This window comes from Lagopus leucura, unplaced genomic scaffold (assembly GCF_019238085.1).
Source record: "Lagopus leucura isolate 7727_CA_CO unplaced genomic scaffold, USGS_WTPT01 Super-Scaffold_100017, whole genome shotgun sequence".
In the NCBI taxonomy this organism is placed as follows: Eukaryota; Metazoa; Chordata; class Aves; order Galliformes; family Phasianidae; genus Lagopus; species Lagopus leucura.
The window spans coordinates 3,898,273-4,042,451 of record NW_024962271.1 but is presented as its reverse complement, the minus strand read 5'-3'; positions in this window follow the sequence as shown (position 1 = coordinate 4,042,451).

Here is a 144,179-nt window from a genome sequence, read left to right as displayed (position 1 = left end):
GAGAGCAAAGTCAAATGTGTGATAGCTGGGGTATGGCAGCAACATACATCGTTCCTCAACTGATGATTATTTTTTTGAATGAATGGAATGGTCAAGGAAAGTGCAGGGATTTATAGCACCTATTCATCATCTCAATTTTTAACCAAGTTTAGCACAGAATAGATGATAATCACCACCAACTGATGGCTATTGAAGGCATGAAATGAATACTGGTCCTAGAATTCCTGCAGCCTTAAAACTTATTAAAAGAATTTGGACAGATAATCACAGTGTAAAAAAATGAAGCTTTTCAGAAGTCTGGAAATGCAAAAACGGTTTGCTGATTTGTCAAATGTAATTGTCTGCAATACATTTGTATGCATTTTGCTGAAGATATTAAACACTTTGGCTAACTCAGTAACAATAAAAGGTAAGTAAGAATAAGGGCTGGCTTACAGGGACAGGATAAACTGCATAATAAAGAAATTATCCCTGGCAACTCTTGAAATTTTTGGCTACTGTGAATAACAGGAAAGAAAGAAAACTTTTCCCCACAGCAGAGTATGAAATAGCTTGGAGTGATGGTCTGACATTATAATTAAAAAGTTATGCCTTCAGTTTTGCAAATCCTTTTTTTTTAATATAACTTCATGATTCTAAATAATCCTCTGAGCGTATTGACTCGTATAAGTGAGATTGAACTGCTCGTTCAATCTCACTTACTGTGTGGTCAATGTGCACATTGCACAATTTTCTTTTTTGTTGTTCCTGTATGTGTACATACACATGTATTGTCAACTGAATTACTTTCAGCATGGTCTCCCAGTACTTGATTGCAGAATATATTCTTCACATATTTGTATTTTCAGGTCTGGGTGAACTGAAGGATACAGTGTATAGCTTCTATATAGTGGCCCATTCAGTATTTGCCATAGGTGTGTTCTCTTTATAAGCAAAGGGAAACCACAGGAGAACAATTCCTTGACTTGTAGGAACAGAAGCTGAATGCACGGGGTCCAAATAAGGTTTATATTGATCTGGCAGAATATGAAAAAGAAGGGACAAAATGAAGTAGGAAGGTTAGTTGCGCTGAACTGTGTAGAGTGTTGTTAAATTGTGGTTGAACATCGGAACAGGTTACCCAGAGTGGCTGTGGAATTGTAGGCCTTGGAACTATTCATCCTTCTTTTGTTGCTGCTGCTGCTTCGGGCAAGGGTTTGGTCTGAACAAGCACTAGAGATCCCTTCCAAACTCTATTCTTCTATGGTTTAAAAATGGCAATAACTGTGGTTGAACAAAAGCTTCCAGGTATAAAACATTAGTGTTCTTAGCACTTTAGGTAGTAATCTGTTACAATTTTTTTGATGGCCTAGAAGGTGCAGTGTTACGCTCAGCTGTGCTCAGTAGGTATCCACAGAAGTCTTTTTTATAGCCTAGGTTTTTTTGCTGCGAGGATCAGTTTTATCAGTGATGTAGCCAGATACAGATACAAGCTTCTCTAAGTGTTAAAACCCAGGGATGGTAATCAGTGTCTCACTTGGGGCTACCCTGTAGGCAGACTGGAACTCAGTCACCAGCAGATAAAATTCACATGGCTGCAATTACCTGTGAGTGTATTCAGATAACACGTGTGAAAAGGACGTGCAGTCTGACCTACTCCCCCACATTCCACCTCTGCGTAATGTATCTTAGAACAGAAATAGCAAAGGGCCGTGTCTGGTACGCGCTAACTGTGCCATCAGATGCTCTCTAAATGAATGCTTATATTCTCCACAATGCACAAGCATAGCAGGACCTCCAGCCTATGCCTAATCTAACAGTCTGAGGTCAGAGTATCTGTCTATAAAGTATCTTTTTCAGTGAGGTGATTTATCATGACAGCTATGCTCTTTAGTCAAGAGAGCGCTTGACAGAAAGAATTACTCTCTAGAGAGTGGACAGTGTTAACTCTGCTGCTCTCCTGGGGCATTCCCAGCCTACAAGCGGAGTTGAGTTTGTGACAGGAAGGAATGTGGTTACATTGCAGTACTTTACTTTAGTCTTCTCATCTTCTCAGTGATCTTTCTATAATCTAAACATGGAAGGGTGCATTACTGGTGCTTGGGACAGAAGGAAAATCAAAGTTCATGTCATCTGTGTTTTTTGTCTAATTAATGAGGTATGCAGGTAACATACAGCTGTTTTTCAATATAAAGAAGAGAGAAATGCTGTGGCTAAATGCCAAATTGACATTAGTAACAAATTCCCTGAAGCATGATCTTCTTCAGTTCTTTGTCACTTAAGGGGAAAACAGAAATGGGTAAAGACAAGGCTCCCCCGAGATCTTTAGGAAATAATGGAAAAAATACAGTATGATTTTACAGGGCAGAGATATTCCAACTCTGTTTATGAGCATTTATACTTAGTGATCTTGTAAGTCCTGACTTTTTTCCCTTTAATTTGGACTCTCAAACCACATCTTTCCTATTTATGTGCAAGCAACTCATATTGAGATAAATTGTGAATAATTCTGAAGGCCAAGAACATAATGTAACCCTTAATTCTTCCGTTTTTCATGTACACCATAGCTTGAAATTCTGTTTATTTCCATTGTGAAAATTCTGAAGCTGCAGCATTCTGGCCTCGTGCACTGTCTCTCCCTGGGATCTCATTTTGACTGCTGCCTTGAGTTTTCAGACAATGTGTGATTTCTCTTTGAAGCAGGTAGAGTTTCAAGGCTTTTTTTGTTAAGAAAGCACACTTTTCATCAGGGCCCAGAGGACACAGATTTCTTGATGTATTCTTTCTTCCAGATCCAGTAAGTGAATAGAAATGAATTTACTGGAAAACTGTTGGTTCCTGAATATTAAGTGTTGGTGTGGAGGAACCTTCTGCAGTTTTCTACCTTGACAGCTAACTTCCAAGGATCCCATTTTTGCAATAGGAAAAGCTTGCTGTTCACACTGTATTGGACAAGCAGCGTAGCTTGTGATATGTCATGTCCAGCTGGATCCATTGTGCAGTACTGGACCACTGGACAAAGCCTGTTGGCTCAATACATTAGACCTTCAGTCCAGTTTTGTTTCAGTAGCGTATCTCAGTAATGGCTTTCTACTGTATAACTTTGGAGAGCTAAAAGTCAGTTATCCTTGGGTTGCTTGATAAATCACTTTATCCAAGATACCATTAATAATAAGCTAAAGTCAGACTTAATTGAGTATATTCCCGGTTGGGTGTCTGTTAAAGATAAAAGGTTAAAGCAAGACATAGAGGACGTTTTCATTTTGTATGTGAGAGAATTGTACAGGTTATCTACAGTCCTTTTTCTTTTCTGCCTTTTTGTGTCATTAGATTTCAAAGTGAATGAGCCAAGTTTGGTTCTCAAATGGGCAGTGTTGGAAGGTTTTTAGTTTAGTGCATGGCTTATTCTACTTCAAAATTTTTGTGAAGGGTTTTTGTCTGTTTTTTCCTAGCTATGGGAAGCTGAGCTGACTAGACAGTTCATTAAATTACTCTGAAAGAGTGAGGTTTTGTGGTCTGCTCCCAGATGTCTGCGAGTTTCCCATGTGATGAGCATTCAGTATATTTTTTTCTTGATGATACGTTTGTATTCTTGTGACTTTTTTAAAAGCTGTTGCAGTAGCCATCCATTGATGGTGTTCTGTAGCATCTAAATAAAGCACAAACACGTTTTGATCCCCATCTCATAAGGAGATGGACAAAAAGGTTTATTCAACATGCAGAAGAGTGCACAAGGGAAATCAGTTCCAAAACCCAAAAGGTGACCTTCACCTCAGTCTGAAGGCTTCAAACATACTTCAATATCTTCTGTAATTATGAAGAAAGAAAACACAGAAGAACACTAAATTGTTCCTCAAGTATTATTAAAAGTAAATCACATACTGAATAGCACTAGTTAAGTATGTACCAGGATTTAGGGTGTTTGTTTTTTGTTGTTTGGTTGGTTTTTTTTTTTTTTTTTTTTTTTCTAAATCAACATCCTTTTGCATATCCTATTATATATCACTGAATCTTCACAACAGATTGTTTGGCAGGGAGCTTTCCTAATAATTCCAGGATCTGCTGAAGCTAGTGAAAATTTCCATCCTGACCTACCAGAGAGAAGTCAAAGCATCATTATATGTGAAGTAAATGATAGAGGTTTTCATCCTCTTCACCTGTTTAACTCTGACTATAATGTTAGCTTCATGAGTGAGAATATGGCTGGTGGCTCCAGACACTGATGATACATTTATTTCAAGTCACAAGAGCCAAGAAACTGCAAGTCCAAAACCCCAGTGGGATATTCTTTCATCCTAACTACTTGTGCAGTGTCTCTCTTTAGATCCTAGTGACCTTGGGTCTCCCATTGGGGCCTTTCTAGCAGACAGCAGCAAGCCATATAGTTTATATAAAAAACTGTAACAAAAAAAAGCATGGGGGGTTGGCTGTGAAGAAAGCACATACTTTTTCATTTCTCAAAAGCTCAGGGCCTTTAAAAGTTGTTTTAAAAAGTCACGCTACTAAAGCTTTGTTAAAGAATGCAGTTGTTTTGCAGGTAAATTGACAGAAACTGATCCATTAGTGATAAATTTCAACAAAGTTTGTGATGAGAAAACAAACACAAATGAGCACAATTGACATTAACACTCAACTGAGTACAGTATTTTTTGAGTCGCGTAATATAATTTCTTTGCCACATATAACCTGGACAATTTAAAAGAATAAAATTTTGTTTTAACCAAGATCTTAAATCTAAGGAGAAAATGTAAGAACAACCTAATTCAAATTCACTCTATATACTGTTGGTTGCATGCTGGGTTTTTTTTTTTCAGGATTTTTTTTGTAACCTCTATCAAAATTTTTTTTCTCCTCGTGGAAAAAAAAAAAGGCTGATTGTTTCCTACCAGAGCATAAAAGAGATATTGCTGTGTTTTCTATTAGAACCACCAAAACAGTTTGCTCATAGGACAGTAAATTTTGTTCATGCTGTGCAGACATCTTGAACCAGATGACAAGTCCAACAGCTTGGATTCTCTGGAAGGTGAGATTTCAGTGGCTCCAAATGAAAATGAAAAAGCAAGATTGAGGGACACTGAAATGAAAGCAACTTGGATGAGTGACAAACACAAATCAATCAACTTTATTATGCCCTGTTTCTCTATAGAGAGCCTCGGGGCCAGGAAGGCAGGCTGCATGACAGGTATATCCAAGAATGTCAACAAATCTACAGCCTTCAGCTCTTCTGTGTTACCACCCAATGCAAACATTGCCAGTGAAGGGACGGCACGTCTGCCTCACTTGTGGCACATTCTGGGAAAGCAAAGGCATTACCCTGGCACAGTTTGCTTAATTTTGATTTGTTTTTGCCATATGGTGGCATTTAATTTTGTGTTTAAATGCAACACTTGTTGTTTCTGACACTATCCATACACCTACTTGAGATGTATGGTTGGTGAAGAGAAGACTTGGAAATAGGAATGAAGTTGAGCGTGACGGTGATCTTAGTTGGGTGCTGAATGAAGTGCCTTGGCAATTGTATGAAATGAATGATTGGGCTGGGGAGGTTAAGGTGAAAAGGTGCAAGGAAAGCAGTGAGTGGTAAGATTTTGCTAGAGAAACAGGCAGAAATAAGCAGGAGGGGGAGGGAAGGGTAAGAGAAGCCTAGGTAAGTACAACAGTAAAATAATCTGACAAAGTGGTATTGGAGGTTGTGTACGCAGCTGTGCCAAGTGGTGGCAAGGAGGTGTATAAACTATCAGAGGGATCAGAAAGGATGGGCAAGTGTCACCTGAAGTTCAGCCCAGCTGCGGACTTTTTGTGGAATTTAGCAGAGCTTCTGATTTTGAGGAAATAAAACTCTACATGACTGTGGCTGTTCTAAGTTGATTAACTCTTTGAAGTTTGTGCACAGACTGATTTCTGAAGAGAAAAATCATAAATATCAGTATCAGAACGACCAATTGATTTTTACTATATACCTATTCTGTGTAAGACTACCAGGGACACAGGAAACAGAGGAGTTACAGCTCAACCAATCATGCAAGGCGTAGGTTTCTCAGATATCCACATCGTTCTTAGCTCAGACAGTAAAATTACTGTCAGCTATTCCTTAAATGTACTTTTCCTCAGACTCCGACACCTTTTTCAATTCAGAACCATGTTAAATGGGAGAGATGAATAACTGCAGCTTCAGTAGAAGGAAGAGGCTCCAAACCATGCTTGTTTTATTTCATGTTACAAAACAATAAAACTTTCCTCCTCGTTGGACATCTGCATCTTGAGTCAGAATTGTCTTCAAACCAATATGACCCAGACTTAAAATTAACAGAAACGAAAGTTCCTGGGAGATCCTTAATGTTGACAGCAGGAACTTCATGAAGAGCATTTGACTTCATAAACTTTTCACTAATTTGTGCAGAGGTCTTCTACATATGACAGAAAACATTCTACATCTCTTTACTGTGTGTTGAATTAATCTATACAGTATAATTTGGATATTTCCTTAGGCAATAGAAATTGAGTTATATTCTAGATTTGTATCTGATTGGTTCTGCCATTTTTGTTTAATCAGGGAATAGTTTTTTATACAGGATCATGGTGGTTTTTAATGACTCCTTTTCTGCTGTGGCTCAGATGTGTCCTTTGGAGACCTCTGTGGTGCTCATTTCAGACTCTGGTACAAAACAAACAATAAATCTGCTGAGTTTCAGCCAGTGCAGTGAATCTCATTTTATAATACTGTACTGTCATTCCATAGTTGTAACACTATAACAGTGGGATGTTCCATAAAATTAAGTGCTCTATTATCTATCAGAAAGGAAATAGCACTGCTTTTCTTCATTTTCCTGTAAAAAGAAAGAGAAAACAACACTTCATACAAAAAGATAGTACAAATCACATCTTATATCAGGAAAGCCTATTTATTCTCCTTTGATTCTAAATAAATCTGTACATCTAAATAGTCCTGAAAAGGCTTTGGCTTTTCTCTTCTGTTTAGCATACAAACTTAGCCCTGTGGTGGGCAAATAATCTTTTTCTTATGTGATGAATCTGCAGGCCCTTCACAACAAAAGATCTTCTGAAGCAGCAGGGACAATTCTTTAAGTTGAGAAACAGTATATCAATAAAGGTCAGTGTGACAATGTGATTTATTGAAATACTGTGCTCCTCCTAGCAGTTAGTATTTTATATTATATGATACACGGCAGGTATTTTTATTCGTATTTAGGTTCCCCACTGAAAACTTGTCCAACCTGTTTTATTATTTATTGTTGCCTTTTAGAGATGAAAGAAACCAATTTATTCAGCTTTCATAATGATTCCTAACAGGTACAAAGAAGTTAAGAACTAACAGGAAAAATCAATTGGTTAATAAAATACTTAATTGACTAAATGCTGCTTCCGAGAGGCCTTGAATGCAGACTATGCAGAACCAAAGGAGGTTGGTTTAATTAAAATAGGATCTCACTGCATAAAAGCCTTCTCTGCTGGTAAGGTTTTCAAATTTGAGTGTGCTTATTCTTATTTATAGTTTATAAATGCAGCATATCCAGGTACCATAATTAGATCTCTTCACAATTTTTAGTATCCTTTTTTCTCAGTTTTCCTTTTATGACATACAGCAAAATTAAAATGAAAGCATATCTTAACATAGAATGATCTATCAACGTGTTGAAATCCAAAATACTTTGGAGATAAATGTATCAGTCATTGCTGAACAAAATCTCCCAATTTTGTCTCATTCTGTTGGACTAGCTTGTGTTTTTTCAGATGGCTCTGATGGTGCCATTGAATATGAAATTCAGGATTTTGAAAAGTCATATAGTGGAGGAAAGCCATTTCTTAATGGCTTCTGAAATCCTAGCAGATGAGCATCAGAAACTGTCTTCTGGTGCTGAATGTCTTTCACAAAGATCCTCAATGTCTACAGCTTGTACAGCTACTTGTCATCAGCACCCCTCTTACCATAGGTTGATTTAGACTGGGAAAGACCACTGATATTGTCTAGACTAACTGCTGAGCCATGCCCACTTAGCCCTGTCCCTAAGTGTAGATCTCCACTATTCCTGAACTCCTCCAAGGAAACTCCACCACTTTTCTAGGCAGCCTTTTCCAATGCGTTGCCACACTTTCTGAGAAGAAATCGAGATGTTTTTCCAACTTTATTTCCACATGCTTTTACAAAAAAAAGGCAGAGAACAGTGGAGCCAGCTCTTGATCTCTTCATTATACTCCATATCATGGCTGGCGTTCACCATAGTGGCTGATATTCACAACTGCTGAGTGTAATTTATCCTTATAGACATCAATGCAATATAAATACAATACTCTGCCCTTGTAATACTGGCAACAAATTTCTTTTGCCTGCATATTTGAAATTTAATTCCCAAATTCTGCATTACTGTCTCTTAAGTAAAATACCTATTGAGGGCAAATACCTGTTACTCCATCACAAAGACAATGTCTACTTTTTGCTGTATCGCAGTTCTCTTGGTTACAAATAACATTTCTCAGCTCCCTGCCCACTCCCCTCCCACACTTAATAAGGTTTCTCTAGTTTGTGTAGTCTGTCAACAGGCTCTGCAATTAATTGAAAAAAATTTGAAATCCTGTGATTTAAAGAGTGCTGGTTTTGCTGATGTAATTTAATGTTTAATTTGCCTGTCTCCCAACAAGTACAACATGTTGACAAAGGGCACAGTATGAGCAGCAAGATGCTCTCATTGACCTTCACTGTTGGCTCACATTGCCATTCAGGCAGGAGAGATATTCAAACAGTTAAGGATAAAAGAAAGGTAATTTTGATTAACAGTGAAGTAATGCATCAAAATTAGGAGACTGTTCAGGTTACTATTTGTCTTGTTTGTTTTTCGTTTTAGATTCAATATCGGCGCAAGATTTTAACTCTCTGGTTACAGTTTTTTATCCATATTATTCTCTAATGCAATCCTCAATTTATTAAGAACTAAAGAATATCAATGTGTTATTCAGGATATTACCTTCACTTGCAGTTTAAGCTAATATAATGGCTTGGGAACTGCTTCTCTGAGAAGGTATATATTTGCTTCTGCTATAAGGGGCCCTTTCAGAATTGGAAGGTGAAGTAAACACTGGTGTTAGATCATCACCAAAGCTCCTGAGTCAGAGTACTTCGTTTGTACAGCCATAAACAGGGATTTATGCTAAAATGTCAGACTTTGCATTGTAATGGCTGAAGGCTGAGCATACATTTCCTCCTGCTGTGGGAGTGGTAAAAGGTGGCAGAGGAGCAGGCAGTGCAGCTGGAGAAGTAACTTCTAAAACCATTATAGGATGATTTGTTAGAGCTTGAATGTTTAGCCATCCAGCTCTGTGATAGCCACCATTGTAGCACCTAATGCTTTTGTGGGTTGTGGTTCTGTAACAATGACAAGAAGTCAATACTAATTTTCATTTTACTGCTCTAAAAAGTACAGTGAAAAACGGCTGTTGAAAGAGTTTCTAAGGAGATCCATTCAAATCTTTCCTTATGAAAATTGAAATCATGACAGGCTCTGTTGGACATGGTGCTTTGTTGCAGTTAAGCTGCTCTGGCCCCAAAATTGAAAACAGTACTAAGCCTGAGATGTTAAACACAAAAAATTTTCCTCTTTTCCCAGAGGCTTCATTGTCCATAAAACACATGCACTTACATTCCAGCAAGTTACTGGAGAGATTGCTTCTCCCTTGTAAAATTTAGATCCCAAACAAACAGCTTAAGATTTCATGTTGGATAATTGGACTCTACCTGCATTTTAAACAAAAAGTCCCAGTCTTTTTATAAACTGCTTGAGTTGGGAGACATGCAGAGCTTTTGCTGAAAGAAATGCATTAATCCTTTTAAGTTTGATAAAAGGTTCTTTCATACTATACTGTATAGTTTCCTGCTGTGGGACCATATTTGTGTAGAATTTCCATTTGTGGGGAAAGAAAGACACAGACTCTTTTTAATGGCTTGAAGGAAAGACTGGTAAGGGAAAATAATACAGACTTGAACTTAAAACTGAACACAATTCAGGGGAGGTTTATGACATTAATTGGAGCTAATGGACACAGTCTGTCCCTTTTCTTTGAACTCCCTCAGTGTGTTCCTAGGAACTGTAGGTGATCACCTTTTCTTTGAGGCTGGCATTGTAGCAAGTTCAAAACTGATCTGTGCAAGGATATGCAAGGCCCTGTTTTCCCTGTTCTGCTGCTGCATTTGCTACAGATGTTAATACTCCAGTATCTGATGACAGTGTAAGGCATCACAATAATCCATTGCCAAGCAAGCAAAATAAATAACTAGTATCGTGTGTTTAAACCCCCCCACTGGCCTGGATTTATTTTGGCAGCTCTGATATTTTGTTATTATGACCAGACTAGCGCTGGATGGTGCGCTGTAACATAGCATTCAATAGCCTTGTCTTACTGCATCCCACACATCAATAGTGACTGGTGTCAAACCGCTTAGATTGCAGCTGTCCATTGATTGGGTATTATTAGCTTTTTTATTTCTCTGTCTCATTTTATTTAGTACTTTTCACTTTTAACAGCCCAGTGGAATAAAATATTTTGACCTTTCCTTTGAACAAGGGATTGTGTGTAGAGCAGCTGCAGTAAATATGGTACAGATCTTCTAGTACTACTCCTACCTGGAAACCTTTGTGCTGTATATTGTGCTTGCGTCTGAGTCCAAACTCAATCTAATTAAACCTAGTTCCAAAAAACAGCATACTGAAAACTTTTACAAGTTCACATTTTATGCAATTAATTTAGCTAAAACAAACAGCAAATTTATTATAGCACAACCAGGATGCAAGTTTTCCCCTTCCAATATTCCTTTTGCTTTTGAGTAGTTTAACAGTAGGCAGTACGTAAAGATGCTCAAGATATACCAGTTGAAATGCTGGGAATTGGTTCTTCATTATGGACAGTGAAGCCAATGAAGGACCAGTCTGATGGTAAGTAAACCAGTACGTTCTGAGAATGAATTTATTGATGAAATCTGATATCTTTGAATACTGCAGAAAGCTCAAATGACTGTTATTTCTAAGTACTTTGGAATCTGTTCCTTCAACCAAAGTCTATGAAAATGTTCTCTGACAATACAGAATTTTTAATTTTCTTTTTTATAGAAGTAGTATTCAATTCATATCAGTTGCTGGATATTATGTAGAAATAGTATTAAAAAAAAAAGTTTATATAGGGTTAGTGTTTGAGAAACATATTCCAGTCTATAATGACAATGTTAAGAGTTTAAAACTGTAAAGAGCCCTGCAAGTGAATCTTGCCCAGTACACGCTTCAGGCTTTTTTGGATGTCTTCAGATGATCTCTAAGTAAATAAAAGTCTTTATTCCATTGTAAGGTAGAATTGCATGGGAAGATTTCCAAGGTGTCTCATCATACATTAAAAACCAATAATGCAGGAATGTTCGTAGAGGCTATTTTATAAATACCTCCAGCTCATCAGAAATCCATGAAATCCACCTAACACTGGTATGCTCTTTTGCTGTTATGAGAAACATCAATTCTCCACAGATATTAATCATACCAATGTACATTTTTGGGGTGTTAAATTCAGCCTTTAACATAATGTAAGTAAATGTAGGTGATATCAACAGACCGCTGGACTTATCATTTCGATTGCAGTGTTCTAGCTAGAGCTAGTTTGAACGTTTTCCCTTTATATATTTTCAGTGACTTTGGCAAAATAAAATTAAAAAATATGCATGAAAAGGTCCATTTTGTCAAAATGTGATCCATCGGGGAACCTGAATGAATTTCCAAAGCAATAAGCTGGCTTGGTATTTAAAGGGTTTTTTTATTATTTAAACCTTCAGGGATGTACATTTTTGCACCATTCATTGAACTGCGAGTGCAATTTATTTAATAGGCCCACATTTTACCGGGCAACTTATGCCACCAGAAAAGGATTTCAAGCCTCAGCCAAGTGGAAAATATATCCCAAGGTATGTGTGTTGCCTAGTAAAACTAGGAGATTTAAATAGTGAAGATACAAGCTGACTGTGAAAGCACCTTCCGCTAATATAAAACTATGCAGTTCTAAAATGATGCTGACAACCCCCACAAACCCTTAAATAGCCATTTCCAAGCTGGCAGATCTAAATTGCAGGAAAACAAAGTAATCACTCAAGGAATTCTTTACAAATTTAAACAGTTCCTTGTTGTTACTTTGTGTGCTGGAGCTTCACAAATAATAATTCAGTCTCAGAAACCATTTTCCTATCTGATTTTGTATCAAATACTTTTCTTGTAAAATAAAGTACTTTGTCAGTCATAAAAATAAAATGTTGATAGATAATACTAAGCATAAACAAGAAACTTACACTTTTAAAAGCTAGCTTAAGGAATACAGTGTGCTAGTGTGTATCTTATTTATATGTAAAATGAGAAATTCTTTGTTCTTGTGTCAATTCTGGCTCCACTGTCACTGTCTGAATGGCACCTTCACTGGGATGTATTTGTGCAGAAGACCAGGTCTTTTGTGCTTACGGAGGGGAGGGTTTGTGTTGCCTCTCCACAAATGATGGCAGAGGGTGCCTCCTCAAAATGGAAGGGGTTTCTCCTGAGTGAGACAACCCTTGCAGAAGCAAATTCAACCTCATACTTACAGCATTTTTTCAGATAGTGCTTAATTGTGATACATATCTGCAAGAAAAGCAATGCTTATCAACATTGTAATCCATGATAAGAATTAGAATTTTGTAGGACAGCATGCACAGTAATAAATTAGACTAAAGTAAATGCAAACTAAAGCTTAGAAAACTGTTGAGATGTTCTGGTGAGGAGGCTCAACCCTGGCATAAAGCGCATTGTGGTGACTGTTGGGTCTGAAAGTAGAAGCCATCCCTAATTGAAGTATCAGTGTTTCTTGTGCCTCAGCAATGACATTTCCTTGGCAAAGTTGCTCAGTATATTACCAGTCCTAAAGCTGTAGTGTTACTGCTGCACCCACACAACCAAAGGCCTGCTGGTGTCTTCATTCAGACTGGGATTTCACTCCTTGTGTGAAGAAGATAAGCTATTACTCAAGCATTACACAGTATTTCTGAATATCTACATACTTTAACGTTCCCTGTAAAGGGTATATTCGGGATTATCTTAATGCATATAAGTGTATTAGGGGTATTGTAGCATGTTGAGAAACCTCATATATTTACATTGGTAGCTGACTGGACTAGCTGTATGAATAACAGAAATAAAACTGGTTGAAATACTGAACTGGAATCAGCTGTGCTGGATCTCTACCAGGGTTACAATTACTAGGGCAATAACAGGAAACAAAGAGTCATAACTGAAAATACATCCTGAGAAAACGTAAGAGTTGCTGCAATCCATGCCTTGCAGGAGCTGGCTCTGCTACCTTGTAGTGGTTAAAAGCACATGATCTGGGCTTGAACAGCTATGTGAAAATAATTGTGAATAAAGTAAAATATATTCTAGCTTCTAGAAGCTGTGCTTTGTGAAGCCTCACAAATAATGAGAATCCAGTTGCGTCTGAAAAAGAAAGAATCACATATACACTCTAACATTGTAATTTACTGACACCTAACTTAACCTGGGCTTCAGAGTGCCAGGTAAATAGCCAGGCATGTGGCATAATTTGGTAACTTCGAGCTAATGCTTCAGGAAACTACGTATTCATTTCTTGTAGTAAGAAAAGGGCAGAGTGTTCTGGAAGCTCTAGTATTCTTAAGCCTAGTGTGAAGCTGGGCATCTACCCAGTTTAACTGCAAAGCTAATAACGGTAATGTCGTGATGTCTCTCTCCATTTTAATAATCTCTTGCATTCCTGGCTGCTTTCAAAAGATTATTTGTCAGAAGTTTCACCTTGCCAAAAAAAGATGAAAAACAAGGAAGAGCAAGTGGTGGAGGCATTTTATGGTACTGCCTTCAGCCCTTTATTGTTGAAAGGATTCTTCTTGCAGTTTATGTCTGTTGGAGTTAGAAGTATGTTTTAATTCTGCCCTTGAGATGCGGTGCAAGTACTGCTGATAGCAAATATTCATATCTGGCAAACATTTCAATGAATTGAGGGACTGGCAGTTTATTAAAGCTAATTTTCAAAGTCGCATCCAAATCTCTACCCATTCATTCAACAAAATATGTAGTAGTTTACGATAAGTACTGATACAAAAAGCCTTTTAGTCTTATTGCTGTTTTCGCTAGGGGGACACTGTAATGAAATAAATGGATTTTTAAAGATGAACATTACAAAGAGTACGGTAGTATTGGTGGAGTAGCCTAAAAATAAATGTTTTATTGGTTGGCAAATCACAGTTCTGCCAAAGATTAACAGTTAAGGGGCAGTTTAATAAATGAATAATGCTGACTAACTGCGTCTCCTGGTCTCTTTGGAATAGCTTTCTAATGTGGTAGGACAAGATTTTGTAATGGAGTTCAAGGCAATGCTGTCTCTATCTGGAATTTAGCCGATCTCTACTGAAGATGATTCTGAAGGTATATGAGCTGTTTGTATTTGATCTAGGATCTCTGTGGGTGACCTAAGCAGCAATACAGAGCTCAGGACAAGAAAATTATTCAGAGTATGTGTCTAGATCCTCACAAAGGTTTCAGAATCCAGGCTGAATTCAGAGTTGCTATTGCTATACTATGATTGACCCTCAGACTCCAGAGTTGAAAATTGTCTCGGGTATATATATTACATTACAGTACATTTCACTCTAGGTTATAATACAGGAATGACTGTCAAACGTTAGAGAAGCTATACACTTGGAAGGTTTTTTCAGTGGAGATCATGTGCTGGAAAGAAAATTGTTTTATTGCTGCATTGCTTTACTGGAATGGCCAGTAGTTAAAGATCTGTCATCAGTTTGGAAGGGACAAGAATGAGAGAATTTAGTTCTCCGTTTAATGCTTGAAGAGCCATTTTAAATCTTTTTTTTGACAAAGATACTTGTAGAAACCCATGCAGATGATAGTAATAGTGATGATAAAATGGCATGAGAATAGTTTCTCTTGTATAGGGATACTTTTTTATATAAATTGAGATACAATTTGACATGATCTATTTAGCCATCTTTATTCAAAGCCGAGTATGGCAATGAAAAAATGGGATGCTGAAAACATGTAATGAAAAATAGAACAGTAAGAAACTTCTGATAAGTGTATGATTTCTCACCCATGAGGCAAACCTGAGTTTATAAACTTTTCTCCTGCAGCTGGGGAATAAGTGCTCTGACTAATAGTATCAGAAGTTGAGTTCAATTGCTCCTTCACTAGAAGTCATGCAATTCAGAATCACTGGAACCAATGAACCTGCTTCATTTTGAACTCATTTTCAGAAGTACTTTTTAGAAAGCCACAACCTGAACATTACCATCTTAAGCCACTCATCTCCATTATAAAACCTGCTAGTTAAACAGCAGGCAGTCATCAATGTAACCATTGTGTGTATATTTCTACTGACACTCTACAGGATTTTTTTCAGCAAGTGGATTTAAACCAATGTTGTTGTGGTTGTTGTTGCTTTTTTTTTTTTTTTTTTTTTTTTTTTTTTGGCTACTGAGAGATGCAGTGGCTCATCTCAAATGAGAACAAAAGCAGCTCTTTAATCTCTTGTCTTTTACCTTTCAAAAGGGCTACATATACTTACCTCTTTTTTCTTTTTAAGTGGATGTTCTTGCTGGTGATATAATTACCATCTCACTGAACTCTCCTTGGTGTGTCTCTTGAACTTACAGTGCATCACATGAGGTAACTTTGTGTCACCTGAATGATTGTGAGGCTGTGTTGTGTGACATTTGAAACTGAGAAGGTTGAAGATGCGTGGCTGATTCTTTTTCTTTTCCTTTGGAAAAAAGAAACAAAAATCAATTTACAAGAAACAAATATTTTCTTGCACAGTGAGGACACATCTGGCTTTAATATGGGCAGCTGGCCAGACAGCAGCTACTAGCTGAGATTTATAGCTGCACTTTAATTTCCTTGAGTAGCATGCACACAGATTTTCTTGTATGAGCACAGATTCTGTTCCTGTGGGGAACTATGGTTTAGTTAATTGGGCGTGACTTTTGGAGGCAGGAGAGCTGGTCTTAGTTCTGATTCTGAGACTTAACTGTCTCTTTGGGAAAGGAGCTCTGTTTTTGTGTGTAAACTGGAGGTAGTAGTATCAGTGTTCTTTATCTGTACATGAGCAGTTAAAGTATTGCTGTCAAATAACTGTATCCAGTAATTACAACGTAGATGCAGATTTCTCTGAATATAGCTAATTATTATCCTAGTGTCAGGCTGTGATTCTTCTCTTTTACATTCACAGGCTCTTTCATTTTCTAGCTGTATTTGGAGGTTCTGACTCAGCTTCTCTTAAACTCCATTTTCAAGTAGATTCATACAGTAAACCTTGTAATACTTTGAAAGCAATCTGCTCTAGACTGGGATTTGGACAGTTGAGGCAGATGTGTTTTCCACTAGGATGGAGTGTAGTGTTATGGCCGTACTTGTGGTGCACAGGAGCAGCACTGGAAAGTGTTGCTTTCTTGAACAGTGAAACAGTTGTGGTACTACAAAGAAACACTGTAAGGGTTCTATTGTCTGCTTCACTGCAGAGATTAATGTGTTCAAATGCTGCTAGTTGTTTTTTGTTTTTTTTTTTTTTTTTATGGCTAGATGCACAAAACAAGAAAGACATCATTAGAGTAGAAATAAATATTCAGAGGGAATTTTTCTTCAAAGAAAGTATTTAAATAGTTAACAATTTTTATGCCAGAATAATGAACGTAAAATGATGAGAGGAGGAAAAATTCCATCCCCCTTGTGGCTAATGTTTTTAAGAAGATTCTGTTTGTTTAAATCCTGTTTCATTTTCCTCTGTGTCTTATGAATGAGATTTTGCTGTAGGTCAAACACAGTGAATTGTACTTAGAGCTTGAGAAAGAAGAAAATCAAAGGCGTAACCATTTATTAGACTGTTTTAGTAACATCTCATTTGACTGTGAGCTCTTCTTGCATTCAGCATTGTTTTGAGTGTAGTCTGTATTTTGGAAAGGACTCACTGTCCTCTTCAGTATTACCCACTTGATTTTTTTCAATTGTGCCCACTTGATATACTGGATTTCTTTACAGTGGAAAAAAAAAATGTCTGTTGACTGTAGTATGTAAACTGTCCTCTTACGGAATTACGACTTTGAGTACCAGGTATGTTCACTTTAATCCTTACTTTGCTGTAAAGAAAAAGCGGCTCAAAGTTTCAACTTTGCAAAGCTATTTCAAATCTGAAATGGTGATACATGGCTTAACTGGCAGTGCTTTGCCACTTGTGTGTCTGTCACCCTCTGGTCTCTGCTGGAAGAATGCAGTAACGAGCAGTTGTATAAGATGGCTCTCAGTATTTCTAGTAGTATTTGCCTAGAGACGATTAGAACTGACTAATTGATTCTCCTGCTTTGATGTCATTCAAAAACGTGCTCCTTGCTAATTAGGCCTAGTTAAACATTTTCATCAAGATTTATTTTTTTCTAACAAAAATTTTGATTTTCTCTTGCTGATGTCTTTCTGAAAGCTGCCCACCTTCCATATAAGACAAATTGTCACATAACTACGCGCTCAGTGCTGAAGGCACTACCAAGTAATCCACTGCCAAAATTAATATAGCTGTTACACTGACTAACTGACTCAATCACAAATGTTCTTTGCAGAGATTTAGAATGTTTCTGCATGATTCAAACCTTCCTCCACTGTACATTGCAAGAGGTCAGTATACACAACAATTTCTGCTGTTTTAAAATCTACCTTTCCAGAAATGTAATCCAGTATTTTCATAATAAGTCTTATAATTTCCTGAACTCGCATCCTTAATTGATAAAGAAGTTGAATTGGAATAAATGGCATTGTCAACTCCTCAGTTCTTAAGTAAGTTTAATGCTCACCACCGCCATTGGTATTCAGTATCACTAGATATTTTACCTTGAATAATTACTGATGGACATTGATTTTGTCTTTGCTCTTCACTGCACAGCAAAATTAATGTGAAAGTCAGAGTCAAATGAGTCCCCATGGTATCCTCCTCTCTGCTGAGTACATTTCAGATACTGAAGAACCAGCAACCAGCTCATGGTATCTTGTATTGCAACAATTAATGGATATGAATAGTTCTCACAGGGGTATTCAGGTTACCTTTGTATCAACTTTAGAGGTTAGACTTCTGAAATAGATGGAGGGGTTAATGTACTTTAATAAACAGATTTATTCTCATCTTTACGTTCATTTAAATGTTGTACTCCTATCTTTCTTTCTGTGGATGATTCTGAGTTACTTGTAAAGTGTTAACAAGTGCTCACTCTGAAGTTTAGGGTCTAGAAAGTGTTATGTACGATGTTTTTCTGATATTAACAATGGTGTTTGGCAAAGCACTATCTCCTCTATTTTTTTTCCTCTTGAGTCTACAATGTTAGGTTCTTGTAGACTTTGTTTAGGTCATAATCACATCGTACAGTACAAAATCCATGGTGGCTGTGAGGCCAAGGTTAGCCATATGGATACTGCAGCTAAACACATTATGAACAATAAATGTGTAACTGAGAAAAGCATTTGTTTAACAGCTTTAAAGTGTAAGTTGTGGTATATATGCGTATGCTATGGGACAAATTCCTGCTTTCCTTCTCCACTGTAGAGGTGGATGGATTGGAATTATATCAACTGCAAGAGGTTTCCTGAGAGCAGACCAAAATGCCTTAGGGGAATCAAAGAGAAGCAATCCTTTTCAGAACTCTTTGCAGCTGCTTTGTAAAGAGCACCTGTTGTCAGATGCTAATAAATATTCAGGGATAGGTACAAAGGGGTGCATGTGTGCAAAGCAGCTACTCTGTCTCACGTCTACCCAGATTCTCTAGGGAGAACTAAAAGTAGACAGGCTGCTTAGAACTGATTCTCGGTGTTGCCAGCTACAGCAGGTCAAAAATTATAAATCAGCTCCCCAAAGACTGTGAGATTTAGAAAGAAGAAAGAGAGAATGTTTTTAGATTTTTGTTCTCCTTCACTTTGTCAGCATATCAAAGTATGTGGTAATTTCAACCCGAACAATTGATTTTTAGGGCACACCAAAGCGCATACAAAAAGACATTTCAGAAACAGCTAAGCTTTCTGACTTCACAGTCCTCACACCAAAACCCAGACTAGGAAGGGAAGTTGCTTGGGCCAGGAAAGAAAACAAAAGAAAGAAAACAAACAAAAGAAAAACAAGTAGAGAAGAAAAGATATGGGGTTCAGTACTGCAGCTGTTGCAGTAGGTAGTCTCTGATTCTGCTCTTCCTGGCTTCATGGTGCTCAGGAATTCTTTGCTTCTATCAAAGAAGCAGTCCTTACACAAAAGCAATGGCTCAGGATGGAGCAAAGACTCTTGCAAGGACTTTTGTCCAGCACAGGAGGCAGCCTTCGTTGTGAGCAAGAAGCCTCTTTTGCAGGAAAAATTCAATTCAGTAAAAGAACCCAGCAATGTTTTCAGTTCAGGCACATTTTTGTAGCCTTGATTAAAAAATTTATTGAAATCCTGGTCCTAGGAGATTAGTGCACTTCAGTGTGAGATTATCAAGACGTGCTCCAGCAGAAAACATCCTGCCTGCAGGAAGTACAGTGAGCATTAAAAAGAATGCATGGGATATAAACTCTGTTTTCAAACTTGACTTGTTCTTGAAAACCCCCCACTAATATGAGGAGACAGGATATTTCTGTCACTGAACTCTGCCTACTGCCTGCACAGAGGAGGGAGAGCTCAGCATAGCGCCATGCCCAGCTTTCAAAGTTTCACTGATTCTCTCTCTTTTTTTTTTTTTTTTTTTTTTTTTGTAAGTTTTCAAACTTCCCTACAAGTAAATGATTGGAAAGTTAGTGATATGTGCAAAGAACATTTTTTCAATTAGTGATGCCCATTAGCCAAATGAGTATGAAGGGCTGATATTTTTCCCTCCGAATTAGCAGGTACACATATGGAATTTGGGTTATAAATCATTACTTAATAATTTACTAGAAAATAAATATGACATAAAAGATAATTAGAGATTTGTACCACTTGCCTTCACCTTAATTATGAATGAGGGATATTTGGCATTGTCTGCAGGACTGTTAAATTTTGTTATATTGAGATGGGTCTGGAAAAGCAAGATACAGCAAAGTCATTTTATGAAAGAATATAGCTTCTGGCAGAGTGTTCTTACTACATCATTGCAGGAGAGGTATCCAACAGTTATGATCTTAAAATCTAAATGCATTGTGCTGGAACAAGAATGGGAACAGGTTTGTTTTGCTATTTCAGTAATGACCTATTGCCTGGCTCACAGAAACACATATGCCAGCCAATTTCATTAGAACAAAATTAATATTATATCTCCATGCTGTAACAATAGTTAACTTTGGCAGAGCAGAAACAGTTGGATATGCTTTCCTGCTCTAGGATTTGCTGGAGATACCTGAAGATGTGGTGTGTACTAATCATTTAAATTCACAATGGGTTTGAATAGAGAGTCATATCATTAGAACACACACACACACACACAAATGCAGCATGAAACAACTTTTTTCCTTGCCTAAGCTTTGCTAACTTTAAAACAGGGGCAGACTTTCAGTTCTGTTCTCTTTGGTCTATTAAGCAGCCAGATAAAAGTTATCCTTGCATAAGTGATACTGTGTAAGAACATTAGAGTTATCGTTATTACACTTTCTCTATTGTTGATCACTACTCCTTCCAGAGGAAGGGTTACACAGGGTGCATATCAGCTAACTACAAGCTTGTTGTACCCCCAACAAGCTCTGGTGATGGAATGACTTCATTGTTGACTTACTGATGGAAGAAACTAGAGTAGCCTTCATCCTAAATTATCTTTCAAAACCCAAGCAACACTGCCTCCTGCAATGATTGGTGACTATGAAGGAATACAGGTGCCAGGAGTGTGTCTGGGTGGCAGTAGGATCTCCAGCTGTGCTGGTCCACTTTATATAAACTATTATAGGTATGCTGTACACTTACAGCCCAAAATTTGACATCATGAATTATCTAGGATGGACAGAAAAATGACTTTGATTCATCTGTGGTGGTCTTTATACTTCCTACAGCTAATATGCGTGAAACACAGAACAATACACTCTTTCTGTATGGGTCCTTGTTCACTAATATATTGCCTGCTTTCTTTAGTTTGGGAGACTCAATAGTCAGCACTGCTCCTTCAGAGCACATTTATGGCTATGCTCCTCCAGCTGAACAGTTCTTGATAAACATAACCAACTTCAGAAGTGTCAATCATTTCAGATGTTGTCTTCAGTGTAGTGTCAGAACTTGGAAGTGAACCTAGTGAATTAGGAGATGTTGGGAGATGTGAAGAAGGAGTATGCTGGGCTACCTTTCACTTTTAGTACAGTAGAAATAGGCCACTGAGCTGTGATTTATCTGCAGTTTTCTAAAGAACTTTGGATTAAACTCTGACAGGCTGTTTTAGAGTGTATTTGTCTGGAACAAAGACAAGCCTGGCCATCATCTGAAAAGATTCAGAAGAGCCTTTCTGCTGGCTGAAGATGAAGAATTTTCTTCTCTGATTTGGACACTGTGAAGGTGGTTTGCTGCCCAGAATGAACCAGGATCAGTCACTACTATAATGGCATTGAGCTGGATGGAGAATGGTGATAATGTGTACAAGTTCTTGAAATTGCAGTCTGTTCATCTGCCTTTCATTTAGTTTTTCCTGATGTTTTTAATTTTATTTGTGAGTTGAACTGATTTCTAGTCTTTGTTCTGACAGAAAAGTCAGACCTGGATAAGAAAATGACGAAAAATGCATGAAAACAAAAAACACAAGCGGAATGTCAGTGACATTCTGGCAGTTGCTAGAGTATCCCTTGATGGTTATATAAATGTGTCAAGTACAAGTAGTGGCAGGATTGAGCTGTGGCAGTTCTGCCTGTCAGGGCAGATAGTGTTCTTAGAAGTGATAGAAATGATAGATGACCTGCTTATCATGCAATCTGATATAACAGGGACAGTGAATAATCCCTAGGTTTTGCCATTAATTGAAGAAATAGCTTTCTGTATTTATGAATGCTGTTACCCATCAAAACACAAGTGAGTATTTTACTATTGAGAAACAATAAGCCATAAGCCCAACTTTTATTGTAAGAGGTGGATATACTTCAAAAAAATAAATTGAGACACAATTGTCTGCTAAGGCAAACAATAGTAATATTGACAAGCAACAGGCAGTAAAGCTCCAGCTCTGTTTTCATTACAGCTAAAAAAGAATAATACTTACATATTTCTCAGCGAGGGAACTTGCAAGTATTTTTTATAATAGTTGAGAAACAAGAATACTAGAAGGCTGCAAGCAATTCATCCCCTAACAGGTTACAGGTCTGAATTTAGGCAAGATACTTAAGCGTGCAGACTAATGTTAAGTATGCTCGTAGTTCCACTTTTCTCAGCTAGTGATTACTATGAGGCACATGCTTAAGTAACTTGCAGAATTAAGGTTTCAAGGAGTTCAAGACTTAAAACAAACAAACAAACAAACAAAAAAAAACTCAGTTACAATCTCAAACTTTAATGTTCATTTTCAAATCCAACTACATTTATGATCATTTTGAAGTTTTTTCTCTCATTACAAGTGAAATATCAGAGTGATAAAAGTATATCTTTTTGAAAGAGACCTGGGCAAACATAGGCTTTTTGAGATTGAATGCATGATCTTGTTTCTTCCACTTGCAGCCCCTTAGCTCCCAGAAGATATTGCTGGTTCATAGGAGTTCTTAAAAATCTGCTTTTGGGTTTTCCCTGTGTTGTTTGGCTATCACTGAGGCACAGGAAGATTTCAGGTCTTTGTCCTTTTCCTTTAGGAGATCAAACAACTGCTGTGTAAACAGTGGCTGTTTTGTTCTGACTAGTTTGTTACTCTGACTTCTTGGCATTGATTTCCACAAAACAAAAGCTGAAATACCCTGTGTATTTGTGCATCTGCAGTCAGCATTAATTTACTGCAGTTGTGTGTGTGTGCATGTGTAAGTGCATATAAATTTGTCAGTAAATAATTGGAAAAAATAGCCTAAAAGTATTAATGGATTTCAAGGGTCAGTCTGAAAACCTTGCTGGCTCACTCACTGTCTTTAATCTTAACTCGTGTTTGATTTTTTTTAATTTTTTTTTTTTATGATGATGGTGTAAGGAAACAGAACTCTTGAAATTTGTCCTCCTTTAATTTGTCTAACAGGAAAAGCTTACCAGGAGGTTATAACACTGTCAGCAGCATTCAGGAAGTAACATCTTGATTTCTCTGAAGCATAGCATTGCAAAGCAACCAATTCATGTGCATCTTGGCTGTGTGTACACGTGCTGGTCATGCGTCCACTCTGGAACAGCCTTTTTCATGGCTTCAGCTATGCAAGCTAACTCCAGACAGCTTCAGCTCTTCCAGCTAAGTCCTCACATCTATGATCTGTAGTGCTTCTGCCAGGCATTAGAGCAGATCATTTGCCATACGGTTATGTTACTTTGCCCTTGATCCAGTCCTTTCTATTCACTGGTGCCTGCAGTTTGCAGTGCTTCTGAACAGAACAAAGGGTGAAAAGTGAAAGCAAAGGCAAGGACGTAAAACTATGTTAGAGAAAATAAGGCTCATTAGGACTTCATGTGTCTCAAACGTTATTCAAGAGAATGAAGTTATCTATTTAAAGTTCATTTTTTTGTCCTCTGGCCTCAATTTTGCCTTCAAGATCACATAGGAGATTTAAGTACGTCCTGCTAGCAAGGCACTGTGCAATATGGATTGAACTCAAGTGTGACATAGTCAAGGTGAGAAATACACCCCGCATCTCAACATAGCAATAATTGATAAATATTTAACATGACTTTTCCAAAGCAGGCAATTTATGTTGCAGCAAAAGCAGAAATTACTTCTTACTTTTGTACTTTTCCTGCTCACCCACTCATAGGAATAGATAATCTGTGCTTTTTGGTTGTCTGCATGAGGAGCTCTGGCAGCTTATGTGCAGGTCAGTATAGGTGTGATTGTACAGCTCTTGTTTGCCTTGGTGTATGAGCCCTTATTTTCAATTCTAATGTCTGTGCATGCACTTTGCTTGTGTTTGCTATGTACCAACTATGCACACATATACCTAGCTTTGGATATAGGTTTCAGAATGTACATCAGTAAACATTCTAAGAGCATTCAGCATAAAAGGTTTTCCTTGGAGGAAGGCATGTGCTCACTGATAGGGTAAGAGACACTTGGATGTGCAACCTGTGTCTCACAGTGATGAGCCAGGTTGCAATTCCCTCACTGATACTGCTAAGCAATTACTTGTGTGAATAACACTATTGTCTAAGGGTACGAAGCATACCGACATTACATCTCTGAATATGGCATGCACCACCTGTGGGCTTCCTCTGTGGCTTCACAGATTTATGTCCTTTCTGCATTCTCAATATGCCAGAAGGCTTTTTTAGTACCTAGATAGATACATTAGATACATCCATTAACACCATCGTCCAGGTGGTCCTGGTCTGACTTACCATCTTGGACTCTTTTCACTGTGCCTGTTTCTCTTGGAAACTGTAATAGCAGTCTTTGTCACCCAGCCTTGCAATTTCCATGTTTCTTCATTTCCCCTAATCTTCTATTTACCCTGAATTTTTATCTCCTTCCCTTGCATGACATGACTCTTGCATTTCCTCTTTATCCTTGCTGCCAGTTTGCTTCTCATTATACAAGGTGTATAAAATAATGGACTTAACAAAAAAAAGGTCTGTAAAATCAGCATGGTGTTCTGGAAAGAGCTAGATGTACTGTTCAGCATTCTCTATAAATCATTGCTTCCTTTTTTTCTTCTATTTTGCTTTCCTGCTGTTTTTTTCTTTGCTTTGTTGTTTCTTTCTTCCTTTTTTTTTCCTTTATGTCCTCTGTCTTTGTTATTACATTTCATATTGTATGATCCCCACTGTTTCTGACATAAAATAATAACATGGGACATTAGTTGGTGTGGCAGACAGCCTTCGATTTCTCTTTCAGCAAGCGAATACCTTGTGTTCCTGACAGTAACCTACAGAAGCAGCTGGAATATATGTTCTTAACAGGCAGGGCATATGTTCATGTGTGTAATGACTAGCCTTCCTTTTATATTCCCTTCAGCACTGTACATTTGCAACAAATAATAAAAGGAGGATGGGATAACCTATTCTATATGATTTGAAGTGCCGAAACACAAAAGTAGTAACTATCTGATTTGTCATCAGCAAGAAAGGACTGCCAAAAAGACTGGGGCAGAAAACGATATGCAACGATTTTTCCATTTCTGCTTTGCTAAAAAGGATGCACAGTTACTGCTTAGTCTTAGCTTATGATCTCTTGCCAGTACCAGCTGATTTTCTGAAATGGAGGATAAGAGATGCTGACAGCTGTGCCCTGTACAGAAACTGCCAAAGTGCAGCACAATCTTGTCAGGCTGCCATGTGGCTTTAGGCCAGGCAAGATACTGATGACACATATAATGAGATACTAAAAGAACTAGCATGTATCATAGATTCTAAGGAGAACTGGCAGAGCATAGGGATGGCCTTATGTTCCTAAACACCGTATAGTGTAGTACTAGAAGGCTAGATCTTTATTATAACTACATTTCTGGATCTGAAAGGGAGAAGAGCGTGAAATGTAGTACCCCAGGTAAAATGAAAGGAACAGTGAGTTACGCAAGTGTGATCATGATGCAGTGACACCTGGCTGTGATTTCTGAGTAGGGAAAATTGGCTGTGGAAAAGACAAGCTGTGGAGGGAGCAAAGTGAAAGGTACAGGGACATGACAAAACAGCAGAAGCGTAGAGTCAAGACACAGGAGTTAAAGAAAGGGGAAAACAGAAATTGCTGTTCTGAAGTAGGTCTTGCCATCTAACTTAAATAACAAGTGCCATAAGAAAGAATGTAGCAGAATGTGTTTGGCCCGTAAGGAGGAATGAAAATCTTGCAAATGCTAATTGTGTCCTTAGTGATATCTTTTATTTTAAAAAGAAAGCTCAATTTTCTGTTTATATTCAATCTACATTGAGCCAACTACATTTGCAGTTAGCCAACGTTAAGTTGGAGTCCTGTACAGTGCCCAAAAGGAAAGAAGGGCTTTAACTGCTGCTACCCTTGCTTTGTTGATAGTCAGCACACACACAAACACACCCCACATCCCATTCTGAAATGTCTTTTGTTGGCGTGTGTCCGTATGTAAGGATTCTGAGACAAGATGCTTCATTTTATACCCTGGCTGTTTGGGTCTTTACTCTTAGGATTCTCCTGCAATGTGCTTCCCTGGAGTGTTTTGATTTCTTACTGTCTCCTCAAGTCTGGATTCCTGCCTAGTTCTAGAAATTTATCTCTGAAACTTTACCATCTCCTGAGAGACCTACAAGAATTGTACATGTACTACCAGTGTTGTAACCCCTGTGGTACAAGAGACTGAACTGGCTGTACTACAGCTCCTAGAAGAAGGGAAAAAATGGAAACCCTGGCTATATTCTCATTGGCAGGGGACCAGAAGCCTTGGCAATGCTACTCAGTCCAATGGGAAATTCTCATGAAGGGAGAACTCATCTATTATAACTGAGTTTGTTTGAACTGGAAAGAGGTTTAAATGCCATGGATTTTCTTCTGCTTTAAGTTTGGTGTGTATTCCTCATAGCCACTCTGCACATATGCCAAAAAATTACAAAGTAATCCCATCTCATGTCTCCTGTAACGTTTCTATTTCCCTGCTTCAAAAATCTGTACTGCATCTGGTAGGAGGAAGCAGATCTAGATTTTCTGTCTGTAGAGAACCCAGCTTTCAGCAGATCTAGAAGTTTATTGCCAGAATAGATGTTTCTTTGTCTAATGATGTATAGATCCACCTGCTCCTTCTATTATAATGCTACTTTGCTTGTCATGGCTCAATTCAGATCTTGTATTTATGGATAAGCATTCCCATTGCAAGCCCTTTGCTCCCCTATTTCTTCATCTTGGGCTAGGTATCTTCAATAAGCTTTGACTGAACTAATGAAGACGCCATATTTGTAGTGAATGTGAGCAAAGACTTCTTTCCTTTCTGCATAATCTTCCTTTTATTCTAAGTAGGACTTGCATGATTTTCATTCTGTCAGTGGCGCATATTATCCTATTTCTCTGTTGGTGTCATCACCAATAAATTGGGATGTTTACATCACTAGGCTTATTACTTCTACTATACTATACTTGTGCTACAGCCTTTTCTGTACAAGTGAATACATATCCTGAGATGGCCCTTACTGTACGTGCGCTGTGGAATCTTCCAGACAACTTCCTTTTGGACTCATGCCTTGCTTCAGTAGATTTCTTGAGGCAGCCAGTATTGATGAAAGGAATAAAATTTAAGATGTGATGGAGAACTATTGCGAGGCTTAGAGCTCCTATTCTGCATAGGAAAAAAAGTGCCCAAACAGGACCTGTCTTAAGTTTCCTACCTGCATCTTTTTCATGATGGCTGAATTTACGTCCTCACTCAGTAATGTTTTTAACTTGGTTGTTTTCTGCACAGTTATGGAAACAGTTAATGCATTTAATATTAATCACCCAGTCTGAAGGGTGCTGTTTTCCAGAAGAGTAAAGAACAGAGGTGATAGATGAAGAAGATAAACAGCAGGAGATGATGGTTGGGCTTAGCACTGTGTGAAATGAACACATCTGGCCACTGACTGAACTGCTGCATCAATTCAGCAGAAATCTTTTGTTGTGCTATTAATTTATCTTTCATATAAAGCTATGAAAAGAAACATTAGAGGAACTACCCTGTATGTCTAACTTAGATGTCAAGTAAAATACAGATGCATAAGATCAGAGACATATTTGCTGGTAGAGGTTGTTTGTTGCAGCCTCCTGCTTGGTGCAGGGCTGCTGCTAACACTAGGACAGGACAGCTGTGGGATTTCATGGCCAAATGGTAAAGCCTCAACAGATGATAACTTTCTGGATAATGTGTTCCAAAGATGCAGTACACTTAAAGTGAGGAAATTTCTATGTATCTCCAGTTGGATCCTCCTGCGCTGCAATTTGTGGCTGTTACCCCTAACACTAGTAATGAGTTTGTGTCTATTGTCTGTAATTTCCTTGTAAATCATTGAAGGTTACTGTTTTAGATTGTCCTTTATCTCTTCTCACCAGGCTAAACAAGCCCAGGTATTTGAGTCTCTTATAAACCATATTTCTGAGCTAATTCTGGTAGTCCTGTGTGTAGTATTCTCCAGTTTTTCAGCCTCCTTCCTGACCTAGGCAGCCTTCTAGAATCCATTCTTCCAAAACGGGACAGTGTCCCAGGAATGGCCTTCTCAGAGCTGGGAAGGAAGGAATAACTTCCACTGTTCTGTAGGCCATCCTGGCATGTACTTCTTATCTGTAGTGGGAGCACACTGCTGATTTACATTCCACAGGCTGGCATTGTGACCCCAGTCCTTGTAGCTGGGCTCTTCATCAGCTAGTTGTTTCTCAGTCTCTGATGGTCTGGGTACAGAATTGAGTGATTCCCAAGTGCAGAATTTCGCATTTCCTGAACGTTTTGAGGTTTTTGCTGGCCTTATCCTCAGTTTTCTTAAGGTCCTGAATGTAAACTCTGATGTTTCACGTGCCAGTAACCCAATTCCTCCATCTTAGTACCATCCAAAACTGATTATTTATCCAGTTCATATCTAAATTCAGGAAAATTAAAAATAAATAACCCTCTGGAATAACAGCATGACAGTACAGGTTTCAGAGAATCCCAGCTTTTGTCTTGTCTTCTTTCCATGTGAACTAATACTTGATAATTAATACGCACATGACTTGCTATTGTGAGCATTCCTTAAGCTTAAGCAAGTAAATGAAGTCCATTTTTCGTTTCTCTCTTCTCTTCCAAAATATAAATTCTGATCTTGTATTTCTGTTCTGAATTTCATCTTTTGGTGAAAATTTGTCATTTCTGGGCGAAGCTTTTTTTACTGTCATGCTCAATTCTCTGAGAATTAGGAATTTCCCATAGAAAAGGATCTCTACAGTAAAATAAACTTTGGCTGGATTGACAGACTGTATGCTTAAGGCAACAAAGAGGAAACGTAAATCAGACCAGATTACAAGAGCTTTTCAGTGACTTCTGTAATGTTTGGGGTTTGCATTTGGGAGTGGAAGCAGGTCAGGTTTTATGGAATGCAATGTGTATCCAGCTGAAACAAAACTGACCCTTTATCCCCAGCACTAATAAACCTTATATTTAAAATAATATCTTTAATTCCTGTTGCCTCATGCTAGAAGCCTGCTAACAAACTTGAGAGACTTTGAGAATGGGTAATAGAAGCTGTAAGTGGATTAACAAATAAAGATTATGTGTACCAAATACGCATTGCTTGGTGACAGAGAGTGACTAAGGGGGATATAGTAATTATCTTCTAATATTACAAAGCAGTAAACTTCAGAAAGGGAAAGCAATTGTTTTGCACCTTCACAAGATACATAACTAGGATGAATGAGGTGATATCTAACAAAAAGGGAAATGTGGACTGAATATCATGCAAATCTTCCAAATAAGAGATTAGCTAAAGGATTACTTTACCAAGGATTTAAATCAGAAGAGGTTGAAGCTAGAGGAAACAAAAGGAATTACTTTCCCCAATCTTTTTTTTTTTTTTTTCTCCAAAATTTGAGAACTATGAATGCAACATATGCTTGAGAATTTAGGAAGGAATATGCAGGTTTCATTTATCAAAAAAAAAAAAAAATCAATTTCTCCTATTATCAGGAGGCTGTGATGCTGAGGTATTTAATTTGAACAGACTGTTTCTATAACTACAGCACTTAAAATAAGTATGAAGTTTGTCTCTTATTTTAGTAAAATACTATTGAGACAACTGATTGAAATTAAGGTTGTATTTGGCCTATTTTGTAGGCCAAATACATACATTTAAAAGAAAAAACAACAGAGAAAATAAAAAGAAAAAATGGTAAAAACAAGTTGGTGTCTACTATAAAGTTCCATGTTCAATTGTTTCACAGTATTTAAGTTTCATGTAACTGACATTTCTGAATATTGCAGGGCATTTAATAGGATAGAGCCACACATCTCTGTAAAAAAAAATAATAATAATAAAAATCAGGTTTAGAAAGATGTTAGATAACAAGCTTTGTTCATTAGGAAAAAGAAAGGTGATTTGCACTACTCAAGTCTGGACATAATGACAGCATGAACAAGAGTCTTGGCATCTGCATGTGAGAGCACACATTTTAATCTGATCACATCCCTAAAGTGGTAATAAGATATCTTGATGATATGTCAAATGTCAGCCTCAAGCTCAGTTCTTCATTGAACAGTACATCTAGGTGTCTGACCAAGTAGACAAGTGCCACCAATTGAGATGCCTATGTGAGAAGCATTTTTGAGTAGGTGGTGAGAGCTAAGCTAAGCAGAAAGACATCAGACTTACAAAATTAAATCTACAGAAGTTAAAGGACATCCCTAATTGAAGCTCCCACAGTCAGGTAATGCTAATGTGAAGGTGGCTGGCATTGGCAACTACATCACTTGTCTTTCTCCTAACAATGACTCTTGAGAAAAAAAAAAAAAAAGCTTCAAATTGCACAAGAAAGTGCATTTTGGTGTAAAAGCAGGATGCTGAGGACATTGCAGTAGGTAAGACCAGGAACACTAATGTTCTTCAGGATAATTAATTTAAACCTCTCCCTACTTCTTCAAACTGCAGCCATCCCCTATCAGCAATAACTCTTGCTTGCATGTCTACTATAAAATAAATGTATATCTTCTGAAATAGTGCTCCAAACCCTTTGTGTAAGTGAGGAATAAGTACTTTAAAATTATGTAAGTAAAAGCTGTGTTATGCCATGAAAAGAGCTAGAGCAAGGTTGAAAGAGCAACTGAAGAAAAAGCAGAGTAACAACTTTCTAATGTTTGATTTCATAGCCCCAGCTTTCCTTAAATATATTTTGTTTATATGCTATATGAGTATGCATATAAAATAGTAAAATATTTCTCATAATGCACTAATGGTATATAAATCAGGGATATACTTTTACAACGGTGATAAGAAGTTATTATGGATGTTGAGTGTTTATGCATACATACATCACTTTTGATGTATAAACACGAAGCAGACCTGATTTTAAGAGGGGTAATGAAAAAAGCATAACTTAGCTGGTGGAGAACACAGAGAGCATGAAATGATTTAGCAGGGTCCTGGAAAGTAACATGCTGCTTGCAAAAATATTCCAGTTGTGTTTAATATGTTGGACCTCTTGAGACTTCAATTTTACTGCAGACTTTACCTTTCCAGTTAATAGACCATAGAAATGCTAAGCTGGTCAGCAAGAAAATTCTGTTTCTACCATGGTCTCCTTTTTTGAGTGGATGGAATATACTGCTGCCTTAGATGGAGAGATAAGTTGGGGAGGCAGCACTGATCATCCATTCAAGTGGACGTCAAGTGAAATGGCTGAAAAAGAAATGGGAATATATAGATGATGGTTAAAGGTGACTGAATGATACAGTTGCAAGAGAAGATATGCTCTTGTGCTGCTTAGGTTGGACAGCTTTCGTGGTTTGTAGTAGTTTGTTTCTTGAAACAGCATGGTGTGTGCATAGGGTAATCCTTGTACTGCAGGCACGAGGAGTATTACAGAAGAGACCTATGGATGAGTCACAGGTTGATTTCTTGGCTGAGCATTGATTAGGAAATCCAGTTTTATGTGTGAACATATAAATTGCCACACTTGCTTCTTTTGTGGAGACAATGTTTTACTTGTGCTTTCAAAGTGGACTAGCTGTCCTGTGAAATACTTCAGTAAAAAGAATACTTATACAGTTGGAATTACACTGTGATGTGTCAGAATCCAGGCATGCTGCCTGTCTAATAACATGTGTCAAGGTAGAATTGGCTGGATGAAACATTTTCATACAGCTGAAGTAAAACAATAAGCTGCTTATGGTCAGAACAGCTGAGCAATTCACCTCAATAAGAGCAAAATCTCATTATGTGGAGATGGCTGTGAGCAGAGAGAGCACAGACCGTGTCACCCGGGCTTATAGGGCTAAAATGCCAATTTTGATCTGTCAGCTGACTTTTGCTTTGTTACTAAGATGTCTAACTTCAGACAGAGGGGCAGCCTACAAATGGCTCCAAAAGTAGTATAGTTATGTTAGCACTGATGTCTGTCTAGGCTAATATGCTCTGCTGAAAAGCAAGAGCAGCACGATACAGTGCCACACAGATATGCCCTTCAAAAGCAGAGAAGCCTGATATTCCTATGAGAGGAAACATTCCTTCTCTCTCTCCCTTAACACCCCTGACTTTGGCCCAGACATGCATAGTTTATAGTATTCATTTTTATGCGAGATTTTGGGGAAAATTAACATTAGTTTTCTATTTGTTTGAGAAATGCTATGGCAACATTTAAAGCTGTAGATGTTTATTTAAAATCTGATGGCTGATTTCTATCGACACTACTCTATTGTTCTATACCATGCTGAGGGCTAGCCGTATTTCAGAGATTGTATTCATGTATAACTTAGGAAATATGGTGGTACCTTCTGAAAGAAAATGCCCTATAAAATGTGAATTGATATCAAACAGCAAAATGAACTCTCTTTTTACAGCAAAGCCATAAACCCTGACAAATATGGACTTACAGCCGAACCAGTGTCAGTTCCTTCACTGTTGTAATGGTGGCAACAGGTGATGAAATAGCAAAATGTAATGTGAAATTTATCATAAAACATAAAACAGGTAGGAATAAGATAACCTGCAAGAACTCTTTTTAAAAATTTAGCACACTACTAAATGGTTTGGGTCCTTCCATCTCCCTATCTTTCTAATAGTAGTCTCAGTAGAGAGAAGGAATATTTTCGTCACTGGTCTGCTCTAAGCATAAATGGAAGATCACTGTTTGTAAGTAAATGCCGCCCTATCTTTCGATTTTAAGTGCAATGAATAGAATAGATAAACATCAAATGAAAATAAGGGGCTCATCTTTTTTCAGTGTGGGAGCTAAAGCTGCAGAGCAGATTCTGGATGAGGTAAAAGGCTTTAGCTGTCAAAGATTTCTGACTTCCCACAATTCCTCTCACATTTCCCAAGGTTAAATGCATTGCCTCTAGGCAGCTGCTTAGAATGATAAAAGGGGCACTACAGGACAGCAATGCTCTTTGTAATGTTAATAAACCTTGATTTTGATATCAGATGCAACCCTGGGAAAACCTGCCAGTTTCAGACTTAAAAATCTAACACTATTTAGCAGAAGTTCATGTAAAGAAGTATTAGTTTGGGAATGGTGATGGGCTAGTTTGAGTGACATATGAAAGCAACAAATACACTCTCTTCTCTTTCTTGTCAAATCTTACTTTTGTTTACCAAGAACAAAAGGAATTGCCCAAGTGCTAATTAAACTGAATGCCATATTAAAATGCACTGTGAAGTTTGCTACATAAATTCAGCTTTTGAGGTTAACTGTCAGATGAGTTAAATTCCCCCCAAAATAACAAGAGTGTGATTTTCCCTGCTCTAGCTAACTTGGTGTAAACTCAGACTACAGCCAAATCAAAAGGAGTTTTCTTGTGCTGGTTAGCTGATGAACCTCTGACAAGTGAGCATGGAAACAATTTGTGCAGTAAAGGCAAAGCCATAGGAGAGTTGATTAGATAACAGAATATTATTCAGAAATAACGTGAACTTAATGAAAGTCTTTTTTTCCTGTGCTAAAAATAGCAAATGTCTAATGTCAGGCTACCATCATTAGCTAGATATTTCTAAATCAACAATAAATACATAAGATAAAACTTCAGGGGAGTGACTCAGAATGAAGTAAAATGAGACATATTTATGATCAAGGCAGCTGTAAATGAGCAATGCATTTTGGTCATGTGGAGTTTGTCAAAATGGAACTCCAGCTTATCCTCACAAAGAAACTCTGCCTCTTTGAATCCATGACAAAACTCCCACTGACTTGAAAGAGGTTTGGATTTCACCCACTAACTTCTGCTGAAATCTGAACAAAAGAGAAAAGGGTTCTCACAGTTCATGGGATGTGAAGCTCTCTATTCTCCGCCTTCAAATTCACCAGCCAAGACCCATTCCCTTAATGGGTACCAAAGAACGGTGCCCCAAAATTGCAAAGATAGCATATTAAAGAAATCCGAAACTGTTGGTAGTGCTCTTTGTTAGCTGAAGTAATCATATTACCTTGTAGCTACCATCCAGTTCCCCTTTTCAGTAATTCCCCATGTATGTCTGGGATATCTGAGACACTGCTGCACTTATCAAGTAACAAAAACTTAGGAAGTTCACTGACTGTTTAGAACCCAGCCATGAACTCTGTGAATACCTCCTGAAAGTGCAGTGCAGGTGAGCTGTGTGCAGCTGTAAAGCAAACAGACATTGGGCCTCAGAGTGCGAATAGGGTTTTTATTTTTATGTTGGTGGGGTTTTTTTGTTTGGTTGGGATGGTGTTTTCTGAAGAAATGTGGTTGTTGGCTTTTTATCCAAAAGTACTTCAAACTGCTTTTGTGTAATTATTCATTGTTCCCTTAGAAAGGTATTAATGTTATTTGTGCTAAAATATATAACACAGAAAAATAACTCTTTAAAAACAATTTTTGTTGAGGAAGTTCTTACCATAATAAGCTTCTTTTCCAAGGAAACAGTCAGCATTAGAAAGAGAATGAAGGAAAACACTCTTTAGTTTATAGTACGTGCTTTCTGTCATGTCTTCCTACAATACTGAAATATTTCTGGATGGATGTGGCTCTGGGCAGCCTGGTCTGGTGGTTGGTGACTCTGCACATAGCAGGGGGGTTGAAACTAGGTGATCATTGTGATCCTTTTCAGCCCAGGCCATTCTATGATTCTATGATTTCTCTCTGCTTTTCCTGTGAAACTTCACAAAAGAAAGGAGCAATGGGGAAGGACCAGACATTCTATAAACATTTTCAAAATATATTCTCAAAACAAAATTCTACTTTACTATTTTCATTTGAAAAGCATAGAAAAATTTAACAAATTGAACAGTCACTGCATATGATAGGAGATTAGATTTATAAACCAGATTATTTTCCTTTTAACCACAGCACTGAATAAGTCTAGATTTAATTGATAGTTCCATTAGATATATGTGGCAGTCCATTAAGGTAGTGTGTATTAGCTCCAGGTATGTATTAAATATGTGTCCAAAAATTGCTTAATCATAATTAGTAGCATGCCATCTTTAGAGAAACATTAGTCTAGGAATTTTTATCTACTTCCTAGCACATGGAGAGATGGTGAGTTAACCTAGAAGAGTACACTGTGTCTTGCATGCCACGGTGGTCTTTTTTTAATGAAATCCATCAGGCAGAACTCAGTGTTCCCACAACTTGATCTGATCTTGTTTCATGGGCAATGCCATTCAGGCACCATTTTGTCAGGCTGCCCCTCTGCTGCCATCTGTCACACGGCAACAAAATGGAATGGCATATTGGTGAGAATGTTAAGCCTCTACTGCCATAGCACCAGCATCTGCCTCTGATGTCATAGGCCAACATAATAAAATAGGAGGCATTACTTTCAGAGCAGCCCTCGTGTTTTAGAACAAAAGCTCCTTTGTATTCTGGAAAACCTGGAACTTTGCTGCATGTGAAGCTTATGCTCTCATCTCAAACTGTTTTCTAGTGTTGAAACAGCAGGACCCTCTGATTGAAGTTGTTGTGCTGTTTACACTTATCACAGAGCAGCTTTTAAAGCAGGATCAGTACAGTAGTGTTGCTTCTCCTTGGCGATATCCACAGGTGAACTGCTCTTTAACAGCTTTTATGTCTCTAAAATATCAAAGCATCTTCCTCAGCACCCAGCAGTTTTCACTGAGCACCACATTTTTCTATTACTGCGAAATGTTTTTATGTCTGTCTATATATATATGTATATATATGCATTTTGGGATAACTTCATATTTTTCTTTCCTTTGGGTTTTGCAGAGTTTATCACTGAAAGAGAGCTTTTATTTTCTAGGCAATATTAGAACAGTGACTATCTACAATTTTATTACCCCAAGTGGAAGATAACTAAACAGAAAGAATTAAAAAAAAAAAAAAAAACCCTTTCTCTAAAATTACAACAGTCCAGGGTAATGTAAGATGACTCTCTCCCTACAAAAAGAATGAGGAGGAAAAGTGAGCTGATTGTGGCACTATTTAAAGATGAACTGGGTAATGTTCAGATATTACCAATGTAGGAAAACCTGTGGACATCAAAATAGAAAGAATACCAAAATCGAAACTATTTGTATATAAAAATTAGGAATAGCTCAATTTTGATAGAAAGACACGTGGGACATTTCCACTTACAGAAATAGAGGGCTGCCTCTTCAAATTTGGTATGATTAAATGTGGTGGCAGCTTATTCTTTCTTGATTTGGTTCACTGCTGTTATGCCCGTCTGGACCTCTGTGTAACATGGAGCTCGTCCTCACCCAGCTCAGGCAAGGCTTGCAGTGTGCTGCAGTGAGAATTCAGGTCAGGATGTAAGATTTAGGAATGATCAAGTCTGAGCTTGCGCCTCCAGGTAATGTGCTATTTCTCCAAGCAAAATCTCTTTTCTTATGAATTGATGGTTTGTCTGGTCGCCATCGATCTTTCTTCAGCTGATCTTCTCTTCATTGATCTTTTCTCAGCAACAGAAATGCCAGTCAGCCGCTACACTGATCTCAGAGCTGAGAATAAATAGAGTGAGTGTCTCTTAGTCTTTGTTTGTGCGTATTCAGTAGTCTTTTCCTTCAGCATTTGTACGTCTGTTTTTTCCATGTAGAATAGTCCCTGAGCAGTGTCACTGATTTCAGCAAAGTGATATTAAAATTTCTGATACTTAGTTGGAAGCTCATGTGGTTCTTCTGATATTTGAAAGGGAAAAGAAGTGAGTGTCCAGTGTTACCCCAAGTGTCTGCACCACGCTGTTATTTCAGTGTGGTCTATAGTTTCCTAGCTGTGCCAGACGTGTTAATAGGATGTTGTGGGGGGAAGCCCTGAGCTGTTGAAGTGAAAGGCAGTAATTTACTGAGCAAAGATCTCTCACTGATGAATCCTAAAGCTCTTTTGATTATTCCAATAGGAATACAGTACAACACCAGCTATTTATCCACATACACATTTTTTCCTCACAAACTAAAAATACAGAGACCCTTTGAATACGCTTTATTTTCTTTCCTTTCTAAAAAGATACTTTATTTTTAGGGAAAATTTTAAAAATCATCTCCATGTGCAGCATTATTGTGTTTATTGGACTGAAGTGCTCTAGATGTATGGAGAGCTACCATACATAACACCAGTTACTAGGGCAAAGTTACAGTTGCTCATACAACTGAACTCTATTTGACCATCAGAGGAAGAAAAAAAGGTACAAAGTACCGTTATAAGAGATCTCAATTTTTTCTGCTATTCCAACCTTAGTACTTTAGTGCAGAGATAGCTCCATCAATCATTTAAAACCACTGACCATACCTTGCACCGGCTACCAGCCATAGTTCATACCGAGCTTTCTATGTGCTCCAAATGGCTTTACATTTTATGTGGAAAGCTGGGTTGAAAATTTATAGTTACTTTTCTTCTGACACCTGGATTTCCCACCTGGAAAATAAACTCCTTTAACTACTTTAAATCTTCATGAATTTCTTGCTGCCTAGATCTCAAAGGGCTGGATCGTGACTGCAACTGCAAGCCCATGCCATGAAGTAATAATCCTATTCCACTGTGTGTGAGTCTATCTGATTCATAGGCCCCAGACACAAAGCAATAAGCAGGCGCTGTATCCCCATTTAAACCCAAGTTCTCAAAAACAGTTTGGAATCTAAAAACTCAGTTTTAAAGGGAATTCAATGCTCAAATGCATCTGAGAGTCTGAGCTCTGCAGTCTGCCCCAAGCTAAGTGGGAACAAGAGAAAAATGCAGCTGAGTTTGTTAGCATCTGTTTTAGCCAAATCAGGGTTTGTAATTAATACAGACCAGCAAGAAACCATTTGTTTCCTGTTATTCACAATGAAACCATTTGTTTTCTTGTTTTCAAATGTTTTATGGGTTATTTAGTTTCAGGCTCAGAGGGCTGTGCTTCTACCTGACAGTACCTGTCTATCTTGTGCATAGCACTGTGAATGCTACTAGATCCACAGCAGCCCTCATACAGCTGTCTGTAGCTACATGGCTGTCTTGAAAACGGTTTTGTTTAGAAGCATCAGTGTTTTCACCAAACTAAGTGAGCTACCAGTGTACAAAACGTGTACAAGACAACAACATGGGAGATGTGCAAACAAAAAAACTAGGAGCCAGTCAGAAACAATGAACGGGGGAAAAGATTTCTTCTTCAATAAATAGCTGCAGATACAGATGCATTTAAGTTCTTTCTTGCCTTATCTGTTTGGGATTTGATGCTTGCACTGGCCCATTTTCAGCATATAAGTGGAGGAGCTTGGCTTCCCAGCCCCTTCCATCTTTGAAGGCCAGCAGTTTTCATTCCTATGCTTTGGAACTCCTCTCACATTTGCAGAAGCACTGTAACAGAGAGAAGGCTTAAACGAGGTTTTCAGAGCTTTTCTGATATACTGAGTGAATAAAAAAATGGAGAAGATTTTCAATTCAGGCTTACAAGGTGTCTTAATAATCTCCCTTGAAAGGCCATAAATCCAGCGTGGTCATTACAGATGACCAGGATCAAAACAGCTCTTGGGTGATGTCTGCCATGTGCTTTGAGAATTTAAAACAGTGCTTGCAGAAGAACCTCCTCCAAATTTAAAGTATTATTTTGTGATGGCTTTAGTCAGAAGGTACCTTGTTAAGTTCAGCTGAAAGTAAACTCAGACCTAATGCACTGGGCTGCTATCTCTAATGCAGTTTACCTACAGCTTTATGCCACTGAAGTTAAAAATAAACTGCAGTTATTCTACTTACTGAAATATCAGTTCAACATGTCATGGGGCTTATTAGCAGACTGAGAATGTTCTTCATGCCTTAATGCTAGGGCATGACTCTGATGTAAAAATGAAATTGAACTATTTAAATTGACTTGGATACTTATTAAGGAGAGGGTTTCATTTAATTCCCTTTTCTGTTTTTTCTCTCCTTTATAGTAGCAGCCATCTGGGCTTGATAGGAGGTAGGGCAACGACAAGTCTATTCTGTGAAAAACACTGTAATTTGTAAAGCACTATTGCCAAATGAGACTCAGTACACAGAGTGTGTAAGTGAAAAGTGATTTACCTTGTAGAAAAAAAAAAGCACCCTAACTGTATGGTATAGGGATCTTACAACTCTAATTGGAAAACTCAAATTTGTAGACATTTACAAGTTGAACAGGTGAAAATGTAACTGGTGATAACCAACGACTAATTATCTCAGCTGGGAATTAGCCATCAAGCGTTCTGAGCCAAATAAAAGGGGAGGGGACAGTTGAAATAGAACTGTGTCCTTTTGATGTTAAAAGAACTGGGGAGAAATTTTATGTGGGATTGAAAAAAAAAATTATTTTGTTGTTGAAACAAATACTCTGTAGGCTAATAATGTATGTAACTACAGTGGTTCCATTTCTTAAAGAATTTCAGAACTTGGACTGAGAGAAATGGAAGGAAATAACATTGTAGAGATGTATGATTTGGTTGCTAAAAAGATCCTTTTTGTTTGCTTGTAAGCTTTGCTAAACTGAGTGTAAGTTAGCAGTTTCTAGAACTAAAACAATTGCTTAAAATCATTTCTATCTTTCTAGATAGAAACATGCTCTGTGGTATGAATCTATGGTGATGAAAAATTAAGTTATTATGGCTTTGTAGAAAAACCAGAGATAGATTTGAGAACTAACCAGTGGAAAATACGCATATACCCAGAGTTGTATGGTAGGCAGGCATACCTACCACAGGTTTCAAAAATTCATAATTGGATGCAATATACATAAAATGCACTCTATTAATTCCACCTTGCTCCTAACTTCCTTTATTTTAATACTTATTGTAAAACTTAAATCCTAATGAGTAGGGCTGAAACAAAATAGCGCCCTGGAGGTTATAACAGAAAAAATGATAACACAGCAAATGAGCTATAGCAAACTGATTCCTGAGTACATCACCTTTTTCCTTCTCTCTTACCATCAACATGGTTTTATTATTCCTTTATTTTCTTTTTCTGGCACAATATGTGAACAAAAGTGACAGCACGTTAAAAATAATATCAAATTCTGAAGGCAGTCAAAACCTTAAATTGGAATTTCAGTCTTTGACATTGGAAACAAGCATACAAGACAATTGTTAGTATTCTGCATTGTGCAGATAAAGACTTAGACTACTGGCAAATTCTTCTGAGAGACATGCCTGATAAGATTATAAATTAGGTTCTACAGAGAAAGTGCACTTAAAGAGAGATTTAATTGTTTGCCAATAAAAATCTTATGTTGCATGGAGATTTCAGAGCTCATTTCAACAGTTGTTACTATTCAAATGCCTTGTTTTAACAGTTTAGGGTTTTGTTTGTTTGTCTTGGTTTAATGAATTCATTGTCCTAGCTCAAAACTTCACTGTTCTTCTGACTTTTGTGTCTGGTTTAAGATTTTGCTTTCTTTCACTATGTGCTTATTGCCATACAATAGAGAGAATGTTATGTGCAAGCAAACATCTTTTTGACTTGTTAGACTTAAACAAAGCATGCGTGTGAACATCTAAAAATCGGAGCCACTGTTTGTCTGCCACGTACTGTTTGGCAACTTGCTCATAACACGTTTGACTTCCTGTCTGTGCAGACAAACTCTGATGTTAATTTTCAGTATGTACACAAGTAATTGGCAAAATGTCCAAATAGAAAGGTGGGAGTACATAAGAATGTATTGAATTCTGTTGTCATATAGAGCTACTTTGCCAAGATAGCACATAATTTCAACTAATCCTAAACTTCAGCAAAAATGTGAATGAGCTTGTGTTAGACGTTTGGAAAAAGTTCTGAAATGTTTTTGAGTTAATGCTTGGGCAAATTTAGTAATGCATCCAATGATCTTTAGCTATACCATTCACTTTGAACAGTATGTTTTTTAATGCTCGGTACAAAATATTTGCTAAGTTTTCCCTACCTGAAGTAACAGGTGGCAACATATACATGATCTGCAGGATGCATGAGTGGCACAGGAAACAAAAGTGCCCCTTTATTGGCGATTAACATAAGGGACTTGTCTGAATCTTATTAAAGCAATAAAACTGCTGACAGATCTTTTTATCAGGCCAACTGTGAATGCCAGTTCCTTAGGTCTCATATAACACGGGCAGCTATCAATTTAGCTCATAAATAAAATTTCCATATACATTCACTGATCAGCATTGGTAATCCACTGAAACCTCTGCATCTGTAAAGTCACAGTGAATGACAAGGTGGGTTTCTGCTAAGACATTAGGCAGAGTCTCTTCACATCGTCACTTCAGCCTTATAGTTTCTATGTATTTAACCTTCTGTTTCTAACAAACATCGTCCTTTGCATCAGAGAGCTTTAGGACATGCATTTTTTTTGCTGACACGCTTGTGCTGTGCTTTATTTATGCATCATCAAAGTATGGCACTGCCCAAAAGGTGAACGACCTCTCTCCCCTTTAACTCATTTCCTGAGTAGACCAATATCATCTAACTTCAAACTCTGACAAATGTAAATTGAGGTCTGGGAAATTAGAAAAGTGCTGAACTTGAGTATTCAGAGAAGTGTGACATTCTCTTGTTGTGAATAACAATCTAATATCATTTCTCCTATAATGAGAAACTTGGATGTTGGATATGCTTTACCTATTTGTGATGTACATAGTGAAACCTTTCTAATGCTCTTAATGCATGGAGAAGTTGCCCACCCTGAACTCTATTAATGCTACTTCTGTAAACCCCAAAGTAGTGAGAATAGACTGTTTGCAAGGTTAAACTGATGATCAGAATATTCTTTTCAAGTTTCTTGCTGTTGCTCATAGTATAAACTACTTAGGTGGTGGCCATGTAGTTACTGAAATACTGCATTCCAAACTGCATTTTCAGAGTTGGAAAACAGAAGTACAAGCTTCTTAAAAAGAAGCTTATTTAAAAAAGAGACTTCTTGAACCTTCAAATGTAGCAATTTCTTTCTGAGTTGTAGATTTCTAGGAAATGAGAGGGCAGCTGTGCCTTGGACCCATATCAGAGGATTTCTGATAACTTTTCAAATAGTTTTTCCTGTTGATTGTATACATATGTGTATCTTGGTCATTGAGGAAGTGGCTTTGGATTTGATTTTTTAATTTATCATATATTTTGCAAGCATGCTCTGTAATAGTTGCAATTAGCTCAAGCTGAGCGGAGAAGTAAAATGGATGCTAAAGAAACCACTCTCAGGTTTTTTCTACTCTGCCTGAAAATGGACTGACTTTCACTTGGACTTTATTGGAGATTACTAAGATATAATGAAATTTAAGTTTGGTTTATTGACAGCTTAAAACAGAAAAACACAAAAGAAACTAAATTATTTTGGTCTTATTTGTTATATCTTTGCACACTTCTGGTACAGAGCTGATTAGTGCTATGCTCACACAAGCTAAACTTGCTGATAGAGCAGTCTCTTGTTTACTATAAGAAAGGCAATTGTCCATAACACATAGATTAAGTAATTAAACACCCAGTACACGGTTCTGATTCTGGGAATACTTAAGCATGTCTGTAATTTGGCATGCACGAGAAATCCTCCCAACTCTAAAGATACTACTCCCATGAGTAAAGTTACATCTGGGAGATGTTTTGAAATGCATTCATTTGAAAGAATGAGACGGATTTGCAAGGAGGTGGAATTGCCCACATGCAGTGTTTGCAGCTGTCACTCACCCATCTACACACTTTCTTCTTCTCTCATAGCCAGGTGTTTTCCATTTGGCCTTTCATAGCATCCCATCGGTGGTTTGTGCTAGACAGGGCTGCAGGTGACTGAACACAATAGTGTTGTAACGTGTGCTGTATCTTTTGGTGCTCTGGATTTTGGTGTTCAATGGGAAACAACAATAAATTCACGGAGCTTTACAGCCTCTGCCAAATGTGACATCTTTCAGAGTATAACATGCTGAAAAGCTTGCAAAATCTGAGCCAACTGCATGATTTAGCTGCTATAAAATCCCTCTGAATCAAAACCATTTTGAAATAAAGAAGAACCATCCTGAGAATTTCATTGCACTGTTGGATATCCACTCAAAGATCAATCACCTGTCCTCATTCTGTATTCCTGCTGTATTTTCCAGCTTAATCTTTTCTGCAGCTTACCTATTTCATTAAGGCTGGAATTTTAAAAGACTGGCAATCACATGCAGAGGCAGAGAGTGAAGAGTGAGAAGTGTTGAATCTGGGAAAGGCAATCTCTTTCTTTTCTTGTTTCTGTGAGACTTTATAATACCTAGATATACTGAATTCAAGCATTCTGTGGTTTGGCATCCTAATGTTCCTGAATTCCATCCTGCTCTGAGACTAGTTTGATGTAGAAAAATACGGTTAGCTGTGAGAGAACAAGTTAGTTTTCCCTGATTCTCTGGAGTTTTCTCTCCCATATACCTTTTATATAGCACTCCTCATTGTAACACCTGTGTATGTCAGAGTGATCCATTGCTAAGATCTCTTAATCGTGTTGTCTTGCTCTGTAGCCACTGGGGAAAGAAAGAGTATGACTTAGTTCAAAATAGCACGGCTTAGTTTTGGTTTGATTTGTGTTTGTTCCTAGTTATTATAAATAAATATATTGTTATATGTTTGTTGAATGAGGCAATGTCAAGGAAATGTAGTTTGTATCAAAAGAAAGTAATGGTGAGAACAGTGGTGGTATAAATTATCTGTGAGAGGCCAGGTAGCCTCTCTAAAAAGAGAGAAAGAAAGAAACTTATTTTGCAAAGAGGCAGAAGGAAAAAATGTTGCATGGGCTCTCTGGAGCTTGGGGTTCCTGAATTTCAGATCATGTACACATTGAAAAGACACAGGAGACCTCAGGGGAGAGGAAGGGGGAGCTCTCAGAAGTGACTGAGAAACTGGAGGCGTGGGGGTCTCTAAATCTCTAACATTTCTTCAGCAAGTGTATGAAGCAAGAGTATGGTGTGGATCAAGGACACTAATTCTCTGTTGTATCAAGAAAGGACTTAGTGTATAGGAAAAATGCTTGCTTGTTGCACAGTTGCATTGAAAGGGTGTTTCAGCAGCACAGCGACGCATAATATTCGAGTCATGCAAAAGCATTATATTTGTTATATTAATTTGTTGGTTCACTCTATGAAACGTTTGTAAAAAGCCAGTCTGGAACAGGCTATTAAAATGATAAATTATCATTGCAACATCTGATCAAAAATTCAGTAAGTTAATTAATGCTTCGTTGTCCTAATAGCTTATATAATGAGAGGGAAGTTTGCTAAATTAAGCATAGTGAAAAAAATTGGTCACCAATTTCATGTAGGTTAGGTTCATGTATTCAGAAGCTGTTAGGAGATCTAATAACATGGAAAAGTACCTGTGTAGATTGTTTGTGTGCATGTTCGTATGTGTGCGTGAAATTCTGATGTAAGTCCTCTGAGGTACTATGACTGTGATTTTGTCTGCTAGCAGTAGTTACCTGAATTATTTGTCATCACCTGTTTAGAATATTTGATTGCAAATTTACATAGAAAAGGCAACAGCCTATAATGAGAGTATAAATCACTTTGGAATAGTGCCTTGACTAGAATGAAAGTGAATATCCCCTTGTATTCAACCTGAGAGCATACTAACAGTGGTGCATGTTTAATTGTAGGCCGTGTAATTAAAATCAATTTGAAGAACTAATGTTCCAGCAAGTAGAATAATGTCTTGAGAGAGAATTATGGAAAAAATATTTTCTTCTTCTTCATGATGAAGTGTTTCATTTTGAGTTCCTACTTTTTCTAAAATTTTCCTAAGTCTGTCATGAGTCTTTCTGAAGAACTAATGACTGTTCCTTTCCTCTTTATTAAACATACGTTCTGTTTAAAGCATAAGGTGTTCTCTCCCTTAAGGCCACAGCAGAGAGAAAGCATAAGTGAGATCTGTTAATGGCAGTAGATATCTACTCAGAAGTATTTATTATAAAAAGCCAGGGATGCGTTTCTGTTGATATAGATGCAACAATAAACACCATTTGGAAAACACTGTCAAGGGCAGACTGTTAGCCTTATTCTTGTGCACCTCCTGCAACATCAGTACAAATCTGCTTCCCACTGAAGTGAGGGGAGAAGGAGTTGACATCAACCATAGTCTGAGCGTAAGCCTTTGCTTCCAGTAAGTTTGATCTCCTGACACACAGCTTCTGTGGAAAGACTCACTGACTAAAATGTTGTGGTACAGACAATGATGAGAATCACACATTTTTGGGGTTGCTAAGAGGGAAAGAAAGAAACTTGTTACTGATGTTTTAGTTGATGTTTCAGAAATGACTTTCACTTGCTTCCCACAGAATCTGCAAAAGTTTGTTGCAATGCAGCTCATTACTGGATGTCTAGCAGGTTTTTGTGTTTGTTAATTTGGCTTCATTGCTACAGTTCAGCCTCGGGGCTAAAGCAAACCATGTGAGTGGTTTAGGTACAGAGCTTTTAGAAATCTAAACACCAAAGCAACACTTAACTTCAAAAAGAAGAGTAAGCGTGCAGCTACTCATAAATAACAATTCATTGACTAATTGAAAGACATTATGGTCAAAATTTAGGCTGCATATCTAATTTGCTCTGATTTGTAATGTCATTCTGCTTTTACTTGTGTTGTGTTGATTACAAGAAAACATATGTATAAAGAAAATGCATAAGTTCTTCATTTAATCAAATCCGTCAGAAAATTCAGTGAAATATTTAGCAAGATTCATTACAAGGAGCTCTGGCTGGGTTTGCCTCTGTGTTTCCTCACTGGGATCTTCCTGAGGCTGAGGCTGCTGCTGCTGCTCTGTGTGGGTGGATGAGGGACTGCAGATGGGACTTTTATTCCTTACTCCTTGTAATTTTGTCCAACTCTTAAATATTTTTAAAATGCCTCCCTTTTGTTCTTACTGAACTGTTATACAGGCTACTGTACTCCACTGGCACAGACCTCTTCTAGCTTTCTTTTTCATTTGCTCCATCCCTCAATGAAGTCGCAGTGTTGCTGTGCAGGGCTATGCAGAGCCTTCCATGGCAGGTGGTGCACTGAGAGGGCACAGGAACACAGTGTGGGTTTGGGAGCAGGCTTGTCAGTCACAAACAGAGGGCAAAAGGGAGCAGGGAGAGCATCCCTCTGTAGGATGGCAAAGGCTATAGATATCTCTCCTTTGGTTTCTGATCCACTGACTGAGGCTTGTAGACATGGAGTTGCTCTGAGTTCAAACAAAAACTGTTATTTTCTTCAGATTTGAAACCTGCAAGGCTCTGGTGAGAAGCAAATCCAAGCAGTTTTGGTGAAGGCTGAGCTTATATTAAACCTCCCTTCTCCAGTGAAGAGGGTTGTGAGGAGAAATAAAGCGAAAGCCTTCCACCAGCTGCCTTAGTGGATCAGTGGTTAAAGGCTTCCCTGTACCGGTGTGGCTTTGTGTGTTGAACAATTTCATGCAGTATGGTCAAGTGGAATTAATGCTGCTGGTTTTAGCTTATCAGTCTTAACAATTTCATAAGACCAGTTTTCTTACATCAGGTGACTTTTTCTACCAGGTTTGGAATAGGTCTCAATCCAGATGCAGTAGTGCTGTTTGTTTCTAGCACTGCTAAGAATTTTGTTGCATCTGTATTTCTTTTTTTTTCTTGTGCAGCATTTCCTTACAGTACGATTTTAAATCTCTCTTCACAAATTTTTCGCTCTCATTTTCCCCCTCTAATAAAAAAAAAAGGTACATTTTGTTCTGTCTCTTAATGGCTGTGTTTAGTCTGAGTATTTACGGCCTTTACAGGAGCAGAGTTAATGCTATATGATGTCAATATTCTTCCAACATAGTTATGCAGCTGCCTTACATTTATGACCTTTCTCCCCCATAATTAGTTCCAGCTGAAATTAGATTCAGTGAGAGCATAGCTCCAATTACAGCCAAATCTGAATAAAACTGATTCCACTGTGGTTGTCTGGAGGAGGAAAAAAAAAAAAAAAGAAAAAAGAAAAAAAAAAGACAAAACTCTTTCCAGTTTCAGTGTAACTAAGTCTCACATCTCGGCAGTATATCTGCACTTAACAAAAGTGAAAAGGGCTTAAGGGCCAGCCCTGTAGAGAGCCAAAAATTCCCAGCACTGCCAACCACACTGAGCAAAAGTCCCTTCAGTTCTTCATGCATCCTCTTGCCTGTTGTTTGTCCAGCCTTACCCATAGCAGGACCTGCCTTAATGCACATTGCTCTGCATCTCCTTTAGCTGAGGTGGGCAGAAGACGCTGTGCAGCACCTGTGTTTGTGCATAACACTTTTTCTTCAATACGTGAAGTAACTCAGGACAGGATTCACAGTCCATATCCACGGTGCCTGGAGCTCCTGGTTCCTGGTGGAGGTGGATTTTTGATGCATATGAAGAAACAGAGAACATGGTAGCTCTCTGAACTTCTTTCCCTCCTTTGTGAAGAAGCAGGATATGTGGGGACAAGAATGAAAACGTAAGCTACAGAATCCCACAGTGTAAGCATAGCCAGTGGGATTTTGTCTCCTAACAGCCTAGATGAATTTGGATATTAGACTTTGAATGCAGACTTGCCAGGGTGTCCAGCACAACTATCGTACAAATAGTAGAGTCTTCAGATCCATAACTTAAGCTTTGCAAGTGCAGACTGCCAGAAAGAATTATGTGAGAAATGCAAGGAGTTGCTTTGAATTCAGAGCTGTGTTTTGTATTAGCCAATTGCATCAAAAATAGCATGAAGCCTTTTTTGCCATTATATGAGATATTTAACTGGGATTAAATGTTTGTTTACCTCATATGTGTTTGCAGCAAAGTTTATACTTTTATCACCTCCAGATTGGATTACTATAATCCTTTATTTGCACATTATCCTCAGCTTTTTTCTTTTTTCTTTTTTTTTTTTTTTTTTTTTTTTGGTAGCTGGATCAGCTCAGAAAACCAAAAATTGATTTCTGGCACCCAGAGGAGTAAATTACCTCTTATCTGCTCTGAAATCATTGTCATATTGGGTTCTGATTCCAATCCAAATTGATCTTCAAATTAGATTTTGGATCGATAATAGCCTTATAATGGAATGACACTGTTAAAGTTCCTACCAGCTGCTGTGACCCATAGAAACTGATGAAAGAATCTCATCATAGTGTATAATCTTAGAAAAATTAATGCACATCCAGTTCCATTAACTGGCTGCTACCTTTTCCATCAGGGCAGTAATGTGCATAGGGTCAGCACTGCCTTTAGCTACGTTCACACAGCCAATTCTCCAGTTCAGCTGTGGCTTCCTGGTCCTATCCAGAAAGCTTCACAGGTTTTGGCAAGGGATAAATGTTGTGTTTGTAATCCTGAGCCTTCAATTCCAATTAAGTGCCTTCTGAGACGTAGCGAAATGGCCCTGCAACATCGACTGAAATGAATCTAGGGATTAATTAAATTTTTACATTAAAAAGTGACAATTTAAGTGGTAGCGATAAATATTCTAGTGAAGGGAAATAAAATCCAGGCTCCTCCAAAGCCCTTCTAAGAAGCAGGAATTGTAACAAAGATGCAATTTCCCTGCAAGCTTTTCCAGACACTTAGCATTTCAGGAGTGATCTATCAGGAAATATGTGTGGGTTATTTTGAGGCTGTTATGATTATACCATTTGATGAAATTTTTTTTCATTTCTTTTCTGCACTGAAGACTTTAAAGTGAGAGAGACAGTCTAGAGATAGCCTGTGATTTGTTTAATTAACTTGCTTTCTTTTTATGGATGGTTGCTTGCAAGGCTGTTCTTTTACTTGGTGATTGTTTTTCTTATTAACGATTTCAGACAGAGCTCTTCATGTATCAAATGCAAGATTTTGCAAAGCCAGTGAAGGAACCAGAATTTCCCACCACTTCTCCTTCTTTTTTTCTGTACAGTTTATGTTTCTTTTCTCTGGTGCTAGTCTCCATCCTCTGCTGTGGTTGTTATTAGCACTTTAGGTTAAAAAAAAATTCAAGAATTCAAAGCTTTTCATTTCAAACTTGCAAAAGGATATTAGTTTTGCAAAGGTGTCAAAAAACATTTTATGTTTTTAAAATTTATGTTCACATGTTACGTACTCTAATAATGCTCCTGTTTTCAAATAAGATGGAGGGGCAGCACAGGAAAAAAAAAAATTGTCTTCTGTATTCATGATATAGGAGGTATTACCTCTGAGGTTCTTCCTCTTATATCATTGTCGGAAAGTCTCTATGATATGCAGTATAGGAGAGTAGAAAAAGGTAGAAGAGAAGAAGGAAAGGGATGATTTGGTTTTAATGTGACTTGGAGGACCAGGAGGGCTAGGGGTTTCAATAATTCAATAATAATTGGTCAACAACTGATAAATGTGTGAATAAATGTTTTGTCCCTCCCCCATCTATACATATATATATATATATATATATATTTTTTTTTTTACCAAGGGTAACTGAAAACAATTCTTCAAGTGAGTCCCTTCTGTTAGAGCCATCCTGTGAAGGACCAAGACCCTTTCTGATGGCCTCTTTTTACCTTCTGTACAAGTTCATAGTTATACAGACACTTTTGTCTGACTTAAATCCATGCCACAACTGAAAGAGATAATCTAACCATTTCCTTTCTCATTCCTCTCATTCTCAGGGACTTTTCTTCTGCTGGAATTAATTAATTATTGCAATCATTATCATGGTTCAAATAAAAGATATCTTTTATTTTCAGAAAAATCAACTCCTTAATCTGGCCCAGGTCTGCATGAGCACTTGATGGTAGTACTGAGAAGAAAGAACAAGAAGATGAGCGAGGCAGGACTGCATCTTTAATGGTAAGTAAACTTCAATGGAAGTAGACATGATATATCTGAAGTTTAGATTTTTCTAAAGATGAGGGAAGTACTGTTTGTACGTAACACAGTATCTACAAGGCCAGAAGGCACTGATGGCAACAGTAGTCAGTGTAAGAGGAAATGGTATTTTAGGACCAGTACAGCTTATTAGAATCATGGTAGGAATTTTTCACATTAGCCTCTCTTTGGAGTGAAGTACTGTGTTCTTAAATATTTACTTCCCTCTCAGCTTTATAGGAGTTTGTCTCAGTAAGACCTTAGGATCTCTGTGCAATGCATGCTGAGTCCTATTTTCTTCTACCATCATGCCTTTGAGTATTTTAACCACTGCATTTATCTCTTCTGCTAAAAGTCTTTCCCTTTATCTTGTTAAGTCGGTACGTATGGGTTGCAATTTTCAGGCTAAAGGAGGAAAAGAAAACACAAAACTGAGAGCATAGGGACCATTCCAGGAAAATAGAAATGGTCAGCTATTTTTATCTTTCCTTTCTGAAGGGAATGAGGTAAAAGATTTCTGACAAGAATTCTTAATAGTAAAAGTTTGTTTTAAAACCACATCAAATTGTGCGGCTCTCTTGAGAAGTTAAGTCTCTTATCTCTTCTCATATGGCTGAATCATTCTGTTGTGTCTCCAGATTCTGGGCTTAAACATTTCTTTATTGCATGAGTGTGGAAGAGCTGAATCTCTGCTGGTTTCTCTTTGAAATGCATTATAAAATCTTATGTAAATTTGTGAATGTTCCTTGCATTTACAGGGATCCAGGGTCCCATTAAAATAAATAGAATACCCCAATAACTGTTGTACTGACACTCCAAACATCTGTTCCGTGATGTATTGTAGAGCTTGTGCTGGGGAGTTATTTAATAAAAGTGTCTTGAATATGGAGACAAGCATAGAGGATGAAAGCAATATTATTTTAGAGGCATCTAGAAGCCTTACAGTCCTTGCTGCTGTTGGTGAGGAGGATTAAATTGTCTGAAGTAGTAAAGAAGATAACAAGAATAAACTGGGACTGAAAACAGAGAATCTGGGGATTTGTGCTCAGGCAGTAATTTGAGGCAAAACTTCTGGAACACAAAATTTCACAAGAATACAATGATTAAGGACAGATAAAAGAAGCTTTATTTTTAGTATGCATATATAATGGATTTTAATGGGACAAATGTCCAGTGACTGGACCAATAATATTTCACAATCCAGTAGCACTTGGTAACCGCTAAGCTGTTACTTATTAATTACTAATTTCTGTGTTACTTCATTGCCAGTTGCAGTGAAATGAAATGCATCATAAGGATGACTACTACTGGACGTACCATACTTACTATAACTTACTGTGGGAAAGGATCAGTGGAAAATTCTTGTCCGCTCTATATTGTTTTCTGATTTTAAAATATTTTAATGGAATCAATGTAAATGATTCCACTAAATGGAAATGTGAAGATCGTTTCTTATTTTCATTCACTACAAAAGACACAGCTGCCACAGACTAGTCTGTCAGTGGATTAAGTGTGACATACTGCATCTATGAAACACAGAGAAAATCTAGTTCCTAAAAATCCCTGACAGTCAGTGCTTTGTATTTCAGGTGTTTAATGACTGTGTAAATGTTAAGGAGAATGGAGACCATGAGTGTGGGATCAAGAAAAAGGGTACTTAGAGCCTACCATCTCTTCTGAGTAGAAAAAGAGAGACCTACTTTTTAAGTTACCCTCCTCTCTATATACCTATATGTACCTCTGTATCTACCTGTACATACCTCTCTATATGATCTCTCTCTACGTTCTTCCCCTATCCTGCAAGTGACCCATCTGTTTTCCACATTTATCCTATTATCTTAAAAATTCTGAAGTAAACCACACTGCCAAAGTCTCAAGTAGAACACACCCACAACTTGTTGCAGTTCCTAATAGTTTGGTCTGTGCCAACTCTTCGCAAAATCTGATTAATTTTACCTGCTGTATAGTCAGACTTGTGTTATGGCTTGGGTCTAGTTTGAGCAGTGAAATCCCTCCACATTCAGTTTATGTTCTAACTTTGTAAAAGTATTTTGTTGCTAAATTCTAGGAATTTAATAAAATGATTATGTTGGTTGTGATTGCCTGAAGTATTTGAGGGAATATTTTCAGATAAATAGTAGGAGAGACATACTTAATGATGTTTCATTTCCTTTGAGTGTTGCTTGCCAGTGAGATGGTGGGGGTATTCTATTTCATTATTTGTAGAGGGGAAGGATATAATTTTCCATTTTGAAATTGCTTTTTATTTTGTATGTCAGTTTAACAAATCAAAAGTTCAAATTGAAGACAAACGTTCAGAAATCAATGGATTTCTGTCATTTTTAAAATCTTTAAGGTTGTAATTTACATTAGAAGGAAATAGAAATCATATGCTGGAATAGTGTGCCCAGTTCACAGCAGTGAACATCTGTGAATGTAGTAGGTGATTTTTTTTTAAAGTAGGTCATGAACTTGCTCTATTATTCAACTTTGTTCCAACTGTCTTGGTTCTGTTTTTGTTTATTTTTGGCCAGACCACTGTGCATAAATATGCTTAGGTACAGCATGAACTAGACTTAAACCTGTACACAGCATATTTTGTCCAGCACTTATGTAATCTCTGAGAATGTGTAAAGAAAACATAAATATGGATTCCTGTTATAGCTGGCAAGATCAAATATACATTTTGTTTACCTCTATAGTTCTTAATATCATGGTGTTTTTTGTTGTTGTTTTGTTTTTTGTTATTTTGCTGAATTATAGCCTGTTATTAATGTATTATGTATTATAGAGAACAGGGAGAAACAGGAACAAAGTACACATGCATGGCCTTGGGCTTTCAAATCAAGCTCATGGTAAACTCAAGAACATCTGGATATTTGTAAATAATCCATGGCAACATACCTGAGTAACAAAACTGAGCTTTGTCCACTATGTTTTCTGCAGTGTGTGATTCCAAATGTGTCACCTTTATATCATTCTGAACACTATTAGAAAGAAAACTTGAACTGATGCTTGAAGTACACAAAGTTCTTTCATTTGTAATTCTCCTTACGAAATGTATTAACTGCCTTTGTTTTCATAAAAGCAATACTGAAAGGTTACACAGTTTTGTGTTCCTGAGCGTCAGAAAAAGTCTAATCATTGTAATTATATGACTGCAAAAGAGAAGTCTGGCATATTAAGGGACTTAAAAGCAGGGAAGAAAATGCCATGCAGAGCAGAAATTTGTTCTTCAGATTCAGAAACAGGCTTAAAAGGAGGCTGCAATAAAAATGGAGGGCAATCAGAAAGTAAGTTAATAGTTTATAATTATGCATGCTAGTTGATCAACTTTGTATTTCTTCTGTGATTCAATGAATCATGCAATGAAAAGAAAATGTATGGTTGGAATAAATATCCCCTTTTACACAGATAAAGGACAGGAATAAGCAAGAACTTCACTTCAATGCATGAAGACATTATAAAAATTCTGTGGAATTATTAGCTTTGCCTCACCAATAATTTGATTACTGTCTCAGTGCCTGTTAGTAAAATGAAGCTTTAAAATCAAGATGCTAAACTGTAAATTACATTTTTGAATCACCCATTTGAATCAATTATGCTTTTATAAAAAAAGTCCATAAATAACATACAAGGTTGCCATGTGTGTATATTTGATAAGATATACTTGAATTTTTATGTATTTAGTACTGAAGAACTGTGTGCTAATCATTGCTTTTGACAAATCTGTGTTTTTAAGAAAGAAAAAAGGAAATTCTGGGGAAAAATAAAGAAAAAATGTCCAGAATTGAGAATTAGATGACTTTGCCACAACAAGAGTTTATGATAAGCCCAACCCAGAAACTAACCAGAAACTGACTATGAACTTGGAGGACCTTTTCTTTCAACAGGAACTTAAATATTTTTTTTTTGCCTGTTACCAAACACACAATTAAGAATGATACAAATCTGTGCTGAAGTAGGATGTTTAATTTTTCTTTTTTAAATGAGAGTTCTAAACACCATCAGTGCAGGGCTTGCAAAACATGATATGGTCTCGATGAAATTATTTAGTTCCCATCTTTATTCATGTGCTACAGCAAATGTACCATGAAGTAAAGAAAATCTTTATGTGAAAGTATGAAAATGTTATAGATATTTTATACATTTATTATCTGGCTTAAAGCTGAACTGGCTATTGATATTGTTGTTGTGCTAATAAAAGAATATTCTGAAAGAAATACTGGAAATATAGATTACATTTTGAATTATCCAGGTATATAAGGTGTGTGAATCAGTAGGTGTGCTGTGGGCTTGTACTTGTATGCGCGCACAGATAAATTTAGTTAGGGACGACTGAGAATTCTACTGTATGAAGTTATCAGTGTTTCCTAAAACAGGAGTGGTGTTCATAGTATTACACAGCTGGTATGTCTTAATACTGAGCAAGATAAATAACTGAACTGACGATGAAGGCAGAGGGTGCTCCATGAATAAAAACAGCAAAATCACTCTGTGTTAGTAAGGCTTTCATTAACTTTCTAAGAACTAACATGCTAACAAATTTCTGCTTAAAATCATAGTTGTGGGAAAGGTGAAGAGGGTAGGAGTGTATGGAGAGAAGACATTTGTTCACTGAAATGGTTAAGTATAACTAGTTTTGATGACCTTGAAATTTATTGACAGCAGAACTTGTGTTATTCTAATGTAGAACAGAACAGTTTTAAAATGCCAAAGCAAGGACCTACTAATTGAACCCAAAGCTATATTGTGTAGCTAAATGGATACAAATCTATGCTATGTCAGCAGAAATATATTTTCGTTGTTTGGGGAACAGGATCTAAAAGCTAGCAAATCAGAATTGGAAGTTTAAGTTTTATTAGGAAGAAATTCTTCTCTCAGAGGGTTGTGAGGCATTGGTACAAGCTGCCCAGAGAAGCTATGGATGCCCCATTCCTGGAGGCACTAATGGCCAAGCTTGGTGGGTTCTTGTGCAGTCTGATCTAGTGGTTGACTACCTGCCCAAGGCAGGAGCTAGATGATCTTTAAAGTCCCTTCCAATCCAAGCCATTCTATGATTCTGTGATTATAAAATGTTGTCATCTTCAGTTACATCACAGATTGAATAATAAAAGGTTCATCATTTTAAAAAAGCATCCAACATACTAATTCACAAGCAAGCTGTAGGCTTCCCCCAAAGAATTTGGGTGTACGCTTCTGTAAAAATTGAAAGCTATCTACTGCTTGTTCACTAACAAAAATGGATTAGATTGTCAAATGTTCTTCAATGAAGCTATCTTAGTTTTTCCAGAATCAGCAGTACCCTATCACTTTCAATATTGTCTTCAGACCTACATTTGGTGCACATACTTCTCAAAACTTAAAATGACTTCTGCTGCAACATCAGTTTAGCAAAAAGTTCAAAATTTTACTGCCAAGGAGAATTTTACAAAATATTTTAAAACGTCAACATAATGATAAGTTTCAGCCATATGTGTGGCTGGTAGAAGTATGTACACATACATGTATGAATGCAAAACTTGATCAAATAGTTGTTCTGGAATTCATTATACGTTTTAATGTTACTGGTGTCATAAGTCTTCCTTGTTAGTCATTTTCTACTTGACTTCCTGCAGCTTTCTCACAAATGCATATCTATTGACAGTTATATTTGCTTTTAACTAGAGTAAAAGAAAAAGAAAAATACCACATGAAAACATATAGTTAAAGCATTTTTAATATTTTTGTTAATGAATTGCATTTGTCATGCAGGCAAGTTAAAAGATAAGTTGGTAAAATTCGTTAAATTACTGCTGACGTTGCCAAATTGACTAACTGTTGGTGGTTAATCATGTTGATAGCAAGACCACTCTAGATGTCAAAACAAGATCTTTAGTATCAATACTAGTATTGGCAATAGTGCTTTCTTTGTTAATGATCTTTGGGTTCTTTCACTGAAATAAGGAATGGAAGAGAAATGTCAAGTTCTGTCAATGATCTACTAGCTTGACACATAACGCATCTCCAGCCTTGTTACTTACACTTCCAAATCCTTCCTTGTTTGCTTTCAGACTAAGTATTTACTTCGTACCCCACTGGCAGGATGACAAAAACAGTTTTACACTTTCCTGTCTTTCATTCTATCAAAGTCCCAAATTAAAATGCTTACCATACTCTTCATGTCATACAAGGCTAAGCCAGAAGACATGTTTTAGAGTAAGTGCTATCTAATTTCAAAAGCTGTCACGTTCTGCTCATGAAGGGAGGGCAAATTCATAAATCTCCCCTGGTTAAATTAAGGTGAAACTGACACTCAAACACAATCCAAATACAATAATCAGTTGAGAATTTCTGTACTACAATTATCTTAAAAGTATTGTCACTCTTACGGTTGTATCTACCTAAACTGTGCAGGTAAACTATGTGACTTTATAAGAAATCAAAATGAGCTGTGTGTTACTTAATATCTTTACGAGGGAAGAAGAAAGAATGAGAGACTGAGAGACAGACCAAGAATGAGATCACTGGTTTGGTTTCCATCATTGGTCCACTCAATGGGAATTCTTGGTTTGTGAGAGTGCTAACCCAAAAGTTTCAAAGTCTCAAAGCCCTTACCAAGCTTCTCTAGAATGTACTTTTACGCCTTCTAAAGCAAGTGTGTTCGTAAACAAGTTTGCAGTCAGTACTTCTGCATCAAGAAGGGGAGTTTTGGACAGAGCAGTACCATCCCATCTCTACAGGGCTCCTTCCTTCAACCACTTCTTAAACCTTCAACCTGTTGTAATGGCAGTGGTCTTATCTTACAAGTGTTTGAGAGAATTCCAGCTATGCTACAGATAGTGTTTTTCATTGGTCTGCTTCAGTAGCAAAAGAGATTTATCAAAGTTGCTTCTCGTTTGACCCAAGATCATTTGTGCATTTGGAAAGAAATGTACTTCTGAAGTCTTGACTTCAGCCTAGGTCAACTGAAATTGGTAAATGAGCAGCTTTAATACACTGATATGAAGTTGTCAGGGTTGGTCACATTGTTAAATAGTTGAGATAAACAACCAAGAATAAAAGAATAAAGGGTTAACAAAGGATTAACTTCATGAAGTTTGACTTCTGTCATACCTGGTAGGCTATATGTGGAAATCAAATCATGAACAGTGGGAAAGAAAGTACTGTGTTGTCCTGTGTGTGCTTTCATACCAGGACCACATTCAGCATGGAGTTGCTAAGCTAATGTTTAGCTGATTTTTATATAGGGCTTAACAGTGTCTGTGTATATTATAGGGTTCTATAGCTTTTTAAGCATCAGATGTCTCTCACTAGAGTCATTTTTGTGATATTCAGATGTTAACAATGGCTTGGTCCTGCCTGTTGGCAAATCGTTCTGAGCCAGATCTCCAAAGGGACTTTGATGTTGCATTGGCTTGTAGAATACAATGCATAACCTGACATATATGCACAGAATAAGGCAGCCCAGAATGACCATTGGCACAGACATTACTCTGAAAGGGTAAGTTGTGTAACACAGGAAAAAAAAACAAAAAAAAACCCCAAAAAAACTAGAAAGAGAGAACTGGAAGTGTCACAGGCTAAGTTTGTTATCTATGAACTAAATCTACAGATTGGTGTGCCGCCTTCAGACATCTCCCTTTTTGAAATCTACCACCATCAAATTTCTAACCCTGATTTAGATTCACTTCCTGTTGTGAATCTTGACTCTGTGCCTCGTTTTATCTATCAAAACTGGAAGCACAACTTCCTTGCAGTACTAGGGAAAATGTTGCATATATTTCTAAATCTCTCCGACTCTTAAGATATGAAGAGAAATATGGTTCTGAGGTAATAGCAAGATTCCTCAACTCAACTTCAAGATTTATTTTCAATTTTATTTGAAAAACATAGCTATGGCTCACATTCTAACATTAAATGGCCCATTTTTGTGTTCTGACTAAGACTAAAACCAATGCTTTGTCTTCTCTCCTACCCAACTTTGCCCTTTGAAGTGTGAAGGATGAGTATTAGTCTCAGTGGAGTCCAAACTGGAGACATTTTTCTACTTTTGTTAGGCACTTTGCTCACGATAATTAGGAAAAATGTTTGAACCATTTCTAATAAATCAAGTCTCCAGCTTTATAAGAAGCATTCACATTATTTTGAGCACTGCTTCATTTCAGTGCTTTTTCAAGTCTACATGCTCCGTGCTTAGCATACACCTGTGGAAAAAGTGGATAAAAGATGAAGTGGGTATCAGTTTTAAATCAAAAGAAGGTTAATACTTTAAAAATTTAACATACCAGTGATGCAGTGCTTATTCTGTTCACTTGGGCCAGCTGAAATCCTCCTGTAGGTATTAGAAAATAAGGCTAATTTTTTATTTTCCATGTAAAAGGCTTCTTAAAAAAAAAAAAAGAAGTGATGGTATTTTATTGCCTAAATGTTTGTCTGTACTAGAGTCTTTCTCTCTTCTAGCAAGTCCAAATACTATCTGTAAAAGTAAAAAGAAAAAGTGACCATAAAACAGTGGATGTTTACTTGAAGGTAATCTTTGTTTCAGCGAAGCATGAATTTTTTTTTTTTTTTTTTAGTTTTTTATTTTTTTTTAAATTGGTTTTAATTGTAAAGATGCATATTGGGAAGTTCTGAAATGTATATGCCAGCATCATGTGCAGTTATCCCCTTCATGGAAGGTATAGTGTAAGAGAAACAAGTATTTGATTCAAGGTTTGAGATTCAAGGTCAGATATCTGGAATCTCTATACAGCTTATTGTTCATTTATGCAAATCCTAATAATTATTAGCAACTAATTCCCAGTTGCTTCTCACCCCCATTGAATCCTGTAGCAATTTCACTTATTTTGTTGTGCTTCATGGAGGAGAGGTCTTGTATATCAGACTTTCCTCTTTGGCTTTTACAATGTTCCCATTCATTTCCACTTTGAAAGGAAATTTTGAAATGGCCGTCAAAGCAAGACATCAAGTTGAAAGTGCATTGAAGATGATTTCCAGTGTTTGGATTTGTTGCAGAGGAAGATATTTCTGTGTTATAACTCACAAAGACAGAGATCTGTGGTGAACTGGCTACAAAGAATATAACACTATCTCAGAAACAAAACACCTCATATGGTGGCAACAACATTTCTTCAGAGTAGAATGGCAATGCTTTATAGCAAATATATCAATTTTTTAAGGGGATATGTGGTTTTTTTTGTTTGGCTGATTTTTTTTTTTTTTTTTTTTTTTTGTAATTACACATTAGGACTTATGTCTGTCTCTGAAATGAGAATGTAAGCTCCAGCTAATGGTTAAAAACATTGTACGTCTAATCTTGCTTGACAGCCTATTCATCAAAATCAAGAATTTCCTTAAATCTTGCTGGAATCTTTTAGAGGAGACTTGATTAAGGATGTTGTAAAATACCATAAACAAGAGCAAATCTTCTAATCGATAAGAAATGCTTCATCATGCACTCTTGTTCCAGACTATTTGTCAGTCATTCTCTCCCACTGAATTTGTGGTTGTCTAAACTAATAGAAATGATTCATTTGCCAAGCACAACTGTGATGTCTGAATACACATGTAATGGGAGATTTTGCATCGCATGGGCATTAAGGACTGATATCAGTGAAATAAACTACTTGAGTGAACCTCTAAAATCAGAGAATGACAAGGCTCACATGCACCATGAACTTTTTATCTTTCTCTCTTGTCTTTGGCAGAGTATTTGTTGCTTCTTTGGCATTAAAAGTGTGCCACAAACAATTACATGCTATCACTGAAAATGCAAAGGCCATGAGTGAAAGTCAGTGTTTACTTTCTTAGCTCTTTAGAGAGTTTAGGTATTCCTGTAAGGTTTTAAGAACTAAAGTAAATGAGCTCAAGTTTAGGCAGTGAACCTTGCACTGAAAGCCTATTTGAGCGTATTAATTAGAGGCTGCCTGTGTTCCAAAGGTTGTTATTTTGCTTGTGTTACCCATCTATAGAATAATTTGCAACCTATGGTCTGGAAGTACGCTGGGGGACCAGCATACTGGTTTGGAGGAATCCAAGAAAGTCCAATCTTAATAAACATCTAACTTTATCACACTCAGAGTGTATTGGGTCTCTGCCAATCAAGCAAGATGAGACATCATTTTAAACTCTTTCCTTAGGTCACTTCTGCTTTTTGTAGGGTTTCTTTATAACTGTGAGTTTTATAAATCAATAAATACTTTCCTGAATAGGGGTCAAAACGACAGTTGTGTTCTCTTGGGACCTAGAAAAATTGTCATTTGCTGACATCAGTGAAGAGAACAGAAACCAGTCTGAAGCAACTGCTGCAGTTTCAGCATTCTCAGAATGTAACCACTAGTTATCTATGGGAATGTGAGTAGGAAGTTGAACCAGCTCATTTGATTAGTGATTTCAATTTAAGATTTGGCAGGAAAGCAAGGGAGTCCATTGGAAGACTCCAGAGGTTGACATTGACCCAGAATGCGTGAGAATTACTCATTCAGTTAGCAGAAGCCACGATTGATTGACTGACTGATGATATTCCATTTTGTGAGCCCTGCTAATTAGCTCATTCAGTTTTCTCAAGATAATTAGTAAGCTGTAGCCAATATTGACAGTGCTGGTGTATTGAATCGTATATACTTTTTCTCATGCAGGACATCTGTATTTGTCGTGTATCCCAAAAGATGGATAAAACGTGAGGAGGCTACGTAGGCAAATTGAACCAGATCTTTAGCTCATAATAACAGGCTTAGCTCTAAATGTGAACATATTTAATTATACTGATGGAAGCTCTTGGGAAACAGATTATGAAGTCAGAGGCTGAGGTAAAAGTGTGGCCTGGGCAAATTTCTTTTATTAACCTGTGCACATGTATATCACAGTCCTGAACTGCAGAGTTTTTTGAAGTACAAATCAGAGGTTTTACGCAACCAAAATGCAGTGGTTTTAAGAATTTGCTTTAATGGCTTTAATGGCAAATATCTAGGTAATTTTTTATATGGCAGTTTGTCAGTAGAGAGCTGAGACTGCAGACAAGTGGCAAGACAATGTGAGGATGTGAGTACACTTCTTGTTTAGTGAATTTTTGGAATCACTTTATACTAGATACATATGAAATGGTTTGCACCATATCATCTGAATAAACAGATTACACACTTCTTCAATTTAGTTTCAGACAATGTATTTTAGAACCTGAGTCAAAAGAGATCAGGGAACATTCAAGACACACAGAAGCAAAATACCGTGGTCACAATAATAAAATTTCATTTGTTAATGAGTTGCTACTGCACAAAATGAGAGCAAGTTAATCTGAATAACTTCCAGAGGGACTTATTTGCCCTTCTTGCAAACTTTTTGTTACAGTCATAGCAATTTTTCACTACTAGTTTCCCTTTGTGATTTCAATGAATGTAACAACATCCCATAAATTCAGGCCTCAGAACACAAATAGATTCACCAGACATCCTCATTACTTCAGCATACATATCCATGGTTGAAATGCACAGTGCCTAACCTGTTGGTTTAAGTCATTTCATTCAAGCTATATAGCAAAACTCCAAAAGGGTAGAAAAATGCTCTAAGAATGGGATCTCTTTTGGCTGTTGTTCTTTATTAAGAAGGGTTGCCGATCTTCATAAGCTCTTTATGTGATTTGCCTGTTGTCTTAACTGCTGCCTCTTCTCAGCTATTTAGGATCATACTTCTGATATGTTATTTTGCTTTGAAACTGTATCTTGGGCTATAGCATCTTGTTTACTAGTAACACAGTGTACTTGCGAAAAACAAATATTTCAGGGTTTTTCTTCAACCTTTCTGGCAATGAGATGACACAAACTTGAAACGTGCCAGGTGTCACAATCTTTTTAACACATCTTTTAACTGTAGTAGCTACAGCAGGTTCAACATAAGGGAAATGCCTACCATAGTGGAACTTCCTTTGAGATAGCCTTTGACTGTAGAAACTGAGCTGACAGCTCAAAGAACTTACCTTAGAAATGGCATCTAATAGAGTTGATATAAACTAACTTGAAGACCTAGCAGCCTGAGCAACCCAGTTGCTCAAGTGATGTTCTGTTTTCCAAGGGATCCTCTGATCATGGTGGTAGGTTGCTAAGTTTGGTACAGCGCTAACCCCTTCTGTAAACAAAATCTCCGTTCTGATTGTAGACCGAGGTTAGCATACTGTTATATTTTTTTCTGCAAGTTTGCAGTATATCTACAACTGCTGGAATATATAATCAAACATCTATTAGAAGAAATACTTGCAATACATATGTGACTAATTTTGAGTTTCCCTTCATCTCGTGATAGAATCCGCAGGTGATACAACAGTCAGTGAATATGTCAGTGTATTTTTGAGCATCATCTTTCTTTTCATGTTTTCTTTAGTTTTTCTTTAGATCCTTTTTCAGCTTTGTACAAGCTGAAGAACCTTAGTTGTTGTTACAGTGAATTAATGCAATCTAATAAGACTATATTGAGACTATATATTAGCTTTTGTAACTGTGCTGTTCTCTATGTGTGATTATGAACACTTGTTTTTGTTTTTTCAGAAAATCTGAAATATTTATCCTAAAACTATGATATGTTTCCATAGGGTTTTTGTTTGTTTGTTTGTTTTATGTTGTTTTGTGGTTTGTTGGTTTTTTTTTGGTTGGTTGGTTGGTCTGGTTTTTTGTGGGTTTTTTGTTTTTTTTTTTTTTTGCACTGAAAGAATATCAATAAATGTGATAATTTTCAATACTTCACACAGGCTTATTGTAGATATTTCTGGAACACTAATGTTCCTAAAACTTTTTATTCTACTCATTAATCCATAAAAAATGGCTCTCACTATTGTTTAATCATCTGTCTTGTTTGAATGTTGCCATATTCTTGGATATGTTATGATATATGAATGATTCAAAGAAACTGATGCCAGGCTGCCCTCTAGACATAGAAACTAACTCAGTGAATGAATATGAAGTGATTGCTCAAGTAGAAGCTGTTGCAAGGAGGAGTGAGTGTTATTCTGTTCATCTTATTGCTACTTGCCAGGGAATAAACTGGGTTGGAAATGAAACTGAGACATTACAATCACTGCTCTATGGGCTTTTAAGCCTGACTATGCTCTACCATGAACACTGCATGTTTCCATCATGATGGTTCCTACTACTCTTAAGTTTATGGAGGATGAACAGAAATATATTCTCTTTCAAGAAACATATAAAAACAAGAATTAATTTTTAAATTTGAAGTCAATTAGAGAATTAAGCAATCAACACAAGCTTACTGTTATTATATAAAATTCTTGAAGGCTTGAGAGAGGAGGCTGACTTTTGGGAATAGTCTTACAGAATGTAGTAGAAAATTGTGGGTTTACTTTAATACAGTAAACAATAGAATAAAATAAATATCTAGGAAATACGCAATCCTTTATGAGGATAAAGGAGCTCTTGTGACAAAATTATTTTTCATTTTGGGCTCCATCCTATGTATTACTGCATCAGCGCTTCAGAGCAAATATATTGCTTTTCACAGCACCTGCTGCCTCCCAAGAATTTTTACAGATGTTATATGAGAGAGTAACAGCCCTTCTACATCCTGTGACTCCTTCTGTTGCTTTTGAATGGCAAGCACAAGACCTAAATGCCAAGTCAGAAAAAAAAAATGTCTAGCAGGAGCAGCTGGCTGCTTGGCAGATGCATCATCATAGCAGCTTTGAAGCTGCCCATGGGTCTCTCATGTTTTAGATACCAAGAGACTATCTTGGCTTCTTTGTCCTTTATAGATGCCATTTTCTATTAAATGTTCTTTGGTTCTTGGAATTTTTGATGTTATGCATAAGCTCTTACTTTGTGAATAGAAAATGAAAAGTTAAATTTCTATGCAGAAAGCACGACTTCCTTTAAGAGAAAGCTCTTACAGAGCAGAAATGTTGAAGTAAGATTGTATGCGTAAAGCAAAATATTCAGGGAATGGAAATTTCATTTGAAATTAATTGCTGAGCTATCCTTATTAAGTTAAACTTTTCAGAAAAAGATACAAAATAGCTCAGTCCTGTCTAATACTTAGCAGTTGATGGAAGGTAGATCTTTTCACTTACATCAAACTGTTTTTTAGAAAATTTTGGAGTCTGTTTTCTAAATGTGAGTAATTTATAGAATGTCAATGTTGCTACAATTGGCTCTGCTGATTATAAGTAGCTAAATGAAAAAATATTCAGATTTGCTTTCGAACAGGAAAGCAAAATACATTCAAACTCAAGCCTTTCGACTACAACACATTTCATATTCTTTTAGAGTAGTGTAATAACTTCTGTTGATTAGTCAAAAATTACTTAGAAATTCATCATATACTTTTTACAATATAGTTCTATTAACTTATGACAGAAAATCATAAAAAAACTTATGATTAAAAGTTTTTTGTCAAACACACTGTCATGCACAAGTTTCAAGACTAAATTTATTTTCCTAATGGACATGAATTTGTAGTTTATACATTTTAATTTCCATTTCAGATTTTTTTTTCTGGAAATTTTTATTTCTAGATACAAAATCGGCATCAAAAATATTAAATACTTCCCAAAGTGAAAAGAAATAGAATTTGTTTGTGGGAAACTAGAAATTCAGCAGCCACGAAAAAGCATAGGTTAAGAGCTTAGATGATTTCATGGAGTGCTAGGCTATTAATTTGACTAAAGAGTTAATACCAACTTTTCCACGTAGGTTCCATTGACTTAATTTCAAGGTATGTGCACATCTAATAGTGGGCATTGTTGATGAAACAAAGAAAGATTGCTCCATCAGAGTTTGACCCTTACAGATTAACTGTGATTAATTCTGCCTGTCTGTATGTGAACTCACAAGCCCATTTTCAGACTGATTTGGCCTGCTTCAGTAGATTCCCAGCAATGCCATCTGAATGTTCCAGAAACTCAGAGTGAGGTCTGTATAATAGGGTTAAACTTTACACAGGTAAAATGCTTTGCGGAATGCTCTTTCTGGAGCTGAGGTAGGAGCTGGGAAATCATGTGGTATTTCTTTGGAAGGAAAAGCAGTGATAACAGTAATACGGAAGAAGGGTTCGTGACCAGTGATACAGCTGAGAGCAAATGCTTTATATAGTGTCTATGAATTAGGTCAAAGTAGAATTCATCTACCTTTACTTTTGTATCCCTGGTCCTCCCTCTACTGACTTATCCCATCCATATACTGGTAGGTATGTTATAAAAGAATATGCAAGGAATACGATAGGTGAAACTTAGATATAGGAGGGTCATCTTTCTTAGGAGAGAAGCCAGCTGAATAAGAGAAGCTGGCTTTTTTCTCTGTGTACTATTTCTTCAGCTGCACAGTCCTGTTATAAGGATAAGGTTTTCTTTACTGTAATATAAGTGGGAATTTCTGGTGTTAGGTGGTAACAGTCCTTATTTTACCTGAGGCCAAGGAAAAGTCAAAAGGGAAATTTAAGTTCCTTTCTAATTTTTTTCACACAGACAAAAAAGGATGATGAGATAAAACACTGCCTGCGTTATTAGGTAACAAATGATAAAAGGATTTCATCCCTCGTAAAATGATGGCAGGTATATTTTGAATCCTGATTTCTACCTTGCTTCTGGATTTTAAGGTGATTCTTAACAAGTTAGAAGATGGGATTTTCCAATGTCTCAATTCTATTTGTCTCTAACTGGTTATTTGGAGATGTTCCAAAAAAGGAATATTAAGCCACCATATAGCTGAATTCAGGTGGAGATACTCCCTCAGACACAAATTCCATTGAAGAGGCTAGTGGAGAGATTTCTGTGGCTTTGACAATTGGAAATTACCATGTTTCAGAATTACTTACAATTCACATGCTTTATGTTAGAAAGGTCACGTGTGAAGTGGACGGTGGGTGGAAAGAAAACCTCTGACAGATCAGTGAGGGACATACAATGTGTTTTCAGTTCATTTTGCTGCTCCTGTTTCTTAGACAGCTGATCTTGAACCTTGATCTCTGCTAATCGTAAAAAAGCGACTGGTGTAATTGTTTGAAATGACATACAGGAAAGCCTGTTAATTGCGGTTTAAGCCATCTATGTATAGAGTCATAGAATTATAGAGTGGTTTGGGTTGGAGGGAGCATTTAAGGTCATCTACTTCAGACCCCCCTGCTATAGGCAGAGACACTTCCCATTGGACCAGGTTGCTCAAAGTCCCATCCAGCCTGGCCTTGAGAACCTGCAGAGAGGGGACATCCACGGTTTCTCTGGGCAACATATTCCAGTGTCTCACCACCCTCACGGTAAAGAACTTCTTCCTAATATCTAGTCTAAATTTCCCCTCCTCCTGTTTAAAGTCATTTCCCCTTGTCCACTTGCTACATGTCCTTACAAAAAAGTCCTCTCCAGCTTTCCTGTAGGCCCCCTTCAGGTACTGGAAGGCTGCTATAAGGTTCCCCCTGAGTTAAGCTTGCTCTTTCAGAATTGATCTAAAGTCACATATTTTAAGTAGCCTCAAAAGGAATTAGTCATATCAGTGCTGAAGTTCTGATCTACAGGCAATGATTCTTTCCATTTCAGTACAATTTGCATTTTCTTTCCAAAGTGCATGACAAAATGGAATTGGTTTGATTGTCCATGATCTACAGAGTAGAGGTGAAAAGTTTTCAGTTTAAAATCACAGAATCACAGAATCGTAGGGGTTGGAAGGGACCTCCAGAGAGCATCGAGTCCAACCCCCTGCCAAAGCAGGCAAAATGTTATTTAAATGTAAGCCACTATATTGTCTTTTTCCTTGTGACTGTTATTTATGAATTGCATTCAAAGGAACTCAGTTTATTGTGTTATAACAATATAACCTTATATATGAATGACAAGCACAAACACTATCATTGAAATACTCATAATTTGATGCTGTTTTTTAAATGTATAAGTACAGGAAACTATGCTGACTGCTAGCAGAAAATTGGCTTAGTTGATATCTTTGTTCATATTCTTTTGTAGCTCTGAAAGTGATTTTAACATACCACAACTTTTAAGATTTGTTTGTACTGATGTTTGGCATTTGCGCCACAGCTTTTGCTTTTGCTTTCACAGTCTGAGGTCAGTGAAGCTTCACCAGTGTCATGAAGGTATGGAAGGATGTGAGTTTTGTGCCTTTGTTCTGTGTTTAGTTTTTTGATAAACATATATCCACAATTCTAGGGTACAGATAGTCAGTCACCAGCAGAGAAGCAGTCAGCATCACCTCAATAATAAAGAATTCTACAGGTATTCAAACCTGCATTTGCAGGTTTGCATTTGCATTTGCATTGCATTTGCAAACTTTGCATTTGCAAAGAGCACTAGCAGAAGAAAGTAGACTGCATATGCAAAACAGTGAAAATGTTCTCTCAGTTACATATTATTAAAACCTTTCCAGAAATCAGACTGTCTGCTATAGTTGCACATTGACTCTCTGGATGTTCTGCTGCAGAAGAATTCTGTGTTTATATTTGGAGTCCTATATTTCTAAACTGTAGGCTAAAGTCTTTCTATGACATGTATGATTTCTAGTAGATGAACACTGGAACCTTTTATAAAGGACACTTGGTAATGAACTTGCTTGCCTTGAAAACAGAATTTTAAGAGCTTTCTCTTGAGATGTGTAAGACGGTCTGTTCTACGCGTTACTCTCCCTAGGAATTCCCTCCTTTCTGCAGCAAGAAAAAAATGAAGCAAGAAAATTTATTTTCTTGCTTTTTTCTTTCTGCAGCAAGAAAAAAAAAAAAGAAAATTATTCATATTCATGATCCTTTCTGTTCTCATTGCTTTGTTTTCTTTCACTTTTATCCTATTAATATTTGTAACAGAGTACAGTAGTGTCTGCATGTAGTTTTTTACTATAGATGAATAGAAGTTGAGTATAGTGGTGAAAACAGTTAAGTACTGTAACTACCTAACTGTGCATAGGAGGCATTCTTAGTTTACCTGCATTTCTTTGACAGCAGATAGACTGAAAACTGGAAGTGACATTTTGGCATTTTTTTTCTGTTAAAAAAAAAACAAAACAATGCTGCTTCTTTTGTTGACATCATTTTTATTTTTTATTCTATCTGGCAGTATGAATCCTAGTGTCAGTGAAAACGTGATTTAGACTGTGAAATATGAAATTATAATCAGGTGAGCTGGTTGTAGACTACTATTTTTTTCCTCTCCAGTGAAAAGTGGTGATTATATAAAACTATTATGGTGAGCCACTTCTAACTTCATTACACCAGAGAAAGTTTTTCAGGCATAGCACATTGTGTTTAGTATAACTTCAGAATTCTGTAAGTCTTTGATCAGCTTTCATTTAATCTTTGTCTAAATTGGAAGATAGCAATGGACTCCTAAGATTTTCTGTGGAATTGAATGAAATTTAATAAGGTGCCTGATGGTTATTTGATTGTGTTGAACTTTCATTTCACAGGCTTAAACAATACTGACCTCAAAAGGGCTGTCGTTCAGACTAGGCAGAGGCAGGGAAATTAAATAATTTATTCTATTTCATTACAGTCCTTTTTTTCTTGATAAATCCACAGTAAAAGTGGACTTCGGGACATTCAAAATGAAATCCTCAAGAATTCTCAGACCAATTTTCTGTTTGGAGATAGTGGATTCATGTCTGGAACATTTCGGGGTACAAAATGCAAAACCAGACATCTAAATGGCTTTCACTTTGACAACCTTGACAGACTGTATGAATTTGGAGCAGAAAAGAGCTACGAGATCATATGATGTGGAATGTTTCTCAGGGGACCACCTGGTGAATTTTGAAGGTCCCCAGAACAGACTGTGGGTTACCCAGAACTGCAGGAGGGCTTCCTATCCACTCAAGCAGAAAGTGAATGTTTTGAAACGATGTGTCCAATTATTTCAGCTTGATGCACAACACAAATAGCCAAGAAAATCAGCCTGATCTGTTCAAAAGTTTTCATTTGTCTTTTAAAGTTGTTTTTCTCACAGGCTTATGTAGATGCCATCTTGATTATTAAAGCACAATTGCATTAGTGAGGAGATACTTCTCTCGATTAGTTTAGACACAGGCTAATTTTATGACTTCAAGTACACCTATCTTTGACTCCTGATGGGTTTTTCTGTGTCCTTGTTACCTACCTAAACCACATTTTCCTTTTATATTTGTATAATGCATTGTTTTGTGTTTCAATTTTAATCATAATCATGTTTATTTGCATTACACTAATATATGAATATCAAGGCTCTGTGGCATTGCATGCAGTAAAATATATTAAGTATCTTTAAATCATGTACAGGTACTGCTGCAGTGTCACTGTGTATACATGAGTTTCATTCAATAACAATGAACACTTTATTTTCTGTTTGCAGTAAAAGAAATCAAAGAAAGAGCAAGAAGAATGAAAAATAAGCAGAAAATGTTGCTTTTAAGTAGAGATTTAATTGGAAGCACTGACTGAGTACTAGATAACTTACTGACTTGTAATAGATGAACTCCACAGAATATTGTGAGGACATGTGGGTATCCCCATAAGGCAAAACTAATGTAAGATTATTTAGGAGCCGGCCCAAAGTCTAGCTGATCCAGTGCCCAGGCTTTGACAGTACCTGCTGTGAAAGTATAACACGCAAATAGCCTGCCCTGTAAAATTTTCATCCTAGTATCTAACTGCAGTTAACTTAAAAACGTAACATATGCTCAGGATATGGATTCTGGATAAAATTTTGGCAGCAATCTTCCCCTTACTGAAGTTTTTGTATTACTGTTAACTTTAAGAACATGAATATTTCTATTCTAGTAGTTTGACCTCTCCTGCAGTTAGGACAGTACCTCTGCTCTAGCACCATGATTTGATGCTTTTTTTATGTACACTAGGAAAAGCTGCTTGAAATAAAATTTAATTACTACTTACCTACTACTACCAAAGAAACTGCTTTTAAAAGTGATCTAGATAATTCTGAATGTTTTGAAGTGCCAAAAGATACTTACCAATAAGTACAAAGAAAAATTTTCTGAAGTACCAGTTGACCTTATCATTATGTCCTACATGTGCCCCCGTATCTTTGGAAATCTGAAGCTTGGTAACTTCATTACCACTGATTGTAGTGGAAAACAGCAACATCAGAAAATAGGTACGGAAGGAGTCTGAAGTGGTCTTCTTGTGCTTTCCCTGTTCTTAAATTTGTAGTTCGAGAGGCTGCATTGCCTGGCCTTGTTCATTGTAGTACTTCACTAGCCATTTTTGTAAGACCGGGATTTTTCTTAGAGTCACTTGTTTGTTTTGTTGCAACTTATGCCCAGCATTTATTTTCCTACTCTGCAGAATAATGGAGAATAATTGTATCCTTTTTTCCATGTTTACACATGTTTTGGAAGACAGTTGCTGTATTGCTGTCCTTCAATTCCCTTTTTCTCTAGATTTAATCCTTCTTGCAACCTTTCCTCACAGATTATGTATTCTCAGTCTTAGATCATTGAGGTGCTTTTGCAAATATTACCTTGTGTCCAGTGAAAGTAGAATTTAGCTACCTTTGTGTTTGTCAATTGTCTTATCTTTTTCAGTTTAATGACATGAAAGCATAAATGGTGCTGAAATTAGCCAACTAGTTAAACATGAAAAAAATAATCTAAAGATTATTACTAGATGACATCACTGGTAAACTGACTGTCAAGTGTTGTACAATTTTTGCTGAGAATGTGAACAGTTTATAAAATAATTTTAAAAAAAAAAACAAACCATAAAATCTTGTTCTCCAAAAAACAATCAGTGAAGAAATTACTGAAATGTTACACTTAGTCTAACCAATCCTAGCTTTTCATAGCCACAGTGACTGCAGTAACATACAATCTGTGTATTCCATTATTGAACAGAGACACAGGATGGGCATAGAAATAACAAATAAATGGAAGAGAGATTTACTAAAGTGTATGACAACCAACAACTTGCACGTTCTCAGCAGGAACTGCTGCAAGCATATTGCTTTTGTGAACCTAACCAAGAAAGGATGACAGTAACAAAGCATTATAGTGTTGAAAGCCTGTCTGATCATGGCAGTGGTTCATTATGGGATCAGAGGAAATGTTGTCATTTTAAAGTAGCATTTTAGTAACCTTTTACATGATTAGAATGTGGATTTCTTTTGCTAGCTTTCAGTTGCCATAGATCTCTTTTACCATTAACTGGCCCAGAAATTCTATGGTCTCTCAAGTAAATCTGGACATTGTTTTCTTTATGCTCTTGAAGTGGAACTATATTGCCATTGGAGGTACTTTGGAGAACGATTTCTATTCCAAGGATTTTGAAAGATCTTTCTATAGAGACTGTTCTGTTTTAAAGGATTTCTGTGCTTCATCTCTCTTACAACACTTGGAATGTATACTTCACTTGTCAAAAACTTGTCTTCACCTCTTTGAGTCGTTCTGCATCTGCTTATTTCCAGGGCCGTACTGTTAGTTTGTGGTTCTTCTTAGCAAAATTAGAATGCCAGCCTATGATTCCCCAGAATTCTATTTATTTGTATTTCATATCCCTTTGTAGGCTTCCAGATGGCCTGAATTTTGGGCAGCTGATTGTAAATTGCAGTAATTTTTTTCGAACATTTATATGAAAATCAACCATTTACTTTCTGTTTCAGTTAGGAGGGAATCGAAGGCTAAAATTTAGCAACGTGGAGTTTTACTGTACTTCACAAAAACATGTATCCAGTAGTGACTCAAATGCTTAATGATAGCATGTCTTGTAAGACTGTTTTCTTCTGTAAGAGTCTACTCCTGGAAAAACTCAGTTCTACATAGCTGACATACGGGCAGGCTGAGAACCAGTATCATTGTAGGCCATCGTATTTTGAATGAAATTCAGTGTTCTGAAGATGGAACTCAGTTCTCCTTTTCAGTGTATTCGTACAGAATTGTAAGCGTTCAGTTGCTATATTCATCAAAAGAAACTCTACATTAGAGCTGTAAACATGCACATCTCACTGCCAATAACATTAATAGGAATTGCACCTGTATTCGTACAGAGAACAGATGCCTTTTTTGACTTCAGGTTTCTTATTTCTTAACAATGGTGATAATGCTTTGAGGGCAGTATTACTTTAAAAACAGAGTCCATTTAATTTGCTTGGACTTTGAAATCTTCGGGTAGAGAATAATTGCCTGACACACAGCTCCTATGAGGTGAATTTAAATGAAAGAGATTTTCCAAGCTGCAAAGCAAAATTACTAAATGCCTGATTAAAAGATTTGTGTCACAAGTACTGCTTCATTATGAGAACTCTTGCCTTTCACAGTCCACAGCCTGGTGCCTATTAGAACATAGAACAAGCTGTATCTTCTTAACTGAAATAAAATGGTGTATAGATCAGTAGCAACCTATGTTCTAGCTGTACCAGAAAGCCACAGTGTAGGAAGGCAATATCTATGTCAAGGTCCTGGGAAAACACAGCAAAAGTAAAGGGTTGGGATAATCAGCTTCCTTCTTCAGTTCAGCATGAGTATATATTAGTTGTTCTTTTTTTTTTTTTCCTTTATCCCTAAAAACACAGGATATAAACTAGTATGCAACTCCTGTTTTCAGATAAAGGAAAACAAAAATTGCCAAATGTAAATTGCAGAGTAGAAAGTGATTTCTGAAAAGGAAAATGGCTCTTGTTTGAGGGGTCATTGGTTAAGTACCCTTATTTACTCTTGCTTCTCTATTTTTATTGCAATCTACCAGTTTACCAAGTTATTTTTATTGCCTGCTTTTATGGCTATTCTTGTGGTCATTCTCCAAGTGTTTCAGATATGGAAAGCTGAGAGAACACCATTCTGGGCCTTGCAATAATCAAGAATGCCTAAAATTCAGGATTATGAATAAATAATTTGACTCAACGTCCACAACTGATGGTAACCGTTTAGAAGTGAGGTTCAATTCCTCTTTCAGTAGAGCTTTTAAGGCCAAAGAGTTGCAATCAACTAATAAAACTGCAAGTGAAAAGTTAATTAGTGGTCACTTCTGAGCAATCAAATATGAATTTGTTCTGTATAGAGCTGTGCAAATTTACAGTGAAAAAGACTGCTATACAACAGCATATACAATTCATTTCTGATAATCTCTGAAGAATCTCAGTTGAGTGTTTCTCTGCATTTATTTTGGCACAAAACTGGCTAATTAACATGAACTATAAGAGATTTCTATGCCCGAGTCTGTTTCCTAGTTTTCTTCTGAACCTTTTTTTGTAGGGGGAAAGGGAGCTGTGTTATATCAGAATGCAGAAGGATTATTATTTTCTTTTCACTGTTGCAGTTTTTTTGTATTGTGGCATTATACAGCAACCTCATTATATTCAACTCTACAATGTGTTGCTCAGCTGTGAGTTGATGACTTTTTGCAACATGGAGTGAGTTTAATTTCTCTTCCTGAAGAAGATGCATCCTACTTCACTGATTATTTTTTGGACTTTAAAAGGTGCAACTTTACAAAATACTCCATAGCTCCTACTCAGGGAAAATAGAAAATGACTTAATGAAACATTGCAGCGACTGCTGTTAAGAGTTAGAGAATGCCTTTCACTTTTCTAACCTACTCTGATCATTCTTTTCAATGAATAACTCCTAACACCTCTGATATTTAAGTATCAAAACAGTGCTGTTCACAGCGTGTCTTCTGTATTTCTTCTTGCATCTGGACTTGTTCTTTTACTATGAATTCTTATGAATTGGGTTGGCCCTGGTAAATGACAGTACTAAATACAATACAAAACAGATGCTGCAGTGTCCCACTCTTTACTCCTACTCATAAACTGCAGTTACGTGCACAGTTACTCTTGACAGTGTCGTATGCCCAGCTCACAAACTGCTGATGTCCTCATACTGGGAGGGATCTGTTGAAAAAGTGAGACAACTTCATAGAATCATGTCTGGTTTTAGCAAGTTGGAAATGATCTGTAGTGATGCTGATAGCAATAGCATGAGAAGAAAGTTAGACCAAATATACTAGCGTGTCCAAAATGCAGATGTTCCCAAAAAACATATTTGTGGTTAGACTATAGACTTTCAAGCTTTTTATGATTTTTGAAATGCTACTGAATCACAGAAATTTTTTTGTCTGTACAATGAATTACAGAGCTATTTGCTAGTTTGTTTTAATAGCTTGCAAGAAGCTTACTACAGAAGCAGGAGGCCAGGACACTGCAGTCTCTTGTTTTCATTGCCTCAGGCTACTCACAAGGACGTAGTTGAACCATTTAACATACTCATGGGATCAGTATCTGTAATATTCCCAAGAGTGGTTACCATTGTCAAAGAAATGAAAATTCAAACAAAGTATGAAGTAGCTCTATTTAATAGCATTCTAATTTCCAAATTTCCTTAGAGAGTGACAGCATTTATCAAAACTACTTCAGTGCTGTTGCTCTTCTCTGTTCTTCAAGGAAGTGGAATATCTTCCTTGCACAGCACATCAGCATTTGTATTTAAGACAACAAAATCACTTATTTCAAATCTGGCAATGCTGCAGGGTGTTTTTAAATGCTGTTCACTGTTTGATCTGGAAATTGTCAGCTGAGGAAGGATTTGGAAAATAGTCTTCATATATTAAAGTGTGGGCTTGCTTACAGATCCAAAACCACTATAAGAAATTCTTCCGTGAATTAGTCTGTTATGTCAGTGAGACAAGTCATGAGGTACAGCTCTGCTCAGCACCACTATGGGGTGTCAGAATTTACCCCTCCAGGAAACCTAGATTTCCCTGATAGTGTAATGCCTTTGGAAAATATTTCAGTTATATCCTAAGCTATGTCCCAAGGTATATCAGTAATATCTGTGATGTTACAGAAATGATATAATTATGTATGTTACAATGCCAAAGTATGCCTATAATTTCTATCACAATTTATTATGAAATGTGACAGATAAAAAGCTTTCCTTCCCATAGCGTATTATATATGCTTATTTTTGTAAGCAATCCTTAGCACATATTCCTTTGTGAACTGTAATGCTTGTTCTCTCCTTCCTTTGTGTCGTGGCTCTGAAGTATCACAGATGGTGATGCTAGAACACAATGTGTGAACAATACGGTACAGGCCTGAGAAGCCTGACAGGCTTTGTAAGAGGTTCATAAAGCTTAGAGTGGACATGTACTTCCAGGCTTCAGCAGTTCTAATAAGTATTCATCACAAGCAATGTTGACCGTGTCTTTGGATTTCTGGAACAACTCTCTATTACAGTAGAAATGCTCTGTGTTACAAAAGAATCTACTTATTTTGACTTCTTTCAGAAGTCAGCCCACATAGGCCAATTTTTATTCCTGCTCTGTGGAATACATTTGTCTGAGCTGCTCAAGTGCATTTAATACAACATTTCTAAGAAGAAAGGCCTTTTTCAGGGTTATCTCCTGCATGTACCCTGTCACAAACAGATGTGTTACTTACAGGTCTATATCTATTCAAAACTATAGAAATATTGACATGTCTACGTTTTTATCTTTCAGTGTAAACAGGGGAACTTACCCAATTATGCTGGCTCAGAGCTCTTTTCTTTTGGAATTCATGTGGTCAGAATTCAAAAGTTTTGAAAACTGCAATGTGTTAAAATATATCATTATCTATTTTAAATAGAGATAAATCCATGCATTTAATTTGTTTTAAAGTGATCTAAATAACCAGAGACCATTTGAAAAAAAAAAAAAAAAAAGTCATTTGGAAGCATCAGTGACTTAATGAATACCATTATAAGTTATGTGCAGTTACTGAACAGAGTGAAAACACTTAACAGTACTTCTCTGTTCACTGATAACCATTCAGTTAGTATCTGATATGCTGAGATTTGACTCAGCAAGTTAAAATAATTTTTAAAATATTTTCAATTATTTTAAATTTTAATTATTTTTCTTCTAAAAATTCAGAAAAAAGGGGTTTTAAAGGAAAGTCTAATATTTACATTAATATATGCTCAATTTGAAGTCTCTTAATGAGTTCAATTAGTGACTGTACTCTCAGAAAGCGTGTCTTGAAACAAGATACCAAACTTGAAGGACTGTTGTTCTGTGTTCATTGGTATACATCTGAAGAATAATAGAAAATCATGTCATCTGCTTCCCCTCTGTTCTGAACTTGAAGGGAAGAAGTAAGTCCTCCTCTGCTGCTACAGATCAGTTACTGAACCCTTAGAGGAGACTTGGTAATTAAATTAATATCTTAGATGCTATTTTGTTCAATATATTTCTACTTTTATTCCTTAATCTTTCAATCTGTCATTAAGTATTTTAAGATATTTTAAGTCTCTACTTTGAAAATCTAAGCCGATTTCTTTTACAAATGATGTTAAGTGCTCAGAGAGAGCACAGTAAGCTATGGAGAGAGTGGGATGTATCATTTCTCAGCACGTCAAAGGGTCTGAAACCCACTCTTTCATACTAGTTCTTTTTCCAGTTAGCACCTCTCTGTTTTAAACTTCATCTTTAAAATGGTGCTAAGTAACACTTCTGACAGAAGAATGCAGAGAGAAAGTTAATAAACATTGCAAAGACTATCTAATTATTCACAAGATTTTATCAAATGCTGACTTTGAGGCATGAAGACATTAGCATTTCTTCAGTTCTGTATTCATAACCAATAATCACTCTTAACATTTCCCTCACTCAAACCACGATGGCACAGAATTGTTGAAGTGTTTTTTTTGTTAACAGAAAAGCCTCCGTCTGTCATACCAAGCCTTGTATTTGTTGAGAAGTTGGCAGCTCTTACGAAAATTTACTTTTCTACCCTTAAATATACTATACGGAAGGAAACTCTAAGTAAGTCAGGTTACATCATTTGAAAGTATAAGGATTTTCCTCTCCTTGAGGTAAGATTTCTATTCTTATCAGTAGTTCAGGAAGGCCAACCATTCAGCCATTATCCCTGTTTTTTGGCCAAGAGATAACAAGACAGCACATGATAGGTTAGGATCAGAACTAGAACTCCTAGGCCATCAGTACCACACAGGATGAAATGTCCCCAGTTACATGCATGCGGGGAAAATCCAGCTGTCTGAGACTTTTGTCTGCACTTTACCTGCCTTGGTGAAGGGCATCAGAAATCTTCATATTTTGAACATTATTATTGATTTAAAGACGTTTTTTTTTTGTTTGCCTCCGCTTTTTATGCCTTCCTCATCTTCAGCCTTTCTGGACAAAGCATGTACCGAGTGTATACCAAATATTTTCATCTTTGTTGTTGTTAATGATCAACTTTATTTCTGGGAGTGACCCAATGGTCTACAGATGTTAGAAATACAGTACAACTTTTCACCATGAATTAGCATATCTATCGTACAAACCCAGTTTTTATCCTAACATAGCACAGCAAGAAGTAGGTTTGTGTAGAGAAAAACAGACATTTTCTGGTACTCTTGTTTTTATGGTTTCTTGCTATTATCTCTTATTTTTATTTATTTGTTACTATTTGTTATTCTTGTTTCCCTAACATATAATTAATTACCCATCTCATTGCAGATTTATAAATTAATATCACTTTTGGTATTCATATATGCTTTTCTTAACTTCTTGAGTTGCCCCAAAGAAATCAGGTAGGCGGAGTTGTTGTTATACTCGGTCTCTGTCTACAGCCACATTGACAACTACAGCGCTGTAGACATTTGAACTCAGGATTAGTGTCTTTGAGAGGGCCGATTGGATTCCACCAATACTTTCCCCTCTATGGTATTTTGTTTTTTAATCTGAAAAATCAGTGGAACTTAAAATTTCTGTACTTCACAAGTACAATCTTGGCAGATTTTGTTTATGAACATGGACAAAATCCTGTTACAGTATCTGAAACAAGTGTAGCATCGTTCCTCTGTAGTTCTCTGATGCTGATTGAACACAGTCAAAATTCCTTGTCTGTAGTGTGTTTCCACCTGTAAAGTAATTCATAGGTACAGGGGTAACAAAATCAATGAATATTTAACTTTAAATATATACTCAGGCAAATGAAGGAAACTATTACCCTAGAACAGCACACTTCAATTAATCATAATTATTAATCTTACAGGTTTTTTTCTGTAAAGATGAATTTTAATCCAGGCTTAGAGTGATTGTCACATTAACATATATTTAGTGCATATGGCAAAGTAGATCTACACTACAGCATTCTGCAACAAATAAGTGGTTTGCAATCTGATTTAATTTAGTTTCATGGCATTAAGTCATTCTGATTTTTTTTCTTAAAAAGAAACATTATTATAAAAATAAGTAGTTTCAAGGTTATAGAAATCTCTCTTTCTGAATTGCCTGAGAAGGCCTTTGCCGGGAGTTAACTGACAATTACAGATTCTTAGGATTTCTATAGTTCTTGAATGTGTTTGTTACGTACCATTAGTCACCAGGTGAAGCCTGTCAGTAATGGCAATACCCTTCAGCAATAGCTGGGGAGAATTTAACACTGATTGATGGCAGGTCACCCGGAATTGGTTGGCAGAATTTCCAATTTTCTGTTGGGAAATTGCTTATTTCTTGAAGTCTATTCCCATTTTTACAAGTGGACAGCTAGCTGAGATTATACATTATTATGTGTCCAACTATAAAATTGTGATGGATAGTGTCACACATTTAAATAGAGCTAAACATTTCATCTAAGGTTTATTTTAAGAAAAAGGAAAGGCTAAGTAACTTTAAAACATAAGCTATTTATCTTTGGGTTTCATTTGTTCATCTAGATTCAGAACAACAGCACTGCATTTTAACTAGTTTTAAACAGAAAATTACTTGCTTTGTTATCATTCTTTATAGTCTTCAAAGGGTTATGATATCTTTGTTGTAAACATTTTTCTGTTTCTAAGCTTTATCCAGGGACTGACTGACTGAGCAGATTAATGTTTTACTTTCACTTATGGGACCTAGGTTAAAATTCTGGCAAAACTGCATTGACAGAAAATCAAAGGCCATTCAGCGAAGCCTTCCCACAGTTCTTCTTCTAAATCATAAGGGAGAGCAGCCAGTAACAACCAGTCATTTCTTTTTTCCAGAGGGATACATGTTAAAAGCAAGTACAGGCTTTTAATTCTATTAGCATACAATCCAAATTATCTTTTTGAAACCTAGCTGAATTGTTTTGGAACAAAAAAGCCTATACCCTACCAATAATTCAATGAAAATACTGACCATAGGAATAAAAGATGATGCTTTAACTCAAATAAGAAGATACACTATATATTGATGACGTTCTCAAAATATATTTGTGACATTAGCAAAATAGAAATGACTCCAGATTTAACTCTTAAAGCAAAGGTTTAAGACTCTCATAATTAAAATTAAGCTGGCAGTGTGGAATTTTGAACTCTTTCTTAGATGACCAGGTCCTTGTACAGTGCACCGTAAGAGCTAGATGCGTTGAGCTGGGATTCAAGATGAGAAAGGTGATGACTAGGCACCTATTCAGTTAGCCACTGAGATGTGCTGAGGATGACAGGGGGGTTTATGCAACTTGCCACTGTGTTTACCTTCACCTGTTAAGAATTATAATTTCATGTGCCTCCTTCCTGACTTACTTAAACTTGATTACTTTCCTATGTTGTGAAATGGCTTATAAAAGATGTGGTAGGAATGACCCTCTCCTGTTCTTAAGCAGTCTCTATTTTGGTCAGTAGGGTTTCTAGGAAGGTGATAAATGTTAGACTTCAGCCCATCAGACAAACTCTCCACTTCTTGGAGAGTGTCGATTACTGAATTGAGTATGAACCATCTCTTGGACTGCATTTGCCAAAAAAACCCCTCATCATTGCATTTTAATTCTATAGTACATTGCTATACAGTCTGCATACTCTCAATCTGCCAATAGATTGAGTGCCTCAGAAAATCTCAAGTGCCCTGTTTCTGAAACTCAGGAGCAAGAAGAAATTGCTGAGCACAAAGGTACCTTAGCTTGTAAACACTGGAGAAAATGGGCTCTCACACTAAGGTTACAGATTCCAGTAGTTTAACAAGGCTTCCAAGGTGAAATCTGTGGGTACTGAAGGTAAAGTAGGACTGCTCTTTATGAACTTCAGTGCTTTTGAAGCAAGTTTTTTAGAAGCTAGTTCTAGTGCACAAGAAAATGCCAGAAAAATGGGAATTTGGCAGCATTACTTCAGAGACTTTTGTATTCCAAAATTTAATTAGATCTGCTCACCTAGAACTGTTGGAAATATGTTTACTGCTTTTAGATCTTTCCCTCTTATGAACTCCTATTATGAAGAAGCTATTAAATATCACAAGTCAGATTCAAAACTCTCCTACTTGGAGCAGCCAAATGCATTATTTACTGTTTTGTCTTAAATTGTACTTATTATACTTATTGCACAAACAAATAGTGCCTTTTTTCATGAGGTAAAAAAGCATTTAGGATCTGTCTTTATTTTCAGTCTGTACAGTTTCCACTAGATATTAACCTATTTTATAACTGAAAATTAGCTGCTCCAGAATTGTTTTGACTGCCTAAAGTAGAACCTAAACAAGCGTCCTGATTATTTTTTTAATCCTCTGAAAGTAGAACAGACTAAATATTTTTCTGCAACACACAAGCATTGCTTTATTTTCTCAGACCTAAAAGCCAATACTTGCATAAATATGTGATGCTTTTTATCAGAAGCATTGGTGCACATCAGTGAGAACTTTCCACCACCTTGAAAATGACTTTTAGAATATTTCATTAGCAGACTGTCTTTCAGAACTCAAGTTGACATTCATGTTTCTTCACACCAGTCTTTCATCCACAAAACTCTTTGTTCTGCTGAACAGTTTCGAGACAATATGGGCAATCAAAAAAGCAAAGGCTTATGACCTATCTGCATCTTCCATTCCAACATTTGATCAGTCTTATTCAAATCTCATCTTTTAATACTCCTTTGAGAACTTTCTGAGAATTTTATTTCCTTTCTTTCATTATGATTATATTATTTCAAAACCTTCAAACTTAATGAAATGGTAGCTCTCTATAAAGTGAGAGGCGGACGCCATTGGTGGCTACACATTTATCCATTTTCATCTCTTTCAATAGCCTACGTGAAAAGAATTTGAAATCTAGAATAGTGGAAAATCTCTTTTATATGTATATTTCACAGTCTGAGAGATTTGTACCTTTGCAGTCGTATATTTTCTTCTTAAAAGTAAGGCACAGGAGTCAGTTCCTTAGCAATTCCAGGGAAGTGGAAAGGCTCTGAAACCCCTACAACTATGGAATGAAATACAATGTATGTATTTAGAAAGACAAAAGGTCTTTATCACCAATCATTAACTCTAGCTAAAATAGCATGACATGATGCTTCTTCAGATTTTGCAACTTTCTGCTCTGTCAACTGCCTGCATATTCATCGGTGTCAGTGAGCGTTTGCTTTCCAAGTGGATTACTGGATGCAATCACTCCATGCCTGCTTAAGTAGGGCTTCACTCCTAAAATCACCTAACAAAAAGTCTGAAGAATCAAATTATGTGGTTGGTTTAGGAAAGTAACCCAAGGCTGAACAGAAGAAAACAACAAAAAACCCCAGACAGATACCTTCAAGTCAATGCTGCAATAGGCCTCTCGGTTTCTTTCTTAGTGCCAGTAATCTTGGTTCTCCAGCCTGTGGCAATAACAATTAAATATCCTTTTTTTCCGCATGACTGTTCTAAAAAAAAAGAAATTACTACATTGTTCATATTAAATTTTGCATATTAAGACTACTGCTCTGGAATTTATTATTGGTTTGGCTCTTGCTCTCAGACGCAAAGCTTTGCTTGTGTATGTAGTACGTAGCCAGGCTGGATTCTCAGCTGGTGAAAATTTATGCCCCAGCAAGTACTGAACTGATGGAGTCTTTTCCATCACACAAGCTTCATCAGTAACTACTTTTTTTCTTAGATGTTATCCTGTAATGGAGAAAATAATGTATGTGTATAATCTGACAGAAAAAGTTTTATGTACCACAGAAGTTCAGCTGCTGGTGAGTGGAATATTCTCTGTAAGTAGTTGCATTTCACAACCAGGTAAAATCTTTTCTGTTAGCAGGCAGATAAAATCTGCTTTGGCAGTATCTGTGCTTCTCTGCAGGTAAAATGTTCTCCATCAGCACTATACTTTCCACTCAGATATAATTTTCTCTGTCAGAAGTTGTCCCCCTGTGGTAGAACTTTAGAAGTCATTTCAAAAATCTCTAGCTCCTATTGACACAAAATATTAAAAACATGATAACATGTTGTGATACTGTTAATTCCCCAAAATATTGTTAAATAAAGTATTCAGGCTTCAGCCAATATTGTTCTTGATGTCAAACTTCAAATGTTAGGACATAAATGAAAACTATAATCACATTTTATGCTTTTTTCTTTCTTCCTTTTTTACACACAAACACACATTTTATCACTGACATAAGTAAATTTACCATAGATTATACTGAATGTACTTATTCTGTCTTTGTGATCATAAAGACTTGCCTGTAGAAGTCTTCTGTCCAGAATGATGGCATCTTTCTTTTTTATTTCTGCATTATTGATGATCATTTCTTTGTGCTCATTGCCAGGGTTATTTATAGAAAATGCTTCCTTTGTCAGTCACTGCTTACTGATCACACCTCAATTTCCGTCCATCTCACACAATGAATAAGGAAATACCTCATTGTTACTTCTACTTAATAAATTAGATAGTTGATTTTAACAAACGTTTTAGGGAAATGATGGGCTTAAATGGAAGTGAAGCAGCCCCTAGAACTGCAACAGCTAATGGACTGATAAGTACTTGCAGAGTGTCTCCAGTATATTAAACAGGTTAAACAAATTGAATAAATTACCACATCACTGACTCCCATGTTACTTGTGAAGTAATAAATTACATTTAAGTAATGTGTACACATCAATATGCAATCTGAATAGACATTGTCATCTGTGATCTACAGGGCATTGCCAGGACAGCCAGCTTTGTTGTGCTCTGAAACAGCAGAATACCTCTCCAAGCACATGGTATAATTCAGACTCAAGTATGAACACTGCAAACTTAACAACCTTCAGTCTAGTTGCCATTTCTCATTTAACCTGCAGGATATCCGTCTGCTGGTGACGGAATCTGTCAAACTGGAATTGTTTGTAACCTGTTGTTAATTTGATGTTAGCCGCTTCTTTGTCAAGTGTCATGAAGCGCCTCACTGATGCAAAGCTTATTTCTTATTTGCAGTTCTGTCAGATATAAGACGACAATATTGACAACAATCACTGTATAGTTAACAGTAGTAACTGTAGATGGAATTCTTCACAATTAGGCATGCTGCATAATGTGTAGCACTAAGAGTTCTAAATCTTCTAATTACTATAACCTCCTGTGGTTAGGGCCATGGGTTAGTGCCCTTTTTCAATTCTACTGACTCTTTAATAACAGGAAAAAAAAAAAAAGTGGAGGTAGAAAAATACATTTCCTATGAGTTATTTGTGCTGAAGTAGTTAATGGACATACTGAAGAAAATATATTTGGAAGTCAGTCACTCCCATAAAAGGCTATGTAGGACAACTGTTTCTCTCCTAAATCTCTTTATAATTATGTGATAAAAAAGAAGCTGCTGAGATCCCTTCTTTTTTTGAGTAAGGGAAGAAAAAAAAATTCACTTGCCCTTCTAAGAGATTTGTGGTAGGACTGATACATCCACATTTTTTAACTTAAATTGTTTTGTTTGCTTTGCTTTAATTCTCTACGAATACTGTTTCTTTGTTACTACTTCTTGCATTATCAAATCTTCATTTTTCTCTCTGAAACTTGCATTTTATGTTACATGCTATTGGCAGGCAGCTGTGGCTGCCACATCCCTGGAGTTGTTCAAGGCCAAGTTGGATGGGGCCCTGGGCAATCTCATTTCGTGCTTAATCTAGCAGCTGGCAACTCTGCTTGTGTCAGGCGTGTTAGAACTTGATGATCCTTGAGATCCCTTCCAACCCAAGCCATTATATGATTCTGTGAGTTTGGCCTGGAAGCTTGGAGACCTGCTCTTTCACTAGCTCAGATATATGGTCAGGTCATCACATACCAACACCAATACGTTTTTATTCTGTTGGTGATAAGCACAACCTTGATCACTTCAACTGCAGTGCTAGAAAATTAAATGTTAGACCATGTCACTACACTGCTGAAAATTAAGAAGAGGGGAGTTATTCTAGTGCTTCTATCACATAATAAACTATAAATAGAGGAGTCAAGTATTTCTAACGTGCTAAGTATAATGCCTTGCTTCATGCTAAGAAATGAAGCTTCCACCCCAAAAAAACACCTTCATAGTAGTAGGAAAGGGAAATGAAAGGCACAAAGAAGTAAAGAATTTCTCATAAAGTTACTTTATAACAGTAGCTTGTTCATGGAAGATTAATAGTTCAGGTTTGCACACAAAAATTAACTGGTATATTTTTTTAAAAAAGTTAAATCTGTTTCAATCAGAACTTTCAAAAGTGTAGGTGAACTAGCGATATTTAAGAGGAAATAAACACCTCCTTCAGAAGAAATGTGTCTTTACAGACTTAAAAATTAAATAGTGCGAAATTAAACAATGCAAGATCACTGCTTGCTTTGGACAAACTGAAAATATAAGACATTGATAAAGACGTTAGGGAATTATAATAGAATAGTTAGAACCTAAATGAGTAGATTGTCCCTAGTGTATTATCACTTAACAAGCTTATTAAATATCACTATTTTAACAATTAATAGAAACCTGTCTTGCTGCAGGCTATTTTGATAACTGTTAATTAAGTATCTGCAAATTCCTTACAAAGTCCGTGTGCTACTAAGAATGGGATTAGGCATTTCTTGCTTATGTAATTTTGAGCTAATTACATTACTATTAGATTTATCTTCTAAATGCTTAGTGAGTTCTTTTTTAACAATCATCTTATATTTAATTAAAAAGCGGTATCTGGCTTACTAAATTTGAATTAAATGCTTGCTGGAGACACTAAATTAGAAAGTGTTAGTAGCTTTTTACTAGTGAATAAAGGACTTTACAGAAATGTTCACAATTCAGGATAGTTATTGAGAAATCAAATACATAGACAGATTTTCAAAAGACTTTGACTTCCATGGGCTCTTTAGAAAATTCTTGAAAGAGAAGGGGACACTGGCTGCTGCTCCACTACTTCTTAATCAAAACTGAATTGTCAAAAATATATATGGAAGGCACATGGAACTTTAATGGAAAAGAGCATTTCCTTTTATAAAGTCAAGAAAGAAAGAGCTGCCACAATGGAAGCAATGGTTGTTGAATACTTATTTATGAATGGTCACAAAATTTGTGTTCTTGCACCAAGTGAAATTTAAAAAAGAATCCTCATTGAATTTTGTCTTCTTCAAAGAATATTAGCTTTATTCTCGTCATATGTGATTAGACTTTAATAAAATATTTAGTATGGATGTAAAGCTGGAGTGCCCAAAGTGTCCATACTAATTTACTTTTCCTGTTTCTTTTCCTTCACTGACCTGAATTTTGAGATGTGTGTTGCTCATGAAACTGCTATTTCATATGACAATTCCCTGTCTATATATAGTCATGACAAATTCCTTGCGCTCAGTCAGTATCATGGAAAGTCATAACTTTTTTTAATATGAAGAGAAGAGCTTAACTGGAAGAGTAGAATACAGAGAACTATATTGTTTGAATCATGGAATGTAAAGAAGTTGAAAACAAGGGGCTGAAGAGAGCAAGGAAGTTATCTTATTTCACTCCCTTTCTTTGTTTTTCTTGGTAAATGTTAGGCCAAACCATTTCATATGCTTCCAATGGTGAAAGTACTGTACTCCCTGATAATTTATTTCATCATTTTTTCACTGTCCTTACTGTACAAAATTGGAGCCCAGTGCGTCATGTTTTACCTTTCACGCATGTACTACACAAATCATTTTCTTGTTCTTCCTTGCTGTTGACTTTTACATATGCCTTTACTCTGCCTCACTCTTCTCTGTTAGGCTAAAATACCCCATTTCATTTTATTTTCCTGATAAGTCACGTCCTCAGTATTTCTATTAAGCTTTTTGCTCTGCTTTAATTCTTGCCATACTGCCATCCAGTGCCCAATACAGTACTCTAACTAATTACTCAGCTTTCCTGAAACAATTGGAAACAGTACTGGTATCTTACAGCCTACACTCATCCTTGTATGGCATGCTTTTTATAACAGCATGTCATTATTGTTTAGATAGTGATCCAGTAAATGCACCTAGATCTCCTGCAGAATCTTTGCTCAGATAGCTGATTCCTATCTTGCACAACTCTCTTACTCCTACTTCTGTGCAGAGGTTTGTTCTTATCCTTCAACAACTGTTCTTGGTGCTTCTGGAGAATTTCTCCAGTTCGATATTTTCATTTTTATTCCTTTCTTGTCCTACAGCATATTTTCTGTCCCTTCCACCCCAGTTTTAACTGCAAATGTAATGCCTGCTCTATTACCAAGTCATTAATTTGAAATTATATAATGATATCGGGTACAAAACAGATTGCTATGGAGACTCACCTGAAATATCTTTTCAGTAAGACTGTGAAATTCATAATTAGTCTAAAGCAAAAGTTTTCATTCTGTTTTTCCTCCTCCAATAAAAGATCACAACTATAGGATGCTTCTACAGGTTTAGAAAATGTTCTGTGAAGCAGTGTTTGAAGCTTTAAGGAAACCATTATGAACTTGTAATGTTCTGGTGTATTACCTCTTTCAATATCTTTTTGCCTTTTTTCTTTTGAATGTTATTACTACAAGCAAGAAAGGAACTGCTTCCTTCTGCCTTCTAACTGCCTCTAGCAGTACCACCTGTAACCACAATAGCATTCTTACAGAAAAGAGACTGACACAATGTGGCATGTCTGCCTCATTCTTATGTTTATTCCTTCAGTGTAGGTGTAGCTTAGGCTTTGGAAATATGAAGTTCTTTTGCAATAAGTGTCTTGTAAAGAAGCTGCACAAATCCAATACAGATCTGGGAAGGCTGACCTGCTGAGAGCAGTGCTGTGCTTATAGTCCTGTTTCATAAAGATGACCGGACATGAAACCAAATTATACTCAGCAAATAAAATTGAATTTATTCAAATAAAATTATTTACACATCAAACTTTGAATAAGTGGCATTGAGTGGCTAACTGAAACCTATGCTAAGCACGTATATCTATTAAGGTAAATGTTGGTATGTTTTTGTTACAATCTCACAGCTGAGTGCAGAGCTACTCCAAGGGTGTACCATTAAAGACAAGCATTATCTTAGTTACAAGGTGAAGATAACAAAAGGCTCTTTATATTTTCTTTATTTCTGTCTAGCTGTGCATGTGTTTTCAGTCTTTCAATGGTATTCCCTCCATCTGATTTATATCCTCACTTTAAATCTTATCACAAGTCATGAATTGTTCACGCTTCATGTTTATTGCTGCAGATAACTACTATCTCTCAAAGTCCTGTTTGTTTTATCTGTGTTTGTGCATTTCGGTGTTTTCTTTAATTATTTCATCTTAAGGTACTTCTACCTCCTTGCAATTACAAATGTGTGTAGTCTGTCTATATTCTTAACAAACCTTATATAGGATTTAGCGTGAAGCATCTTTTTTTTGGGCATTTCACTCCTAAAGTGAAATCCAGAATTCACAGGTTATTCACTTTATTAAATCTCTCTGGAAGAATTAGGTATTTCCTAATGGAATCCAAAGTATTTGGCTAAGGAGAAGTAAGCGACAGAAGGACAGTATGTACTTGCTTAAAGATGTGCAGCTAACAAGGGCTGTGGTTGAACTGAGGACCTACTAGGCCTGTAATGGAACTATGGGAAAGAATCTGTTTCACAAGCAGAAAACACCTTCTGAACACAGATGCTTCTCTTCTCTCTGAAGATTTAGGATTACTCAAACCTTGTCTGTTTCTGTGTAGCTGTAGAGTGAATGTGAGATTTCAGGTAAAGTGCTATCAATCACCACAAAACTGTGTAAAAAAAGGAACAGTTTGATCAGATGTGATATCAAGACTGATTTTTTTGTTTGATTTCTACAGTTTGTCATAGTAGAATTTGATATTAGCGTGTCTTTTCCTCTTCTTGCTACATTACCCTCTGGGGCTGCTCTTGTGTGCTCAAGTGTTTGAGCACAGAGGTGGATCACAGCACATTTTTGTGGTGCAAAAGGGTCTGGCCTGTTCTCCCAGGCAAATAGTAGGACCCGAGGAAATGGCAAGAAGTTATACCACAGGAGGTTTAGGTTGGATATTAGGAGAAACTTTTTCTCTCAAAGGGTGGTCAGGCACTGGAATGGCTGCCCAGGGAGGTGGTGGAGTCGCCATCCCTGGCAGTGTTCAAGAGGCGCCTGGATGAGGAGCTACGAGAGATGGTTTAGTAGCTTGTGGCACTGATAGGAATGGGAGGTGGTTGGACTGGATGATCTTGCAGGTCGTTTCCAACCTTGTGATTCTGTGATTCTGTGATTCTGTGACATGCAAATTTTGTTTGTAGTTCCTTCCTAGATTCTTTCCAAGCCCTGACTTGAGCCCAGTACATAATTGACATGGACAATGTTGAATTTTCCGTGTCTATTCATAATGCTGTTGTGCTCAGGATAAGCACCCAGACAAATAGAACCTGATTTCTTTCTGGACATGCATGTTTCTAAAGCTAATTCTTGAGGTTCCACTACCAGAACTGAGGATTTGGTGGAGTTATTGCTAGTATTGTCATGAAAGCCCTTGTGAAGCTTCGAGTTACACTGTGTTTTCTTACAGTTTTATCTCAATCCTTTTTTTTCTTTGCTAATTTTCTTGACTCATTCTCGTAAACACAGGAAGTTGCATTAAGAACCTCTCTGCATAGTGCTGTCTATTCCATCTTCATGCTATGGAGTAGTTCCACTTTCAGGAGAACTAGTAGTCTTCTCTCCTTGCCACAGAGAAATTGTCCCTCTGCTGGTGTGTGGAGAGGCTGTTGTTCACCTAGTATAACTAGTAGTTGTCTTTAAAGGATAATAGGTTTTGTTAAATCAAGCAGGTTTACATAGAAGTAAGTATTTGATAATTTTCTCAGCTTAGTATTTTGTTTGAATTACTTGGACCTTTGCAAATTCACAGGTTGCCTAGAATTCTCAATGACTGCCTTGACATTTAGTTAGCAATGATGGGGCTGTTTTGTTTTGCTTTGTTTTGTTTTTCCTCATTTGCTTTATTGCTCCCAATATTTTGGGGTTTTGTTTGTTTTAATGCAATGGGTGTTCTGCAAGACAGGTGTTGTACAATCTGAATTATTCTATTTATTTCCAGGTGTAGCATCCTTGGAAGACATCCCAGTCTTTCAGATACAGCTTAGTAATTTTTAGGAGGTTTTTTTTTTATAGAGATACCATAGAGAATTGCCTGTTGTGAGTTTTTTGTGCTTTGCTCATTTGCGTAATTTATTAATTTTTTCTCCAGGTTCATAAGTTCACTTAGTTCAGCTGGTAGCTGTGTCTCATGTATTTTTACAATGTATGTACTTTTTTTTTTTTGTATTCTGATTATAATTTGCTTATTCTCATATCGTTATGGTTGTGCGGCATTAAAATTTTAATTTGGTTCAGCTTAGTGCAATTTTGCCTTTTCTGTTTTATTTCCTTACTTAAGACTAAGTCAGTCTTTACAGCCCAGCAGAGCCTCTGATGTTCTACTGTCTCATCGGCATTCAGCTTTCTGGTTGTTTCTGTGCCTGTCCTTGAATCTTATGCTAGCCTGAGCTTTATAAAGCATTTATTTGTTTTTGTGTTGCATTAATGTTGGACATGCAAAGTCTCATCCCCTGAGTCACTGCCTGCTTCCTTGATGTCTTTGTTCTTTGCTTTTTTTTTCTTTTTTTTATCTACAACCTTTGACATAATGTGTTCTCTTGCTACAATTACTGCTTATGACCTCATATGCAAGGCATTTTCCATTATCATATTTTTGCTCTGCAGTATCAGTAGGTCTTCTTTTGCATTTTGTTTATTTCCTCTTTGTGAATTTGCTTTTGCACTTACAGTTATGGCATATTTTCTCCTGTATTTTCATGTTTTCCCTGTGCCCTGATGGTGAACTTTCTTTATGCTTGCACTGCGCAGTATTTTGTATGGGACACTGTATCTATTTCAATTTATAGAAACAGCGTTAACACAAGGACTGTGATTATTCTGATTTGGGTGCGTAGTCATTCCTTAATGCTACTGCAACATAACATATGAAATATTTTTAAACATGATGTCTACGCTTGAATTAGCCCTGCTATGCATAGTAGCTGATGTACATTGAGACATTACGTTAGCAGCTGATGCTCCAACACTTTTTGCAGTCTCTTGTAGGATTTTACACAGCCTTCTCAATCTGCAGCTGCTGTTGCTTAACTACGTGATGTTATTAAAAGATGTGATAGCATTGCTCTATGACAGCTCAGAGTTACAGTAGCTCATAGTTTACTTCCATTTTTATCCAGATCCACTGCAATTTAGTAATTTTCTCAAAGTAATCACAAAAAATGCGCAATTGCACTTCATATTTCCCTTGTCTTTCCTTGCATATCAGCTGCAATGATGGTGACAGTTTTCTTTTTTGTTTAGGAAGGTTTTTCAAATATTCATGATTCTGTATTTCATGGATTTGCTGGAAATAACTCATTCTTGATACTAGATTCTGTGTTTTTGTAAAGGAAGGAAAGTCAAGACAATACAGCATGTAGTCTTCATTCTTGTATTCCTACATTAAGTGAATTTCTTACATTTTCTAGACATAATCCTATGCATGAAACATTTACCAACCTGTTCACCTCTGAATGCTCAGCTAAGAAACTATGATAACAGTGACGAAATATCACAGTGTATATTGTTGCAACTAGTATGTAGACTTTATCAAGAATTCTAATGTTAGTAAAAAAAAGGTCACAGGGAGATTATGAAGCAGGTATTTTTTTTCTCAAGTAGAAACACTTCAAATTCATACAAATGCCTGTCATTTTCTGTGAAAATTTGTTTTATTTTTCTTTTAAAACAGTGGGTGTCTCAGTAATGTATCTGAGGGTATTGTGGATCTAGATCACTGGAAAATACAGCCACCCATTTCTGAAGAAAACATTCTATTTCTTTCCATACGGCTTAGATTAAAAGTCATTTTCAATATTCTAACATTGTACAATTGGGGTTATAACTTTTATTCAGCTTTATTTTTTATGACTGACTGAAAAATACGACAATTAGAATCACAACTTTTTTTTTTCCTTTACTTTTATTTATCGTAATAATCTGCAGTCTTCATAGAGCTAATTTTTGTCTTGCTAGACAAAAATGGAAACCTTTTAGAAATCATTCTCTCTGTTTTCTTCCTTTATGTAATATAAAAAGGTGAAACGTGTCTTCAGATATTGTTGGGTTGGGTCTCAATTGCCTGTAACTATGCATGGATGGCTGAGCATTTAATTCCCAGTCTTTGCAAGTTGTTTTCCTGTTATCCTGACATGTAAATGAAAATTAAGTGTTTGCTGTAACATTTGTGTTTTGGCTCTCTATTGACTTTTCTGTGGCTTGCAAAATGACAAATGAAATGGTAACATACCCTAGCAGCCCTATTGAGAGGAAAGAATCAGTGTGACAGGTCAGTGTGGAGCACTTCAGCCCCATCTAAGGGAACTACTTGTGTTTTGTCATCTGAGGTAAGCAAGAGCTCTCTGATAGGCTTTATAAGAGTTGTCATTTCTAGGCAATCTAAAATAAATTACATGCTGTACCCTTGCTAGAAGTGCTCGTAGATGGCTGATTTTCCTTTCCCCAGGCAAACAGTGTAATACATATAGATGAAAGGATGGTCAAAAATGCAGATTTTCAGTCTGGACCCACAAATGTAGAAAGCTGATAGTGAAACCTTGTGAAGTTGCAAAAAGTACTGTCATCAATTGCAATGGAGATGAAATTCCATTCTGTGCCTTTTTTCACCCAAATATGTTGACCTGTTCACCATTAAGTACACCAGTATGACTGGAACAAATGATGCAGCATATGTAATTGTAAGAGAAGGCTAAGAAAAGGGAGGGCAGACATATGTTAATCTTTTCTACAATTTCTATTCTACAGTTGTGATGTTTTCAAAAGTTTTGTTTCAGAAATATACTCTACTACCTCCTGTTCTGCTGGTAGAGAGGTGGATGATATCTTGCGTTTGTTTGTGATCAGCAGCACTATTTCTGATCTGTTCACACACTAAAGAAAAACTAGGCTTGCTTTTTAAGATAAGATGAAGAATTTGTGAATTTAAAAAAGGGCTTGTTTCAATAGAAAGTTTTTTCTCACATCAGTTTTACATTAGAGGTAAGGCCAGTATTTCCTATGGATTTATCATTATAAAGTACATGAAAGGAATTTGGTGTATTTTTCAGAAAAAAATACAGTGTATAAGCTGAGGCAAGGGCCAGACCTTTAGCTAAGTAGTACAATGATGCTGATTCTGTCATCCAGGTTTCTTAGCAATATTAGCATAATCTATTGCAAACAGAATCGTATAATCCTAGAGTTGGAAGGGACCTCTGAAGGCCGTTCAGTTCAACTCCTCTTCAGTGAACAGGGGTACCACAGCTAGGTCAGGTTGCCAGGGCTTGATTACTTAAAATAAAATCTTATACATTCTTGTTTTAGTCTCTTTTAAATATCACAGATTTCTAATACCAGAACTGGAAGTTATTTAGTAGATCTAACTCTGTCTGCCAGTCTAGTGAGTTAGCTGGTAAGTCCAGATCATCACTAGGAAAGATTTCCGTAGTTTGTTCTTAGAAACTTTTGGTGAAGAAGTTATTTGGGGCTCTCTAGAGCTTATGTCAATGCCTAATTGCTTTTTATAGTTAACATCTAAGTTAAATTTTCTATGCTGAAAATTAAGCCTATTACTTCTTGCATAAAGTCCAGAGAAGAACAGATCACTATTTCCTTTGTAATAGACTTTTACATTTTAAATACATTAATCATGTCCCCTTGCATCTTTTTGTTTCTGATTTGGGCAAATCAAATTACTTTAACCTTTCATCTTAAGTAATGTTTTCAGAAATCCTAGTAATTTTTGTTACTATCCTCTGGAGTCTTTGTAATTTGTCTGTATATCACCTACTGTGAAGACAAGGTATTCTGGATGAGATTTCCTATGGACTATAGAGTGCAATCATTATCTCCCTGGTGTTCTGTATGAGTGTCTTATAATTACATACCAAAGTCACATTTGTCTTCTTTTTTTTTTTTAAGTCCAAAGTGTTATTTTGGTCAGCCTTAAACCATTCATGACCTGCTGTAGTCTCAGCCTCTTATTTTCCCATTTTGTGATTACAATTTTGTTTTACTTTCCTATGTATAATACCTTGTGCTTGTCTTTACTGAATCTCATCTTACTGATTTCAGACTGTCTGTCCAATTTAGTAAGGTCAAAATCCTAAGGAATTCTGATCCTGTCATGTAAAATGCTGTGCATTATTCACGATTATGCAGTGTACTCTGACTTCCTTTACACTGTGGTGTCAATGAATATATTGAATTGGGTTAGACATAGAGCAAACCTCTTTAAATTCAGAGTTCTTGTTCATACTTTGGTTTGTTGTAACTTCTACTTGTGTATACCCTTTCCTATGCATTTGCAGACCTGTTGGATTAAGAACATTTTCTGCAGGTTTCTTTGGATATCTTTCTTTCTTTGATTTTCTTCAGCTCTGACAGAGTTTTGTTCATTCCATAAGTGTGCGTTTCTGCTCTTGCTGTGTGCGGGAGTGGGCTGCTCATGGATGCCAAGGGGACTTTTGCTGCCTGCCATCTCCATTATCAGCCAGCACACTGCAAGTCTCTGTGGCACATCAGCTGGGTTGAGTAGCTGATTTGCTCTCCCTTCTTCTAATGTCACTGAGACATCCACAGTTATGTGCAACAGCAAGATACAAAAAGAAAGCCGTGTGCTAGCAGGGACAATTGCTGCGCGTTGTTATCATCCTTGCATGGATTTTCTGCAGGATGTTCCTCGGTGTACTTTGATTTAATGATGCCACAAATCAGTGTAAAGCTGAATCAAATTTCTTCTGAAGCACTTAAGAAAAATAAAGCAAGTGATTTATCTCCCTTCCCCTATACCATTCTTATACACACAAAAGCATATGTTCTCATTCCTTTTTGTACTTCAGCTTTCCGGTGGCATTGGGAACCAAAGCACTTGATTTCCATGCAAACACAATCTGAAGTTGCTCCTGCTCTCATGGTCTTCTCCTGAGGCTTCTGCTCATCTATTGCAGCCCCAGGATGCTGGAATAGTTTGACTACAGCCCTGAGTATGTAGGTGATTATTCACTGCTGTTTATGGAGACATCTGGAGGACATACCTGTATTTAGTTAGGGAAGCCTTGCCTTAAGCTGCGAAATAAATAGACAGGATAGAAAAAAAGAATTCAGCTCTTCCTATTTAGAGGGATTAAGTGCTAGATATTTTATAGACAGTTGGGCACTTAAAGAGTCAAATGGCTGCTGTGGTGCCAAGTAGGATTTTCAAATGTATGAAGATGTTCATTTCCTACACAAAGTACTCACAGTTATTTATTTCCTTGGGCATGAATGTACTTCTGAAATCTGTCTTGAAGGGGCCAGCCTGAAACCACACATACATCCTAAGACAAAGCAGAGACATAAGTTCAGATCTCATGTTTTCTTGTAGTGAATCATTACGTGGTTTGCTTGAAAAATGGTGGAATATCTGAGTTTATTCAAAGTTTTCTTTACATAGTATTTCATTTTATTTGTCTTTGCAGTTATAACCTGTTCATCTAGAAGGGCCTTAAACATCTGTGAGATAAATGCAAGGATTTCTGCCTCCTTCCTCAATTTTTCCTTTCTTGGTGATTTATATGTTTGGGGAAAAAAAAAAAAAAAAGGATAAAATACTGAATTTTACATTTTTTTTTCTGAAAGCTGTGAGATCTGTGGTCATTTAATCTCTCCTGGGAAGAAGCTTCAGAGTGTGTCTTCCCAGTTTGATAAATATTTTTTCAGGTAGAAAGCAATATACTTGTATGAATAAAGAATTTCAGGGAAAGAAAAACCATTAGAAGCTGTGGATTAATCTGCTTCTCTTGCAGGTTTTTGATCATACAGCGGGCACTTTCTCAACACACCATAGGTGATTTTAAGTGCTATTAAATGCTACACAGTAAATATTTCCCAGTGCATTACAAGTATCAAATGTGGCAAATGGGAGACAGCCCTGAGTTTAATACTCAGATCTTTATATTCACTGCACTCTCTCCCACGTTAGACAGTGTTCGTTCTGCCTTAGAGCTTCTAAGCAACTCCCATTAAGAAAGCTGTTGTAAATGAGGTACAGTTTGCCATGGACTAGCTTTTTCTTATGGTCTCACCAAGTGGCAGGTTATGGCAATTTCCTCTATGTTTTCTCTTTTTCTTTTTCTTTTTTTTTTTTCCTCTCTCTCTCTTTTTTCATATAGACAAGCTTTTCTTGTAGGCAGAATGATCCAGTGACTAAACAGGGAGCTGCTCTGCTCTGTAACGTTGGGATTCTTGTTCCAGGTTTTCTTCAGGATTTTCTGCTCTTTTCTGCACCTGTACTTTTATATTTAGCTGAAACACTAGTATTCTCTTTTATTCATCTCTTACATCGCAAACAACAAGGATGAAATAGAAGTTAATTAGACTATAATTCTGAGTAGTCAGAGCTATGAAAGAAAAAGCTATGATTAAAGTTCTTATCAAGAATCCAAGATGAATGAAACATGAACAAGAGCGAAGATCTGTGAGAAAACAATAAACAAGCAACTAAGATTAGGGCTCAAATCTGAAGTTTCTTTTGTCCTTAACTGCAGTTGCTAAGACTGTAACTGGGCTCCCTGTCCCTGTAAGGAGGCTACCAACTTGGTGGCAACATCAGCAGAATGAGAGCTATGGGAAAGACTCAGCTGCAGTCTGGCATATTAACTTAACCCACTGTCTGTTTCAGTTTATGTTAATATACTAGCTTGTGAACTGCAATGTCAAAAGAGCAGACAAACCACCTGTTTTGCTCCCTTTGCTCTGGGGGAAGTGATCTCCAGAAGAAGGACGGGGTTGACAGCAGGGGTAGTAACCTCTTTGACCAAAAGAAATAAATCTAAACTGAATCACAGTTCAAAGACCACACAGGACTAAGGCTACTTATTACAGTGAACTTGCACTTAGAACATCTGCCATGCAGGAAAGAAAAGGAATCTCTAGATTATGTGTTTGTTCAGCTCCCTTTGTAGTGTACAAGAGAAATAAATAAATAAATAAAAGCTATAAATAAACTTGTGTAATAAGGAAAAACAAAATCTTGTATGACCACAGAATCTCAATCTGAACAACCTTATTGCTCAAATATCTCACAAAATAAAAGGGAAAAGTATTAAGTTCAGATGTTGTTCTCAAAGGCCTAAGACAGTTGGAGGAGATTTCACAGAAAGTGTTGATTTATCTTCAAGTTACATCTGTCTACTTTTGAAATTCCCTTGAGAAGTTATGACAACTACAGTGGGAAAAAAAAATCTGGAAACATACTTTTAGGATTGAAATGATTGAAAAATAAGGTATCATAATCTTTTTTTTTTAGACCTCTCTTTATAAATAAAACATAAATTGATTTTCAAAGTATGACTGTCAAATGCTAAAGCATACCTGAAATAAACACTCAGTGTACTTTGTTAGAATGCTGCTACAACACATAGAAAAGGTTGAGTTGTATTGCTGGCGTATCAAGACAGTCCCACTGGACACTGGTAGATCTACTGCTATCCTATACTGCAAGGAAAACTTCTGATTTCAGTTGTGTGCTATTCATTGTAAGTGCAAGAATGACTGTCATCCTGCTTCCATCACAATATATGAAGGATAACCAGGTCAGTGGAGTGACATCACATAAGGAAGAGTAAAAAAAAAACCCAGGGCCATGGTTAGAAAAGAAGTTATTAGTGACGTAACAATAAATCAACTTCTCTTTTTTTTCGTTATTTTCTTTTGGATAGGTTTATGCCCTGTGTTATTGTTTTTGTTTTGTTTCCTAGAAAATGCAAATTAAAAAAAAAAAAACAATTTGTATTACTTTGAGTGTTTCTCCATCTACCAGCTGAATTTATATACCTCAGAAACTAATATGACTCTTTGATGGGAATTGCTTATTTTCTGTTGACAGCCTTTTAGTGAAAAAGATAGAAATCAGATTGAATTTCGACGGTGAGAAATTGAGAGCTTGTTCTACCAGCAGGAGTCTCAGGGCCTCTAATTTTACCTGTGCGAGCAAAGATGAACCAAGAATATCAGCAACCTACTTTCCTGCCAGAGAAAGAAAACACAGTATCCTAAAAGTCACACAGACAATCTGAAACTGAGATTTGTCTTAACTTCAGTGATTTTACCTTGTTTTAAATACAGCAATACATAAACATAGCAGAGGCACTTATTTAGGACTCAACTGTGTGGTATATTACAGTGAAATAAAATAGACTGGAACTTTCATATGCACATCTCTCGCTTAGATAGGTAAGGGTCAAGGGCTGCTCTCTCTCATCCTAAATCCCAATCGCACAGCTCTGGAACATGATTGGTATTGGTGCTTGGAGAGCAGAGTATTTCTACTGGCTGCTGCTGTCTTTGGTGAGACCTTTAGGTTTATTTATATCAACTGAATGTCTTCCATTATTTTAATGTCTCCATATGAATACCTTATTGATTTAAGCTACTTAAAATTGAAATAATGTCTTTAAAGTATAAATAGCAGAATGTTTTGTCCTATTTCCAGCGTGGTTTTCTGTTCTGTCCATTTGTATGTTGTGTAGTCCAAAAGTATGTTTTGTCACTGTATCCTTATAATGCTTCTTCCTATGCAGCATCATCAGAAAACATATCAGGCTGATTCTTTTTCATCACTTCATATTATCTCGAGTCCTAATGCTATTACTTCATGCCCAGTTCTTGTCATGTTTGTGCTATATCACCTTTCATCTGTATCATATTGTTTTACTTCCTTTCATCTTGTTGTTTTCTGTCAAATTATTGTGTTACCTGGCTGGTTGATTTGCACTGTCTCCACCTGAAAAAAAAACATCATATATTCTAATCTTCTCACTGATTTATGATAAAACAGTACCATTTTACCTTGCAATGGAGAGCTAATTTTGTGTTGGTATGAAAAAAGTAGGTTTTTGTTACCAGAAAAATCTTGAGAAAAGGAAAACAGTAATCTCAAGTACTTTACAGCAAGGAGAAGCATAGGGATTCCTCTTTCTTTCACAGTTTCTATTCTAAAAATTTCAATAGAGCTTAGCTACTTTCAAAAAGCCTTTATGTAATTCAGGCGTAAAATTTTCATCTCTAGAAGTGAGTGAGCTGCACAATGGTGAATCCAATAAAGATCTGTGGCTGCTACCACTTGGGCCTCCCAGGGAATATGGAGGAGATCTAATTCTGGATCATAATTGTGGCTAAATGTGACTTTGAACAGGCCAACCCTGTCAAAGCCAGAGCTGTTGTCAATATATTAGGTGGCTGTGAATCTGTATATAATTAAACCTTACATAAAGTACCACAGAACTCAGCAAATAAAATAACTAGGATTGTAGTGACAGATGAAAATGTTCCTGTCCTTTGTTGTTTGTCCCATCCTACTGCAGAAGTTTTTCCTTTGCAGTAAAGGGGAGTGAATATCCACATGGTAGCGTGTCTTTTTCTTTGCTTATGTGTCTTATGAGCTGTAGAGATTTCAGTTGTGCTTGTTAAGGAGGTTTCCATTTTCACCTGTCCTGAATGGCCAAATGAAAATCAATGTGCTCCTTCTGGATTTTAATGAACACTAAAATACTGCAGCTGAGAAATTAGACAGACTACTTATTTTATTCATTACAGATCAGTAGTCTCTGGAAGACAAAAACTGGATCTGTTAGATTCAGCCATAGAGCTGACTGAGACAGATTTTAAGCACCAGAAAACTGCCCCTGATGGAGCTGAACAGCTGGTGAAGCTGAGCAGCCATCCCATGGTTTCCCAGAGTTGTAAGAACATAAGCTTGAAATCAGAGAAGCAATAGCAGCTTAAAACACCCATGGAAGGTTTCTCCAAGGCTTAGTGTCTGATGTCACTGTGCTCCCTCTGCCATATTTGTAGAGATGTAGGTGTCTCTGAAGAAAACCTGGAATTGCTCAGCATCAGCCTACATGGTACCACTCCAAATGACAGCAGCAGAAAATTGGGTTCCAAATTTACAAACTTAGTACACTAACTTAAATCAAAGTCAGCCTTGTTCTCCTTGTTCTGCAGACAGGTTTTCCCATGTTCTCACACCTCTACTTTTAATTAAAATGCTGACAATCAGGGATAAGGGGAACAAAATACAAAGGTAATCATGTACAGAAAAACATATTTCACCAGAGCATAAGCTATTAGCACTTTCTCGGCTATCTGATCATCTGACAGGCTTAAGGGTAAAAGTGATGTGAATTTCAAATCTCTGGCTGTTCCCTGAGGAGGCTTTGTCTCATACAGTTTGTTGTGAAGTGAGACACTGGAATGAAAAAATGAAGGAAAGGAAAAGACGTAGTGCAGAAGGGTGTATAAATGTATGAATAGGGCCAAATTCAACTCTATTTTAATGCCACTGACTTCACTCTTTTTGAACATCTGTCCCAAAATAGCATAATGCCCCACCTGAACTAACATTTGTCTCATCTGTATGCATAACTCTGTAGAGCTCATTTCATTCATTCCAGTGTTGAACAGATGAGCATTTTCCCCAAAGTCAAAACAATTACAACTAGCAGGGGTATTGGAACTAGATGATCTTAATGGCCCCTGCCAACACAAACCATTCTGTGATTGTAGACACTCGCCAAAATCCCTGTCTTAATTGGGACCTGGGTGCAGTTAACTTTTTTTCAGATGGTTGTAGAATGCCTGGTCACAGTACAGAACTTTCTTTTTTACTAAGACACTCCAAACCAGCTGTGTACTTCTTCTCCCAGGTCACTTTTACATGCTTCAGAACTGCGTATAACTTCTGGATTTTTTTTCCTTTTCACATAGAAATACTTCTGTCACTGAACTGGACAACCTGGTCACTGGGCATGGGCATCCCTTGCCAGGGCCTGTGCCCTGTTGCTTTCCATCACTTGTCTTCTGCTTGAGCATAGAAATTGCTTTATACACAGGGAAGTAGCAGTCTGAAAAACAGAATGAGAATTACTATTAGAATAAAGACTCTTAGGAGAAAACAGTATTAGAAAATATGAGTGTGTCATGCAATTGACTGAATGTACTGCAGCCTTTAATAAATTTTTCAAAGGACTGAGAAGTGGAAAAGTCATAAGGAGGGTTTTGTAATAGTTCTATATGTATTTATAGTGAACTACCAAGCATGGGATAGCATGAACTCCTTCCGTAACAGAATTGAATACAACTGTAGGTTTTTACTGCTCTGGAAGTTTCTTACACCTAGCCCAAGCACATGAGGCTTGCATCATCCAGCAAGTGTATCAAACTAGATTGAGCTTAGATCAACTTCAATTGCAGTTTTTATGTTTGCTCCCTGCCCCAGTGTCACTAGTTAACTACAATTTTCTCCAAGTGGAAATAATTTCTACATCTTCATTCCTGAAGCAAATTGAAACAATGTAGTAATCAATTTTTTTAATTGTTATTATTTTTTGCTTAGTATCTGCAGCCTGTCTACCTTTCATTACATTTGTAAAGGTAAACTAGTAATTTCAGATAGATATATTCAGGATTGATCTTAGTATAACTGTCTGTTCTTTGCTGCTGTGCACATTTGGATATGCTCCTGGCTCTTGACCCCTAATGTTTGCTGCTGAGTTAATTGCATATGGTTCAGAGTAAGAACTGCTACATATCTCTTCTGCACATCAAATGTGAGAAATGCATTGCTTACAACATACTGCCTTTCTTTTCTTGCCTCAGTCCCATCCAAAGCTTATTTACAGTGACTTATGTAAATTGTACATTGATCTCTCCTAGGTTCACGTGGTGGTGTGTATCTTGTTTCCATTTTCTGCATGTCTCTATTACATCTTGTTTTGCAAAAGATATATATATATATTAGATAAAGACAGAAGGTATTTTCTGCTTGTCCTTTCATGATGTAGTCTGCACAAGAGACTGATAGGTTAGTTATGACTTAGTCTTTAAGCAGGACAGCTTCCTTTTTTTTTTTTTTTTAATATGCATCACTTTTCATGCCTTGTAGTTTAGGGTCTGTGTTTAGAAGGAGGGTGGACAGGATGAATTCTTTTAAAGGCTGTCATATCAAGTGGTATTTATCATAAAATATCTCAGATATATGGCATTTATAGCTGTAATTTAATTATACCTAATAGGTTTCCCTAACTGTGATATTGACTATTTTATAGGAATCAGAGTAAGCCTTTTAATCATCTGTGGATACAGCTTCACTAATAGGCATAAATCAGAATGTCTTAGATCAACTTTGTACCCTTAAGGCATAATGTAAATGATGAAGGGATGGGACTTCATTTTGTCATATTCTCTTCAAATATCAAGTAATATTAAAGAAAACACTTTTCTCAATCACAGGTGCATGTACGAAGAATGAGTGACAACTTGATGTCATCGCTTTGATAAGTCTACTCCCTTGGCATTTTCAGATGTACTTTCATAAATGAGCTTCAATTTGTCTTGCACATAGTGGAGCTGTATTTCAGTGTCTGCACAACTGTACTTAAAAATGTGCTTACTTCTCCATAATTCACAAAGGAGTGGGGAAGGTAAAGAAAAAATTCCTCATACATTTTGCTAGAGGCCAATGGGAAATGTGCATATTTATTCCTAAAAGTCAAACCACTACAGGGAAGGCAAACATGAAGCCTGTGCTGTTCCACCACGAATTTGGCAATTTTTGTTTATGTTTTTACATGCATTACTCAGGAGATGATTTTGCAATACCAGGATCTCTCTTCCTACCAAAAGAAAAAGGCAAATAGAGAACACTAGAGCAAGTATCATGTGTGGCAAGGTGTGTCTCACTGCAAGCTTATGTCAAGCTCAAATACATGCATAGTCTCATACAAGTGTACAGTCTGGATTTCATTGAAATGGGGCCTTTCAACACTGTACTGCTTAGTTGAAAAAAAAAGTATTTTGACAGTGTAATTATAGGACCACCTTTCAAAACTAAGGAAAGTTAACATAAGTAATACAGCATTACCTTATGCTTCTGTATGTATGTGATATACGTATGTAACTAATATAACTTGAGGTTGATCTTCATCTGGTATAACTTCTCATCATCCTTTTGACATTTTGCTGGCTTTGGAATTTTTACATCTACTGAGAATCTGCCCCATCACCCATGGCCAAATATGGCAGATTCTATAGCACCTATAGAATCAGACCCATCATTTCTCAGTCATTTGAATCTGACAGCAGTTACCTACCATTATTGCGTCTTTGAATTGTAATCTGACATTTAACCTAGCTGGAAATGTATTGCCTCATTTACTTTTTGTGTTCTCCCCCCTTCCATTTTCTTCTAAATAACCTTTTTCTTTAGACGATTTTCATGAAATTGCCACTAAAAAGAGTCCTGTTTGAGCTGCCTCATTTGAAAACTGTAAGATAGTGAAAGACATCTGAAGATGTCATTGTAACACATGAAAAACACTTCAGCTAGCACATAAACACTGTCAAATAGAATTCAAACTGAAGTTATAAGCCAGGCTGAAATGATATTTTGTTAATAATTGTCAAATATTCCACAAATAGCACAATTCTAAATAGCACTATTCTGAGCAACGAGAGCAATGCATAACATACTGAATTTTTAAACAGAGCTGAACAAAATATAGAATTTCTATTCAGGAAATGTGGATATCTTGAAGTTCAATTTTGTTCAGAAGTGGAACAAATAACTTTAATACAAGAGGGAAATTCTAAATAGCAGCTTCAAAAAGTAATGTGCATTTCAAACTCAAAGTTTAGGCTTTAAATTGTCTTTTTTATTTTTTTTATTATTTTGATGTCATGTTCTGGTGAAAGAAGTGGCACCATGAAAGATTTGCTACAAGAGCATCATCAGAAACTTAGCTGATTGGTACAGTAGCGAAGAAGCTGTTTTCAACAACATTATATAGGATATAGTATTAAATTTTCCACTGACAGATCATGAAACTGCAAATAAATATACAGAATATTAAAAGTGGATTATGTTGAAATAAGTAATCAAATTTGACAAATCATTAGAAGCTTCCAACAAGGAATTTTAATGAACATTATTGAGAAATTTTAATAAGCAATAAAATAAGAGAAGCTCAATTTCTCTGAAAAAGTATTTTCCAACAGAAGATTGTTTTGTTGGAAATATATTAAACCAATTCATTTGTTTATAATGTAAAAATTCTTTATATTCAGTCTCTTTCAAGCAGACAATGTATTGCTGTTACAAGATCCATTGTCATCTTTGGCAAATAATTTACACAGTAATCCAGCTTCTAAAGCTAATGCATGTCCTATTGTGTTACCCAGCGATACAGTGATGATCTACCTCTCATTTTCCTTGAGTCAACTAAGTTACAGATGAGACAATTCTACCCACAAGGAGTTTGCAGCTTAGCTGCAAGCAGAGAGGGGAATTGTATATAAGACAGTACGAGAAAAGCAAAACTGAATCACTTGGCACTTTGTCCAATACTATTTCTGGAATCCATTTCCCTTTTAATCCATTTTTCTAAAGGACATTTTTTTTTAAATTCATTTGATTTCCTGTACATGAAAGAAAATTGTCTCTTCTGTGTGGGTTTGCAAGATCTGAAGTCCAAACATGCAAGAGAACAGTACAGGAGTCAACGAGGTTGTTTTTTTTATGCAGATGCTGCATTGCCCAGTAGGGTCTCTGATCTAAGAGTGTGGGCAGGAAAGCAGTAATTTATTTTAGGAATGACTAGAAACAGAAGACAATGTCTAAAGGTTTTTCATTAAGATTAAAGAGGAAAGAAAAGCATGACAGAAAATCTTGGGAGCTGTTTTTTCCCAGGACTGTTCTGGATAAGGTCAGTTTCACATACCTGCAAACCAGCCCATACCCATACTCTGTTGGCTCAGGGCTGTGCTTCCAGATACCACAGGGCCATTTCCTTGGCAAACTGTCACAAAAGATTCTTTTCTTGCTTTTCTTTCTTACTTTTTTCATGATAGCCCAAATTGAATACTTGCTTTGCCTTGTATCTGTCATGTTAGCTTTTTAGATAGTACGTGTTATATTCTATACTCCAGTGGCCTGCTGTCCTTCTGTAAGAGTCTGCAAGGTTTATCAAGTGCCTCTAATGGTGGTGGCCTGAGGGAAAACAGTATAAAGTTTGCCTTTTACATTTCTTCTCCACTTTAAAAATACGGAAGATATTAATAGTACAAAGAACAGTTCCCCACTGCTTTGATCTCTACAACACTGCTGCTCTTTCAGCCTTCATATCACTACTGCTGCCATGTTACATTACTATTTTCATTACTGTTATTTCCAGCCCATAGTCCTTACTCTTTTCCCTGCTTTAACCCCAACCAGTCTTCCCTGGAGGAGACAGAATGGGGAGAGGACTGGCTGTGCTGCAGCAGAATCCCTTGAGAGTTGTGAGTGATTGAGGAGCTGTATCAAACCTCCTGGGAACTGTGGGCGGATTTATTTTCAAAGATAGTTGTTGATCAAAAAAGGGCATAAGCTGCTATCCCTTTCTGGAATAGCCTCAAAGGAAATGTGCCTCAGAGACATATTCCCTGCTCTCTTCTCCTTTGGTACAGGGCAGAGTAATTTTCTGTAAACCAAAGGCAGCAACAAATTACACTACCACTGATGCCAGGTCAGTTTGTCTGCCCATCATGTAAGATGGAAGAGAAAGCACAGCAATAACTCCTGTGGCTTCTCAGTTTATGCAGGAATATCGTGCTATAAAACTCACTGATCTTGCATGCCCATGTTCTGTGTGGTTGACATTTGAGGTGAGGAAGAGAGGAATCTTAATTTTATTTGTCCCTGACTCAGCATGAAGTCAAAGTCATTATCCAGTTTGAAATGTCCAGTTTTAGTGACAGCTTACTAGAAGTTCTGCTGTTTTCTGCTTTCTTGAGTAAAAGAGCAGCCAGCAGGAAGACATAGGCTTATTTTGAATTCCTTCTATTGCTGTATGATTAACACTAATTCAAGTATCATAAAAAGCATTACGTATGGTGTTTCTATTCACAAGTGCTTATAGTTTACAGTAAATCACACAGTGAGATGTGAGGCCCCAGTTCTTCATAGGGTATGTGTGTCTTTGCATAGAGATTCACACCATTTGCAAACAGTATAACATCCTGGCATTAGACATATTATGCAAAGTCAATTATGGGGAAAAGTAAGTTTCTCTTGTTATTTAAATAAATTCATAAATAAATAAAATGCAGCAGTAGAACAGGCAGATCTTTCCACAGTTCCTAACTAAGATGTTATTTGGGGAAAAGAGCAGATAAATATAATACGAAGTAGAAGATGTCTTCTCATTAAAAAATACTTTTTATATATACAATGAACAACTTAAAATGTCTTCCCACTTCATTATGGAATGCTGCACATCATTTCAGAGAAAATGAACAATGTTACCTAAAGAACAGAGTGCTCGATTGGATGCAGCAGCCCTTGGGTCTGCCCAGGGTTTTGGACTTGCTCAGGTTATTGTCTGTAATTGTGGTAATTGCATCAGAAGAGCAAAGCTCCCAGAGACCCCTCTATAGATTGCATTGCAGTTAGGTGAAATTACTACTGTTTTGCAAGAAAATATGTTTTTCACTGTCTATAGTGCAAGTAGTTGCACACACTCTGAAAGGTGAAAACAAGATTGTTTTCCAGTGACTGACTGCTGAGAAGCCTTATTTAAGGAAAATGAAGTCATGTCGGAGAGGTGAAGGACTCTCCCAAGCTATTAATTCATTTTGAATAATTCATTAGGTAACACTCTTAAATTCTGATAGTCCCAGGTAAATCCCAGAGAGGGGTTTTGTGGTCCCTCAGCCATGCTCCTTATCCAAGGCACTGTGGTTTACATATTAAGAGGATGTGTGAGTGTTTTCTAAGAGATATTTATTCTGGAGCTTGTAATTAGTGCACAATGTCTAATTCTGTGATGAGAGTGAATGTGTATGGTAATAGATTGCATTTTGTGTAGAATAGCAGTGGAAACTGATGCATGACTTCTGTTGACAAGTTAATGTTTCCCATTTGAAAGGGATACTATAGTTTTTGCTTGGCACCCCCAGCTCTGGAGTTAAATGCAATATTTGAGCCCAGCCGATAATACCCCTCTAAACAGGTGAGCAATGCAGATTCATCTATAGCTGAAGTAAACTGACATATATCCACAGAAATCAATCACTTTATATGCGTTGTGAGCCAAGCAAAAATCTTACTGTGTAGCAATGAGGGGAGATCAGTCTTTCAAAATGCAAACGAGAGACATGAATACACAAATATGTTTAACGTGAGGCACCTTCTGAACTCAGGGAGATTAATATGCTGCAACCATATTGCCCAAAAGTACCTACACTTTCTCCCTCTCATATTATGATGGGAAAACTAAATAACTTGCAGTCACTATTTTTCCTCACTTCTTATTGAAAGTTAAATGGTCATTGAATTAAGTTTAACAAATAGATCTTTTTTAAGCTAAATTAATAAACTTCCGTATTTCTCAGCTATCTAAGTTCATAGCCTTTACTTAATGATGATGCACTTGATTAAGTAAAATGAAAGAAAAATGAAAGTTCTTTCACACATGAAAGTGAATAATGAGTTTAGACTTAATCCAAAAGCAATTTAACTTTAAACATTCATATGAAATTAAATGAGCCATTGAATTTGCTATATAAGCAAGCATTAATCTTATCAATCTATGAAGACTGGAATGTTATACAGTGACTCATTAATTTCAAAGCCTAATACAAGGCCTGTTTAATGCCTGCAGTCTATTAAAAAGTCTGATCCTACAATATAACTGCTTTTTCATAAAAGTTTAAACCCCAATTCATATTTTTATTGCTTTGATCGTTTAATAATCTGCTATGACAAGATTATGATTTTGCAAATCCCAGTTGTACGTTTCCTACATGTGGAAAATGTTTGCTCCAAGTTTGAACTTTAGCACGAAGTATTAATCAGAAAATTTAAGAATGTAAACAATTGTGATATTGGTGGGTCCATGTTTGCCTTAATAAAAGTTTAACAAACAAAAAGGAAGACTTTCTCTTATCAGACATTATTTAGATTAGCAATCTTACCTTCATTCTGAATATCTTGTCAAGTACATTAGGGAGAGTTGTGGCACAAAAGAACCCCTTCTTACTCAAAACATTTATTAAAGAAAAACACAACTTTTTCAATTGTCATGAGAGATGTTCTTGATGTTTTATTTTTACGTGTTATATCTAAGTTGACTGTAGCCTCCTGTGCAAGTGTAGATTCAGGACAGAAATTTTACTTACTTTAGATTTGTTCAGAACTGTGCAAGTCATGCTGATTTGAAAAGAAAAAAAAAAAATTAGTTACTGAAAACTGCCCTTTTCTCTTAATGAGATGATCCAATAACAGAATTTAATGGCACCGCACATTAACTGCTGTCATGGAAGGTCATGGTTTCAAATTTCTGTTTCTAATCAGTAGTTGCTCTTACTAAAACCAATCAGAGGGAAAGGTTGATATTTAAATATGTTTATGTTACTAAACAGGTGTTCATTTTTGACATACTATACCTAATTCCACCTAATTTTCACAAGTCTAAGGTCAATGAGAAATTGCTCTTCTCAAAATAAGGCAAAAGCAGTTGTGATATAGCTGTTAAATGTAAAAAATAATAAGCAGCTTGTTGTATATAATTTTCTTGCTATGTTCATTGAGCATAAACTTTAGAAATATTTGCCAAATTCAAGCATTTTTATAACGTGTGGGAGTATCCTTCCATTGCCTGTATTGCCTTCTTTGACTTTTATATCTTCTTGCAGAAGTCTGTGAAAAATGCATCTAGTAATACTGTATCCCTGTTCAAATAAGTGATTGTTATTAACTTTTAAGAGTCTCAACATTTGGTCATGTGGGGTAATTAGGAATGCAAAGGCATGAGCAATTTATTCGTGCAAATTTGTGAAGCTCATTGGAGCATTTCCTGATTTACACTGGAGAGTACACTTGAAGTCTGACCTGCTAAGTGGGAATACATTCCTTTCCAAATATATTTGTGAGCAGAACAAAGATGTCATATATTAACGGACACAAGGAAAAAAGGAAAGGCTGCTAGCATATTTTGTTTTGCTGTACTACAGTTTTAAGGAGAAGTAATGCTATACTCAAGGGATTACTCAAGCAGTAGTTGAACTCAAGTACTTGCATATGTAATAACAAAATCTTAGGAAAACTAAGAACATCCATGTCAGGATGATGCTAAAGAGACTTCAGTCGTCTTTACTTCCTTGTAGATCAAGTAAGTTTAGGTGAATGGAAACTGTTCTTCCAGACATAGAAAAAAGAGGTAATGGGTTTGTTCCTTTGAAAGTGTTCTGGACAGTGAAGTGCAGTACCCTGCAGAGGAGAGGGAGGCATAAAGAACCTTAATGAGGGGAAGTAGCTGGAAGCCTTTAGATTCTGTTAGCCCTCATCACCAAGGATGGCTCCAATCAGCTGTGCTGTCTCATGTAATCTTAGCCAGGATTATGCTGGAAGCAATCTGAGTTGAAACCAACTGTTTGGCAGTAAATCTAAAAGGGACTTTTGCCTCTGATTTCCAAGAGGGGGTACATCAGGAACTGACTGATCTGGAAGTTTCTCCTGAGATTTTTTAATTGTTTATTGAAAAATGTTTTTGAAATTTTATTGGAAAGTTACATTTTCATCATACCTGAATGCTTTTTAAGGCTTTTAATGTTGTTGATTCTATAAGTCATGTGTTGGTAAAGCGCATTCTGATTTATCCTGCTTTTGTATTTTCTAACAAAATATTTTATTTTTTTCTTATAAATGTAATTTTTCCTTGCAAAAGGGACTCTTGTTTATAAAGTATTTCTATCTTGTATTCTATATTAAGGTATAGTTGCAGCCAAATGAAACATTTTGATTTTTGTTGAAATAAAGTCTGTCAATAGCTGACTTGAGACAGTATTTTGGTTTATGGTTGGAATTTTCTTTCATGGAGAATTTTGAAGTGATAGGATTTACTATCTGATGGGCATAAAAACAGTTCGGAAATTACAAAATCTTTAGAAAAATGAAAATGCCATTCTTGTCACAGCTCTGGTGCTTTCTGAGTTGTTCCTGTTTGCTTGCCACATGATAAAAATAGGATGATGAGAACATTTGCCATACGTAAATGCTGAATGCAAGTGGTGCAGATTTCCTTCATGCAGCTCGACTTTAATTAATATTGTAATATTAATAATATGAGGCATCAACATCCTCATCGTTAGTGAGAACTGTCACAATTTGTTCAAATTAACTAAAAGCTTTACTATTTAGCAAAATTAAAGAAAGAAAAATAAAAGCTGTCTAAACCATCTTCACTATGTTTATCTTCAGAAAAACTCTAATGTAAAAACAATGGCAGGATGTAGAGTTGGATTTTGTTTTAGGCATTTGGGTACAGGTTCTGGACTCAGACCCTAGGTGTAACACAGGTCACTAGGAACTGATCATATTCTCATCTCACTTTGATGATTGTAAATGGAGAGTAGTAACATACAACCAGCAGGAGATGTAGTGCAACCAAATGATAAGTGAAAAAGAAATCTTATATTTAGATTTGGATTCAAGATGCTGATTTTGAATCTGCAAAAAGATCTTGGTCCAGAATTTCTGTTTTGGGTAGTGGCACCATTCCTTTCATTACTGCAAGTTCCCAAAACAAACACCAGATCTGCATGTTATTCTCATCTGTCTAAGGTAGACTGGTATTACTACAGTCTGAATCTATGTTACTACATTCCAAATCTATGTCCATGTATCTGAATCTATATTCTTAAACTGCAATAATGCCACCTTCTCAAGAACAGATTATATCAGTGAGACTATGCAATGAATCCTGCTTTCTGGAGGGGTTGTGCAGTTCGCCTGTGGCATTGAGCTAAGTCTTTTACATACAGAAGAACTATAAACATATTAAAAACTTGCAGTTTTATCACTTTATAATATTTCAGCTCCCAGAAAACTGAGTGTAGTTCTAACAGTACATCTCTCAGGATTGTAACCCCAGGGCTTTACTATTCATTTACTTGTTCTTTGTCAGCTTTTTCTGCTTCAGGGGTCGGTAGGCTATTACTTATTGGTTTGTATCCTCTTGTTCTGAAAAAGATTGAAAGCAGAGCTAAAAGCCCAAACCCTGTTCTCCCCATAGCTGGGAGCTCCTCTGCAGAGTGACTCTTGGTGGTGCCTCCTCTGCATCTCAGAAAAAGAAGAAAAGAGGCTGTTTGGGAGGGACTGTAGGAGGACTTTTGCTCCAGCCTCTAAATTCAAACCAGGACTGTTGGAAAATACCTGTGGAGACCCCCACAGTCTTATCTGACTCCTGTTGCAGCACTTAATTATCCTTGTTATTATGATTTTTGTCCTATCTGGTCAGAATAGTTTATGAACATTTCAGCTGTGTTAATACTGTTTCCAGAACTGTGAAGTACTAACTGAGTACTAAGTCAGTACCACTAACTAAGAAGTGCCTCAAAATATGAGTCACAATGAAACAGTTCCCTGCTACCACCTGTAGGATTCTGAATAGTAATACTTGCCAGGAAAAAAGTACCATCACATCACATCACCAAAACCAAGTTCGGGACCTAGTCTGTCATTTTCAGATTACAAGACATCAGTCACAGCCCATCTACATTTCTTCATTGTGAATGATGTTAAAGAGGGGGGGGGTGAGGGGGGGTGATTCTTTTCCCTCATGAATTGAACTGCTAGATAAACTGTGGAAGCAGGATAAGTAGCTAATAGAATTTGTTCTTCAACAGATGCCACAGCAAGAAAACATTTTAAAATTTGTTTTTGTAGTTCTAACTGTTAGAATATATTTCTAAAACAGTAATTTTCAAACACATTCCTATTACTTTCTGTAAATGTATTTGCATAGCATATAAATTTGGTAGGTCAATTTTGTGAGTTTGCTCTGCTATACAAACAAATAAATAATAAAAAAATGACTGTTTTAGAAAAGTACTAAAATGAGATTTTTCTAAATAATTGATTTCTAAACCAATGATGGAACTCATCTAATAATTACTTTAAATACAAGAGGTAAGGCTCAGTTACTGTCTGTGCTAGTTGATAATGTAAAAAGCTTAATAGAAGATGGTCTTTCTAACAGGAAAGTGAGAATTATAAGCACTAAAACCCAGCATGGGATGTGATTATCATGAGACAATAATATCCTTGGGTATTTTGCTATACAGCAGCTAAATGCTACGCATAAATATGCCTATTTCATAATAACCACACCCCTACAAGTTGCATGATTGATACTGACTTATCATTTATTTTTCTTAGGTTTACATAGAGATTTGTCATCTTAGTAAATTGCTTTGGGCTGGAGTACTGTAGCCATGAGATACTGGAGTTCTATCTAAGAGATGCTAATTGCTTTGTTCTGATGGGTGATATTTAGATTAACACATCCATTTTCAAGTAAGTAAAATGGTGGTGAGCATCACAATGGGATAAAATGAATCAATCCCTTTTGAAGACTGAGCAATAAATCAGAGTTAGAATTGTGCTAGTGCTGATGCTGTTTCTCATCTTGTTTCATTATTATATTGCCAATATGAATAATTTTCTTTGAAAAACTACAAATAAGGTGGCATTTTTTCTTATTTTAATTCCCAAACTATAGCACAACTAGCAGATACAAAAACCTATCATGACTTTCTAGGAGTCATAGAGAAATGTGAAGACCCTTCAAGAGGAGTACAGTATGGACATCACCCTCGTGTACATCACCTGTCATCCTTTTCTCTTTTATTTATTATGTTTTGTCCCATCTGACCTACCTCTTTCAATGTTACACTATTCTTCATATTCCCAAAACACTCCAGGCTCTCCCTTCATGTGCATTTGCCTAAGGAAGTGATGGCAAGCAACAGATTGTACATTTTATTCTCTGCATGGTAAGGACTAGATTGAAAAATTTAGCCTTGCAAAGAGAATTTATCCCAGAGTTTCTTCAAAGAAAAGTAGTTCTTCAATCTGAGTACAGATTATTCAGACTTTTAACCTGGTCATCCTTTTGGTGCTAAAAGAAAGGACATGTACATTATTTTCAGTAAAAGTCACCCAAGGCAAGGTGGAGACACAGCTTACTTTAATAGCAGACAAGTGATGTGTAGCTTGTGAAGAGACATTTCATGATTTTTGCTCGAGGTGTTTTTGGTTTTTTTTTTTGGATGAAGTACTACTAGCAGTCCAGAAATTTGTCTTCTTTGTCTCTTAAACTAGAGCCAGTGTTCAAGGCAGAGCCAAACCATAGATCTAGCCCTAGACATTACAGGACAAGGCTGCTGAATGACTTCTGCAGTCACAATTATTTGGGGCAACACCGTTTCCCAGATTACTGCATACAGGACTAAAATAAGCTGCTTTAAGAATATTCTCTTTATTCCATGATACTATTTTTTCTTCCCTTGGAATCTGACCTGCCAAATACCTAACATCTGCAACTAGGGCACGAAATTCCAACAGTATTATGTCACAATAGGTATAATTACAGCTGAGAGCAAGTACCTGCTGTCACATTTGTTGCTTTGTGCATGTTAATTGGTTAACCTACTCATGGCTGGCCAAATTCTGTCCTTGATCAAAAGGTACACTGAAACAGTTAGTAGCATATTTTAAAAATGGTCTTTCTTAATACAGCGTAAGTAACTCAGCTATTCTTAGAAAAGAAAAAAAACTGTATAAGAAAACACAAAGCAAAAATTCTTACCAAAATTTCTTCTGGAATGACAAAATGTATTGTCTGATACATCAATTATTTTTCCAGAAAAGCCTGCTTCTAAGAAGAGAAAATGTTATTAAGTACAAAGAAACAGAATTTCTTAGCATTCTTTTTTACTTACTCAAGAACAGTTTTTTGAACAGTGAAGAGAGATGGAATATGGACAAAATATAACTCCTTCCAAATATTCTTTTTTATCTTCTAGAAAATTTATTTTACTGTTAATTAAAAAATTACATGGTAATGACTATCAACGCAGATGTAAACTAGCAAATTCCCCACTAAGCACATTCATGTTTTAAACTAAAGAAATTTAAGCTCATTAAATATATGCTTTCTGTGTTGGTTTAAAGAGTTTGGGAAGATTAGATGGCCACCATCCTAGTGCACATACAAAACTATGGCTTAGTAATACATAATCTTTGTAGGTTATATAATTCATTGTTATAAATGATCTTAGAATGACAAATACAGGAAGCATTTTATAGACTATCAAAATGATATACAGTACGTTCAAGAGCTCTGTGGAAAATTATTTACGGTGGACCACCTCCAGCTTTCATTGTATATCCATAAGATCCACAAGATTATCTTATTGAAAGTTTAATTAGAAATAGGGGAGCTGATGGAGTTGTTCAGTCACAAGGTCAGGCGCTCTAGTAGAATCGGTGGTGTGCACAGGTGTGTAACGCTAGCAGTAGCATCTGGCCAATATCTCACATGTATGAATTCACTCACTGTCTCTCAACCTGAACTTTTGAAGCTGTGCTTGTAAGTTTACCACTGTTAAAAAATGTCTGTTATGTACAAAAATATGCTGGGGAGGGGAAACACTTGAATATTGTCTACAGGTCTTTACTGCTCCTTCTCTTATTATTTGCAGTTCTGCCATTTTCGAAACTTTACATTTCCAAGTTCTTCCCATCTGTTACTAGTTTCAGCCAGCATCCTATACCTATAGCAAATATCAACTGAACTGTTCAGAGTATTACAACAGATCCCCAGGAATAATAGTCACCTCAAAAAGTGCTGTTCTTTATCATTATATAGAACTTACTCAAGCTCAAGTACATATTCGATTCCATGGCTTGTTTAAATCCTTGAGGTCAGCATTTAGCAATGTTACTTTCATTTCTATTTTAAAGGATAAAAAGTTAACAGAAAAATATATTAAATAAATGTTATACACAAAAATGACTCGCTATGCAATTTGAGGAAATGTTCCAGCTGTCAATTTTATTAGCATTATTGAAAAAAATATGTGTTCTGGATAAAGTGGTAGACATAAGTGACCTAATGGGGAATCTGGGAAGTCACATTTGCACTCTGGGGTTGCCACACTGATGGGCACACTGATATATTCATTTCCAGCTGGAAAAAAAAGAAAAAGGAAAAGTAAAAAAATAATTATTATTATTATAAAGGAAAACAAAAAAAAGTTCAGGATTTAGGACAACACATTTGTTCCGTCTACGTGTAGACAATATATCAGCTTGGAAATTACACAGCTGTGAACAAAGGCAGCAATTTCTCAACAGTGACATTCACCTGTAGTCTTCCAGAAATTTACCCCAAGCACACACTTTAAAAGAAAGCAGTGGTACATTGTTCATACATTCTGTGCATTCCTCTGACAAACACTGTATCATATTTAATGGCCAAATACACATGTAAACATGTACAAAAGATTGTCAGCTGCTCTCTTTGTTTAATGATTAGGTAGTTTGTACTTGTCAGGGCTTTCTGCCACTATCCTCAATCATTACCTTTCCCACCTTGCCAGTTCTAACTTAGTGGTGTGCATGGGCTAGATAATAGGAACCATTGGACTGACTATATGAAGCCAGGAAATCAAAGGCAGATGTTAAATACAAATTGTAATCAAATGGAGGTTACGAAGGAGTGAGATTCATTCCTGTATTTCTATTTGAAGACATGAGTCAAATACGGGGTGTGGTAGAGACATTATCTTCATTAGGTCTCACTGTCATCTGCTACCCTGTGTTTAATCCTTTCCATACAGCTTTAGTTTCAGCTGGGATGGAGTTGTTTTCTACTGAGTGTCTGGTGTGATGCTATGTTTCTGACTGTAGGAGAAAAACACTGTTGATAACACACTGATGTGCTATGAATTTTGTTGCTGCTAAGCAGCATTATGCAGAGCCAAGGCCATTCTTAGCATAGGACCCAAGGAGCTGGGAGGAAACAAAATTAGAGCAGCTGACTTAAACAGGCCAGAGGGATATTTCATACTGTATGATTCCATGTGGAAGGAGTTTTGAAGGGGATAGGAGTTCATCTGTCTTCTGTTCTGCTGCCCAGAGTGCTGGCTGTGCACTGGTCAGCGGATGGTGAGCAATTACTTGCGCACTTGTTATATATGTGCACATATATATGCATATATATTGTCAGAACTATTATCTTTTTCCTTTATTTATCTTAGAAAATAGTTTTATCTCAACCTACAAGTTCTACTTTTTTTGTTGTTGTTTTCCTTCCCAATTCCCTCCCCCACTCCCTGGGAATTGGGGAGTGAGCAGACAAGTGTGTGCTTAGCCGCCTGCCAGGTTAAACATCAACGCATGCTCATCAGTGATACTCCTCTGTTGTAAAATTACCTCTGAAGGCGCAATCAGGTCTAATGATCCTTTGCAAAGGACAGAAAGCTCTGAACTGTCCACCAACAGCTTTGGTGTTGCAATTTCCCTGATGACAGCTTCCTGACAGATGGTCATAGTAGCACTTTCTGATTTACTTATGTCATCTTCCTTGTGAAACTCTAATCAGCCAGTCAAACTACAAAATATTCCAGGTTTTTCATAGCTGCAAAGATTAGAGAGAGTGTGCATTTCTTCAGATGGGTCCCAAAATCTTCCTGCTAAGACTTGTGTAGTCTGGCAAAGGAGATTCCAGGAGTCAGTTCTGTTCAGGAGCAGTGCATATACCCATACTGCTTTCCAGGTTGGCTTTTACAAACTGTGCTGTATATTGGCTACTTACGTGGATTTCATTTCTAAGCACATTTCTTGAGTTGCATGGGTTGATAGGAGGCTTTACCTACTCAACATAGTGTCCAACCTAGTGTCCAACTTGGCATTTGCCAAGTTTGTCTTCCTTTGTTCTAATACTGCTGTATTTGCAGCAGGTTATTTAGAATCAGAATATTATTTCCCTATGAAACTTAGTAGTTTATTCCAGGAAAAAGTCATAGCTGAACTGACTTGGCTGGCTTTTTACTCAGTGATTGAATTAGTGCAGTCTTTAAAGTGCTGGTTGAAAGGCCAACAAAGTCAAGAAAAAGATGGGCATTACATGTAAAGAAGCCAAATAGTGAACTGTTCAAACCAAAATATTATTAAAGCTTTATATATTTTAGTGTTATAAACACCTGTTATGTTTACTATATTTCTGGGAATTCTAATTGAGCCTGAGAAAGCTGGATTAAACAGCAACAGCTTTTTGGCTGAAGTGCATTAGAAATGTAGGAGTTTTGCTTAACATGAGGAGTTAGCCTTAATGTTGAACAAAAGGGCTTGGTTTTAAAAGCATGAAAATAAAAGAAAAATAAATTATGACTGTCAGCTGTATTTACCAAGTATAATGCCACTTGGGCACTATGTAATAGAAGAAAACCTGTGCTGTTCTACATGTGTAGGACTATAAAAATAAGATTATTGTTGTTTCATAGCATTACATTGCACACAGAACTTGAATTAGTGCTCCTTTAGTGGCAATAAAAAGAAATTGTAAATACAATTGGTTTTGGTAATATGTTGCCAATAAAGCACTTTCTTCTATTAAAACACTTACAAAACGAATGAAAGGAAAATGCTTCTCCAGAATGACCATAGCAGGAATCCAATTTTGAACCCTCTTACACTAGCTTTGCCAAAATGCAGTTTAGAAATGCCTGTTCTGAATCTACCTTTATTCTCCACAAGTCTGGCTCCATTTACTTCAGTGGAAGCATCTTGGGCTTTCCTCCTTATGCAAATCTGAAATCAAGTGAGAGAAAATTTTAGATCTTTATTCAAAGCTGTCTGAAGTCAATGAGATTCCACTCCTTGATATAAAGCAACCCAAATAATTTCAAAATTGGTTTTAATGCCAGTTACAACAAATATGTGCTTACTTAAGTTCATTGTTTTCAGATACACTACTGAGAATTAGCTAAGTATTACTGTTAAAAAAGCCTTTTCATCAGAAAACTTTACACCAAAGTCAACAGTACATTAAAAAGTAAAGATTTTCATCAGTTCCAAATACGTCAGGCCACATGTGGAGGGAGGTTTAACACTGACCCAGCTTCAGGAGAAGCTGGATAAAGCTAATGCTGTGCATTTCTCCAGCTTCTGTAAATAGCACATACACATACAATCTTGATTCTCTGGGCAACCACGTGTCTTACCTTTCTAAACCTTTTGTGGCTTTTCTAGTAAAGCATCTGTAGATAATGAGGTAGGTAACATTTTCCTCCATGTATGAATGTTCTTCCTTGTAATTTGATGAAGGTAAACATTAGGTTGACCTGTCTAAGAGAAAAGAATGAACCTTCATAACCTCTTCTCCATCTGCCAGTGTAACTTCTCTTGACTTTAGAAGCTTTTGTCGCACAGGTATCTTGGGACTTGCCTTCAAACAATGTATTGTTCTCTGTTGAATGTCAATTAATGGTACTGGTATTTAAATAATATATATTCAAATTTTTAAAATTTCAAATGTGTCATGCTGGTGAGTCAAGATTTACCAGGCAGATAGTTTAAAGAAATTACTTTGTATGCAGTGATTCATTTAAATTATAAGCACCCATTACTCTATATTTCATTTTTAACAAGATCTGCATCCACTCAGAGAAATACCAGACAGCTCAGGTTGGAAAAATGATTCATCTGGCATATGCAAAGATGGACTCAGTGCAGTTGGGGATTCATAATCAGAGCAGAAACATATTAAGGGTAGGTGTCATATTCCTTGATGTTTGCAAAAAACTGTCAGAAGCCTGCATGCATTATGGGCTCTTTTTGTGTTACATTACAGTCTTGCAATTCCCAAAGTAATTTATGTGCATATACAGGACTGGTTCTTGAACTCTTTACTCAGGTAAGCCTTGTGGATTTCTGCAGAAGCTTACCTAAGTAAGGGCTTCCAGACTCAATCGCTGAAAATGAAAGGAAAAATTATACGTATTTCATATCTTTTACAGTAAATAATTACTTAGGGTATTCAGTGTTAAAGATATTGCTTTTGAACTATATGCACCACTGGAATATCAAAACAGGATCTGGCCAAGCAATATTTGTGGTACCTTAGCATTGCTACTCATGCACTACAGAGATAAGTGGTATAGCTTCCATTTCTTTGCTTTCCCAATCTTTATGTTAACGTCTAAGAAGAGCTTCACTCAGAAGGCACTGAGATGAAAGGTATTTGTTTTAATCTTTGATAATACGGTCCTTTATGTTGTAGGTTTAAGGAAGTCTAAAGCATTAACGGAAGATTTTGAAAAGTATTCAGCCTCCAAGTAGTGTTACTGGGCTCCTGGTGAGGTTTTCAAAAGTTCAGAGAAGCCTAGCACTCAGTGATTTTGACAGAAAGCCCGTCTTCACTGCTTTCTTAGTCTTTCCTAGAGCCACGTTCATCCCTGCAGCTTCCAGGTGATGGTATGGAAGGTTCTGTACTTTCTCCACTGAGACAGATAAAGGAACAGAGTGTGCTGACCACAAGGAATTCCTGCTGCAAGTTTAGCAGCACTTAATAATCTGCAGGATTAATTTTATGTCAAGATTCAGGTTAAATAGCTAACTCGTTGTCTCAGTTGTACCAATAATAGTTATTGGTTTAAAAAAAAAAAAAAAAAAAAGAATTTACATTATATTTTCAGTTGTCACAGAGAAGGATGATCAGGGCCAAAATTAATATCTGTCTCCTTTGGCTGGGGTGGCAGTGTTAGAATAGTGACCACAAAAGCAATAGCAGTCAAATTGGTTTTTTGTTTTTTGTTTTTTGTTTTTTCTTAAGTGGTTAGTGTATGATTTAAATACCCCAGGGCACAAAAGCTTTAAAATTCTGATACTGATTAAGTTTGGGCCTAATATTCTCAGTCATAGTTGTTCTTGTTAATATAGGTCCTGGTTTTCCTGCCAATGCTTTCAATGTAGCTGTCAAGCCATATACTTATCCATGTGTATCAATGTCTCACTGTTCAAGTAATGAACTGTGTCAATTTTCATTAGCTGAGGATGATTTTTCATAAGTAAAAGCTTATCTAGTCTTTTAATTGCTTCAAAAACCTCCTAGGAGAGAATTAACAACAAACTCATACGGTATCCTGCTACCCTTGTGCAAAGCTTTCCATTCCTCACTCTTCAGTTTGCTGTTCAGCCATGTGCAATCTGGCCTTAAATTGGCAGTGCAATCCTCATTTTTCCAAAGTGGAGGACTTTTGAAATCAGCAGCTTCTGTCTATGTAGACAGTAACAGACATGATTTATAAATAACACTTAGGTTCTCTTTTAAAACACATCTATTTTCAGCTGCTATACAAAGAATTGCATGTCGCCATTCTTCTGGTGCCTGCCAGGAGTTCAGCATTATGTACACAGACAGAAAGCAAGAGGCAGTGGAGGTAATGTGAGCTCATGGCAGCTGTCCTGTGTATGTCTATGTACTACTTCCAGTAAGAAGTATTTCCAGAGCCATACACTCATTTAATGCAAAAGCTGCACAAAGAAATAGGAATTCAGCAGCAGTGAAGGAGAGCCAGATGTGTTTTCCGCTCAGGATGTATTTAAGATGCAGGTAGCAGTGCAATATTGAGATACTCAATTAGGTTTGAAAAGCCTGTGAATCAGATACTAGAAACTAGTTTTGACTGCAACGCATGGTTTTTCTAAAGGGTAAATGAATCCTGTTAGGAAGATAACGTATGTACCTTTGCATCACATAGCAGCCACAGTGTGTGTACGTTTCCCATGACAAGAACTGTTATCTCTTTCTGTGATTTGTATGAATGTAAATGACAGAACAAGCATAGTGTAAACTTACAGATCTAGTGGTCTTTCTACCTATCTACATCTCTCTCTTTCTTACTCCCTCTGCTGCAGGAGTAACTCCACAAACAATGTATGCAGTCTCGCAGAAGAGCTGTAATTTAATTTCCTTGTTTTACAATTATTGACACACTAGGCAATGACTGATTTATGTTTGAGAATGATGCAGAACAGTCAGAAAATACATGCCTGAAAAATTCAGATGGTATTCAGATTTTGGTAGGTATGAGTCCCTGTTTAGATCCTTACTGAATTGATTCAATATATGTCCAAAGCACATACATAATTATTCAGCTGCTGAGTGACTTGTCAGTTTTTATTCTTGGTCAATATATCAGGAATAATGATATTCAGTGCATAAGATTAAAACACGATAAATGATATTTAATGATAATTTTAAAAAATGTGGATACAGCTTTGATTTCAATATGTTCTGTTCTAGCTTTTGGCAATAAAATGTTATTGCAGCTTAGGATTCCTCTTCTGAAACAAACACCCTTATCCATCTTCACTTCTATTGGCAGCACCAAGAACAAATGCAGTGACTAATGCAAAAAGTTCATAAAAATTAGGTTATTTAAAAATATACTAGGTAGAGTTATACATTAGAAAATCAGTCCCTTGTCAAAGCCTTTTGTTGAAAACCACCATGCCACAGCAATTCCAGAGTCACCTACAGCAGGTAGTGCTGCTGCATGTCTGACACAGCTGGCTCCTTACCAGTCCTTCTTGTCACTTGGCAGAGGAGACATTTTTTGGTATCTGAGTTCAGTTACAGGATGGAGTCTTAGACTCCACAAAATCCTGGACTGGAGGTAATATTTTGGGGTTTGCTGTAGGTTAAGTAGGAAGAGGACTGCATTAAAATGTCATGTGTCCCCTGTCTGCTTCTGAGCCTGCTCAGAAATTTTCTCAGCAGACTGAGGACATTCGGGCTTGATCAAAGAAATAGATATAATTTCATAGTGTAAGCAGAAATTCTCAAAAATCCATATAGCTTTGTGCGTGAACATTTAGGAATGCTTAATGATTCATTTCTGGTTCTTCCAGACTGATTCAGTTTGGTTTGGCAGAAGATTTTGCTCACTTGTGTTACTGAATGCCTACTCTCCGTATTACACTTTGTGGGACACCTGTTAATATGATTGCTAGTAAGATCTGTTCTTTTTTCATTGTCAGCTTCTCAAGGAAATGTTGGATGCTTGAAAATTATTTGTTTAAATCGTTCTAAGGAAGTACAAATTAATGTGAAATCTATCAGATGAGGAGAAAAATATGAGTGAAGGGAGGTGAAACTAAATGTGTTCACAGTAGGTTTTATTTTTCTTGCAAATAAAGGTGACAGCTAGGAAGGGAATAGCTCTGGGACGTGATCCTTACAGGCTGTGTGTGCAACACCTGTGCGTACATGAGCACACAGACATCATCTCGAGCAGCCTGAATAAAGACCAGGCTGATCTGCAGCCTCTATGATAGACTGACTTCAGTGTGTGCTATTTATAAACCATTCTTTCATTCTCAACAATGCTTTGGCTGGAGCCAGAAAGGACAGAACTACTGGCAGACTGGCCCCTTGCCTAGTGTGCTGTGACTGACATGTAATCTGTCACTCCCCATCATCTGTGGGGTGGTGATAGGAAAATAATGCTCCTCAGTTAGCCTTAGATCACACATTACTCTCCTGAATACAGCTCCCTAAAGCTGTGAAATGGCCTTTAGAAAGTGTCTTTGTTCATTTTTTATATAGGAGAATGGGAATAAATGATAAACAGGCTGGAGGGAAGGAAAGCAAAACACACGTTAGAGACCTGATGAGAGAAATTGGCTATAACTGAGATTTCAGCGTGATCCGATGACCTTTTTGTGAAGAATACCCATGGCACATATGAGAGCCATATAGGGTGCAAGAGCTGGGCTGTGTACTCACTAGGTCACTAGCTGTGAATGGTGTTTCCCAAGCTTTAACTCTGATTTAACCAGCCATTTTCAGTACATCGCTGGGAAATCAGTCTCCTTCTATTTCCTAGCTCTCTGGAATATAAAACACCAAGTATGACTTCCCTCTAGCAAATGTGTGGCATTACAGGGTCCCACTTTCATCTGATGACTTGGGAGTTGCAGTAGTACAAAGACTGTAACAGTAGTAGTGTAATGTAATAAATGAACCATAGTTCACACGTACCATAGTTTCACAGACCTTTCACTAAACTTAGAATTTCTGAATGAATTAAAGATCATAGCCCTTTTAAGAAAAAAAAGACAGTTTTTCTCAGTGTGTTTTTTTTATTATGTTTACATTCATTTTATGCTCTGAAAATGCTCTAAGATTTACAGAGATAACTGATTAACCTTCTTCTGCCTCAGTCCTCCAGCACCTCAGGTTGTTGGGCACCAGTCCTCGTTTCATGGATTGCATGCAGTGAAGTTGCTGATGCTCTTTGCAGTATTATAATGTTCTCCCTGAGGTCTAACCTTGCTGCCTCAAATGACATTTATGTAAATTGTCACCAGAAGTTTAGGGCACATCTCTTTTCTTCTTTAATAACATGTCATACTGATGTGGCTTTGTTTGTATTTCATAAAGAGATGCTTGATTAAAGAGGCCAAAATTAATTTAGATTGATATTCACTGGACTTTTTGTAGTGACATTGAAGTATGACTCCCCCATATTTTGCATTTTAATTTGCTTTTTGATAAACTTTCCAACTCCACAGTCTTAGTGACCCTTCTTAAGGCTTGCCAGGCAAATTACTGAATATAGTCCTTCAGTCTTTTTACCACCTCTCACTCCTACTGAGTTAGTATGTTACAAGGTGAAAATATGTAAAGATGCCCTATTTGCACCAACCTGCTAAAGCAAATGCACTGTAGGTGCTAACTGCCTTCTTCCCTTTACAAACACAGCCGCTTTGCTATGGACTGCGATGGAAGCAAAATCAAGACAGTTCCCATTTTATTCATGCAGATAAATGCTGTGTCTACTGAAAACTTATCTCAATTAATCATGTTTTATTCTACTTATCCTCTGAGCTGCTTTCATATTCTTTACTGTTCTCCCTGTGCAGTTAGGAAATATATTTTATCTTAGATTTCTACTGGCACAGACATCAAAGCACTGACCCATGAAGCCCAACGTAGCAGGTTGTTTCTTTTGTATCACAATAAAATGCCCTAATTTATTCTCAGTTTACCTACTGGGATAGAAGGAAATACGAAGGCTAGAGCTACCTGGGTGCTATCCAAAAATGTGACTGATTTTACTCAGGTCAGTATTCAGAAGCAGTGCTTCAGATACTGTTATTTTATGGTCAACGTCTCCATAACTCTGCACAGAGCTGTAGTATCTCAGATGGTAAAAACAATTTCCAGGATAACCAACACCTTGTCATAAAAGCAGAGCTTCACAGGCTGGCAAAGAAAAGAATAAATTCCGCGTCAAAACTGTTTTGAATGATCAAAACTATTCTGTAGAAATATAGCACCTTTAGAATAGAATCCTGAACATTCTGGAAATAATTTATCTTATTTATTTTTCTGGAAACCTTGAATTGCTGCTGTTCATTGATGGAGGAGGCAGTACTTCACTATAAGCTTGAGCTTATGTGTCTTTTTCTTTTCTCTGCATTCAAGCAAATCCTAGATGCTTGCTAAAATTAATATTTTATCTGTTCCCTTAGTTTTAATGTCCAGTCTGTTCTTCATGCCATCAGTCCTTTCAAATTCTTGCATTCCCATATTCCTCCGGGAGCCCTCAAGTACTCTTTTCACTACCATTATCACATGGCCAGGTTGGACGGAGCCCTGGGCAACCTGGTCTAGTATTAAATGGGGAGGTTGGTGGCCCTGCCTGTGGCAGGGGGGTTGGAGATTCTTGATCCTGTGAGGTAGAAGGACATACTCTCTTGCTCTGAACATATGGATGGCTGCAGTAATTCATAATGACAAAAACTGATCTTGGAGAGTGTGAAAATAACTAGCTTGAATAGTTTGAAGCTAACTTTCCAGTAGCTAGCGTGCATGAGTATGCAGCACTTAATCCATTATTTGCAGGATAAATCAAATAACTTGTTGGATATTTCAGTGTAAAAGTCCTTTATGTACAGCTCTTCACATGTAGCTCTTAGCACTGCCTATGGATTATCTGAGACTGTCGCCACTTCTGAGTAAGGTAATGAGTGAATGCTGGAAATTCTTACACTACTGAGCTCATATATAAGAGGAATAGGGTCAGCTAAGTTACTGTATAAGATTCCTTGTGAAAGAGAAATGCTTGTTGTAGATTCAGGATGAAAAAGAAGCTACCCACATAAAGTTATACATTTTTTTAAGTTCCCTTCATTTAAAGACAAAGCCCAGAACTTTCTAGAATCATCAAGGCAAAGACCCACCCATTGTCACTAGAACCCAGTGGTTAGCATGGAGCTGCTTCTAATGGAGGATGGTTTTCTTTCAAGTCCAAAAGAATAAATTTGGAATTTGATGTTCTTTTGGAAATGGAATAGGAGGAAGTGATTTTGCTTACAGATCTATGTAGCAAGTGCTGGCCTGCTTATTCAGGACTTTGCTTTTCTACATTCTACATTTTTCTCCCTGCATATAGTTAACCTTTCATATCCACAAGAGAGCAGCTGTACCTACCATGGAACACAGCTTTTCTCACCCTGGGATTTGTTCCCATGGATGCCACAGGACATGATTGCTCCTGATATACAGCTTTCAGCAAGGACCACCCACGTTCTCCATTTGGGTGATGCATCATCATTCACTTTGACAATTTCATCATAATCACATGGGCTGAAAGCAAATAGAACTCTTTTGGTGTCAGAATTTGAACTGTGTCACACCTGCAGCCACAGATATAATTTAGTTTTTTGCAGTTGTAGGTCTGAACGACAGATTCACAGCACTCTCTCACAAGGACAGTGCTGAGTGGATGTGCTGCTGAAGCGTCATGAACAGTCTGTCATACTCTATTATTTCCTGATGGGAATGTTTTAATTGCATATTTCATATTTATGACCCTATAAAGAATAATTTTAATTTGACATTAACATCTGAATGTGATTGTCAGAAAGACAAAAGCAGCAATGACAAATAGTGATATAAATCAAACCAACTGATTTTCAATTTCTAATTAAAGATGACACTGAAAGCTCAAGATAAGAGGCATATGGAGACAAACACATTTCTCTGCAAAGGAAACCAAAACCATATGGGGAAAAAGTGCAAAGATATCAAGCTAAAATCTGAACTTCTTGGCATCTGAAATGTCAGTAAAAGGAATCCTAAACTGATCAACTTCCTATAAAAATCATTTATTGGTCTCTACCACAAGACAATGAGTAAGATGTGAGACATCTCAAGCTGTTCAGAACAACTGGGAATTGATTGTAAGTAACCTAGGAAGCAATTGTTTTACCAGTTGAGACCATAAGACAGATGGCACGAATATATTTAAAGATGGGGACAAAGCTGATGTGACACCCAGCTGGATTCCTGAAATGCACAATGTGAGTCACAGATTTGTTGTCGGATGAAAAGAACTTAATTCATAAAAAAAAGGGTGCCAGTGGAGCCAGTGGTCTCCAGATGCTGTGGATAGGGAAGATAGACTGCTACCCCTAGAATCAGCCCCACCATCTGCGGTCCCAATAATCAAAACTTTTAACTACTCCCTCTGTGCAAATAAGCCTTGAAATAGGTATGGCTTTCATCACAATACAAAGGGTCTTTAAAATATTCACAGAGGACCAATAAGAGACAACCTAGCTACGCACTGCTGATGCAACTGTTATATTCTAGGCCATTTCGCAAGTCAAATATTGGGAATTGCCTTATTAAAGTGCTAGTCAAAGTAGAGAAATTTTAAAGGTTTTTAGAGGCTTTAAATGATCTTGTGTAATATTGCAGTCTTACCTTGCCTGTTTTTAAGGAGCTTATACAACCTCAGAGCCTTATTTCTCTTGCACTTCAGCATAAAAATATTTGCAATATTGAGATTCACTTTTGATGTGTTTATTGTATTATCAATTGTTTGTTTATGTGAGATGGGAAGATGAAATGGTTAGTTCTGCTCCTTGTTTGCTAGGCAGGAAACAACTCTGTAACCCAATGTCTCCGTTCCTTGCTCTTAACATTCCTTTCTTTCTAAGGGCCTTTATTTTTTGCTTTAATGACATTTTAGCCTGCAGCTTTAAAAATGAGTTAACTTCACATTTAGATTAGCTCCCATAAACCTGATTTTTAAAGGGACCCGATTATCTTCCTTCTTTGTAAACATGATTTTGTTATGATAACTGAGGATGAAGATTTTGCCAACTAAAAGCCCAAAGACCTAAGAAAAAGGGACCGGAACAGAATGCCTGGACTGTAAGAAGATGCTGAACATAAGCCATGATTTTATTTAGTTCAGTGTGAAGCCATTAACTGAAAGGCAGACATATTCTTCAGAAGGCAGAAGTAACACCACTGCTGTAGGAAAAGGGCCAGCTGTTTTCAGCACTGTTGGGTGAACGATGCCTTGCACAGTGCAGCTTGCCATCAGGCTTTTCCAGTGTCTAGCTGTGGTTGTCATGAGTTTGCCTGCTGACAGTCAAAGGGATTTAGTCTGGATCAGGATATTGGGCTAAAGATAGAGGTAACTGAAAACTGTCATGTAGGATGCAGGAAATCAAATGGACCCAGTTGCCTTAATTCCCATGAGTAGCAAGAGAGAGTAAGAAATTGGTCATTGTAGTAAACCTTTATCCTTCACCAATGTATGATTTTTAATAAATCCTAAAGATATATTTTTGCATAAGTATAGCATATTTTTCAGTAGTGTACTCTGAAGCAGCCTTTATGATAGATAAGTGAAAACTGGATGCTTTCTGTATTTGCTCTATTTTGCCAAAGGCAGGTTTCTGCTGTAGGAAAGTAACCATCTTGAAATGGAATACCTAACTGAATGCAAATTTAGCATTAGGCTATTTGACATCTTAGCTCTACAGTGCTGACCCAAGTCCTGTGTTTGTTCACATTCCAGTTTACTTAATGACATGCTGTGGGACATTGTAAGAGATACATATAGATTTTCTTCTTTCTCATCATCAGCATTGTTTGAAACTGGTCTCTGTTGCAAAAAATGCCCTATATTCTACCACTTCATGAGGTTGCGACATTGTATTTGTAAACAATTAATGGCATTCAAGGCATGAAAAATAGCACAATTACTATGGCTAATTACTTACAAGTATCAACAGCAAACATTCTTAAACAAGCACTCCAACAGAGCTCAGGGCACTGTTAGAATAGGGAATGAAGAAGGAAAAGTTAAGTAGAAGTTATCCATTGCTTTTATTATGTGGTAAAAAAGAGTTTCTATTTATTGCTCAAGCAGTTAAGCAGACTGGCATCGCTTCACTTGTAAGATGACAAGTTCATAGCCTGAGGTAGAAAGTCTGCATCATACCATTCTGTTATATTTTACCAGAATAGTCTTAATGACCTGGCATCCCAGATAAAACACATCCAACTCTCTTTTTACTCATTTTAGTTCTCAGCAATTCCAGGGTCAATGTTATGTAATCTGATGGGTGAATAAGCATCTGTGAAAGAGTTTGATATGTGTCATCCTCAGTGTGGCTGGAATCAATCTCTGCCAGCTACTCCTGGGGCATTACAGTAGAGTAATTCAGTAAATCTAAGTCACACTCATGGCTAACAACTTCTAAAGATGAGAAAAACAACCTCCTTTTTGTTTTCTGAAAACCTAGGTGTGGTGGGGAGGGGGCAGTGATTGCCCTGGATGTGATAATGGCAATTATTTGATGGTGTTAGGTGTTACTTCTAAGCTGACAGATCTCTAGAAGCATTGAGGTTAGGGGCTTTGAAGATGGTTTTCATAAGAAAAAGGCACTTCAATCATCCAGGACTTTTTTTCCTTACAAGATGAAATCCAGATGAAGCCCCAGATGAAGGCACATCATCATGTTAATGTAATTACAGAGAAATAAGGACTTGCAAAGGATTGTGTCAGGTGTCTTAGAAATCACACTGAAGGAGTGAGAACAGGAGAGGTTAACATTTCCTTGTACTGTTCTACGTTAAAACCCAACAGAATCAGAAGAAAGTGACACTATTTAGTATGCCAAATAATATTATATTTCCACTGACCCATCATGGCAAGATGAATCCTGAAAACCAGTACAGATGGGGAGGGTACAAATCTCTCTAGGACCTTTTTTTAAATCTGGGTAAATTCCGTGCTTTTAAATTCTGTCATGAATAGGAATATAATTCCTATTTTCATATTTTTATTATTATTCATAATAATAATTATGAATATTATTATTATTATTCATAATTTCCTATTTTTCATATTGTTTTTACAATTTTGTAAATTCTTGTACAAATCAATTTACATTTATTACTTATCGAGTCTTTTTTCCCAATTAGAACTTAGTAAAAATAACTAGGAATGTAGCAACGGGAGGGAAGCAGGTAAAGTGCTGTTGTTATAAATAGTACAAATAGTATAAAGCATTACCTGAGTCCAGTGCAGAGTCCACTGATCTTTTTGTTGATAACAACTCAAGAGAGCATTTAAACATGTTTTTAACTTCTGTAGATTTATGTGTTTTAAGCACAGGCTTCCTTAGATGCCTAAAATTTTGCCTACAGCTATCACAGCATTCTGGACGGAGAATTAGTGAAATACATGCTCATACAAGAATTAAAAAGAAAAAGAGAACTGAAAATTACAACTTTTAATACTTTAAACTATGATGCAGAGAAAGACCTCACATGTTGACAAACAAATTCAGACTATAGGATAAGGACATAAACTGTGCTGACTGCCCAGATTAAGCATGAACATATCAGATACAAACTGTTCCTTCCAGTTTATTAGGAGATGAGGGTTGAATTGAGAATTTGCATTGCTGAAAACAAAAGTTTAAAAGGCAGGAACTGGAAACTTTGTTGAGAGATGCTGAGACCATAGCGAGTCAGTTTGTAACGGGAGAATACTGGGAGATCCTGAGGACTGTGCATAGAAGCTACAGAGGGCTGGATGTGAACCAGGGACTGAAACTCTGAAGAGCTGCCAGCAAAAATAAATCAAAAGTAAAAGACAACCATTCTTGTTGGAGCCTTTCATTAAAATATTGGCAGCTGCTGATGCATAACAAAAGCTCTGCTTGTGCTGTTAGATATTAGAGTTGAAAACCAAGGAGGCAAGTGTTCTCTTCAATTGCAGTGCAGGAGTAAATGGCTCCCAGCCAACACAAAACACCTAAGAAAGAAAAATTTCAACAATGTTCTGTTAAATTATGCTAAAATTATATTTCTCCATTTTATCAAGCAGCTATGCTTCCCTGTTTCTAGATCATTTGCATGGATTTTTGAGTCTTTTAAAAGTTCCCTTTCTAGCTTTTATTCTAAAATTGTTGTCTAGCTTCCTGTATAGCTTGTAGGAACCCTCTCTGCTATAATGATAACTTACTGTGTGAAACTGGTGGTAACTGCAGTATGGAAACAGGGTGGGCTTGGCACCTACAGCAGGAATTCAGCCTCTTCATTTTGCCTGAAATACAGGGAAATGTTAAGTTTGTTTAATGACCTTTACTGGCCTTAGTATTTGCAGATGTCTTTTAAGTGTAATCTTAACACTGGTATTCTTAGCTTTGCAATGTATGGCTTTGGGAATTTACAATATGCCTCTGATATTTTATATTCTTAAGTATTTGGCGCAGATGACTCTGGATTTATCTCTGTGTGATTTTTCATCAGGAAGTAACAGAAGGTTATAAAATAAAATAAAAACTAGCATGGATTTTTCAAGATGAAAAATACTTCTCTTAACAAAATTATAGGAAAATGTAAAGAGTTAGTTTTATTTTAGACATTACTAATTCTTGCATTATGGTTTTATGAGATCATTTCCTGCCCTGACCTGTTAAGGAAACAGAATGTGAAAGCCTTCTCATACATATTCTCTGCTCCTATTGTATTAGATCTCCAAATCATGGTAATTTATTTTTCAGACAGACAAGGACCTCCTCCATGTCAGCAGAATACATTTCCATTTTATTTTGCTTCTCAGCAGTGTGGGAAAAAAGTCAGTTTTGCAGTGATGTCAGCTAGGTTGTGCCAGGGGAGGAGGACTGGCAGCAGCTAGTAAGACTGTGGCAAGTAAGCAGGGAAGAGAACTGGGAATGTTGCCCGTAAGGTTTAAGGACTATATGTCAGAAAATCTGGAGGACAGAGGTCTTTCAGAATAGCTGTGACTAGAGGAAAGTAGTTGAAAGGGGTCCTCATTTCCCACCTTTTTTTTTTTTTTTTTTTTTTTTAATTTCCCTTCCCTTAAAAGGTTTAAAAGGAAGCAACTTTACATCAGAGCACTATTTCAAGTGTTTGCTAGGTTTCTGGAAAGGAAGGATGCCAAGCTTGGATAGAATATGGCAGAGTGGGACTTTTGTGGCAGCTGCAGCGTGGCTGAGAGCTGCAGGAGGTGGCTGCCAGTACTGGCAGGGAACCTGGCCTGTACCTGGAACAATACATCCCACGCATGTGTCATGGCAATGCAGCATCAGTTGAGGCTGATTCAGGCAGCTGCAATGTCTTCCACTGCTCAGAGTCTGTTTTCCTTGTACCTGGACCAGTATTGCTGAGAATTGCCAAGGGCCTCCATCTCTGAATTGGGTCTCTTGTGAGGTCAGGCATGCACTTCAGCCTCACTCAAACATGCCTGAAGGCAACTTCATCTTGTTCTATTTCATTTCGGGTCATCTTTGTTTTTCTTTTAATTGTCAGCGAAAAATTGAAGAAGTGAAAGTGATATTATATACAATTTAGAGAAAACAAGCAGTTTCATTACTCACATATGTTACTAAAACATCAGATAAGATATTGAAATTGCGATATTTTAATGACATCTGCAGCATCTACTTTGACATAGATGTCAGAAAGCATCCTATAAATGACTCACAGTTCCTTTCTCCAGAAATCAGTCTTTTCCATAGATTGCTGATCCTGAATTCTTTAATTCCTAATAGAAAAATTTCATACAAGTGGTTTTCATTCAACAATTTTGACAGGATGTCTCATGAGATGCTCTTGTAAAAACTAAGCTGTCAAAGCATAAGAGGGAAGGTCCTCTTCTGTATTTGAAAAATGGTTAAAAGATAAGGGTAAGAATAAATAGGGAAGCTTTCCATTGAAGGGAGGTTACGAGCAGGCCTTGAGCTAGAGTTTGTACTAATCCACATTATCACAGATCCTGGAGAGGAAGTTCATGTGTAGTGGCAATAGGGAAATTATCAGAATATTCAGGTCAAAAATGAAAAGCTTGGGTAATGCAGATCATGGAAGTTCATAAAATCATGCATAATGCAAGGGAAAAATATTGCAAATTGCTGTTTTGCAAGATTGGAAAACAGGAAAATAACCGGGTGACTAATTCAACAGAAAGAAGAAGAAGTTCTCTTTCACAAGCTGTATAAGTCATTTGTGGAACTCACTGCTACATGGTTTTTGGAAAGATAAAATTAGATATAAATGAAAGGCAAACTTAATAGTGGCTATTGAAAGTGCACCTGAGTAAAAATGACATCATCCAGGTTTGTTACAGTGACTGAACTACTGAGCACAGAGACGACAACATTTAGCTGCACAGTCTTGTTTTTCATACTCTCTCCATATCCATCCTGAGACTGAATGCAAGTGGACTAAGTGGACTTTACATTTAATCCAGTCTGACAGTTTTTAATGTCTGTGGAAGTGTGGAGCAGAAAATAACTTTTCATTGTTTTTTATCCATTTGAATTTTTTTCCATGTATCACACATCAGCCAGGTCTGTCAGTGTATGCTGATTAACTCCTGGTGAGCTAGGGAAGCAAATCAGATCTTTCCATTCACAAAAATGTGTGTATCTGCTGAAGAGACAAGCAGTCACAGATATGGATATCAATTTCATGGTAGTGCCCTTTATTCCACTTTCTGAGCTAATTATTATGATCTCATAGAATTGACAAAGAAAGATTGGATTTTAAAGAGCCACAAGACTAGTGTCCTAAAATCAATCACATGTAGAAAATAAAAAGGCCAGAAAGGACTATTTCCTGATGTGTCTTCATCTCTGTCGATGAAAAAAAGATTGAGGCATTAGTGTCTGAAAGTGTGCCATTTTGTACATGATGCTTACCCCTTAGATCTTACTTTTCTCTTCTGCAGCAATGTATGATTCTGTGATCTTATTTGTAAATGGCTTTTTGGAAATTGTATTTAGGGAGAATTAACTTTGATGATCATCCTCTGAGTTAGGGATTACAGTAAAGGGATTTTTTCTGTGGTTCAAAGATGCTGCTGTGTTTCCCACTGCAGGGATTTTGTTTTTGTCTACCTTTTGCAGTACTAGCCAACATTTACAGGTGAAGCAAACCCATCCACTAACCCTCGAGACCTTGAAATGTAAAGGCATTTGGGAAAGTTCCAGGGGCTGGGAGCAATGAAGCTAAATGCTCAAAAATGGTTTAGGAATAGGAGACATTGGAAAAGAGAGATTCTGCCAACCTTGCTCATGACTGGATATTTAGCCTGAACTTAGAGATTTTCTGGTTGGGGTTTTATTGTTGTTTTTTGTGTGTGTTTGGTTGGTTAGTTTTGGTTTTGTTTGGCTGTGGGGTTTCTTTTGTTTTGTTTGTGTATGACTTTTTCAGTAATTTCCATGTATGGATTCCTGAATGTACAGCTAATGTTACTGGCTTTGCCACACTCCTTTCTAACTGCCTTCTGTAGTAACATTTCCAGTGCCCTTTGCAGAAGCAGGTTGTATGGGGCAAAATCAGAAAGGTGTCTGTTGGAGGGCTGGTCAGAGGGCTGCCCATATAATAACAACCTGGGCTGCAGGCTCAATGCAGACAGTGTGGGCTGGAAGCAGCAAGGCTGCTCCCTGTTGTGTGGTTTGAAGCATGCACTACAGAAACAGGCTTGAAGGAGAGCAGGAGGCAAGGTCAGCCTCTCCTATCCTGTCCCAGAGTCTAGGTGCATTTTCTTCCTTTCTTTTGTTACACAGTTTACCTCATTTTCTTCAGTTTAATTAAATCCTTTTCTTTGTGTAGCTGTCAAAATCTGTCTTTGCAGCTTCTAGAGAATGAAAATCACTGGCTAAAAAACCTTTTTTAGCTTCCAATTGTAAATAGATCAGCTGATTGTGTTTGATTCCTCCTAGGTCTTGTGTTTGTTGGCCACTGTGTGTTGAGGAGGTTTACACACTGAAATCCTAATTTCTCTTCTGATTATGATTGAACAAATATTAAGCATATCAGCGCTTCAAACAGAGCATTATCAGCCAGGCTAGGCCTGTTTTCATCAATCAGTTTAGCCACCAACTGCTTTGCAATTTCATCCTAATTCTGTGGAAAGGAGCTGTCATTGTTTGAAATCAAGTGACCCTCACAGGCGGTGAAGGTCATGTGGGGGCTGGTGCAGCAAAATGCATGTTAATGTCTGTCACAGTAGTGTTTGGGGTTTTGCTTGCCTCAAATCAGGAAGCTGAACAAAGTATTATTCCATGAATAGTTCACAGAAAACAAAGGGGAGAAGAGATGACAAGATGAAATGGCAAGTCCGAAATCACTGGGCAATGACATTTCCAGGTTTCCTGATGCTCTGCCCTGAACCACCTGCTTCACTATTCCTGCCAGTGATGTTATTCTTACTAATGGTATTGCAAGTGTGATTATTGTAATTATTTTTAGTCTATGCTGCTATGTGCGTGATGATATTTCACTTGGAAAAAAAAAAAAAAAAAAAAAAAGTCAATTATTTAAACAGATATTTAATTGGGACTTATGGTGACATAGAAACTCCAACAATTATCTACAGTAAGTGTGGATACATGCAGCCCTAGCAGAAGAGAATGGGCCTATCCCCAAATTATTCCATCTGGCAGAGTCAGTACCTGCTGTAGTTCACACATGAATAGCATCAATTTGCATGTAAATAGAGGCCTACATGCTTCCGTGGAGCTAAAAGCTGTATTTCAACATTTCACAGTGGAATTAGGCAGTGGGCACATCGCTACATGATGGTTCAACCTTGTAGTGACGTGCCAGCTAAAATCATTTTAAATGCTCTTCTCCATATTTCCCGGTAGGATTATTTATTGAAGTAGTGTGTAAGAGCTCAGAAGAATCCTCTATTGAAATGCTGCCAGCTCCCGGCTACGATTCTGACATTGATGTTGTCAACCGAGATTAAGCATTGGTCTTAATGAATGCTGACAGTCATGTTTCTTAGGTATGGTCCTGTACTTCCTTTCAGCAAAGAACCAAAATAGAAAGGCCAGACATGAAGAGAAAGATTTAGTAGCCGGGATGCTTACCTGCTACTTGTGTGGTTTTTACATTTCTGCTTCTTTCTCTGAGAGACGCAGCACTAGGAATTAATGTTTTCATATCAAGATTTAACAGCAAATGATCCTGTGAGTTTCGGAGAAATGAAATACATGGGCTGTGTTACTCCAGCAATATTTTCAGAGAAGCTGAGAAATTCTAAACTGAGTATGCAGAATGAAACCAGACCTTCTTCCATTGTTCACTATTTTCTTTTAGAGATTGGTTAATAACTGCTTCTTGCTTGCCCACATCAAGCCCTTATATTTATCTTTCAACCCTTTTCTGATGTACAGAACTGTGCCAGCCCCAACATGATTTTGCTTGGTTCTTTTCAAGGGCATGTGCTATACTTGAATCCTAGTAGTATTAAGGAATATGGGTGCTTGCCTGAGATTTCATTTCAGTACCTGAACTCTCATGTGCTTTTAAATTTGTCTAGTTTATTTACACCTCGTTTTTGAGACATCCGTAGTCTAGAAGGCTCCTTTGTCTATAATTGCTTTACTTTGTCACTGTACAAATGCTGCTGCGTTGCATAAGGAAGGTGACACTGTTGAATTCAATAGCATCTCCTTCCTGTGAAAGTCCCCATGAGCAAAACCTCTTGACCAACTTCTCTAGTTACCGAATACGAAAAAAAGGCATGCAGGTAGTGATAGAGACTGTTCTCATAGATGCGGAAGGCTAGAACTTATTCCTGGGGTAAAGATCAGGGGGAAGTCTTTCTGTGCCAGAGGGGGCAGGCAGGGCCATCGCCCCAAATGCCAGCGGTGAGGCGGTCGTATTCAAGACAAAAGGGCAGACAAAACGGATAGCAGCCAGGAGCACATCCATTCGGCTTGACTGGCAGGGTGGGACTGAATGTCCAGAGGGATCAGTCTGCAAAAACTCATGCAGTGTTTCCACCTTTCCCTGTACTGGAAAACTTGAAGCAGCTCTGAGGCACCTAGGATGCGTTTCCTTTTGACATTGAAGTGCCAAAGTGTCAAATTTGAGCTGTATCTGTTTTTCCAGTGAATGCAAGAAACCTGATTTACTGGTATTCTTCAGCCTCGTGCCTCTTTTAGTGCACACACAGCTAAGAGAATATCAGGTTGTTCCCTGAAAAAAAATGTCTCTGTTAGATGGTGGAAAATGTTGTTTTTTCAGTTTCTTTCTTTCACCCTCTTTTGCCATCATTTTGTGGCCAGACAAATTAAGATTTTACAAATTTGATCTTTCTGATCTGACACAGAGGTTTAGGGCTGTTGTACTTCATAAATCTATTGTTATATGTGCTTTTTAAAATATTTTTTAATGCAACTGTTTAAACACATTTTTAGATCATTGCCTTTTCAGAAGTAGGGTGGGTATTTCTATCGAGAAAATAAATCTCATCACCAAATGCAAGGACTAGGGGAACAGAGTTCGCATCTTTGTGCTTAGTGTCCTACCATCTTTCATAGCTATGAAGGCAAGATTTCCAGGTCTGATCCTAGTGAGCCAAAGCAACATCAGCTTTTACCACTACAGCATGTTCACCCTGCATATGAAAGACTACAGCTCTTACAGTGTTAGCAGTACTATTGATAGCTTAAGTATCAAAAGCAGCATACTTGTACGATGGCTGCAACTGCTGTGCATGCATTTGATGGCCACAGGCTGTAGTTGTTCCTGTCTTGCTGTTAGGTCCAGGTAAGTAGATTAAGATCACACAGAGCCTTATCTGAAGAGTGTAACCAAGTATATAATTGACAGGTTTGGCACTGACCCTTCTTGGCATACCTTCAGAAATCAAGGATTTGAAAAGTACAGTGGCATGCTGGCAATTTGCTTGATAGTTTTTCAGCTCCCACTCTATTCTACTCCAAAGACCTCTTTAGTCTAAGGGAGTCTCATCAGTGCAGTCATGGCTCATTTCTAGCTAGACTGCACCAGTGGCACAGTGTACAGCAGGCTCTGACAGAACTGAGCCTCTTTACTGATGCAGTACAGTAGCCTTGGAGTCTTGTTATCTTCCACTGAAATTTAATCAGAATTTCAGTGTTTCTAGTCTACTTCTAGTACCCCACCATCAAAAGAAAAGACAAAGAAGCAGATTTAACTACTGCTTTTTCTTGCTTTTAGATAGGGTGTTTTCAGTAGTGTTGTTAGGAACCACTTAATGTCCATTAGATCCTGCCAGTGGGAGAACAACCCCTTTTGAAAATTTGCTGTAATATTATGACCATACAATGAAACTGAAGCTACATGAAGCCCTTTACTAGAGCAAATGCAGTAGCAGTGCATTAGGGCAAATACGACAGGGGAAAAAGATGCTAAGAACTGCCTGGAAACTGCATAATTTTAGAAACTTCCTTTTCTAGGTCTCTTCAGAAATACTAAGCTTCATGTTTAGACATTCTTTCTTGTTATTTTGATCATTTTATTATTTTGATCCCGCATCTACTCACATTCTGGTGGCCACAGAAACATAAAAGCATAAACCTCCCTTGAATTTAAGAGGGAAGACAAGAACCCGCAGGGTGCTGCAGGCTGCACAAAAGGGTAATGGTTTGTCTAAACCAAGTAGGCATAGTTTCAGCTTTGCATCTAACTTCACTGAAGCCTTAATGAATCATCACTGAGATAACTGCCCACTTTCCACCATTATTGAGTATAAATGCTGCTGATTGGTTCAGGTTCTGGCTTGAGGATATACAGAGTCATGTGTAACTGCCTGTCTATACTGATATCTTCACTGACTACAAACCCATGCCCCACAGCTACCAATTTTCACTTTCCTCAGCAAGTCTCATTGTGGCACTCCATAAAGACATAAATATACTGGCAAACCCCAAAAATCTCCTGCCTCCTCCTACCAATTACTTCTCTAAGGAGAGAAAAAAAGTGCTCTGTGGCCAAACGGGTATTTATATCTGTCTGTATACCTTTCCTGAAGCCTGTCAGGAATGAACCAGTAGAGAATATCAGGTTGAGAGTGAAAGGGGGTTGTGTTAAGCATTGCTACCAATAGGCGGTCATCCCTTGTCCTGGTCCTGGTGCACAAGCACGTACTTGTGGCTGATATAGACTGCCGTACATCTCTGGGGGAACCTTGAGAAACAAATACCCAACCTGCAAAGCTGCTTCTGTTCCTGTTTACTGTCACTGCCAATTGCTTTCAGAAAATAAATAGATCAATGGAATATCCTTATCGACACTTATCTTACAAGGATACTATCAAGTTTTCATATTAACAAAGCACCTTCAGATGCAGGACAATTATTGACAGCTCCTTAATAAATATCTTGGAGGCAAGATCCTGGTCCTCACTTTGTTTTGTTTAAATATACCGTATTACTGCCGAGCCAGGCTATTTTTACAAAGAAATGAGTTGTATCTTTATAGCAAATGCTGTTAAAGAAGATTATAAATACACTTTAGACTACAGACTATAGCTTTGCTTTACAGTTGAAAAAAATATCAATCACTTGGCTGAGACTAAATCCTAACATCTCACCTTCCTAACAGATTTTAAAGGTCACAGATGTACAGAAATGTTCAGCTTAATCTTAAATGCATTGACTTGTCTGGCAGAAGCATTTTAGGGTCTTTTCCTTTTTATTTTCTGCCAGCTATTTAAAATGTGAAAGAAGTGTCACTTATAACTAAAGAGTGGATCTTTAAGAGAAGGCAGAGAGTATCAGAGATCAGACTTGAATCTCAGAAAGGTCTCTGCAGCTCTGCTCTTCTTTTCAGTCAATCTGATTCGTAATGTTTGCAGATTGCACTAGTTCAGTCCTACTCCCCCCAAACGGGTTATCTGCAATCAGCTACATGCTGGGGACAGAGAACAACCTCAATTGAGCTCTAGCCTAAAAATAGCCATTTTCAAATTAAAATCTTGAACCAGAATGGAGAATGGGTTGCAGCTGGGACGTCTTTTATTTGCTTATGTTACCATAAGTCACCGTCTAGTTAGGTCTACTAGAACAACAAAATGTCTCCCCACCCTGGAGTTGTTGGGATTCAGCTTATTGAACACATTTTGTTTTGCAGTGATGTAATAGAAATGCACATTAAGCTGCAAGATGATTTCAGATCCCTGCCAGTAAAATAAATATAGGACCATTTTCAGTTTACATTTATCTAGACACTTAACTGCAGTTCAGGTTCAAATTTACTCACAAAACCAGTACCTACATAAGGAATATACCCATTCTAGCTGTATGTTCCGGGATATAAAGAGGCACCTGAAAATGATTCAGATCTTATTTAACCAGAGTTCTATAACCACAGGGAGATAGCTCTCCCTGCTGATGGGAGATGAGGAAGCTGATGGGGAAGGCCAAGGGTAACATTCAGTGTGTTATTTTCAAAATGTTTCCACTGAGGCACACAAGATAAATCTGAGATCTTTTCATGCTCCTTCTCTTGTTCTTTTTGTCTTTTTCACTCCTCCTTCCAACCTCTAGTTCACTTTTTTAATTCCACCAAGTGTCTCAACAATTTGCAAAAAGAACCAAAAGGGAACTACTTCTCCTTTTGTAGATAGTGGTCCTCCCATTGACAGATTTCTTTCAGTAATCACTAGTGAAGAAATATGTACCTCATAGAGTAAAGGTAGAATTCTTGGCAAGAGTTAAGGCCAGTGGTACATGGGAGTGCTACATCACAGCAATGTAAGTTTATTTTCACATCATAGCAGGATGAAGTTCTAGCATTATGAAATGGAATAGAGATGGTTTATTAGGCTTCATGCCTGGACTCATAAGCATTATAGGATGGAAAGAAACTGGATGCCTTCCTGAAAGGTGTGCTATAATTTAGCCACAACTTACGGGATCTAAGGATTACTTACATGGAAGGAAACAATAATTCTTTTGGTAGGAGTATTTACTGGATGAAGTTCTTTGGCCTGAGCAATGCAAGTCATAGTCATAGCTCCATCTCTTTAATTTAAAATCCATGAATCCTGGTACTTCAGCGTGTGTTCTTCAGACTTTGGCAAGGTTGTGTTAATTTTCTTACCTCTAAGACTTGCTCAAATAAGACTTCACAAAATGACATCTTGTGCTGCATTTATTTTAAAGATTGTGTAACTCTGCATGTAGCAAAGATTTATCTCACTGTCTTTATCTAGAATTTGCTCTCCCTACCCAATGTTATTTTAATGGTAACAGCATGTAACCAGTTGGAGTCTAAATGAAAATATTCAGAGCCAAACTATATCCCATTTAAAACCAAGTTATACAGTGTAAAATAACAACAGATAGATTTGTGATGGTATTGGTCTGTCCATTTATCTAGGACTGTAGGGGGTTATCAAAATGCGGTTTGAAAGTAAGGCTTGTTCAGTATCAGAGATGGGGTCACCAATGAAGTTACTTTTTACACATTCTTATCCAAACATAACATCAGTTAAGCCATTGGGATGCAAAAAATGGCAAAATGATCACATGGATGTGTCATGGACGGTCCATCTGCCTAACTGGAGAATTAACCCAGAACAAGCAATAGTTTTGGGTGAATAATGATTTATTAGAGGTGTCAGTTGAGGTTAATGATCACAGGTTGCAGATCTCCATAAAATTAGAATGTTATTTGCCCAAAATAGCAAAACTGTATAAAATTTAAGTTTCATCCTTAGTTTTAAGAAAACAATCTTTTCAATTTGTTTAGAGATTAAATTTGCTTAAATGCAATTCAGAAGTTCAAGAGAAAAAAATCCTTAGGAATAAAAGTGGAAGTGTTTGTGTTTTAAAGGGCACAGAATGTTTCAACTGATTTAAGAGAAGTTACTGAATATGAGAAAAAGGCCCACACTGATATTTTAAAATTTTGAACTAAGCTTTTCTCCTGATACTTCTGTTTGGCTAGAGTTCCAACTTTAAAAAAATAATTAAAAAAAAAAATGGTGGGAAAAAGAAGATAAAGTCTATTGCAGAAGGATGGCTCAGTATGAAAATGAGAAGAAAAATAGGAAGATCAGGTGTGGGGTTTTTTTGTTTAGTTTTGGTTTGGTTTTTTTTTGTTGTTTTGTTTTGTTTTTGGTTTTGTTTTGTTTTTTTGTTTTGTTTTGTTTTTGTTTTTGTTTTTTTTGTTTTTTTTTTACAAAATCCAGCTCCCTTGAAAGATAAAGCCAGAACGAGAGAGACACTCACTGGGGAAAACAGTGACTGCCAAACAAAGAGCTCCTTCAGCCCTGACATTGAGTAGATGCAGCCACAGAAGTCAGTAAGCAGATAAGGGCAATTAGTGCTGTGTCTACCATGCTTTACCAGAGGAATATTTACAATACATACATAAACAAGTAGTTGCTTAGATCCCCTCATTTTCTGTAGCAGCCTCCTGGCACTGCTAGTTCCTGGTACGCTTGTGGAATAAAAACGGATATAGCCTTGAGCTGCCATCAGTTGACATTACATTTGTAGAACTGGCATTTGCTTTGCAAAACAAAAGCAACATTGCAGTGCCCTTAGTTTCAAAATTACCCTTATAATCCTTCTAGTCTGCCTGGGTTGAACACAGAAGAAAAACTCCTTTTCAAACTTCTGTCTTATATTATTGTGTATTGATTCCCATAGCTGGTAATCTAGTGAGTGATAGGTCAATGTATTGGTTCAGAAAGGATTGATTTCCTGTCAATGAAAGGAGAAAAATACTTGGATTGAAGCTTAGTCTTCTGCAAGGTGTGTGATTATTGTTTGCTGGTTATGTTACATATGATTAACCAACCGTTCTAAAATAAGACATGATACTTTCTGCAGGAACAAAGTCTCTAAACCTTAGAGGAGAATCTAAAAACCATAAAAATAACTTATTCTTTGTAAATTTGAGCTATGTTGTGTACCCCTAACTGCACTCAGCAGTACATAACTTACTACCCCTTTTCTGTTTGTCTTCTCAGCTGGAGTGGTAACTTTAACACAAACCCCTTTTTGTAAATACCCTGCCCCTAGAAGGGATCAAGGTGGGAGGTAAGGATGGTGTTTAAGGAATATGTGTGTAACAGTGAATTCTTCCCCTTATCTGATGAGTTGGACTTGTTACTGTTGCATGTGGACTTCTGTATTTAGTGATTAGTAATGGACCACTTGTGGTGATCAACTTTTCTAAAGCCTTCTGAACCCATTTTTGAACTCCATAAATGCAGTAACACTACTTCTGTAATTCTGTAATTCTGTAATTAAGCATTTTGTGAAAAAACAGTTACATTTTGTGTAGTCTTACTTACATGCTGCCAGGTTAGAACATTACCCGATGCATGGTGGAACAACAAGTGTCCAAGTTTACAGTTCCATTCCTGGCCCAGAAATGTTTTGAGTACTCCTTCAGTAAATTCATATTCTTTAGACTCTGTTCCCCAGCTGGAAATAATAGCACATCCTCCAACAAAAAAAAAGACTTTTGTTTACTCTGAAGAACAATAAAAGATGACCGCATGAAACTTGGCTATGAGGGGCTTCAACAGATGCAAGGCATGTGCTAACTGATCCATTTGATACAGCCAAATTCTAGACCCGTGGCAGTAGATGTTAAGGCAGATTGTAATGTTTTTGGTTTAATCCTAAGCATTTCACTTCTTTCCAACAACTGGTGATAAAGGTGATATGGGAAGAAGAAAGCAGGTTGAAATGGGACAGGACTCTGCAGGAGGTGAGGGGAGAGAGCCCTTTGCTTTGGAGTCCTGCATAGTCCTGGCTGCAAACTCAGAGTGCTAGAGGCCTGCAACTCCTGCCAAAGGTAATTGCAGTGGAGGAGAGGGGGAAACGGCTGGAAGGTGCATCAGCATTGTTACACAGGTAAATATGGGGATGATGATGGTGCTGAGGCAGATCCTTATGCATGCTCTGACAGGAGTCAGCCTAAGATGCCGAAGGGAAGGAATTTCTGTGTGCTCTGTTGATAACACTGTTTAGTGAGTGCCATCTGAGTGTGCAAGACAGGTTTTCTAAATGTGAAAAGAGTGTGAAAAATGCTTTATAAACCAACCAGCTGGATGGTCTGGAAAGAACTACAAAATGTAAGACAGATTAGTTAACACTAAACTGTGCATTAGCTAGTGGAGTGATGCATGATTCTGTTAAAGTGATACAGATAATGGACATCTCTATTGTAGCAAAGTGGCTTTTTTGCAAATCCTGATGCAGCTGGAGTCAATATCAGAAGTCCTGCGGCCTGCAATAATTCTTGGATCATGCCCGAAAGACTAAAGCTATCCAATCTCCTTTAACTTTGCATTACAATAGTGTCGTATTATGTAGAGGAAGAGAATCATCTCATTTGCGCACTTAGAGAAATCGCTAAAGTTAATTGGCCCATTAAACAATTAATTCAATAAGTGGGTGTTACACAATAAGCATTCAGGTTATATAAGGTAAATTGTCTAATGCATAAATAGTGGTCCAAAATAAGTGTTCGTATACAAGGACTCCAAAAGAAAGAGAAATTGCATAAAAACGATATAGGTTTAGAGAGACCTCTAGTGTTCCTTAACAGAAGGAAACATATTCTACAGTGCTGTTCTTCCAATAATCAAAAGTACTCAGGATAGCAGTCATCCATTCTATTAAATCTCATTTACCAATTCTACTGTCTTTTTAATACACTGTATCAGAAACGTTATACATTTACTAGCATATAAATATTAGCCTGAATCCATATTTCTGCAATACTGTATAAACAGCATAGATGATCTCAGGCTGTTTTATCAGAGAAATCCAAAGTGTGCATAGAGTAACAGAGAATCAGACAGATTTTTCAATCAGTTCTTCCATGCAGGATCTTAACAAGAATAAATTATTAAGGCTTATTTCTTTTAGCAAGCCATCAGACTTTTTGTCTCACGAGATGTGGATTTTTTTTAGTTCAAGCAATTGCAGTATCATAACAATTATAAAAATGTTTCTCAAAGCATTTTATTTTTAAATAGTAACCTTGCATACATTTAAGATAGCTAAAAGGCATGATCTTCATGCTGCCTAGAAATGGGGATGATTTTCTGTGTGCAATGAATATCTTGGTATTATCTGCATTATAATAACTTGCATATGTTCCTATTATAATAGCCTGGGTGGAAGCTGTTAGGACAACCTTGCTCTGATGGACAATAATGAATATCTTCATGGCAATTTTCAGAATGATCTTGTGTAAATTAAAGGTCTGATTTTAGGCAATCGGGTATGTAAAAATTAGGTGTGTACAAATAGGGGTATTTTTGTGTATAGGAGCAAGTGTTATTAAGATAATCAGTGTGTTCATTCATGTTCAGAAAGCATAAAGGAAATCTACACGAGTCTTGAAAAGATACAAGTTACACTGATCTCCAAGCAAATTGCTTATCTTGTCCCTTCCTTACTACCCTAAGTTGATGGGAAGAAAGGAGAGCAGGTCCAGCTGAAGGATGAGAACCTCTTAAGCCAGCTTGCCTGCAGGCTCTGTGACAAATGTGCTCTTCAGGGCACTGCAGGGATGCTTCAAAACATGGAGCAGTGTCTCCTGCTTTGTGCAGTGCATCAGCAGCAGTGCCCTGCTTGGTGTGTCCCTCTGCTCCAGAGGTTCACCTGTGGATTCTCCCATGCAAAACAGCACTTCCATGTTTCTCTGGGCACTCAGTTGCTGAGAGCAGCTGGCTAGAAGAGATTAGCCCAGCTTCCCTACCTGTACAAACTGTATCTTGATAGCTTCATATTGCTGAGAGTGATAAGAAAATGTATACCAAATCCCTTGTAAAATGGATAGAGGTGGAGAAGATGAAGAGTCTCTTAAAAGCAAACAGCTCTCCAGGATCCCTGTTAGGGCTGGGTGTTTGTTATCAGCCCCAGCAGTCTGTGCTAAAATTCACTTACTCCCACAGCTGAAGTTTCAGATTGATTACCCAAAACACCTTCAGGTCAGCAGAGTATCTCTGCTGGTCATGTGCTACAGCCTTCAGAAAATGCTTTGTTGGCCATCCAGGTTGATTATCCTCGTGTTAGAATAGAGTCAGTTAATTCAATCTGAAGGTGAAAAATC